The 110,924-nt window shown below is 41.3% G+C and overlaps 4 long non-coding RNA genes across 7 annotated transcripts; 1 reads left to right on the top strand and 3 right to left on the bottom strand.

The window, feature by feature from the left end:
- The first annotated feature begins 44,728 nt into the window (after positions 1–44,728).
- On the top strand, positions 44,729–56,154 carry LOC137854287 (uncharacterized). 2 transcript variants are annotated; one of them, XR_011095068.1, is made up of 3 exons: positions 44,729–44,884; positions 50,126–50,377; positions 54,763–56,154. It is a non-coding gene; the product is annotated as an uncharacterized lncRNA (long non-coding RNA). The 2 variants fall into 2 exon arrangements; XR_011095067.1 differs by lacking the exon at positions 54,763–56,154 and adding an exon at positions 51,034–51,510.
- On the bottom strand, positions 54,846–67,258 carry LOC137854288 (uncharacterized). Of its 3 annotated transcripts, XR_011095070.1 has the most exons (4): positions 66,985–67,258; positions 66,735–66,859; positions 64,399–64,469; positions 63,053–63,795 (listed from the first exon to the last, which is right to left on the bottom strand). It is a non-coding gene; the product is annotated as an uncharacterized lncRNA (long non-coding RNA). The 3 variants fall into 3 exon arrangements; XR_011095071.1 differs by lacking the exons at positions 63,053–63,795; positions 64,399–64,469 and adding an exon at positions 54,846–54,983; XR_011095069.1 differs by lacking the exons at positions 63,053–63,795; positions 64,399–64,469 and adding an exon at positions 66,121–66,555.
- An 8,575-nt stretch (positions 67,259–75,833) lies between these two features.
- Positions 75,834–82,716, bottom strand: LOC137854286 (uncharacterized). Its single transcript, XR_011095066.1, has 3 exons — positions 82,434–82,716; positions 78,001–80,540; positions 75,834–76,471 (listed from the first exon to the last, which is right to left on the bottom strand). It is a non-coding gene; the product is annotated as an uncharacterized lncRNA (long non-coding RNA).
- Positions 82,717–91,970: 9,254 nt separating this feature from the next.
- LOC137853026 (uncharacterized) lies at positions 91,971–99,388 on the bottom strand. The gene is made up of 3 exons (XR_011094169.1): positions 99,302–99,388; positions 98,899–99,070; positions 91,971–92,464 (listed from the first exon to the last, which is right to left on the bottom strand). It is a non-coding gene; the product is annotated as an uncharacterized lncRNA (long non-coding RNA).
- Positions 99,389–110,924: the final 11,536 nt, after the last annotated feature.

Below are 110,924 nucleotides of genomic sequence, written 5' to 3'. Positions count from 1 at the left end.
GCCTTAACCACTGGTATATACAAGTACATAAACTCATGACCACACAGAATCTGTTTATTTTTATGAGCTTTGTGGTTTTGCCTGTATTAGTAGAAACTAATTTTAGGAAATGCATTACCCAGGTCATATGCATTGACCTAGTCACCACCTATTGCCTAATGAAGAAACTCACTTGATTGTGTTTAATCTGGAATAGGTGACAGAGAAAGACCCTGTGCAGGTGGGAAAATGCTCGTTCACATATGTCACTTCCAAAATCAGTAGCAAAATTCCAATCAATTCAGCAGAGAAAATCTAGCTCCAAGGCTGACTTTTCAATTCCCTGCTCTCTACCTGTTCTCTCAGGGAACAATGGCAAGATGAAGCTCAAGATAAAGCTCTTGTACTTAAGCACCTGTATGGATATAACACACCAATACAAAGCTTTGAGTTGGCTTCATTTTTTTCTGTGTCATTTATTTGTCTACTTTGATGCATACAAAGCAGAAAGAATACCCATCTAAAATGGAGGACCTATCCACCAAGTGCGTAAATAAATTCCAAGACACAGTACAAGAAAAAAAGCAACTAAGACTTGAATCTGACCTCTTGGAAAACACAGTTTAAGTGAAACAGTAAGAACTTAGATCACTCTTGTATATGTTTTCATCATATGGAAGACATAAGCTACAGCAGTATAACTAAAATTCTGCAGGTAATGTGTCTAGCATTTCTGACAATAAAAAAGAATGTTTGAAATTCAAGAATTTGCAATGATACTGATAAATCTATCACTTTAGGACTTCGATTTCATAAAAGTGCAATCCTCAACTGATTTTCTTAATGGTAACATCTACTCTACAGATTCTACAGTTAAAAAAATTATTCTGACTCCATTCAGATTCTTTTGGGTTTTTGATATTGCTTTCTGTGGCATTGGAAGATATAACAGAATCGCATTTTCTTCTGCAAATGGAACAAGGAAAGAAAAAAAAAACAGGGACAAGTACCTATTGTGCTGCATATGTAGAGATGACTTGAATATTCTTTGATGACTTTGAATGAGACAACTTGAAAAGAAGAAGAAAAAAATATACAGTATTCATTCATTCATAAATACACACATATATATATATTCTTCAGTGCTTTACAATATTTGCATGCTTTTGCTTCCGGTTTCTAACAGCAGTTCTCTGAAAATGAATCAGAGGCTCTTCCTCTAAAAATATGCAGATAATAAAAAGAAAAGATGAAGGTAACAGGGAATAAATGTTGAGAGTTCCCTATATTGCCATGAAGAATGTGGGAAAATTAGACAGTACTAGACTGGCACTTTACTTTCTATGGGTATTTAAAATAAAGTCTCCTTTGAAATCCCATGAGAAACATCCTTGTCCTGCTATGTCAAATGGAAAGAATGCTGGTAAAAGTCTTCAAAAGGTCACTTTCGTGGTAAAATGTCCATAGGTAAAAAACATTAGGTGTGTCCGTACTTCCCTTGCCAGCTTGGCACCATGATAGCAAACCAGTGTTTTCCTTCCAAATAGGTCCTTTTCTGGCTTGGCAAATGCAAAGATGAAGAGGAGGAAAGGAAAAGAAACAAAATTATAGGTTGAGGTTATTTCAGGCTCCACACATGCTGATCTGTGATTGCTCAATGGTGGCTGTGAGCAAACATGCTGGCTCACCTCAAACCTAGTGGCATACACCATGACAAATGCTATAAAGCACTTCTAGCTTTTCAGGGCTTTAACCAACTCCTTCCATCCCACTTTGGTGGCAAGCGCCGTACAACATGACTGGAGGGGTGACCACCTCCTGTGGCCCTGGTTTGGAGGCTGCCATCTGCAGTCCTGAATGGGAACAAAGGAAAAAAATAACAGAAATGGTTGAAAACCATGGATTTTCAGGGTCACGGAAATTCAGGATCTCGTGCTGTTTTACGGGAATTAAGTAGCCTTCAAACAGCCCTGCAAGTTTGGAGGTGTGATTGAAGGGGTGCAGGGTGGGCATACACTGCTGAGAGGGTGCAGAGTGGGCATACACTGCCGAAGGGTGCCCCAGGCCAGTCTCAGGAGCAGTGCTGGTGGCCCTGACCTTCCTCTACGTCCTCCCCATGGGTCCGATGGCCACCGCAGGCAGCCTGACCGCACTGCAGAGCTGGGAGGCTCCAGGAGCGTTTCTTGCATTAGATCCTTGTCACAGGTCAGTTAACTTCCCCGAGCTGTGCTTCCCCTAAAAATACCCTCGTCTCATGGCTTCTGTAGTCACATAACTGCATGTCTCTGTTACTCCTTCCCCAGAGGAATGAGGTATGTTGAGCTGCTGGCAGTTACACTGTATTTAAAGACATTTTTATTTTCTGAATCATATTCAGAATGATGCTTGTTTTAATTATATTTTATGCAGAGTGCTGTCAGATGCATGCATGAAAGCCCGTCCATAAATAAACATGTCTTTAAAAGTCCTTATTTATTTTCTTTGAGTCAATCCCTGCTCCTTTCCCGAGGTGCACAAAAGCCGAGATACACTCTCTGAAGTCTGACCGCAAAACCCAGACACCACACGATGCAGAGCAGCTCTCCGCCCGTCAAACAGCCCGCTCGCTGCTGCTGCGAGCCCTCAGCAGTGCCACCGCCATGGGGGACATCCGCTCTGGGGCTCCACGGCGGGCATGAGGTGCAGGGCGCAGACCTCAGCCCTGCTCCCGGCGGAGGCCCCTCTCCGAGGCGCTCTGGGAATGTCACCTGCTGCCATGCCGAGGCCAGGGCCAGGGCAGGGGTGGTGGGGTTGGCCTGGCGAGCAGGGATCAAGCAGAAACACCAGGCGTAGGCCTGCCTGTAACAGGCCCCCTTTGAGGTCGATTAAAAAAAAAAAAAAAAAAAAGCAATTCATTTTCTGCTCCCGGTCTGGCCCCGTGGCCGAGGCGAGTCTGAGAACAGGCCTGTGAACGGCCCTGGCTGGAGGCTGGCCAGCGGAGGCTGCCCCGCCGGCTTTCACAGGACCTTTCGCTGCCGCTGGCGACCCGCGGGCAGCTTGGAGCGCGGCTCACGCCCGGCGGCCTTTGTGGCCCTCCTCCTCCTCCTCCTCCTACCCCGCAGCCCATGCCCCTGCAGCTGCACTGCTGCCAAGCCAGCTGTCTCTGACAGGAGAAAATAATCCAGGATCAAGGACGGGAAACTGGATCCATGCACTCAGGCAAGATGGGAAACATGTTTTGCAGCAGCCCGCTCTGCCGATGTGCTGCCCCTGACAAGAAGCGGCAGAAAGGGAACAAAAACAGGTATATGTGTAGAGAAGAAAAAGAAAAGCCTCCAAGTGCATTTTCTGTGACATCGGCATGCCCTTGCTCTCTGCTCCCACAGCAGCATTCCCTTCACAGCACACACCCGGCTGCCCAGAAAACACTCGGACACTGAGATGCATACGAACAAAGTGAAAAACTACCCACGAGGGCCAGGGATCTGCAACCCTGAGCTTCTTGCTGCCACCACTCGCACACCCGTGTTTCAACACCCCACTGCCCCTGAACGATCCCTCACACTGCTGCTGTGCCTGGAAGTGTTTTGAGTGACAGCATGTGTTGTGTAGAAGAAGAAAATGGCCTTTGATACGTTTCTCAGGAAGAAGCAATTAAAGAAAAGCAACCCACAAGCCGCCTGAGCTGGCCGGCCCATTAAAAAGCCAGCTACCAGTCAGTCCTGACTGGAGCGATAGCCAAGTGCTGGGAATGAGTGGAACCATCTGGTCCCGCTGCCCTCCACCCCCGTCACCCTCCAGGGGGATTTTTAACAGAGATGTGCTCACTGCCACAGTGCTATTTCCCTAGCAACAGCATCAAAGTATTTGTCAACATGTGAGCAACGTGAATGATGGTGCCTTGTCCGAAGGATCTGGATTGCGTGTGTGATCCTTGTTCACAAAAGCCAGTTTCACCACTCGCCTCACAAAGAGCCTGACCGGGAAACCAAGAGCTGGGAGGGAAACTTGCCTGATAGTCAAAAACATATTTTTCTTCTAATTGCATAGGAACTGCCTGGGCCTTTTGGAGCCAGTGGCATCTAAACTAATAAATAGTACAAGTCTAAAGCTGAGGAGCATTAACTGCAATTTTCAGAAGTATCTTTTATTTTCAGGTAATAACAGATCTTCCGAAGAAGCGCTGGCAGCCCATTGCACCCTGCCACCAGACTGTATCGGGCTTCTGAGGGCCTTTCTATTTCCTTAAACTTTTACTGAATTAGGTCTAAGGAAACTGCCTATATCTCCTCATTGTCCTCCTGTCACTAGGTTTAAATGGTAACCTATTCACTGAAATCCCTTTTTTCATCAGCCATTTTTTCCCAGATCAGATCAGATGTCAATACTGTCTTTAATAGAAAGGAGCAAGGTCATGCCTGAACAATGTTGTGTTCTTTTAATGAACAACACAGGTTTTCCGCAGCTTACTTTCCACCCTCTCTTGTTCCCACCAAAAAACAAACAAACAAACAAAAAAACTTAGTTCTATGCCTTATGATGCTTTCTCTCCTCCTTTTCCTGCTCTGGTTGATGTCAAGGTGCATATTTTCCCATGACCATCTTGATGCATATCATTGTCAATTAACAGTGTAGTTTCTCTCCACAACATTTGAAAAATTGGGGCAAAACTGTTCATAAAAAAAGGCACAAAACATGAAACATTTCCATTACCTGGCAGAAAAATGTCACAACAGATGAATTTGGCAAGAACTCTTTGCTTCTGTGAGATACAGCCCAATCCTTCCTCATTCCGTTAGAAAATCAGTAGCAGACAGATCAGATCGAGAGAAATACAATGGATCTTGAGAGACAATTGATCAACTAAGTTTCAAGATAAAACCCTAAAAAGTCCTTATTCAGCTTCGATCTAATCTAGGTGGCGCCTAAACTTAGAGAAATATTATGTCCTAAAACTGTATACTCCTGAAAACTCTACCATGGGGAATAAACAAATGTATCTTGCCTGTTGGGCAGCCAATTTCTAATTCACATGAAAGCCTGCTGAAGACCCTGAGATGTATCTTTCCTCTGCTGAGGTCTTTTGAGATGCTCAAAAGCTTCTTCAAGCACCCTCAAAACTGTCTTATGAACTGACTACCTACAAAAAAAGCTCTGGGTTTGGGGTTTATTTTATTTTTGCATCTATTCAATATTTCTAACCCAACACTTTGTTGGGTTAGAAATTGGCTGGATAGCTGGACCCAAAGAGTCGTGGTGAATGGAGTCAAATCCAGTTGGAGGCCAGTCACTAGTGGCATTCCCCAGGGCTCGGTACTGGGGCCGGTCCTCTTTAATATCTTCATCAATGATCTGGATGAGGGCATTGAGTGCACCCTCAGTAAGTTTGCAGATGACACCAAGTTAGGTGAGTATGTCAATCTGCTCAAGGGTAGGAAGGTTCTTCAGAAGGATCTGGATAGGCTGCACCAATGGGCTGAGGTCAACTGCATGAAGTTCAACAAGGCCAAGTGCCGGGTCCTGCACCTGGGGCGCAATAACCCCAAGCAGAGCTACAGACTAGGAGAGGAATGGTTGGAAAGCTGCCTGGTGGAGAAGGACCTGGGAGTATTGGTGGATAGTCGGCTGAATATGAGCCAGCAGTGTGCTCAGGTAGCCAAGAAGGCCAACGGCATCCTGGCTTGCATAAGAAACAGTGTGGCCAGCAGGGCTAGGGAAGTGATCGTCCCTCTGTACTCGGCTCTGGTGAGGCCGCACCTCGAGTACTGTGTTCAGTTTTGGGCCCCTCGCTACAAGAAGGACATCGAGATGCTTGAGTAAGTCCGGAGAAGGGCGACAAAGCTGGTGAAGGGTCTGGAGAACAAGTCCTACGAGGAGCGGCTGAGGGAGCTGGGCTTGTTCAGCCTAGAGAAGAGGAGGCTCAGGGGCGACCTTATCGCTCTCTACAGATACCTTAAAGGAGGCTGTAGTGAGGTGGGGATTGGCCTGTTCTCCCACGTGCCTGGTGACAGGACGAGGGGGAATGGGCTAAAGTTGCACCAGGGGAGTTTTAGGTTGGATGTTAGGAAGAACTTCTTTATGGAAAGGGTTGTTAGACATTGGAACAGGCTGCCCAGGGAAGTGGTTGAGTCACCATCCCTGGAGGTCTTTAAAAGACGTTTAGATGTAGAGCTTAGGGATATGGTTTAGTGGAGGACTGTTAGTGTTAGGTAAGAGGCTGGACTCAATGATCTTGAGGTCTCTTCCAACCTAGAAATTCTGTGATTCTGTGATTCTCTTTAATAGCGATTTAGCAAATGCATTACACAGCAGAAACATACAAAACCTGAGCTTGGCTTTTTCTCTTCTGAGCCCCACTTCCCGTGAGGCTGTGCCGACTGCCAAACTGTAGTTTAGGGAGGTTCACTCTCTGGCTCTTCTGGGTTCATAGGGCTGGAAAACAAGCAACTGCAGAGCTTAGATAGCTGATGGGTCCTGCTCCAAGGGCTGTGTTTTACACGATATGTGTTTCACAGCAGAAAGCTTGCCCTCCACTCACTTGCCTCTGCTTGTAAGTGTGGAAGGGTTAGCATGTTAACTTCTGGCTGTTCCCTGCTTTGTCTGCCAAAGGGTGGGAAACCAAGATGTAACTCCAAAGTGTTCTGCACCCTGGGCTCATGCTCTGTGTATACAGTTCAGGTAGTCTGAGGTGCCACGCAGGGATTCTGACTTTGTCTTTGGGGTAAAAAAACTGAAAAGTGTTATGACTGAAAGATTCTTATGTATGTAAGGCCAGCACACAGGTATTAGGACCTCACTCCAGCGACAGATTAACAGCTGCTGTGAGGACGGGGCAGCCACTGGCATCACCCAGTGCATCACTCCTCAACACAGCCTTCTCCCCACCACCCCCCAGCTTCATGCAGTCCTGTAGCTTCCACTGAAATCACTGAGAGCCAGGATTTATGTGCCTAAATACCTCCTTTTCTGCAAATGTGCCAAAGTCTCTGTGGGTCCTCCAGTACCATGCCAGAAGTTTCTAGTGTCCTTGTAATTTATACTGTAAACTCCCTACAGTGGAGCAGAGGGCTGAGCTGAATGCAGAGAGAGACAGAGAGCAGAGACTGTCAGTAGTATTTCTTGGTAGTCATCAGAGCGCAACATGAGATGTTCCCCATACTGTCCACACTAACATCTGTATACAAGAAACAGAGAGAGTTGTGGCCACAGAGGGAGGCGTGTTTTATGTGGTGTACTTCTGTTTGGAGTCTGCTGTTCTGGATGACTTCAGTGCATTTTCGCAAGTAAACGATCTTCTCGTGTTTGTATTAAAATGTTAATTCATCTTTTTTAAGTTTTAAGCCACAGTTTTAAAGAAATATGAGAAAGACCTTGCCCCCTGCAGATGTGTATCAATCTACAAAAGATGTAATATGGTTTGCGATGCCAGTAGGGCTAGTATAGATTCTTTGATGCTTAAGTATGGGAATTTATGAAGCATATTTAGTGTTCTCCCTTGTGGTCTGGTGCAAATAATGTCAAAAGGGTTGAAAATGGGTTTTGGATGTGATAAACATGGTACAAAAGGAGAATCAAGTCTTCAGGATCCCTAAATTATATGAACAGATTTCAAAAACAGGGAATTACTACAGCCAGAAAAATACCATAAAATGTAGAAGGAAAGTGTAGAAGGAAGAGCTGCGTGCATTGAAATGACACGACTAGGTAGAATGAAACAAAAGGAAGAAGAGCAATACAAAATAATTAGATGGATCCAATTTATTTAGACTGAGAAATAAAACAAAGGGATGGCAAAATAATTGCACCATTTCAAAAATGTTTTACCTCTTCACATAAGTAGGCAAGCTAGAAGTGATAAAGCAATTAAAAATTTTGCATCACTGTCTTTTAACTGAAAAATTAAATTTTAAGTAGATAAGTACACCTAAAAAGGATACTATCCTAAAAATGTGGACATTTTGTAAAACAAAAATAAAGAAACAAAAAAAGTACAGACTTTGCCATAGTTAGGATAAGAGGAATGTGGAAAAAAAAAAAAAAAAGATTTAAATACTTCTAGGACAAAAGTAACTATTGCAGAGGTTTTGTTGTTGTTACAAAATGAATAAGAGATATTTTTTCATGCTTTTAACATTTTGACTATTTATAAAGCAGATAGATATTTTCAAATTTCAAAAATAAAATGCATTTTTACACAAGTGTTACCCTTCATACTCCTTCAAAAAGTCCAAGGGCATGCCTTAAAAAAATCAAAAACACCTTTGAAAATAGGTGAATGTAGTGCAAAGTTGTCACTAGATTTTATTAGATCTTGCATTAAGTTCTAAGCTATACAAAGGTATACAAATACTTTTTTATTATACAATAATAAAAAAGCCATTGTCTTATTTGTCTACCTTGCTCTTAGTAGCATTTGTCAGTGATGTCTATAAACCATGTACGTGTGCATTTCATGCTTTGTACAAATGCTTCTCCATAGATGAAGTGCAACCATAAATCATACTTTTGGACTAGTTGGCTTGTGCTTCAGAAGATTTTCTTCTGTGAGTCAAGCACTGCAAGATGAAAAACAGATGATTCAAGGTTAATATAAAATTTTATTCTGGGTGCAGAGGATGACCAGAGCTGAAAGTAGCCCTGAATCACTCATGAGAAAGATAAAGTGAAGAAGCACCGTGACAGTGCACACTCCCTCAAGGGAAAAGACAGGGAGAAAATGAGGCACCTTTACTAGGGTTGAAAATGCTGCCAGAGAGGTATAAGTCAAACCAAGAAAGAAATGTGCTCATTCCACGCTTAAGATAATAATTTATTGTGAGTACTCATGAACTACAGCTGCAGATCTTTTCCTGATCAGAAAAGTACGTCGGTAACGTCTCCATGCCCTCTTTTTCTGCCAGACTTTTAGCTTCTCTGTGTGCTATACTTTCTTGAATGAAGCTCTTTTTGTAGGTGAAGGGCTCCATCACTGTGACATTGTTTCTGCTCTGTTTTTGTTGTATGAACTTTATGTCTGAAACCACAAATCTTTGATTAACTTTTGACAAAAACATTTTTTTTACTTACCTGGATTTAGACAGTTTTCTGTCAAACATTACCAGGACTGATCTTTGTAACAATCCTTCTTAACCAAGGCATAGTTTTTCCCTGTTTCAGATACCGTAATTAATGGTCTACCAAAGCCCTAGTAGATTTTAAAGTGCCCAGAAAACTGCAGTCAGACTGCAGTATTTGCTAAGGGACTTCATCTCTTACTTACTTGCTTACTGTCCTTCTGCCCACATAATTCAAATCAAATGCTAATTCTTTTAATTCAGTTTTGGTTCACTCTGTATTTGACATTTGTCTTAAGTATTATACAGTTCTCCTACCCATAATTTGCCACTTTTTTGTCGTTCATGTAGATCAACTTCTATGAAATACCTGCAAACTAAAGTTCGAAATGTGGCAAACTTTGAGATTTCTTCCATAGAGCTTTATCTGAATTTTCCTAGCTAAAGAGGCAGAAGAAGGTGCCTTTGAATCTTTAAATAAAGATTTCCATTTTGAAAAAGAGGTTGCCAAAAATCTACCCTTTTCAGTTCTCCTGGATTTCTGTAAGTTTCAGGAGTAAAAAAAAAAAAGTAAAAAAAAAAAAAAAAAAGGTTAACATCGGTGTAAACTTAAGCAGTCCTGTCTTTGTTAACTCCTCCCCTGCCACTGGCTCTTTACCTTGTAGAAGCATGGGAATTAGCTCTCAGTTCCAATCTTCCTTTTATTTTTGCTCTCACAACTTTCTTAAACATCAATATGCCTGGTTCACGGCTGTCCTGAAAAACACTGTTCACCTTTACTACTTGCAGGAGAAAATGCTATTTGGAAAACAACCATGTATTTCCATTCTTCCAGACTGCAGTAAATCTGTGTACAATATGATTTGTCTTTCATTTTTCTGTATCTATCTTAACTCTATCTTTTGTACCCTACCTTCTGTCTGCTTGTACAATAATTGCCATCTCCACTTCTAAACCAAGACATAATACAGGCTGCTGTAATCAATTAAACCATGTTCTTTTTAACTAGTAAATGGGGATATTTAAGAGATTGATTTCTGAGTCAATCAATACTTCTTAACAATGGGCTCTTATATCTCCTAACGTTCATGAAATTATAGTGCTAAATCCTTATTCTTGGTTTCATTGCTCCAGCAGTCTTAAACACATCAACCATATGTGGTTGGAAAACTTTAAAATTAAACATCAGAAGACTAGGGGGAGGAAAGTTTCCTTTTGCCTCTCAAGAAAACGCATTGTTTAATTCATTCAAATATAAATGGAATGCTCACACTAAGCCACTAGGATGTTCCTAATTTCTTAAAGATGTTTCTTCATGTGATGAAGTATCATCTGACCCAATAAACCAACACTAGCCTGAGCTCGTAGGTTCACAAAAAATAAGCATTGCCCAACAACCTTCCCACTTCCTTTCCTTTTGGTTTTCTGTATGAATGAATCCCTTTCAGGGGAAATGTTAGAATGATATTTTCAGATCTCCAGACAATATAGGATCAAACCACAGAATTAAAGTATTTTCTTTGTCTTAAGATAGCTTTCCTTTCTAAGTATTAAAAAATACTTGGATCCGATCAATTGTTTCCTTTGAATGCAAGTACAAATGGAACGAAGTGTTGAAACATTCAGTTTGCTGGCATTATTTTTAGAGAGAAACAGTTTCATCTGATCACTTTTTAAGCTTCATGTTGATTAAAAGGCATATTCTAAAATTAATGCTTAGAATATAAAGAGGATCACATTGTGATCAGGCAAAAAAGTCAGGTGAACTAATAAAGTAATATCATTTTGTGTACAGTACAAATGATGAATTCTTTAAAAAAAAAAAAAAAGTAACTAAAAAGTACCTTAGCTTAAATTTTCTGTGGAAAGTAGAATTTCCCCCAAGTGACATGAAAAGGTTAAAATATTTTTCACTGCACTCTACTGGCTGATTCCACTCCCTTATGGCTTCAGTCAGGGGTAACTGTGATTTCAAACAATAACGTTTACATTTAACTTAGTGGGACTTGACAAGCAGCTCTTTCCTAATGATGTGACTGAGTTAAATTGCTTTGCTGCTCCTGTTGTCATGCAGCTCTTGTGTTATTGACCATGGAGATAGGGAATGCTTGAATGAGCCTGGCAGCTTGTATAGCTGTATTTTCTATTGGAGAAAGGTGCATCGCTGAGGAAAAAGCCCAGGAAAGACCCAAGGGATACATTTTAGAATTGTGGATTAATAAAAATAGCTCTGTATAGCTCTGACTCTCAAAGTTGGATCCCTAATTTTTAATCTCATATGCTTGTGTTTCAGTAAATTTTTGCCCAATTTAGTCAAATAACAAGACAAGCAGGCCTCCAAAATCTAGGCATGTTACGTATCTACATGTAAATAGACATTTTTTTATATCCAAATACTAAGGCCACTCTTAACTAACTAATTTGTGCTACTCTGCACTTTCAAAATAGTCCATCCTACTGTCTACATCCAGTATATCTTTATGTTGACATCAAATTAATAATCATAATTAACATACTGTTAGAAATGTATCTAAATATAAAAAATGTTAGAGCTCAATATTTTTCTCTTTCTTATTAAAATAAACTGTTGGTGCCTAACTGTGGGCATGAGAAGCTTGGCCACAGCTTTGAAGCCTGGGCTTCTACCCATGCAAAAAAAGACAAGAACAACCCTGGTGTAAGGGATGTTTGCTTTTGTTCTTGCCTTAGCGCTCTATACTGAAGAGTGAACAGGGCTCTCCATAAAGCAAGGGCTCCAGAACAGGGACATAACACCTCCTTTTGTACCTTGGCAGACCTCAAAATGTTCAGTCATCACAATGCAGACAAATGTCTCTCCTCCTATCATCCTTTCTCATGCAAGGTGAAAAGACAACTTGAATGAGCAGAGACATGATGGCCAGAGTTGCTTTCCCTCAGGGAAATCCCTCTGTTATCTCCTGTTGCATTTCTGCTCATGCCTGGGTTGTTCTTTCCCTGGAAGCAGGAGAAGGTGGCCAATCTTAAGGGGCTCCTCTTGTCCAGTTTTAAATTGTCTGAGGCCTGTACTGAGACCAAGTTACTTCCAAAGGAAAAAATGGTGAAAAGTGGCATCGCTACATGTGACAAAATATATACATATAAATATATATATATATATATATGTATAAATAAGGGATTCCTCTGCCAGACTTTTGCTAGGTTTGACTGGGTCCCATGCTGTTAGTTTTCTGTTTTCACCAGAACCACATGTAGCTATAAAGGTGGCAGAGGACTGAACGGCATTTAAAATAAGCCAATCTAAAGCCCAAGCTTTTGCTGAGCTTTTATAATCTGCCATTTACTGAAATTATCTCTGTGTGTGAGATCTTTCTCCCTAAAAACATATATCCTTCCTGCTTGTTCAGACTCTGGTCTTAATCTCCATAGTTTGATGTCATAATCTGTTGTATGGGAATGCAGAGAAATGCGTTCAAAAAACCTCCAGTGCTAACTGGGAGAAGGTGCCTTCTGGGGTTTTTCTGTATGCAATAGTTTCAGGAATGATTGGAAGAAAGCATATTAATCAATTTTGTAGATGACTTGCAGTGGGAAAAGATCATAAACCACTTAAAGGGTGGGAATAATGCAGAACACAGCTTTCATAAAACAAAGAAAGAATCCAACATCATTTGGAACACACTGAATGTCCAGATCACTTCCCATAGCTATTCAGCAAACATTTTTGAAAACATTTTGAAAACCAATATAGAAGTGAGAATGAGTCGGTGACAAAGAAAGAAATATATTCATGACTCAGTCTTTGGAAGCACTGGGAAGAAACAGAAGTGCTTCAGGATTCAATGTTATGCTCCTAAATTCCAGAAAAGGCTATCCAAAATGAATGTTGCTATGCTGTGTGGTTATTTTCAAAAATAAAAATAAAAAGACAATAACAATCATATATCCTGTTCAATGCTATTTTATTAGAAGTGTCATTTTCTTTATATGATAGTAGCAATGAACATCTTTAGTGTACCTTTTAGTTTCAAAACCCATAACAAGATTTACTGTCTTCACTTCCTAATTTTTCTTGTAATCTGCAAATCAATTTATATGTTATTAACGTGATCTTGTCAGGATGCATAGAGTTGGAACAGTCTAGGCTTAAGTAACAGCAGCAACAGGATTGGTAAACAATTGAGAAACAATTTCAGGCCTCCGGATACCACCATCGGAATGTTTTCCTACTACCTTTTATTTATAATATATGAAATATTTCATATAACCTTTTTCTGACTTTTTATCATTTTATATCTTTTTTTTTTTTTCCTATGATAGCTCACATTTCATCAGTTCATAAAGAATTACAGCTTCTGTAATTGCTCTGATTTGACTAGAAAATAAAGCAAATCTGCATTACATGGTATACTTTAGACAGGTCTTTTGATTAGTGCTGCATTATCACCTAAGGAAACAAATGCAAGGATGAGAATTAAGTGGTTTCATCGTATTATGTGGTCCCCAATCAAGTCATTTTAAGCTTCTGGTTTAGTATCCTGGTATATAAAAAGAGAATTAAAAAATGTACCTGCCTTGAAGAGATATTATATGGAAGTTAATTTATAATGCACTACAAACATCTAAAGAACAATATGTGACTGACGAGTGTTAACTTAGTCTATTTATGTCTCACATTCATTTTTATTTCTCTTCTCTAAACTCTCATTGAAATAATCTTTTATTTCTAATATTTAAATGACCAAAGTCAGCTTCTTGGTTCAGTCTTGCTGGGCCTGGAAAATTATTCTCTGGGACTTTTTTGGTCTTTTTATGCACTTTGTGTCATACTGGGTGTTCTTTCATCATTTTATTTTTATTAACAGAGAAAACCTTTGTTTTGTCATACTTTTTGCCTTTTCTCAATATTTATGCTATCTGATTTTATTCTCATTTCTTTTCTAACTTTCCATTTGCAATAGTTTTCTGAATATACTGAGTACGGGATCATCAAAAAAAATAAAGTCAATTCTAGCTTATGCATTTACAAGACTGAGAGAATTTTGTATTCCTATTGTGTAAGATGGTTCTCTTATAACTTAATTATGGTAAACAAGAAGGATCAGGCCAAATGAAGAAAGATGGAATGTTTTGTTTACTAATGAATTTCACACAGACATAGCAGTTTCTCTGCTGCTGGCTTAAAACAAGGCAGACGCAAGTGGTATGAACAACATTGTCGGCAGCAACATCATTTGCTTAACCTCAGTGCATCAAAAAAAAAAAGACAGAGAAAAAGTTTTTTGGAATGCAAATATTATTGTGAAATAGGAAAAAAGAAAGAGGAAAGGAAAAAATATAGGTTACACATGGCTTCTTTTAATGGAAATAGTATGATGTCGTTTCTCCCTTTCTTCATGGTTTGAAGTCAGCGATCCCCAGAGAGAAAAATTCTGAAGTTGTAATGAAAAGGGATCATTTCAGAACACATAACAGGCAGTTCCCTCTTCTTTTATGTTCTAGGGAGAGAGAATGTTTCCATTGTATGTGGGTTTTTGATATATGACTTTGAAAAGAATACTCAATCCTTCCATGAAAAGGTTGAATATTCTTCTCTTTGCTTAGTTCTCATTCCTGAATTACATTGAAATCCCACTCTCTGGTTATTCATAACTTGTTAAAGTTTCCCTGTGAGGCTCAAAATTGTCACACTCAAGTCTAGCAAAGACATTTTTAAAATAAATACCAAGCTAAAATAAATATTGCATTGCAGAATAAACAACATCTGAGACACAGAGGAGGGAGACTACCCCATACTTCCCTTTTTTTACCCGCATGGTGAGAAAAGAAAAAATTATGCCAGTAAAAGGGTTTGCTGACATTAAACTGCCATTTGTTGGTGCAATGCATTTCAACCTCAAAGACTACTTGGAGGTTGAACTTGAGACATTCACACTATGCAGTAATTGCGTCGTTTAACAATTAAACCTTAAGCAGTTCTGTTATTGAGTTACTCTTTCAAAGCCTGACTTGAAAACCAATCCAATTGCCTTATAACAGTCTCTAAAAGAAAACTGGAGCTTCAAGAAACCCGTGTAGTAGATCTTTCATTGTTATTCTTCCTGAGCTGCCAGTACAGTTTATAGTTCATCAGTATGAAGAGTTCCTAAGAATGACTGAACTAAAAATAGATCTCAAATAGCTAAAAGGTGAAGCAAGCAGAGGTGTACGCTTAGTGGAAGCCATATTGATAACATCTGTGAATATTAGCTGGATTTTTTTAATCCTCTCTTGATTAGGCTACTTAGAAATAAACTGTCTTACTAAAACTTGAAGTCACACATGGCATTCCTCAGCTGCACAGTCATATGCTTGCTTAGCAAGGGCTCTGTTCTTCTGTCCTGGAAAGATGGATAGTCTGTTTGTCTTACCTGGAATTAGGTTCACTATCATTTACTTCACCTATACCTTCTTAGGCACCCTCAAATCCTTTGTAGAAGAGAAATAGGAAGGGCTTTCCAGTCATTTATTTTGTGTGCCGTTTTTAGAATGTGATGGCTCTCCTTGTGAATTTTTCTTGCTGCTGACAAGGAAAGAAAATTAGATGATCAGCCCAAACGTAGCTAATTAGTATTTCTGTGCTAATTCATGGCAGAATCATGTCTTATCAGATCTTGGACTTGGACTTGGAATACTCTTTACAAATTCTTTTCAAGCAATATTGAAGGACTACAGACCTCATAAAAAATCTGTGTAGAGTGTGAACTCAGTGTTTCATGATAGGGAGATGCATTTCATTCAGAAAGAGCAGGGAGCACAGTGAGTCATTGCTGACAAAAAGTTCCAGTACATGGAGGATGACTTTTATGAGCATGCTTCTGTTTTAATGGAGGATTTATTGACCTTAGTAGTTTTGTGAGATTTAAATTATCTTTTAAATCAAGTATGCAGGATTTAAAGTTTTAGCTGACATGCCCAGGCAATTTACAATTGCATTAATTGTTTCGGGATTTTCCAGAAATGTTTTGTGGTATTCATTTTCCATTGCTATAGTAAATAAGCCAGTGGCTGTTACTGAGACACCATACGTTCAACTCCCCCAGAAGGACTTTATTCAGAGTGACTTCCTAACTTTCCAATGCATGCTGGAGAACAATATTCACAGTAAGTAAACGGTTTTGCAAATTCCAGCTTGAAAATGCAAACATCTACTGTCCCACACACTCTGTGAGAGCTACCACAATGACTCTTTCAGTGCAGGATTCAGCTCTCCTAACCTGAGACACAAAAAGCAAACACCTTGCTGAAGTACATGTAAATCATCTACTCAACATCTATTTTCTGTGGAGAGACACAGGCAAGCCCTTCTTAAAGCAGGTGTTTGAGATAGGTGCACCGAATCACTTTCCTGAGGTGCCAGTGTCACTCCTTCACAAGGAGCAGAGTTAGGAGTCTCAGACAAGACATCCAACTTGAAGTGAAGTCAGCTGAATCCCAACACAATTAAGCCCATAATCTATATTTTTTATGGTGCAAAGTCCTTTAGGGGTTGGTTGCATGGAAAACAGTAAACTAGCATTAGGCTTTTCTGAGAAGAGCTCTTTCTACTGAAAAGAGAATATTTCTCAGATGGGTGATTTTTTCCTTTCTCTTCTTCATTTCCATCAAGCAAACCCCTCTTAGTATATTTTTTTTTGGTTCCCTAAGAAAAGTTGAGGAAGGGTGGTATAGGCAAGGAGAGCAGCTCAGAGGTAAGTACCTGGGATTCAGATGGGGCTCATACTGCTGGGCAGTGAGGGTGACAGCAGGATGATTGCATTTCACAGCAGAGAGTGGGAACATCTGGGCTAGTAGAGTGACACTGAGTGACGGGGAATGACAAGAACCATTCTGGGTGTACCTTGGGCTACCAGCTTAGAGAGAAGAGGTAGGACTTGTGTAGGACTGCTGTTTCCCTATATCACTTTACACTTCAACCACAAACACTAAAATTCATCAATACTACAGGTTTAGCTCATTCCCAGCCAGTAAAATGGGTTGTTTTGGCAAGACTCCACTTAGTCTCATACACTTCAGAGCTAGATTTGTACTTAACATAATGTATTTCCTTGCATGGTTTCTACAACCAATTCATTTTGGTCACTGTGGTTTGGGGATAGACTTGACCAAATTCAAATCTGTGTCACAGCCATTTTCATCACAGAGCAGCTAGAGATTACAGCATTTCCAAATGGCCCACATTCATGACTAAAGTCCAAAAGGCCCATACATGAAAATCTGCAGCAATCAAGTGGTTAAACAGCATTCAACAAAATCATCTTGCATTTGGATAATGAAAATTTGAATCAACATGCTCTGGTAAGCAATAATCATACACGGAATGCCAGCTGAATATTTAAACTGAAAATGCAAAGCAGAGAAGCATAACAACTCGATTACCAACTTCCTCTCTATAAAGGAAATATTGTTTTAAGTGAGCTGTTCTAATGATCAAGTACACCACAGGAATGTGTCAGCAATTACAGCAATCAACGCAGCACGATTTTTTCAACTTCACTTTATCTAGCATCTCCTAAACACTAAGGGTGGCTATGTCCTTTGGACCCAGGCTATATGCATGAAAAAGGCTGGAAGCCAACTTTAAATAATTAGACCCAAAGGAACGCGTATACTCACTGTGTGATCTCCTGTCTCAAGCACTCTCAGGCTTGTGTAAGTTTCATGCAACTAGAGGACAGTGTAATCTGCTGAGGAATACATAGAGAGAACTGGAATGAATCATACTTTTTGAGATCAGACTTTGAACTTGTGACTAGATAACAAGAACCTCGTCAGAACCTGCCAGCAGCATGGGCAAAATTGATGTCTGCTGCTCTAAGCATGAAGGCTTGTGCCAGGCAGGGGCCTGATGGTTCCACCCATGGTCTGGGCTGGAACAGAGAGCAGCAGAAGGAGGCCAGGAGGCCCAAGATAGGTACAGCTTCCAGGGTGTGGGAGGGATGAGGGCAGAAACAGACAGTATTGCCTCAGCAGATACTCCAGGCCTGGGCACTTGTTTGAATTAATTTATCTTCTTAATTACAGAGACCAATGTGATGGAAAGACTGCTGACAGAATAATTTGAGAAGGGCTGTGTGTTCTGCTGTGGGGCTGTGTGTGTCTCTAGGAACAGTAGCACAGTACTGTCAGGCTTTGCTTTCATTATAATTTTTAGTGATATTTTAAAAGCCACAACTGTCCAATTAGCAGATAAATCCAATCTTCCACTTCCCAAAATTCACCCTTATGCTCCTATATTAGCTAGAAGAGGTACACAAACAGTAAATTAATGTATTTTGTTTCACGACAATCAAAATATCAATGAATTGCTGGAGAAGGTAGCTAGGCCTGTGTAGCTAGGCCTGTGTAGCTAGGCCTCTTACAGTGGTGCCAAAGACAGACTTTACTATGTACCGGTAGCAAAGAAAGGCATGCACAGTTTATATGTATATATACACGCATGGAATTGTGTACATCACATCAGCAATATACAACTGTACTCATTCAATTAGACTAAAATGTTTAGATCTTTGCACCACCAAATATCTATCTTGCATAGAAAAGAATGAGGTTAAAGCGCAAATACACATTGAAAATGATGGAAGAAAGAAGGTATTTTATGTGCATACTTATTGACTACAGCAAATCAAGACAGAGGAATACAAAGTTGGAAATCACAATTCAGATCTGCAAGGGGTGCGTCTGTAAGAGAAATATAACCATCTTATTAGCTATGGAGCAATTCAAAGCAGACAAGTCAAAGTGTAAGCAGTTAGGTGACTTGGGCCCTCAAAGTATTAATTGTGGGCTACAGTTCCAAGGATGCTAGACCCCTAATTTAGGCATCTAAAGAGACAGATAAATACCAAACTCTATTTGAGGAACATCAGAATCAGTAAAAAGAGTAGAAAGAAAAGGGGAAGAAAGTGTTTCCTAGGAACAAAATACTCTGTGGCACCCTGCTACCATGGTGTCTGGTAAATAGCACAGCTTTGTGTCGGGATGAATTCTGAGCACCTGCACACTCTGGAGAAGCAAGCCCAGCAGGTCTAATACTATTTTTGGCCTAGAGTGAAGAGCATTTACCACTTCAGCTTTTGTAAACCCAGCTGGAGTGCTAGAGAGCATCATTTCTATAAGTCCAGTGACTGCCATCTTCAGCAGCTGCTGAGCAGAAATTACCATCTTTAGCAATTATTTAGTGGGTTTATGGCACATTGTATTGGCAATTTGGAATGAGTCACTTGTGACCTAATTAGGATTGGAAGCCAGTTTCAGTTGGGGGTTGTCATGCCATTCCCCATATCTATTCTACGTAACCACTTAGGTATTTCCAAACCATATCCGTTTTCACAACTCAATGGATGGGCTAACAGTCCACTGACCATGCTTCTGAGTTATCACTTCATTGTAACACAACCTTATCAAAAGGTTGCCCAGGTATTAAAAGCCTGGGGCACTTTAAAATGATAATCACGATACTTGAGCAATAGTAATCTTAGACTCTGAGTTAACTGAAAAGGTAACAATTAAATAATTTACTCCCTAAAGGTAGGATACAAAGAAAATGGATGAACTCCACCTAAGGCAACAAGAAAATCCTAGTACAAATGCTGTTATATAAGTATGCTGCTGTTACTGGAGTCTCACATTTCATGCCTTTATGCAGCTTAACACTGTGCCTTATTTTTGACATGAGAGGATTTTAGCATGTGAACAGGCTTGCAGGTGAGAGAACAAACAGATGGCAGAAGGAGTAGGGATGCCGTTGTAACAGCTCTGAACGGTGGCATTCCAGATTTTTACCACAACATTGCTGGAATGCTGGGAGATGTTCCAAATTACCTCACTAGCTCATCATGATTATATATATATATTTTTTTTAAGAAAGTCAGGGGAAATGACATGAGCCTGGGGCAGCAGGCAAACAAAGAAAATGGGAAAGAGGCAGAGACAGAGAAAGAAAGAAAGAAAGAAAGAAAGAAAGAAAGAAAGAAAGAAAGAAAGAAAGAAAGAAAGAAAGAAAGAAAGAAGGAAGGAAGGAAGGAAGGAAGGAAGGAAGGAAGGAAGGAAGGAAGGAAGGAAGGAAGGAAGGAAGGAAGGAAGGAAGGAAGGAAGGAAGGAAGGAAGGTAAAAAAGCCTCCAAAGAGTTCTTTTACTTTTCAAATGTTTCTCCAAAAGGTATCAAGATGTATTGAGCCCCAAGGCAAGAGCCTAAAAGCTCATCTCAGTTGTACTTGGAGAAAGCGGGAATAATAGCAGAAGCTTCAGTCATGATTTACAATGATGTGAGTGAAAACTGAATCTGGCAAACCTCCATCTGCTTAATGAAAAACTTGCCAAGGAAAAAAACAGACTGAAAAAAAGACTGATAGAAGATTAGCAAGAACTAGCACGAAAGTGAATATTACAGTGCTAGTATATCTATCATTGACCACCATCTGATTAGTAACAAATATTTTGTTTCCTTTTTTTTTTTAATTGCTCTATTTCCATTTCAACTTTACAAAGCTATGATTATCTGCCAGTTTCTTCTGGATGTCAGAGCACAGAAAAATCTTGGACATGGACTTGAAGCCTTCCAGTGTTATTCAAGGAAAGTATCTTTGCATGATGGTGTGACAGAAAATACAAAGATAATAATAGGAAAAGCAGTCCCAAGGGGGCACCAATAGCCACATTGCTTCTCAGCACCTCGTAACTCTATTGGTGTTTGCATCTAGCCCAGCATCTCACTTCTGAAGGCTCCTTGAATGCAGAGAAAGCATGCAAGGAAATCAGTTATTTGATTATCTCCTCTTTTGTATCATTCCTTCTGAGGCTCAGGCCTCTGCTTGAAAATGCGAAGTAGCAACACTATACCCTCAAAGGCATAGAAATAAGAGCAGAAAAACCCTCCCTTACATCACTTAACGTAGTCCCTGCCAAGAAGAATTGCTCCCTACAGTACATTCATAAGTGTTTCCTACTATCCAGCTCTAAATGACTGAAGTGATAGGGCTTCCGTTGTCTCCCTGGGGAGGTTTCACCACTGCCTATTCAAGCACGCAAGAGACAGTGATTTCATTGTGTACCACCTCTCAGGGTTCCTACAAAGGGGCTGGCTCCATGCTGCACCTGGAGCAATTTGAAGTATTCTGATGACGCAGTGGTGAAATTTCCTGTTCACTTGTCATCATGAACCTGATGGGCAATACCGCAGTGAGCCAGAGGACAAGTGAGCCAAATTCCTAGTCAGCTTGGCTAGAAACAGATTCCATGCTATGATATGGCCCTCAAGTGAAAACTTGCAACTCTACTTGGCTCCAACCTATGTCCCTTGGAAGTCAGTGAACAAGGGATAAAGGCCTTTAAGTAAGCTCCTTGGGACAGTGACCAGCAGACTGTGTGTTGTGCAGTAATTATCATGAGTAAATTACTAATAACAATAATAAAAGTTTTCAAAAGACAATCTATGCAGTTCTTTCAATAAATTAACATGATGTATGAGTGGGGCTAGGGCCAGAAAATGCCTAACTCCCTGGTTATGAAAAAGATGGAATTAGTGGGGTATTAGCTGTTTTCAAAGGATTAATGAGTTACACATTTAGGGAAAAAAAAAAAAAAAAAAAGCAATTCTTTAGTGGTTATACAAGGCCTGATTTTGATCTAGCTCTTCTTCTCTGCTAGGATAACTCCACTAAATCCTGTGGGGCTCTTCTTGACTGACAGCCATGCAGCGGAGCAATAGTACCTTCATGTGTAAGCCTTGCGTCTTTGGTAGTGTACACAGTGTCTGTAGCAGTGCTTTCTGTGAAATAGTACAGATGTTAGTGGTATGCTGGCACCAGAAATTACCACAGTGGTACAAAATATTTGAAACCACTAACTGGATCATCTTTCCTCTGTGTGATTAAATACGGTCTAAAAATGTTCTTTTTGTAACTTTTTAAAGCTGTTGCTCTTCCCAGGCAGATGAAAAGAATCTTAGCCTAATAGTGTGTGTGTGTGTGCGTGTGAGTTTAATCTAATGGTTTTGTTAGAGAAGCACCTTTAAGCATCACAGCACAGGGAAGCACACGTAACTGAGGGGTTATTTATTTGTACTTATTCTGGATATTACAACTTCACAGAACCTGATAGTGGTTTCTAAAACATCGCTGTATTTCCATGAGAAAAATATTTAGCATTTTTGAATGCTGCTACATAGTGTTGCTAGAACACTAGAATCACACTAGCTGTAGTCTTCTGCATTTTTCAGAAGTGTAAGATTTCTAGAAGAACTTAACTATGGCATAACACTGTTTCCTGAGAGGTAAATGAAGAATTTCCTGCAGACTTCAACAGCAGTGGATGCAGGTAAACGCTGAGTACAGTCTCACCCTTGATGACTTGTCCCCACTGCAACTAACTTCCAGCAAAGCCAACATGACTGCAAGCGTATTAGCTGTTTCCAAACTCTTTTGCTCCTTTCATTTGTACATAGGATCTATAAATAAATTCAGGCATTTTGGTTTCAATATGCTCTATTCATAATGACACTATCCTTAAATAGCAGGAATTCACTTTAGTAATATGATGAATTCTTTTCTGTGTCTTGTTTGCAAGCTGATTAAGTGCAATCACAGTGGCTTAGTTCAGAATTCTTACATTATGGAATACATTAAAAAAAATAAAACAAAAGACGGTCATCCGTGAAGGACTTCATAAAATGTCCAGGCTGTGAAAGGCAGTCGTCAATCTGTGCAAGTCACGTTCAAAACCTTTGTTTGACAGACTTTCCCAGAAGATTGGTGAAATGTTGAATAGAAACTGTACATAGAATTAGAAAGGGAACAAAATCAGCTGACCTAAGAAAGATCTGAACTCATAGTTCTTCCCACAGCCAACTGTATCATACTTCTTTTTTTTTTTTTTTTTCCAGAAACATTAGGCCTGATAAAATCTCCCAGGCCCTGAATATTCACTGCTCAGTCATTTATTGTCCCTTTTAATAAACAGGTCAGGGGAGGTATTTGTGAACATGGCATATTTTTTTCTAAAGCCATCAGGCAGCCAATATTTTTCAGTACAATACCCTGCTTGTCTTGGGCATCTTTTTCATTCTGAACAAGGGCGTGAATGTTTCAAGATTAAAAAGACAAGAGACTTATTTATGTTTGTCCCTCTGTTTGTTGTGCCATTTCTTTAAATACTCTTTCTTTCCATTCCACCAACCTTACCTTCACTAGCTCTTGCAACTAGCCAGGCTTCTGAATGAACTATTACAGCTTTATTACAGAATATTAGACCCTGTGAGACCTGCCACAGTAATAAGGTGACCTTAATGAACAGTTTTCTGCTTGCCTTTCTTTAGTGTAATACAGTGCAAAGACATGGGAGCAGTCCCTTGGGTGACATGGTCAACGCTACCTACATATTGAAGGGACAGAGCAAGTGCATACTGCATCCTTAAAAACACCATGAAAATATCAGAATAAAGCTGTGTGGGAGGGCAACAAATTCAAGAAGGCATCCTTCAGTGTGCTAAGGCTGTGTCCAGTTCAGGAACATAACAAACATCATAAGCTCTGGAAGGTTAAAAGTAAGAATAAGAAAAAAGAAAAAAAAAAAAAAGAAAAAAAAAAAAAAGAGGGGTGGAATTTGAGAAACAAGTTTCAAAAGATGTGAACATGCATAATAAATCCTTTTTCAAACATGTTAGGAACAGGAAGCTTGCCAGATTTGTAGGACAAGAGATGATTTAGTCATAAAGAGTAAAACGACACGCTCTTTAAGAAGACACGTGCAAAATTCTGTTTCCACTGCAGCATCCTGGGGATATCTCTACATCCACTAGGATCCTTCTCTGCATGAGAAGTAGCAGATGATTTGCTTCAAAGTCATGCTAAAAATGACCCAGAAGTTCAAGAGAATCTTGTTTTAATACCTGGTAGGTAGAATTCAGCATTCATCTATGGTGACTTTTATCTATGTCACTCCATCTAGGATATGCCACTATTATCACTCAGGAGTAAAATTGTAGTCTTGTAATAAGCAGATACATGAAATCATCACCTCAGTGCTGAGATATACCAGAATTACGACAGACACAAAAGGGAGGAACAAAGACAACCAGCAGTATGGAGCAGCTTTAATGGGAGAACCCAAATAGTCCAGGAGCACTCTTAGACATGGGAGAAGGGTGACCTGGTGGCAGAGGTCATGAAGGAGGGATGGCTGCTGGGAGAAAATTCTGTCAAGGGTTATTAAATGCGAAAACATCTCTTCTGCTTTGAGAGCAGCACATCTCTGGAAGCTGGGAGAAGACTGTGGGGATGTAGCACTGTGTATGCATCCCTGCCAGCAGCAAGATGCTGGACAAGGCAGATCTGCTCCAGCAAGCCTTCCTTCTCAGATGGTCTGTATGAGAAGGAGAGGCTGTTCTTTTCCCTGTGCTGTGGCAAGCCACCTCAAGGCTAGCTCCTGGTCTGCAGCTTAGACAGGGCAATGGATTTTCAAGGCTTTCTCCCCACAAAGCAAACTGCAGAATTTCACTTCATAACATCAGCAACAGGCTGGACTCTAAACAGAGCTGGGGAGGGGGCTCCCCCTTCTCCCCACCTCTGCTCTGCCCTTTATTTGATGCAGCCCACCTGTGGCACTGGAGGAGATCTGGGAGGCGAACAGCTAGACAGTATTTTTCGGTAGCTTAAAACAGAGAGAGACCAGGATGAATGGAGCTGGAGTCAGATGTTGCCCTGGGGATGTAGGAAGCTTATAGAGATGGTGATATAATGTTGATCTAGTGTTCTCTACAGTGCGAGTAGTATTTTACATAGCTATGGTTAAAAACAGTTAGTTTTTCATTAATTCACTTTTTTTATGTGTAAAAAGCTCCCTAGGGAGCCCTGTGGAACAGAATACATATGCTTTTTCAGCCTGTTATGACATCTGAACTTATACAGACGGCTGTCACTGGATTTTTCTAAACATGCTTCTTTTCCACCCAGATGAGAAAGAGAGAGGCTGGTTCCTGTCAGTTGCTCAGTCTGTCAGCTTTTAAGTCGATCACAACAAACTGGAAGGCTGAGTGGTACATTAAACCTAAACATCAGCTCAGACTTAAAATACCTGGACCAAGCACCGACAGCATTAAGGGGCCACTTGTAAGCCTTAGAAGATGGGGGCAGGTATCCATCCTTGCTCTCCCACCTGGGAGAAGGCCAGCTCATTGCACAGACAGACACACACCCCTCTGCTCCCTAGGGCCTGAGAGGAGTGCAAGACGTGCTATGCCATCTACACAGTTGGACGGGCCCAGCATGGAGAAGGGATGACATCGAGTAGAGAGTGGTCAGTTGTAAATTTGCATTCCCTTTGTAACCCAAAGGCTTTAAGAAAATTTGTATATGTGTTGCTTCTCTCACACAGCTGCAATTTTCTTTTACATCTCAAACCTGCCAGAGGTGAGGACTTCTGGAAATCCAGTTGACTGGTGCTTACATGGAAAGGAGGGTGGACAGAAACCTGCTGTTGGAAAACCTCCAATGACCAATGTCTTTCTGAGCAGTTACTCAACCTGAACGATGTAGGAAATGCAGAAGGTAAATATGTGATGACATGAGAGCCATCCAAGCTACATAAACACCAAAATAACTGCCCACCACAACAGAACAGGGAGGAAAAAAAAAAAAAAAAAAAAAAAAGTATCTGAGGTATTTTTCTCCTGTGCTTTCTACACTAGGAAATTGCACAGCGTATGGTAGGTAGAGGTTGTGGATTAGGGAGTGATATTTGCTGGCTTTCCTTTTACTCTTCCTGCAACCTGTACCTTTCAATTATTGTGTCTTGTAATTAATCTAGACTTCACTCTTTTCAGGGCACTCCTTTCACTTAACTATTGGTGCTTGAGAAGAGACTCTTAGTTGGCTATATGGCTTCTGGCATTATGATGTCTGGGCATGCAACAGTATAACAAACAACAGTAAAAATATAGTCAGAAAGATTAATTGTGAAATAGTTTTTTAATTAAATAATGATCTCAGTGCACCCTGTAGTGATGAATGTGATTTTATGGGAAAACGCCATCACAGCAATACAGTACTGTATATTAAATGATGTAGTGATAGTAAAGGGACCAGAAAAGAGACCTGAGTATCTTACAATAAGCACTTTTAGGGTCTGATGCTATACTTAGAGTTGAGAAGCCATTATATATTACAAGGAAATAAACCATCATTTTTTCATCCAAGGAATTCATACAAGGGACATGCAGCCAGTGAAAGTGTTTCAGTGGAAGTGGACTTTCTCTAACAGAAGTGGTATTCCCTTACTTGATTTACAAGCATCCTCATTTAATATTCTCTGACATCTAATAATAGATTGGCCTTGAACACAGTAATCATCTCAATTGCAAAAGGATTCTGCTATGTAGCCCTAATGGAAGAAGCTGTTATTCTCAGCAGGTAAACAGAAAACCAGGGCATGAAAAAGGAAGGACACAGAAGTACAGCCTAAGTGAGTATAGCAAATAATGCAAACATTTGAGTTAAGCCAAAGGTTTAAGGGAATAAACTTTCTACTAGTACAAATAGCAGTGATGCAGATGGACCATATCTAATAGTTCTAACCACAAAGAATTAGTTTTCTGTATCCATGCATGCCTGCCAGCTTGGCAATGGAAATTTCCTAGATATATGTATTAGAAACACAGCATACAGTTCCCCTCCAGCAACACAGTGGAATAAACACAAATCAGACTTTGGACCTGCTTGGTTTGGAAGTTAGGAAGTTGCTTCTGTGATGGGTAAGGCACTTTGATTTATAGGCTTTTTTCCTTCTTGAAAATGTAGCAGTGAGCACCACAGAGCACACAGAGCATGCATGTTGTCAGCAAGGTAGCACTGCGACAGACAAACAAAAAACTGAACGTGTTGTTATATTTGCCCTGGTTTCTCCTATGTGTGCATCCAGAGCTCTCCAAGAAGCAAGGTTTTCCACTGCATTGAAAAATACTGTCTTTACTGATGTTTTGTGCAATGGAAGGAGTGCAAGTTAAAGCTTTGGGGGTTAGGTTTTTCTCTTTCTCTGTTTTGGGGGAGTTCAGGGCATAATAATTTGAACAGGCTGGAAAAGGAAAAAAAAATGTTGCAAACAGTCTTCATGACTTGTCAGTGGCAAGTTGCTGAGCTGTTTTAACTGTGCAAAAAATTATGCTAATTTTCCTGAAAGAAGGATAAAAGTGTTCTCCTGCTATGGAGAGATGTGAGTCTTTTACAGCATACCTCCAAAATCCTATCTACTCTATGTAAATGCAGCCCAGGTCACCTCCTACACATGATGGGAGAACAGACAAGAATTTGTTATTGTTTTACTTGTTCTTTAAACAGAGGAAATGGTATGGGGGGGGAGGGGGTTAAATGTATATTAGATCAAAAAATCAATCCAGATCTTACTTTAAATAGATGTCTGTGTCAGCAGCTAACTTCTAGCAGTGATGTTAATGGCAAGGCAGATTAGAAAACTGAAAAAGCAGTAGGTGAAGAGGAGTTCATACAAAAAGAAAAAAAAAAAATAGGATGGGAAAATATCCAAGCAAGCGGCATCAGCAAGAGAGTTTATAATTGAATTAAATGATGAAAAGAGTAATGGGTCAAGTGATGAAAACAACAATACAGCCTTTCAAGGCAACAGGGATTAGAAAAGCCATCTTCCAACTCGCACAAAATCGGTCCTTCATCCTGCTAACACAAGAGCAATTGTAAATTATGTTGATTAAGTTTGCATGCAATGAGATATTAGATTTGCTCTAAGATCTGCAGTACATAGTTTAGCAACTATGCCACAAATGCACAGCGAATATTCTGACTAGTCTTATGCCCATAGGATGTTTATGGAGCACAAGTGTGAGTTGAGGTCATCATACAAAAAGTGCACTAGGGAAATATTAAGATTGTCTAAAAGTCCTTTCATTTTTCCTGACCTTTGTGTGACATTATGATACAGGCTGTCAAATTTAGCATACAGGCCAATAATTGCTGTATAGACATGACAGAAGCAAAGCCGTCCCTGGTGTCTGACAGCATCTCTGCCTGAACCCATCCTGCAGCCCTTCCTTCCCTGTCTCACACTCCTTTTCCCCTTCATTCCCTACAGGTGGAATTGCCCAGTTCCTGACTCTCCCATGAAGAATTTTAAGTAGAAGTTTTGTCTTAGTATTTTAAATGTTTTTCCATTTTTTAAGTTACTGTACACCTCTTGCCTGGTTTACTTGATAATTCCTTCACATCATGACATCCTCGAGAATTAAGTATACTTAGGAGAAAATATGCAAGAAGAAAGAAAGCATGTAAACTTTTTGTGTACATACGGCAGCACTGAATTATGTGTTTTAAAATGGCTATAGCTGTAACAGGCCTCTTCCCATGTCTTTTCTTGTCAAAAAGCTACTGAGGATCTGGAGAAAGGTTTGAGTTTTGGGATATGATATGATATGATATGATATGATATGATATGATATGATATGATATTGTGCATGTTAATCATCCTATTACTGAAATTTATGGTTAAAAGAATTGCACAGCAGTTTAGAGCAATAAACCTTTAGTCACTCACTTTGCCTGTTAGCAAGATGGCGTTTACGGTCCAGATCACTGAGCTACTTGCACTGTTTCCTGTTTTTTTTGTTGTGTTTTTTTTCCCATCTCCTTGGCAGCACTTGTTTTTTCCAACAGTTCAAAATCACCCATAAAACATAAGCAATTGCCAGCAGTTTATATATGAGGTAATAGTACTATAATATGATCATTCTGGGCTTGGAAACTGCTCTATTTTTAGCAGAAAACAGCAGGATAGACCTAATTACCCTGCATCAAAAGAAGAAAGTGATACAGAGGTATTAAGAGAAAATATCTTTTCCTAGACTGTACTGACACGAAGGCTGCAACTGAATTAAGGAAACCAATAGGCTGATGAATTAAGCAAATGAGTTTCCAACAGAAAGGGAATTGATTTAATTAGTAACAGCAATGGGAGCGGTTACTTTTTGCCTTCTGTGTCTGCATGGTAATCCTATACCAAAATCTTCCTTCACAGGTTTGCAGTGCCGTTCCAGAAACTTAGAAGAGGATCTAGCTGTACAGTGGCCTCTCTTAAAACAGCACCCATGTAAGTGTTGTGTCTGCCTGTGACAGGTTTTGTATATTGACTGCTTCACTGGTGATCAAAAGGCTTGGAGTGATCTGGTGATAAAAACATATTAATTAGATGTACCTCCGAAGTATAACAAAGGATCAGCAGTGATGGTTCGGTTTATATGACCACTTTGCTACATTTTAGCAGTAGAGCTAACTAATATTTGGACTGTGACACAAGAGACACTGTGTCATGTTCTTTAAGTGTTATATTAAGTTGAATTGTTAAAATCCTTCACATTTTTTCCCATATCTGTACTGCCATGGTTGACACAGAGAGCTGCTAAGCCAGAAGAACAAGACATTCCTACATGAAAAAATATGAACAGTGAGTAGCATGGGACTGTGTTTGATGCATGAAGGAGCTACAAATACTGACCAGATAAAGTCAGCCTTACTATCTCTTGCTTTGTGCTTTAGATGTTTGAATATGCTGAGACTAAAGGCTTCAAGTGCTGCAGCAGGAGTAATCTGGAGAGCAAGAAGCATTGCCTGAGTGCTGGGACTGTCAGCTGTCACATTCCTACCTGGCCTGGCTCTCGGACAGAGTGGTGGCCAGAGGTCTGCGAGTGCCTCCAACACTGTGCACGCCAGCAACAAGCTTCCAAAATGCAAACACCACGTAGCTTGGGTTTTCTTTTAACATTTTACCATCATCATCATCAATACACAAGCATCAGAGTGGTTGGGTTTGCCTGTAATTTTAACATAGTACTTGGGGAGTACTGGTTTTGTGCACTTTTTTTTCTTCTTTTCCTATGAGGTCTTGACTGAGTTAACTGTTGCTTAATGCTGAATAGCATGCAAGGTGGCAGTCAGTGCTTTCTGTAGTCTGAGAAGTAATCCCTCTCACACTGTGTCTCCACAGCTAGGCAATGAAAGTGCGCAAGCTTCTCTCTGTGGGCAAATTGATGCAGTTCTTCTCACATCAGTGAAAATCTGGCTGCAAGGAATTGTGTAGCAAGTGTTTCTTATTTTGGATATTTTCTCTTTTTAGATCACTTGTGACTATTGGTCAGTCAAACACTTCCCGCAATCTGGGAACACTCTGTTATGGAGATACAGATACAAATATCCTTGTCCCAGCTAATGCAATATTAAACGCAGAACAACTTTACAGTTTTGTGATATGCTTTCAAGTCTGAAAGGAACTCATTTTTATTAAGGAACATGCCAGGGGTCTGGAAAGTGTCATCATATGAGACTTAAAAATATGTTGTACAGCAAATATCTTGACTTTTCAGAGTATGGGTCATTTTGGAGGGTGGCCTGGTGGACGTCTGGTTTTAGGTTTTGCAATCAAGTGCCCTTTTTTGTTTTCATTTCTAAAGCTACTTCCAGTTCCATAACGTTTTTGTCAAACCTTCCTGCTTTGTAGAGCTCTAAGTCATGTTACGGGCTCCTGACCCAACTTAGGATACATGCACAGAGCCAAGTCTGTTCTCGTATATGCAGCTCCAGAAAAGGTCAGCTTTTTCTCATTCACTTATCCCCTTGTCTTTCTATTTCTACATGAATCACTTCATTGGCAGGCTATAATTTATAGCTTCCTGCCTATAATATAAATGCAAAAGCTTAATTTGACTGACATGAGTTTTCTTTGTGCAGGGGACACGCTTAAAGGTAATCATGTTTTCATTAGTCAGGCTCACAAGCCTGCTCTTGCACCCCTCTGTCTTAAGTTTTACCTTACACAAGAAGATAATAAATGAAAAAAAGAATAGTGTGAATATTTATATATTAAAATGGGTGGCAAGGGGGAAAGGATCTCTTCCTTAGTTACCTTTTCCTTTTTTCTTGGAAACTTAATTAACTCCAGATGAATCCTGTAAAACTTCTCTGCAATGAAATAATCTGCAATTTCATAGAAACATAGAATCATTTAGGTTGGAAAAGACCTCTAAGATCATCTGGTGCTAAGATCAACCTAGCACTGCCAAGTCCACCTTTAACATTTAACTACACATACTTCAAGGACCTCCTGGGATGGTGACTCAGCCACTCCCCTGGGGAGCCTGTTCCAATGCCTCACAACCCTTTCAATGAAGAAATTTCTCCTAATATCCAACCTAAACTGCCCTGGTGCAACTTGAGGTCATTTCGTCTTATCACTTAATGCTTAGGAGAAAAGCGTAATCTGCACCTCACTATAGCTTCCTTTAAGGTAATTGTACAGCATGATAAGACCTCCCCTGAGCCTCCTCTTCCCCAGACTAAACAACCCCAGTTCCCTCAGCTGCTCCTCACAGGACTTGTGTTCCAGGCTCTTCACCAGCTTTGTAGCCCTTCTCTGGACATGCTCCAGAGCCTCGTTGTCCTTCTTGTACTGAGGGGCCCAAAACTGAACACAGTACTCAAGGTGCGGCCTCACCAGAGCAGACCACAGGCACACAATCACTCCCCTGGTCCTGATGGCTACACTATTCCTGATACAGGCCAGGTATTCCTGATACAAGCTGTTGGTCTTCTTGGCCAATTTGTTATTCAGAGTGTTAACTCTTTATGCTTTGGTGAAATAAATAAGAAATAAACACATAGTCAGCCTTGTGGACATGAAATGAGAGAAAACAAAACAAAACAAAACAAGCCTCCCCCCCAAAAAAAAGGAAAAAAAAAAATTATATGGGAGGCAACATGCATTGAATTTTGGGATAGGGGATCAGCAGGAATGCAGCAACATGTCTGGGTAAAACAGGAAACCCTCAATCCAGTAAGCTGCTTTGTAATTTAAGATGCCGATCTCAGTGTCTGTACTGCTAGTAGTGTGTAGTTTCTGAAAGCCAGGATGACACAAAACCAGTGTGGGAAGGAGGGAAGGAGGCCTACAGTGTGGGATTGTTTGGCTTTAATGAAGGATAGCTGAGAAGTTAATTGTACCCACGCTTATTCCTATGAATGCAGGTAACATGATTCTGTGACATCTATGGCCGGGACTCACTCCTCAGCTTCCTGCTGTGCTTGGTGCTGGGTGTGTTATTGTTCACAGACTCGCAGGAGACGCGGACACTACGGCAGCAGCAAGCAGCCTGGGTTTGCTTCCCTCATTCAGCTTCAGAGCACTTTTCAGGTCTCTTCCCTAAAGCCCACACATGCTTTTCCCCAGGAACAGCCCTGTGTGATATCCCAGAGCCAGTACATAATACGACTTTCTGTTAGCAAAGTAGCTTGTACCTTGCAATGCAATCCTCTTATTTTAGGTATAAACCGGAACTCATATAGTGTAAGGAAAAGCAGCCACTGCATTCACCTCCTGAAGTAAATGTACTGGCACTAGAGCATGCTGTCCTCTTCAGTGTCACCATAATTTGAATCAGCCCAGTTAAGGCAAGGCCTGAGAACCATCACAGAAGGAAACACAAGGGACTATATCTACCATGAACATAATTTGCCTCGCTGCATCATTTGTTTTCTTTACGCAATTTAATCCTTAATTAACCTAAAAGTCTCCTTGGCATCATTTTATCTGGTATTTAAACACAACAGGGAGAAAATCATTGTTTTGCATGGATGCTATCAAAACATCAATTAGAAAAAGGAGGTTCCTTTAATGTATAACCACCTTGACAATAGGAGAGAAATTAGTGCTAATTATAAGCATGCTCTATACAATATTATATTTGTTGAAATACTGCTCCCAAAAGTCTATTGGAAATATATAGCTTCTCCAGATAAAATAGACCCACTTTGCTCCCAGATATTGATGCCATTCCATTCAAGTTGGTGGTCCTCATTTAAACTGAATGTATTCTGTTTTTTCACATTATATGTCAGAACTGGAAAAGTCCAGTAATAGAGGGTGTGCTCAGAAATGCCAGAAACACCTGCATCAGAGCCTGCCTGCTTAGCTGCCTGGGTCAGAAAAACACTCCCAAGGTAGACAGAGGTTTGATTAGTACAGCATGCCTAGCAGCTGCCTTTATTTGAAAGATCCCTAAGCAGAGGACTCTTAAAAAGTTGACTTAAAGCAGTGGAAAGCAAAACTTTGTTCTCTTCTCCAAGAATATTCTCACTGGAATATAGGAGCCAAGTGTTGCAGTCTGTGAATGGCTGCCTCACCATGAATGACCAAAAATTGCTGATTGCATCATGTTTTGTGCTAGATCATGACACGATTTGCTGAAGTTGTTGTTGGAGCTCCTAATAATCTTATCTATTGATGCTTTTTGAACATGAAAAACCCCCACTGAATTTTCTGCAATTTCTAAAATGCCATAAGCTGAGCAATAGGCACAGAACAACCAGGTTTCCAAAGCCTAACTTTGGCATTTTATATCTAGTAAGGTAGAATATGCGACTTTTCATGCAAGAGTCCCCACTAAAACAGTGGGGACATTCATCCACTAATATCAGCACTTTGTGATGCTTTCCTTCATTTTTACTTCTGGAGTTTGAACAAAGAAATTCTCATGAAGTATCAGTCAGTTTCAGCGCCCAAGACAACATTAGACACTTTAAAGAAAATATCACAGACCTGGACCTGGGTGAAATCTTGGACAGAAGCCAGTCAGTAGAAAAGCTCCCAAAATGTAAGTCAACCCAATATTTAGCTTAAGGTCCTAGTTTCAAGTAGCTGTATTCCCTCACTCTAGATGAGAGGCCAATCTGAAGACTTTTCCCCACTCCAGATTTTCATTGGTATGGATGAAAGACAATCTTCACACGAGTTACCTTTCCTAGATTACTGCTCTTTGATGATAATGTTGTGCAATCAGAGCCAAATTAAAAAGGGAAAGAAGACTGTTCTCCAATTGCTTTGCACTGGAAGCAATGTCAGAATCTGTTGTGCCTCAGTAAGGGTACTGCTAAAGAAAAGCTACAAAACATCAGTGGTCATTTATTTCTGAGTCTTTTGTTTCTGTCCATGTATGACATTTTATAATTCCATTGTAAACAAAAATGTACATCTAAGCAAATACAGGTAATGAGTATTTCGGAGATTTTTTACGCATGAATATGTATTTGGAAACTAGTAGATGTACCAAAACCTATCTGTCCCTATTCACCTATACATAGATGAATCTGAGGCAAAATTACTTCTGCATTTTATTTTTGTGGTTTAAAAAGCACCTTATTGATTACTGAAAAACAATTTGTTATTGATCAGCACAATATTAGACTGAGATACAAGATGTACCTTTTTCAGCAAAGATAACGTGCATAGTGATAGTACTGAGTATTTAATAAACCCAAGACAAGATAAAACTGAAAAACATCTCAGGAAATTTATCAAGAGAATCTGAGACTGACAGAGCATCTCCAGGAGAGATTCACATGAAACTAGCTTTGGTAATAAACTTTTTTTGGAACAGATTTTATATTCATACTAGGAAATAGGATTTCTCAGATCAGATTCTATCTTTTACATTCTTTAATTCATAGCTCAGATAAAATTCTGTAAGAAGAGCTGTGTACTTTTTTTTTTTTTTTTTTTTTCTGAAACCATTCTGAAAAAAAAAATCAGGGTAAGGATATTTCAAGTTAGTTTAAAATGGCTTTTAAAATCAATGCCCATCAAGCAACAATGTTCAGAGCATTGTTTTGGACTAAGTGGAATATTTTTAACAGAAATCAAAATATTTCCTTTTCTTGAAAGAAAAAAAAGGGAAAAATTTTGAAGACAGATTTAATGATCTGAAATGTGAATCCTGATTGGAACTAATTGTACAAATCAGATGGATTTTATTGGAACAGGACTGGCAGGATTCTTACCAGAAAAAAAAAAAATAAATACAATAAACAGTAATTCATCAAAGACTTTGGTTAATCTGAATGCACTTTTTTTTTTTAATCAGACAAAATTGTCCACTTTCATGCTGATGGTGATTTCAGACTGCAGTCTCAGTGGACAAGTCTGAAAACTAAACAGGACTGTTTTTTGGCCAAAAGTAGAATAACTAAGCCACAGCAGCAATGTTGGGTTAAGTTAATTTGGAAATTTGGTCTGTTTAGTAATGGTCAACTATGTGCATTGCTCAGCTCCACTAAGCAGGTCATGATTCAGAGGAAATCTGATTCAGTGGCATGCAATGAAAATATCAGGTTTCATTCTTTCTTCCACCGAACAAGTGTAAAGTCAGCATTTATTAATAGTGCAATCATATCCTTTGTATGTTACCAGATAAGTATTTTCAGCCATTTTTTTTTTTTTAATAGTGTTCCAACTGCTAAAAAATTGTAATGTAACAGCATTCAAAAACAGTATTTTTTGCCACCTCCAGCTAGCTGAGATACTCTGCCTCATCCTGGTGGGAGCTGTACCGTCTCATACTCAACCTATACTCATCTTTGTCACTTCACATCAGGTCCAGAATAACACATAGGAATGAAGGACAGGGAAGGACATCTTGAGCAGGGTTTGTCCCAGTACCCTTGTTGGCACCATGTCATATAAAACCTTCCATAGATTTGTCAAGCTCCATCTTACAGTAGCTCACCTGGACACAAGACCACTCATCCTTTTGGAAATGCCACCTAACCTAGCACACTGGCTGTTAAAGTACAGCCAGAAACCCTTCAGAGCTGTCCACCAGTATTGGTCCCAGCTTCCCACCAGATCATAAATATGTGTATATATATATACACGTATATATATAAATATATATATATTTACATGTGGTCCTAATTCTTCATGCCAACAGATCCACTACCTGCATCATGGGCAAGCCTACCCAACATATTGCTGAGAGCTCTAGGATGAAAACCCTCCCTTGAAAGCCTCCCTCTAAGGTGCTTGTGGCTGTCCTGTTTCTCCTGAAAAGAATCCAATGGAAGGAAAAAGAAATCCTAACTCCCAGCATGCGCTGGGGTCCTCATCTCCCTGGGCTTGCATGGTTTCATAAACAACCCTTATGCCTCTGGGCTTTCTTTCCTTTCAACTGCATCTCAAAGGTGAGCCACCACTCTCCAGGAGTATCTCATGTCTTAGGGTTTCAAGGAGAGGGACAACAAGGGCTCAGACCTGGGCTTTGATTTAATGTCCACTGTGATCTCATCCAAAGAACAAAATTAACTGCCTCTGATAGATGTTCCCAATGTTATTTTATGTATCTATCAAAAATACTGTGTTGATCTGAAACCACACCAAGCCAAACACATTCCACTACTGAAGTGGTATCAGATCCAAGAGAAAAATCCCAGGGTATTATAAGGAAACTTTCTACTGACTTCAGCCTGTGCTGGCCTGAGCCCTTATTTGGCAATTCTCCTGAATGATGAAAAAGGGAAAAGCAGCATGCATCTTCTCCTGGGAAACAGAAAGTATCTTGTCTGCCACTCATTCAAGCTTTCAAACAATAATTCTCCTTTATAACTACGTATTGTTTCTGGCAATAATTATGGATATAAAGCCAGATAAGTTTGGTGTAAATTAGCATCACTCTGTGAAGTCACTGGAGCTGTGCCAGTATATACCAGTTGAAGGCATGGCATGTAATGTGATGTCCCTGGAGCTGTGCCAATATATACCAGCTAAAGACACGGCCCATATTTCTGTTCATCAACATCTTCACACTGTGCTCCTCTATCAACAGCCGCTACATACTTCTAAAAACATAATGCAGAGTCCTGCCTTTCAAGGTCTGTGGAGCACGGGCTGTTTTCTCATTACAAGGATTTTACAGGCTCTTTGAAAAACAGGCACCATACGTGATTACGGGTTCTGGGCGCCTTCCCAGTGCAAATAATAAATAATAACTCTATTGGATCCATGCAGTATCTCTGCATGTCAAAGGTGGTTTCGACCAAGTGATCTGGCATCCTTCAGAACTCTAAAAGATACTGTGAGTTGAAGCCATTCCCTTAGCTCCTCATACACAGTTATTTGGTACACAGGAGGCTCTGACCACTCGCTGCACACACAAAAGGCGTCCGCAGCTCCCACCTACACCTGAGCTGCATTAGAGGACAGGTGCTCAGGCATAAGGGGTATTTATATTTATTCAATGATTAATGCAATTGAATATGCAAATTTTTGATAAATATCACTGTACAGGTATTTGTAGATGTTTGAAGTAACACTTCTTTCCCTTCTTAAAACTAACCCACCAAATTCTGAGCTCCAGGGAATGTTATTAATGTTTGCTTTCTGCAGTCACTATGTTCTGCCCCGTATTCCAATACAGGATGGGAGCTTCACTCCCGGGTATTTACCACTTAATGTTGACACAGGTAGTAAAACGTTTTTTCTTTGCCTCATCTAATTTATTCTGGAGTCAGCAATACAGCTAAATCTTGTAGCTGCCACCCCCGTACTATTACTTGAGCTGGACCACCTAAAAGCACTGCTGTTGTGCAAATACAAATGCGGACAATTGCTAAGGATCAGTGTTTCCCAACAGACAAAACAAGCTTTGTTCAGCTGATACATGCTTGCTTTTTGTTTGGTCGTGGGTTGGTTGTGTTTAGTTTTTTTTCTTCCTCTGAAAGATTGGTAGCAGAAGTGCAGCCTTCCCATTCTGTCTTAGAGCCCAGGACCATAAGACTGTTGAGTGTGATTTCTTGCCTTATCTAAACCTCTCAGGGATGGTCACTCGGGAACAGCCAGGCAATGCCACAGCCGTTCCCAGACAGGAAAAGTGGCCCCAGAGGAAAAGTTCGAGCAGGTTTCTGCCTAAATGGATCTGACAGCTTTGCTCAGAGAAAGATGTTTGTCCCTGTTTATGGACGTGTCCTTTTCCCCCCTCTCAATTCCCAGGATCAGCGGTACTTTATGCTGTGTGCCTGGGTAGGGAGCTGACAGTCACGTGTCCCACAGGCAATGGGGATGGGTGAGAAACAAATCCGCCAAGGCTGCTATTTGCAAAGGGCCTGAGCCTTTTCCATAACATTTCCATTATCCTATTTAAAGTTTAATACCCCAATGGTGTGAGTCTTTCCATTTCTTTCAGTGGAAGCAAGGTCAGCAGCTGCCCTAACCTGCACATGCATATGTATTTTCACATGAACCCTCCTCAGACTGCAAGACCAAATATTTCAAAAACATTTTGTGTGTATTGAAATTACAAAATGGAAATCAATTGTTAATAAACCGCTTTTCTGGATTCACGGATTTATTTTTCAAGCCTTGCTTTATATTCTTTTCCCTGTCAGATGTGCTGGGGACTACACTGTTTTAAAAAATGAAATATTCTATAGACTGTGGTTTTGGTTGTCAATATTTGCATTTTGAGTACATCCAGCAGAAGTAAATTAATCTTTAGTCAGAGCTTAATTTTACAGAGGATATACGGTATCTTGTATGAAGATTTTCTTAATCAGTTGGATTTGTCCTGACTTTCAACTCCAGATAAGAAAATAGACTATTTTATCACAAGATTTTACTGTGTGTGAGGTTTAGTGCCAATCAGGAATGGCTCCCAGTATCTTAGTTATTAAAGTCATATTTGTTGGTGATTATAGCTATTTCCTGCATAAAATGAAGTTTCCACAAATACTTAATAAGTCAAAAGAAGTCACATAAATGGCATGCCTCTGGAAATACGAAATAAATTAATATTTTTCTGAGGCTTGAGTATCTGCATGCACTAGGTTCAATGTGTGCAAGAGCTTATGTTTATTCCTGATAAAGTCTAAAACATCCTGGGTCTAATTAAACTTCCCTAAATGCATTGTTCCCATCCCCCAAGATGGTGAATAAAAATAATAATAATAATAATAATAATAAATGCAATTTTCAAAGCTGGAACTAAATACTCTTCCCTGTCCTTTCCCAGTTACAGTGCCTGATGGGAGACTGCCTTTTGTTTCTGATATTTCTCAAGGACATCCCTTGTTCTCATCTACCATACAAATCTCAGAAGGACAGCAATATAAACAACCCCCCGGCTGGATCCTGGGGAAATGGCAAGGGTCAGAAGGCTCTATGTCTCATCTCCTCTTCCTGCACTGGAAGACACATACGGGGTCCTCAGTTTGGAGCAGCACAAGGCAGGAGCAGGGGGCTCTGCTCAGAGCAGAGACTTCAATCCTGGACTAACGCAACATGGGCTCAGACCACAAAATTTGGCAGATCTACAGTTGTAGCATACTATGGCTCTGGGTGGTTTGGGATTTGGGTCTTGGACATGGATCCCATTTCTAACAGAAAGTGAAAGGAGCCAAGCAGTAAATCAGAAGGCAGCTCTGCTTTGCAGACAGACCCCAGCTGATGTCCCCACTCTCCTGCCCTTTCTGGTCCCACCAGTAGAGCTCAGCCACGCACCCAGGCTCTACCACACACCTACATTGGTGGCCACACACATGCAGATGTTCCAGAAAACTGCTACAGCTGGAAAAAAAATGTCAAAAGCATGATTGTAGCTTTAATGAAGAGCCTTATGCATATAAGGCATGTCCGTATTGTCTTTAATAACCACACACTTCCTTCATTCCCATGGGACAGTAGGGGCACATTAGGAAGAATATGAGGCATGGAAAAAAATACATGGGCTTTTGTCTAACTGTGGGCAAAGAGGGCTAAACAGATGGCAAGAGCTAACCTTGGTATTGATGGAAGATAGAGGTAGGGCATGAGGACCTTGAAGGACAGGGGCTCACATGGGTACATATGAGAGAGGAATGAATGAGTCAGTCACTCCTCTTTGGTGTTGAGGAGCCAGCCACTTTCCACCATGAACTGGATTTAGAAATCAGTCTTCTGTTGTGGTCATAACATATGAACTGTAACTGCTCTTTAAAATCTTTAAGAATTTTTTAAATTATCTGCAGTTACTTTAGTCAGCATTTTTGCTGAGATTTTTCCTATAAAATTTTATATAAAACATGCATCATATACAACTTAAATTTTTATACATTCTTATATAACAGATACCTTTTTATTTACTGTGGGTGTAAATAAGAGAAATAAAGTTATTGTAAAATTATTGATATTGAGTTCAGCCTACGTATTTTAGGAACAATCTTCTGAAAGTTCACTAGACTGGTCAGAGATGAAAGGAACTTTAAAAAATGACCAAAAAAAAAAAAAAGGAAGAAGAAAGAAAGAAAACAGTGCTTTTTCTTTTCTTTCCCACAGTCTTGTATTTCTGAACTAAGTGCCTGAAGGGCTGAATCCAAAACTCTTTGAAGCTGTGGAGTGTTGTGATGTGGAGCTTTTGTCTGGGTCCTCTGAATGCACCCTGTGCTCCAGGTTTAGATGCCCACCATAACCACCTACTGCAGAGTGGCTGAATTTGGTGTTTGCAAGAAGCTGAATTGGATCCTGATGGTCCTGTGTCTTTTATGTTAAATTTCTTACAAAAGGACAAAATAAGGTGTCTTTCCCTTGATTTAATGAATGTGAGTAAAAAGAGTACTTTGGAATAGCCATAGTAACACTCAAGGAAGAAGCAAAATCTAATAATCCTCAGTGGTATTACAGAAAAAAAAAAATACAAAAAGCAGATGAGACAGACTTGAAGGAAAGCCTGAAATCCACAGTCAAAAAATAAAAGCATAATCCTTGATGCAGACAGAAACAATTATTTGCCTGCAGCTTTCCAACGGAAAGAACCACAAACTTGTGAACAAGGACAGAGCATGATCTATTTAGTTATTAGTGACCACACCCCACCAAGTAATGGGAGAGTTTTATTTATATTGAGCCAGATCCTAAGGTCCTAATTCATTTTTAAGTCTGGCAAACTGTCATGAAGTTGATCAAAGGTAGCAACTGAAGGACTTGGCCCATTGTAGCTTACAAACAGGCATCCACCACATAATTCCCTGAGTAAATTTGGCCAAATGGGTTTGGGCAGCTGCAAATTAGAATGGAGTTGTGATGGTTTGTTCTCCTTAATGAAAATCTCATTAAAAATCCCAGAGATAAAAATGATTTGCAGCAAACAACATAGTCAAGGCCCCCAGTGTCCACCTGACTCATTACTCACATTTGAGAAGACTTTCTTCCCCATCTAACCAAGCTTTCGGCAAACACTTCTGCACAGAGCTGAGTTTTGCCCTTGCTCCCAGGAGGGCAGCTAAGCTGGACATTGCCCTGAAGGGATGCAACGTGTTTGTCTTGAGTACCCCTACGAGAAATACAGTGGACCTCATCTAGCAGTGTTTGCTCCCATCTTCCAGCATTTTCACAGCTGGTGTACAATATCTTGCACACTACATATATATTACTGCTGGTTGACTAGAGGAGGAAGACAACTCCAAGTGTATTTGTGCACTCAGTCACGCTCCTTCGGGACCTTCTGGAGAGTTCATGGATAGAGGTGTGCTCCTAAAGAAGACTGGCAGGACCCAAAGTCCTTTGGCTACAAATAACACTGATGCTGAGCAGGGTATGATTGGCCTACTTACTACTTTTTCCTTGCTGTTTCTTCTGGAAAAATATTTGCAAGCAGTTTGCCAGGCCTCAGGTTTCCTCCCAGTGAGGGAGAACATGTAGGTGGACTCAACATTTCTAAAATGCACTGCTCAAACACAAACATTGCCCCGTGCAATGGTATGCCTAACCTCTGAAAATGGGCATGAAGCAGCTGCCTTCACCTGCCCTCACTGTGAGCCCTTGGGGCTGCTAAAAGATCCAAGACCATGGTGCTTACTTGGTTTCCCTCCACAGCTGTCGGGGGACTCATCAAACACCCCCTGAAGTTTCTGACAGGCTCATGTTGGCCTCAGTGGGAGCTGGATTGGGCCCACAGGCACAGCTCCAAGTCTATTCCCAGAGAGGCAGTGTTTATGGCCTCTGGTAATTGGGAACTTGGAATCCCCTGCTCGTTTCCAAACCTAAGGGCTCCAGCTAGGGCGTACAAAGTGCTTGAGCCATGCCAAGAAGCCAACTGGAATAATTTTCTTCGCGAGAGTTAATTATGTTAAATTGGGTGCCCTGCTCCAAGGGATTCAACCGCAGAGGCGAGTGAGAGAAAAGGAGTCCAGCCAGTTTTACATGAGCGATAGTGAAAACCGTGATTATGTTCATCTGTGAGAAATGTGGGGCTGGCGAGCAACGCTTGCATGATGTAATCTTTGTGAAAAGGTTGCAAGGACCTGCTGCAACTCTCCCAGAAAGGCTTGGTCTTGTTGCTCCTGGATTTGGAGTGTGTGGCTGCCCGGGCACACAGTTCATTAGGGAGATATGTGTAAGGCAAACAAATCCCACTCCAAGAGCGTGTTTATCTCATGGCACAGAATGCCGTATGCCCACTGATCAAAGCCTGTGGGAACAGATGCTGTTAGCGGAGCAGCAGCTGCACTCAGATCCTGTCCACACCCTTCCTGTTTGCAGTGGCCTACCCGGGGGCTATTATGTTCCCAACAGGGTGATGACTGCCCCCCTCCCACCCCTCCTTCCCACTGCGGCTGCCGCTCTCCGGGGAGGGTGCACCGGCGCTCGCCTCGCCGTCTGCCTTTGGGTTCTCATTGTTTCATTCGGAGGTGCAGATAGTGGGCTAGACACTCCTTGGCTGGTGCTCTGATAAGGGTCTGGAAATTGTTCTCATGTGTTAGACAGAAGCCTGCTTGAAAGAAGGAACTGTACCCAAAATAACAAAACTGACCTCAGAGGTCAGTATTTTCTTTTAAGGAAGGAGCTCGCACCCATCCAGATTGGAAAAGAAAAAGGTTAGTGAGGCCAGACTCTGTTTTCTGTCGCAGTGGAATAAGGAGCCAGTAAATCTAGTGATGTTACTGCACATTCCTGTGCTGCAGGTGTTCTGGAGACTGCGTTCCAGCTCTGCACAGAAGAAAACCTCTATTTCTTTACTGCAAGTCTGGGTCATTTATGTCAAGTTTGGCTTAACCAAATTATCCCTAACTTTAAAGAACCACAGTGTAGTCTTTCCCATAGCAGTGTAGAAAGATGTGCACTCATTGTAAAGGGAGATTACTTGGAAAACAGATGTTGAATAAAAAGACCTGGGTGAAAAGGAAGCATGTTCCTTTTCAGCCTATCTCATAACCTTTGCTCAACGTATTAGTTTGGGTTGATTCAACCTGTAAAGCACAGCGGACATGACTCCAACTTGCACTTGTGAAAATCCAGAATTGCCATAGGCACCAATGGTGCTAATCAGTAGAATTAAAGTTTTAAAATGCTTTTTGATTTATATCTGTAACAAAGACAGAAGTCTTTGGTCTGGCATTGTCAAGTGGTAATATCGGCATTCCTACAGGTGAAACATTTCCCACCCTGCTTTCTGTGTGAAGCCTAATTAGTTTGGAAGAGTCATCATCTTCAAAAAACCATTTTAAATTCAATGCTGGAAGGTAAAGTTTGTGGTTTACTTTTCCATTGTGCTTGCAACAGCAGAACCAACACAACTGGATATAATCTAAGGTCACATCCCTCATTCAGGACAAAAATGAAGTTATATCAGAATTCAAGAAAAACGTGATGATCAGGAGGTTTTTCCAGATTTCCCACTAGCTTAACTTCTTGATGAGTCTTTGCTTGCTGTCTTATTTTCTCATACATGTGGAAAAAAAAAAAAAAGCAGATTGATGGCAAAAACAGTCAATTGCATTATATCATATCAAAGAGAATCATAGAATTTTTCAGGTGAGCCAGACAGTGTGAGCAAACAGACAAAATAATGCTAAAGATACAGTAAAATATAAATGATACAGTAAAATGATAAATATAAACCATGTCTATATTTTAGGATCTTATTAAGAGAAGAGATGATCTGAACTACTCTTTTAAAAACTGATTTGTTAATTAACTCATTCAGAGTTACAGCAGAAAGTGGCAGATTCTCATGCACAACAGGGACTATGTTCACCCATGGGGCACCTATTCTATAATACGCTTGTCTGTCTTCCCCCAAAAGATCTAGTCATTGATCACTCTTAGAGACAGGATACAGGATCATATAGAGGTTTTCCATTTCTGATGTCCCCATCATCTTTGCATTACCCTTTTCACAATTCATCTTCTGTCCTCACATCCCACCATCAAGCCCCTTGGATGACTGCTTTTAATGGGAGTGCTGAAAACTCTGGCATCCATGGCAGTACCAAGGATAATAAGAAGTGCTGGGATCTGGGAATGTACACTCAGTAATGTACATTTTGTTTGTTTGTTTTTGTGTTGTTTTTGTTTTGTTTTGTTTTGATTTGATTTGATTTGATTTGATTTGATTTGATTTGTTTAATCTTAAGGTCCCTGCTGTGGTTTAACCAGGCAAATTAGTAATTATCCCAAGGAGTCCCTGGCTCGGACATGGCCTGTTCCCAGCACACAGCATACCCATGGCCACTGTAGTTTGGAGGTTAGGAAAGTTCAATAATCACAGACATGGCCAGACTGCATCTCCAGCTTCAGGGACAGAGAATGGACTTGGGCACTGTTTAGTTTACTGATATAGATGTAGCCAATGACTTTAAAACAAAACAAAACAAAAAAAAAAAAAAAAAAGAAAAAACAAACCTCCATGTTTTCTTGATTAACCTTTCCTTGAAATACTGCAGAGGGAAGCTCCCTTCCTAAAAATCTTAGATTAGGCTCTTGCTTTCCTGGGTGTTTTCCCTCTATTCGTTTGTTATTTTCTCTGAGAGTTTATTTGTTCTCCCAGTTATGCTAGCCTATCTGCCTGTTTGTGCAAGTAAAACTGTCCTTTCCCATTTCCTCTGTCTCTGTTATTTCCTCTCCCATCATCTTCTTATGCTGTGACATTTGCGGAAGCTGCTTTCCTTTCTCATCTCAGCTCTGCAGGCTGAAGGCAGGCTCTGCCCGGTGTTCAATGTTGAATGCTCTCCTGTGCAAGGACTGGCCCATGCTGTAGACATGTGCTGGAGGTAAGCTATCACAAACAGGGTGATAAATTGGCAAAGCATTGAAAAGCAATTCTTTGTAGATATGGAGGGCTGGCAGGCCCATCTGGGTTATGCTGACTTTCTCCACAGCATTGGCCACAGGATTTTAGCTGTATCTTGGAGATCAGTTCCAACTTAAAAAGCTGAGTTGTTTCTGACAGTTAGAAAATATGTTAGACTTAAAAGGCAGTCAGCATTCAGCCAGGAGGGAACAAGGCTGGGTACTGACTTCTGCTGTTACGATTTGGGCTTTACTTTTTTCACCCTAAGCCTCTGTAAGGCAAGAAGCCTCTGCCCTGGCCTGCATGGTTTGCTTACACAGCAAAGTATCCCCTATGCACCAGAATCAGGATGGTGCAAAGTATTCCCCTAGGGCACCAAGAGCATGCTGTCAGGGTGGGATGCCCAAATACAAGTGCTTTGAATCCCTTCCCACGGGGGAACAAGAGTATAATCTCCAGGTCTCTTTGTCTTACCATTGACTGGTAAGACTAAGAGGATCATCTAGGTAAGAGGATTCAAGGTGACATCAGGTGCAATGTACCCCTCTCATTTTGCTCAGAGGAGGAGTGCCACAGGACAGACTGCTTCTCTCTGGAGGAAGACCAAAACTTCCCAGAATTAGTCTTGATGCTGACAACTGGAATTGGAATAGGATTTCAGACACACGCACTTCCATATTTTGTGTTTCCCATTAGCTGACCATAGATGGTTTTCTGGTCAGAGCACTCAGCATGCATTGCTGAAGGGGTGGAGGAGTATAACTGTGGCCTTCGGATCACATGCTGCAGGGCAGGAACCTGAATTCCTTGTAGGTGTGTGCATCTTTTTCTTGGATCTAGCACCAAACAACTCTACTAACTGTGGAATTCAATTCAGGGAGCTAAAAGCCGCTGAAGTAAAGAAGCAACACAAATATGAATGAAATTGCTGTCCTGAGACTTCCATCCCACTGCCTAGGCCAGGTCAAGAAACCAACAGGAAAGACTATGGATATTTACAATACAACACAATCAAATAATAACACCAAGATATTCTGGAAGACAAGAAGACCATTGTGTGCATGTCTGCATGTGTATGCACATATGGCAAGTAGATGCACATACCCACACAACCCATTGCAGAAGGCATGAGGTGCTAGAATGCTGCAAAGTCTGGTGGCAGGGAGAAGTGACATTTTGGTGTGCTTTCTAGTTAATAAATCAAAAATGTTTCTCAAACACCCAGTGTAAGATAAGAGACATTATATATACACAGCTGTATGTTTCATCCACTGAAAAGCTGTTTCTAGCAGAAAGGCAGAGGACAGCATGGTGTACAAGAGCTCCATACATGTATATAATTTTTTTACATTTTGAATGTTTTGTTGTTGTTGTTTGATTGATTTTTGTTTTGTTTTGTTTTATGTGGCAGATTTTTTTTATTTTTTTTTTTAACAGTGAATTAATTTTACTGAATAACATACAAAACTGGAGAAGTTAAGAAGTTTCTTTTTGTTTTGATAACTATTCTGGGACCAATCTCTCTAAAATATTAAGATTTCCTATGAAGTACTGCCAGTTATTGCATAGATTTCACTTAGGTTTCGCATCCAATGAATGAAGAGTTTGATACAGAAAGTGTCTGTGCCAGGAATTACAGTACTGTTGTCACAGGAGCTGGTGTTGAGAATCTCCAAGACTGAGCTGACATTTGAAGAAATCTCTGTGTTGATACAAGATGAAGTAGTGAGGATCACAAGCTACAATGCTCTCCCTGGAAGGAGAAAGTGGGACACTCCCAGAACTTGCCTTCTGCTTATCTGGAGCCTTGACCCCAGCCTGCACCATTTGATCTGCATGCCTGCAACCCCTGGAAATTTATCTGTTCCAGCAGGAATTTGCCTGTGCCTCATGCACCCATCTTATAGTCCACTTACAAACTGGATTATGGGACTAACACTTCAACACTCACAAGTGGAAAACCTGAGAGCAGGTCATGGTCTCCATCACAGGCGAGGTGTAACAGAGTCAAGTGGGAGGTCAAGCAGAACTAGCTAGATGAGGCACAGCATATTTCATGACTCTTCCCAGTCGTAGACAAGCTGAGTGTTGTTAGTGTAAAAGGAAGCATGTTTAGTAGTTTAATAATCAATAATTCGTCGTTTTACCTTCCTTCTATACTTCCCAAATTTACTCTTTACAGTACAATTTTAGACAAACAATTAAATACAATTTGATATTAATTTATCTTCTTTTAGTGCCCTGATGGCTGGATAGTATAGGTATTTTTCTGGCACTGACGGCCAGTTTTTTCTACCTAAGTTTAAAGAAGCAATCACAGTGTTTCTTTGGCAGAGATGACATAGGCATACACTGTATGTATATGTTATACCACAAATTACAGAAATGTCCTTTTGTATAAGATCAAAATGGGGTTTGAATCATTTTGGGTTTTGAATCTTGTTAGTATTCTCTTAAGAAAAGTTGCTGTGTTTACAAGAACCTGTGGCTCCCTGGAGTATGTTTCCTCTGGTATACAGATTCAGATCTAGCATTATCATTTATAGGCTTCATTATCTAGATACTTCATACCATCTGAACTACCAGTTTGCTCATTATTTAATATACTTACCCTTCCATTTTCACGTTCTCCAGTGAAACGTTGCATAGGTTCACTTTAAGAAAGACGTTCCTTAGTCCTGTAATTGCTTATCTGAATTGATTTGTTTAGATCATACATTAGAATCAAAAACAGAACAAAGGAGAAGAAATTAGGATATGGATCTGACTCCTGAACTGGGCAACAAGGAGCTCAAAATCTGATAACTTCCTTCAAAAGATAATATGGAGGATCTCTCCTAGCCAAGTGCACCATAACTCGTGCATTAAATTTAATCTCATTTAATCTCATCACAGTTGGAGCACCTGTAGAAATTCTCTAGTACAAAACAGCTTGTTATTGATTAAACTGGAGCAAAATGAAGTGTTATTCTACCAAAGAAAACAGACACCTCATATATTGCTGGGGCTAGGTTCACAAGAAGAATTTCAGCATTGAAACACATGCAACTGTAGTCATGCCGTGCTGTGCTGGGGCCTCCAACATCCAGGCTGGACACTGAGGCACTGATGACAGCATGGGAGAATCAGATAAATAACAAAGACAGGAAGGATGGGCAACATCCAGCCAGAATGTGGGACTGCCCCTGTTAAGCAGAAGGATCTGCTTAAAACTTCATAGGAATCTCAGCTGAACCTGTGAATAGTTGTTAACTCAAAGCATTTACATCCATAAACACCACTGAAATTAGGAGTTAATCATAAATCCTTGTGCATCTGATCTGTAAGAACTAAGGTCCTCACCACTGTGTGGATATTAATGGAGAAGCCAAGGATTTCTGAGGCCACCAGCTGCCCTTGCAATGTCCCAGGATATTTACACCCCCTCAGAGGAAAGGCACAGCAGATGGCACTGCCTGAGCTGGCAGAGAGCACTGGGGAAGGAGCTGTCTCCATCCTCACAGAGGTCTGCAGACACCCTCCAGTACCCAGTCAAGGTACTTAATCTGCCAATGAGGGTGCAGGAAGACCTCTGGGTCAGATGAGGATTTACTACCCAGAGGTCAGAAAACTTTTCAAAGTCATCACCCAAGCCCACCAGCATTCAGACCCCGTGTTCAAATTCCTACAGCGTGCTGCAGCCTAAAAGACTGCTGTGGCTAGGGAGACTGGGTGGCACAAACTTCTCAAAAAGTAGTGGCAAGCTGCAGAAAAGAAAGAAAGGGACAAACTCTAAAATTATAATAGAATTCTATGAGAGGAGACTTGTCTTTCTTCTAAGAGGAAATATGAGCTAGATGACTTGTGTGTGTGTGTGTGTCCAGTACATTATATTCTGGTTCACAATTATTTCCCCTCCCTGTTCTGCCATACTGGGATACCAGTAATTTTCCACATCTACTGGATGTCAGCCGTAAGTCAGTGCTTAGAATACATTTATTTTTCAAAACTCTTTTGTTGTATCTGAATGTATTGATTCTTCCCACTGCACAACTACCAAGGATGCCATTATTCTAAGCCCAAGCTGATGATTTTCTCTTGGTTATGATTCATAAGCTGCTAGGCTTTTTATAGAGCTCAGTGTTTCTTAAGGCTTGTGCCGGTGCAGTTGTCTCTTTGAGTTTACTCTTTTGGCTAGCTGGCAGCCAGAAACAGCCATTTTTTTCAAGAAGTCAGGAGGAGTTTTCGCGAACAACTTCTCTAACAACTTCTCGAGCAGTTATCTACTGTAGAGAAGAGAGGAGTGGGCAGAGGCAGGAGGTTGTGATCACCACGGAACAGCAGTTGGTTTAGTCTAGTGACACATGGCTTTCTAAATGAGAGGGCTCTGAATAAAATACAAATATCAAAGCCATGTGTCTGCTTGTGGGTGCCACATTCTTTAGGATCACAGTGGCCGTCTTTATGCACGAATGTCGCAGAAACTGCTCGGTTTCATCCCGCGTGAATGATGTGGCAAAATTGTGAAATATGGGGTGGAAAAGCGCCCTCAAAACAGTCAAAGAAACCGCCAGAGCGCTGGAAAGCAGCTATAGGGAAGCCAGTGCTGTCACTTTAAAATGGCGATGGGCCCCGGCGCCTTTGAAATCATTTATCACAGAAGCCGTAACATCTGCCACCATCTTGGATTCATTCGAGAAGTGCGTCTCAGTAGCCATTTTAAAAATGTTTGTTTTCAATTCAAAACACTTAATTAAGTGCAGGCCAGGGTAGAATATATGCCTTGAGCTGCTTTCCTTCACCCTGGTTCAGAACATGGCTTTTTCACAACTATGTGCTTTGAATTGAAAGCTTTCTTTTCTTTCTTTCCTCCTTCTTCTTCTTTATTTTTTTTTTCCCCACTGCAGGGCCTGCTCTTTCTCAAGACTAAGCTGAATGTAAGGCTGGCGAATTCAAGGAGCTTCTTTGATAGGAGCCTGAGTGTCCTGGGGCCAGAGGGGGCAGCCGAGCCTCTCCAGGCCATGGCGCCTGGGCTGCTCTGGCCCACAGGCCACAGCCGAAGAGCTGGGCTAGGCCCTGCATGTATTAACCCAGCATCCCGTTTCGTAAACAAGAGGCTTTCAGATGATTTGTGGTTGTGGAAGGAATTAACAGCCTTGTCACTAGTCCCTGGAGAGGCTACCAGAAAGGTAGTTGTGTCCCTCTTGTCCTTCATAAGCTATTTGCATCTTTTTTTTTCCAGTCTTTCTAGGAGGCGCTTTAGAGGGACAGCGTGAAGACAGCGCTTGTCTGTTTACATCGCCTTTGGTTCAGCCGCCTTTTATCACCATCACTGACACGTTGCAAACAAGCCTGGGGAAAAGACAAGCAAGCGCTCAGGAATGAACAGCTCCAGACCGGCTGGGGATGGGCCGGACCCAGGGTTCTGGCACTATCTCCTCAACAGACAGGAAGAAAAACCAGCTGCTGATATGAGGATGATTTAGAAGCTAAGGTAGTGTATGTAGATCTTGGTCCACTCCCCTGAAGCATGGGGGAGCATAAGAGGTTTTTGTTTGCTTGCCTGTTTGTTGTTTGTTTTGTTTGTTTGTTTGTTTTGTTGGGAAAAAGAGAAAATTGGCTGGGGACCTCTGAATTCAGTTCCTCTTTGTAAATCTGAACCTGCATTTCCAGATGTCGCAAATTCTCCATCTGAACGCACAAGTCACAGCAGTTCCCTCACCAACCAGAGCGTTCAGATGCTTTGATGGTTACATATGCACTATCACACAGCACGCATATGTACATTGTGTCCACCATCACCTTCCCCAAATTCAAGTGAGTAAGGGGGAGTAGGTGTGTACTCCGGGATGCTTAGCAGATACCTGCCCCACATACCTTGTACACTGTAGTTCTCATGCTGGAGAAAATCAGGTAAACACATCAGCGAGGAGCTGCAGCATGTTTTAACCACTGATTTTCAGGCTGAGATGATTTCTGAGTGATGGGGGGACTGGGACTTTGTAATGTGTCATGGTGAGCAAGTATGTGCAGCTTACATTAATGAAAACCAGAAATAGATGATCTCAGATTTCAATGACTCTGTGCTTTTAAACATGACATCTTTATTTCAAAACACAATGTGTACAACGCAGTTTTTGTTTCCTGAAGGTGCCTGGAAAAATGTGAATTCAGAGCTAAGCAAAGAAAAGAGACCCCTCATACATCTGCAGTAAAATGAAGACGCAATGAAGTTTTGAAGAAGTTATGCTACAAGTTTCTGCACAGAACACTTATTTATATACCAACAGATATGTTGGTCCACTAATGATGAAATATATTCACAATTCTGGCAGTGTTTTGATTAAACTGAAAGAAGGAAATAAATTAGAGTACTCTATTACTAATGACAGGGTCACTGCAAAAGACACCTTTAGTCTCTGATCACAGTACTGTACAGAGGAGATGGGATGCATCTGTGGTGAAAGTAGAAGTGTCTGCTTAGTGTGTGTGCTCTTGGCATGTGTTTGGGAATAGGCTGCAATTCTGATGTGGGAAAAATGAAAACAGAAAAAGAGGGATACCTGCTGCTACTTGAGCTAGTGCTTCCTAAAAACAAAACCAAAGCATGCTTTTAATTTTTTTTTACTACACCCATCTTTTTGAAGTGTCTTGTGACTGCGTGAGGGGGATGTTGCTCTAGATTTCAAGGAGGAGGGTATTTGCTTTCTTTTTCCTTACAAATCTGTTTTTTTACGGGCTTTCTTCTTTGGGCACGCATTCCAGTGTTACAGATGCACGCTGAAATTACAGGGGTGAGAAGGCAGCCAGGAATGAGTAACATGCAGCCATACACACAAAACAGAAAACATCCTCTTTGACTAGGTGATAATTAGAAAGGCTGCTGTATTGCCGTGTACACAAACAAAGCATGTCCCCATTGGGAATGTATTTTGCTTCCTCTGATGTGAAAAGAGTAATTTATTTATTTATTTGTTTGTTTGTTTATTGTGGAGGACAGACTTTTTAACTGCTCACTGACCTATTTTTAAACAAAACTTCTGCCTGCACCAACAGCTGCTTCCAGCTAGAGGCATATGACCACTGTCCAAATGGGTCTTGCTGGGATGTTGGAGGGCCGAACTAGTGTCTGATTAGAAATGGTTGATAACTTATCAGTGCTCCGTGTTACTTGACTAAAGCCAATTAAACATTGCTTGGAAATGAGCTGCTATCTTCTCATCTTCAGCAGAAACAGACATACTGATAACCCCATAGCCACAGCTGGTGACTGACAAACTAAGTCAACCTATAAACCACTGACTTTTTCTCCCATTGGAAGGATCATCTTCCCCTAACACATTTCTATTGTGTGAATCCAGAATGCAAGGTTTTGGCTCTGTATCTGACCAAATCTTTGCTTTTTCTTTCCACAGACTGACCATAACTCCATCAGTGTAGAATGATCTACCCAGAAAAGACATATGTCACAACAAAGACAGTAAAAGAATATTTTGAGAGCAATTGCGGTTACACAGTTAACAGATATGAATATGAAACTTTTGGATTAAACACATGGCAGGCTGAAACAGTTTGTTGTTGGATGCCTTGCAACAACAAATATGACACATCCATGTGTTTTTATACGGGAAAGGAAGGAATACACTCTGAAAAGCAAGAAGGAAGGAAGGAAGGAAGGAAGGAAGGAAGGAAGGAAGGAAGGAAGGAAGGAAGGAAGGAAGGAAGGAAGGAAGGAAGGAAGGAAGGAAGGAAGTGCAGGGAAGGGAAGGGAAGGGAAGTGCAGGGAAGGGAAGTGCAGGGAAGTGCAGGGAAGGGAAGTGCAGGGAAGGGAAGTGCAGGGAAGTGCAGGGAAGTGCAGGGAAGGGAAGTGCAGGGAAGTGCAGGGAAGTGCAGGGAAGTGCAGGGAAGGGAAGTGCAGGGAAGGGAAGTGCAGGGAAGGGAAGGGAAGTGCAGGAAAGGGAAGGGAAGGGAAGTGCAGGGAAGGGAAGGGAAGGGAAGTGCAGGGAAGGGAAGTGCAGGGAAGTGCAGGGAAGGGAAGTGCAGGGAAGGGAAGTGCAGGGAAGTGCAGGGAAGTGCAGGGAAGTGCAGGGAAGTGCAGGGAAGGGAAGTGCAGGGAAGGGAAGTGCAGGGAAGGGAAGTGCAGGGAAGGGAAGGGAAGGGAAGGGAAGGGAAGGGAAGGGAAGGGAAGGGAAGGGAAGGGAAGGGAAGGGAAGGGAAGGGAAGGGAAGGGAAGGGAAGGGAAGGGAAGGGAAGGGAAGGGAAGGGAAGGGAAGGGAAGGGAAGGGAAGGGAAGGGAAGGGAAGGGAAGGGAAGGGAAGGGAAGGGAAGGGGAAAAGATATATTTGGTGTCTTAAGACAGCAAATTAAGTGAATAAGAGCTATAATCAAACTCAGAGCCAACTCCTCTTGCCAGGACACTGCACGGTAAGGCTGATGGAATTGCCCCTCTCCAGCTGACCCTAGTTACTGTTCAGGTCTAAATGGTGGCAAAAATACCACAGCAACACTTAATGTGCCAGGGAAATTATATATAAATTAGGCTAAAAAACATGTTAAATAGTTGCCTTTCTTGCTGGTGGATAATTACTTCCAGTTCTGTGTTATATCCAGGAGAAGGGAGCTATGCGAGTTCAAAGTGTTGCTCATTAGGTGATACAAAGGTTAATTTAGTGGGGACAATATAAGGTCAAAGCTGAACCTCAGTTTATATTTTACGTTTTATGTTTTTAGTTTTCCTTGCTAAACATTCTACCTTGCATTTTACAGAGAAAAGGACAGAGCCTCGTAGAAGTCAACATGTCTTTTTAAGGTTGCTGTTACTTGCAGAGGGAAGAAGAGGCCAGATAACATTTGTCTGAAAACACATCAGTTTCAGTATTTGGATATGATTTTGTATTCAACTAAACCAAAACAAAACAGATTATTTTATGAAAAGGTTCAACAGAATTTAAATGCAAATTTTATAAGAGCACAAAATGCTTTCTACCTTCCATATAGAATGGTAGCAGTAAGCTAACATTGATTCATTTACATGTATTCATAACATGTAATTTGCATTTTCCACCAAAAGTTCTAGATTATATACACACAACTCTCAGAAAGGGGCTTTTAAACTATTTATGTAAGATTCACAAAACATGCTTATGCACATGCACAGCTTAAGAACTAAAAATTCCTGCACACAAATTCCCAAATGACTAAAACAGTATTCTGTAAAGCTCTAAATTACATTACATTTTAACTACATTGCACATGAAAACACTCAGATAGGAATTCAGTTGGCCTCTTGCAAGGTTTAACAAGAAGAGACGCAGTAGTCATCGGTATAATACAGATTCTGTATCTTTTAATGCAAATATATGCTGCAGAATTTAGAATTTCTGCAGTGGGCCACATCCAGCCATGATCAGGTCATGATTCTTCAACAAAACTTTTAATAATCTACCTGAGTGTTATTATTTAGCAGAACTTGTCAGTGCAAGGCTGCCTGCAGTGCTGCCAAACTCAGTTCCTACTCCAGTTCCAGGCTGTTTTCAGATTTGTACCATCCTTGGTTGGCACGCAGCTATGCTGGAGAGGAGGGTGGGTTTTTCCATAAATCAACGGGAACAAAGGAAATAAAGCAGACGGCTTCATCTTAATTACCACACACAATATAATAATGATATTTTTCATTTTAAAGGTGTGTAACAAATTCTTGGCTAAAACACTTGTGTGAAATAGAACTCCTCCCAAAATAATGCACCGTAGTAGCAATTTTAAGTCATAAAATTCCAAGGTCTTGCTAAAGTTTAAAAAAAAAATGTAGGGGCAAAGCGGTGTCAGTGGGCTGAAATTCCTTTGACAGATGTAAAGGTCTTGATGACAGTTATTTTCCAGGTCTGCAGCTCAGCAATCATGCCTCTGAACGGTTTCCCACGTGAAGTGTTTGAAGAAGCGGTCGACGTGTGACTGATCTCCAAGGCCCACCGCCTGGTCTTCTTTAAGGATGAGGCAGAGGCAGAAGGAAAGGTGATGCTGATAAGGGAATCTGAACCAAATGTTGTCACATTCTAGAGATGATTAGATGCCCTTGCCGTGACTTATTACACAACCTGAGACTGGAAAGAGAAAACCTGGGATGAAATGTAGCCGCAAGGGGGGGAAGACGCTTTTTCAGCAAAGAGCAAAAGCCAAGAGAGAAACTGTTATCGATGCCTAAGAGCGGGTTGGGTGTCAGAGCGCTCTCTGTGCTGTGGGATGTATGGGAGGCAGCAGTAAATCATCCCCCTGACTCAGACCTACCGTGATCTAAATTTATATCTGCACAAGTTGCTGATAATGTAAAAAAGCTTTGCTTTAATAAAGGACAGGACAATACATTTAAAATGCAATTTTGGTAGGTATGGGTTGTTTCAAATTTTGCTTTTTCCTTGTGTACATTAACAAATGAAGCTTTGAAGCCAAATACATATAATAGAATGAATAGACTTAAATTTGAAATCCTCTCTAAACTTCAAGTAATTGTTTCTGTATTTGCTTATAAGCAAAACTATTGCTTCCTATATTTCAGATGTGTAATACACAACTTAAAGAAAGTGCAGCGTTGCTCTTAAATCTGCATTTTCTTTTAAAAAGACAGTTACCTGTAACCATATGTCTAATCTTGAGATTAGATACATTTTCTATATGCTTTGACATCTATAATGAAATATTTAGCTTAACAGAAAAGGCAAAGGACTTTGGGATTCTGGAGGAGCTGTTTGGTCAGAACACTAGTTCATTTGAGAGTATTTTCATATCTGTAAAACACCCTTCTTAAAGCTATCAGAAAAAAAAAAAATCCTCTGTTGTGGAAAATACTGATTTGTCACATTAAGCACAGACTCCAGAGTACAGTTTATACATGACGTGTTGTACACAACCATTGCTGCATGGCTTAATTTTCCGTACAAATGCAGAAGTTACATTAAGTTACATTTCTCAAGACTCTTCCATTTAGTCTCTCATTTTTCTCACTGATTTCAGGACAGGCAGCATCTCCTCTTACATCCACCTCCCTGCAGATCCTAGGAGAGGACAGAGCAGAACCTCTTATTGTGTTACTTATTGTGTAGCTTTGAATAAGTATGAGTCAATTCTGTTTTGGAAAAGTAGTGTCGTTCTTAATATTAGTCATGGTTTACACAATAATTAAAGTGTCCGCAAGTTTTTCAAAAACAGTTTTATTAAGTGTGAAGACCTTGAAACAAAGATTTCAGAATTTAATGAGTTATAATTGTGTTTATTGAAGTATGTATAGTTTGTAAATGTGCATTGTTCTATCTGTTGATACAGTGGCTCAGTGTGCAAGTGCAAGGGAAGTTTGCACACAAAACATGCAACTTGTCCTAGTGCAAGGGAAAAGTTGTCAATCTTCTTCTTAAACAAGTGCCACACTTCTCTCCAGCCTCAACGTCTATCACACATAGCCTAGATTTGTTCAGCTTCTGAATGCCCAAGGGCTAGAAACAGTTCTCCAGCTTAATATTTAATCGTTGAACTCCTCACTGGGGATGATAGCTAAGATGCCGTACAGAATGACTGATCACTAATGCTAGCTGGTGGTGACACCCTAGCTGTCAAAGGGGCCCTATCAAGCCTTTCAGAATCTTAAAGAAGGATGTGGTTTAAACCTGATTTTATGTCAGATACCCACTGCAACCCTGGGCAAGTCACTCCACCTGCTTTAGTTTCTCGTGTTCAAGACAGGTCTGGTACAACACACATTTGCAAATATGTGGTGAGACATCTGGCTGCTGCTGAAGTTAGAGAGAAATCTGAGGAGCAGCCTGGGGCCAGGCAGACCTCACTAGTGACCCCAGTCCACCAGAGGCAGCCTAGGCATCTTTTTGCCCTTCTCTGAGGTGGCTGAATAGAAAATTGAAAGTCTGGCCTTTTATCAGGCCTGTGAATGACTGATAGATCCCAGAGTGGTTGTAATGAACAGAAGATCCATAGTCTGGGAAAAATCAGTGTGGGCTCTACCTGCTGCTTCATTTTTATAGCTCTAGAGGAACCTTGATGAGACTGAGGTTTTACCACAATGTAAATTGTTGGTTTGGGTGTCCCAAGAATGCATGTCTCGAGGCAGCCAGGTGGTTAACACTGCTCTGCAAACAGCTGAGGCAAGTGCTGTGCGGAGCTGAGATGATTGGGATCAGCAGGAATTTGGGTCTGGAGCGTGCCTGTGACAGAGAGGATCTCTGGCTCAAAGTTTCCCAACCCTCTGCCTCAGGATCATGACTCACTGTGTCAAGGAAGAGGTCGTAAGACAGAAAAGGGCAATAAAGGGACAAGGAGGGAAAAAAAAAAATCCAAATCCTTTCCCCTTGGTTTCTATCTCTGTCAGTATTTTATCTCAGGACTTTAAGACAAGTACCTTTTATAAGTCCTTCCTCAAGCCTGAGGAATTTTAAAAACTGTCCACATACTATCTCTGTACCTTCCTTTGCTCTCATATTGCCTTCCTCACAAGGGTTTGCCCTCACCTTGCTCCAGGCGAGTTTGTAGCACAGGCACTGAAGATGAAGACAGATGCCTTCAGCACCCCCTCACTTCACCCCTGTGCTGCCCTTCACCAGGCTCTCAACCCTACATGACCTCGTCCCTTTGCTGGCAGCCTTGTGGGAGTCTGAGCAGCTCATCCCTGACTTTAAGGCCAAAAGAAGTCAGTGGCAAAGTGAGGGAAACCTTAGGGCACTGCCTTTTATTTTATTTCTGTCCCACAAATAAGCAGAAAGCTTTACAATACAGTGTGGCAGCACAGATACTTAGTTTGTAAACTCCTGCCCCATGTTGGTGCAGTGCCTGCCCATCAGGAGGTCCAGCCCATAATAATAACCATACCGAAACCCATATGAACATTGTAAAACATGCTTGCGTGCAGAGCGAGTATACTGGGGCTGTAGAAAATGTTACACTGCTTCAAGAGATGAGTTAGACAGCATCTGTAGCTCCTTGTAGGATGAGCAGAGTGGAGCTCCTGCCCAGACATCAGGAAGGTCTGCCTGAAGCCTGAGTTCAGCCAGCGGCAGCCAAGAAGGACACAGCAACACATGACAACAGGACACTGCAAAAGCATGCTTTATAAATACACACAACAAATACTTTTTACCCTCTACTTCACCACTGCCAGCCCTTCTTGGCATATTGCTTCTCTTTTAAATCAAGGCTTCAGCTTTTCTTTTGCAGGAAAGATGAGTTCAGCATTATTTTTCCCAAACATGCTATCCAGCTGTCTTTTTGTTATCCTTACACAGTCTTATTTCCACAGTCACTGCATTTATACAGTCATAGGACACCCTGAGTTAGAAAGGACTCAAGAGGACCATCAACCCGAACTGGAGGTGATGCCTTACTGAAGGAGATATCACCCCCATTTTACAGGTGTGTGTGTGAGGCACAGAGTACACTGAGTGACACAACCATGCAAAGAGTTTTCCTCAGTTTCACCATCTCTCTTCAATCTGCTAGAAAGGTCTTCCTAAAAGGAAGCGGGAACTAAACTTCTAAACTAAACTTCTAAACTTCAGAAGCAGTGGGTTCAGTGGCTTAGGGGGGAAAAGAGATAAGAGGAGAAGAGAAATTGTGGCATAGACAATGCTGATTGCTTGCCAGTTTTGCTGTGTGTTAGCTTTTATTTAGAGGAAACTACTGAGCTGTCAGCCCAGGCTGTCAGGAACTGAAGGAAAAACATGAATGATTATATACAGGGGGGACAAAAAATCAACCAACCAAACAAACAAACAAAAAAAATTAACTCTGTAAATCACTGATGGAATCATCCCACTCTGCATCCTTTATCTTATACCATAAACTGATGCAACACTTATTTCCCCATACATATCCCTTCAGCAGAGGCCATGGGCAGGGGAAGAGGGAACTTGCTCTCCTCTCTTTGTTTCCTGCAGCATTCCTCTCTTCCTTTCTTCCCTGCCCAGTCTGTGCAACAAGACTGTGCCCTTGCCTTACTAAATGATTAGACCCTGCTCTGCCCTTTCAGCTGCCGGTTCAGCCTTCACTTTTGGGGCACACGCTGTGCTGCAGCCTGGTTATAAACAGCTAGTTACAGACTTGTGGAGGAGAGTATTTTAGCTGCTGGGCATGCACGGTGAGAGTGTCAGCAGCTCCTCTGACTGCTGCTGAAAGATGAATCTGAGCTGGTTGGCCCCAGTACATCAGATGCCAAGACTGCAGGGAGGAGCTGGGAGAGATGAAAGAAGATCAAAAGTGGGAGGGAGGACTTGCTGTTTCTGTGGAAACCAGGACGTTAGTCAAACTCAGGTTTTTGCATCGCTGACCCCAAGGTGACCTGCTGACCTCTCCTCCCAGGCTGGCTCCAGCACAGCTGTTTCTCCTGAAGGAAAGGAGCCAGGCTCACCTCCTGCTCCCTGCCTGCGTGTCCAGGCAGACTCCCTCCTGCCAGCGTAAAGACAATTAAAAGAGCATCACGAACATGATTCAGGCCACCTAATACTGAAGAGGTCAATGGGATAGGTACCCCAGAAAACCCCAGTGTGACAATGCCATTGCAGCAAGTAAATAACTGCACATGTGCTGCTCTTTCAAGTTTGCTGACTGCATAGATAAGAATCTTTGGATGTTGTTTGTTTCCTACACACGTGTACAAAATTCTGAAATGAAGATCTGAAGCAACCCATGAGGTTATGAAGCCATATTCCAAAAGATGTTCACTAATCATTTTCCTATTCAAAAGGCCCTGATAATAATAAAAATAAAAATAAATAAATAAAAAGCGTTGACAGCATGCAGCATGAAGTTTAAACCAGCATGGAACAGCAAAGAAGCAGAAGCTTTATGGCTAGCTCCCGACAGGAGGAATTTATTTGAGAGGAAGAAGCAATATTTAAAAATCAGTAAAGAAATAATCCAGTGCACAGCCAGGACAAAGCAAGTACAATTATGTGTGCTCACATTAGGAAGAAGCAGCGGTTCCATTGCTAAACTCCTTCCTCAGGCAAGAGATCAAAGGAAATTACACCCATAAGAAGAATTTCTACAATGCCTCACTAATTAAATCGCAGTTGGTTCGTATAATATTGAAATCAAAAAACATGTAAACAAACCTTGAGACAAGATTGAATATTTTCCATGCAGACATGGGCCTGAACAAACTCTATCTTGTGCTGTGCCTGAATTTTGGAGAAGTTTGAATCCAGAGATGGGTCCAATTTTTGTGCTCCAGATACATCTCCACTTACTACTAATGAAAGTCAAGTCCTCAGCACAGAAAGCACAGAGGCTGGAAGTAACACTCAAAACACAACCAATGACAGATGGAAAAAATGTAAAACAAGTCTAACCTCTCTGATTTTCAAAACTAAAAAGGAGACTGACTGGTGTCCTATATATAAGAGGCAAGTAAGTGTAAGACATTCAGCAAATTTTATGTTCCTGTAGGTAAGGGCGGGAATGAGCATTACAAATAACAAAACTAATATCAGTATTTTCCGAAATGACTGAGGCTAGTGGCAATGCAGCTGCAGAGAACAGCAGCATCCTTCTTTCACCCTCCTTCCTGAGTGAATTTACCTCCCAAAAAGTGGATGAGTGCTGCAAGGTATGTGGTGCTGGGCTGGTCAGAAAGCAACAATAAAATAGCTAGTGCTTACCACAGCTTTTTACAGCAACACTGATGAAAGCCGGTGTGACTGCTTGACTCTGAGGGAGCTGGATCACAAAAATGAGCCCTGACTCTGTGACACCTACAAATCTCTCCTGTCTGAGAGGCAGAGACTGTGGTTTGAATGGGTTATCCCTGCAGCTGCATGTGCTCACCCAAATCAGAAAATGATACCTAAAAACAGGCAGCTGGCTATAGCTTGGCTCTTTTCCATTGCAAATCTGCAGTTGGAACTTGCATCATCTCTGCTGTCCATTAACTGTTTCTTCTCATTGATTTAGGAATTGTCTGTAATGCCTCCATCCATCAAAGGCACCTTAGGGAACACTGGGAGTGATTCCCCTCTTCTGTGTCAGAGATCTTACTTCTCTCAAATTATCTGCTCTGTGTGTGCCAGTGCTGCTCTGGCTATGCCTGATGCAGTAAATGCAGTGAGGCCAGGGAAGGGGCCTGAGTGCAGCCCCACATCTGCCTCTATCATCTGGCTGTCAGCAGGTTCCCAGGAGCAGCGCCGGTGGCTGCCTCCTGGCCTGCTCCCGGGCATTGCTCAGGCACAGTTTGCAAGTGCCAAGAACCATTTTGTCACACCAGGGGTAGCCCCCTCACCTCCCAGCCCTCCCGCTCCGTGTGCCAGAGGACCATCCCACCTCATCCCCTCTGCCCTGTTCCCCCAGTTCCCTGCCTGCTAACCCGGTTCTGCACACGCACACACACACACACACACACTGCGTGTTACCACATCCCACTGCTGTTCCTGTTTTTCTCTTTGAATCATAACCCTGGAGCCCTGCACCTCCAGAGCGCCAAGTTTCTCTCAGAAAGGAGATTTACAAAATGAAATTTGCTTTCTCAAGAGCTCATCTGCTTAGTCCCCACCTGCATTCCTAATCCCACTGGTGACATCAGGGGTAATGGGCAGACATTTGGATTTTGAGTAAAAGGCAGAAGTGATTGATCTCATATTCACTTTCCACATCCACTCCCATCTGCTCCCAAAAGAGAAAAATAAAGGAGGTTTTTAGAAAAGACAATAAGCCAGAAAACTCGCACCCCGAGGAATATGATGGAATGGCAGTATTCCTGCAGTGAACACTTCTGAGTTTCCCGTAACGACAAACCGTATCCACAGTTCAAGTACCCTTTGGAAGTATTAACTGTGAGCTGGAACAAGCAGCCAAATGTTCAGCAAGGATGTGGCCTCCTGCCAAGGGCAGCGTGGGGGATTCACAGGGGCGATGCTTTCTCCTTCCCCAGGCAGAGCGCCAGGAGAGCACAGCTCCCTCCCAGGGAGCCGGAGTGGCTGCAGAGCTGGCCCAGCTTCACAGGCAGCCCCAAAAAAATCCTCCTGTCCATTAAGTTTCCCCCCAAAAGACATTCCTTTCCCAGCTCACCTGTGCCAAGTGCTTCCCTCTTGGGGCAGCTCAAAACCCCGCTACCTACCACAGACGTTTGCAGATGGCTCTTCTACAGACAGCCACTTCTAAGGGGCTTAACCTGTGCAGACTTCTGCTTTGCTGCAAAAGGGCATCACTCATAATTACACTTTTGCAAAGTCCTTGCACACACTCACACACAAATTGGTACATACGGGGAGGGAGGAGACCAGCTGTAGCCTGAGGATAGGTATATTCAGCACCAGCTTAATGCATATCTCTACTGCATCCCTATTTATCCTATTTATGAATAAATCTTTGCAGAAAAAATGTCTCGGGAGGAGAAGCCACAGGGCTGTTATAGCTTTAACAGACCCCGAGTACTTATCTCAAGCTGAGAGAGTGATTTCATGGCAATAATTTGTTTAAAGTGTTGCTGATTGCTTCCTATTTCTTCCTAGCAAATGACTTTTACACCTTTCTACTGTTGCTTTTATATGAGCTGCTATGGCAATTACTCTGCAGGAGGCTGTGTAAACATCGTACAGACCCTTTTATCTGACTACTAAGGGCCTTAGAAGACACTCCAGAGACCTGATAAAAATGTTTTCATTCGTTTTTCCCCTTCCTTGGAAAAAAAAATATTGTTAGTATGTTTCTTTCAGAGTTTTCTCTGTTCTTACAGAGCACATTCAAGTGTACTTCCAACAGAGCCTGTCTGATCCCTGTAAATAGCCTGTTTGAAGGGAACTTCGAGAAAGTACAAAATGAAATTATTGAGAGCTTCTGTATGCAAGGAACAGCCCCTTCTCAGCTAAAAGAAGAATTTCAATGATAAAATAATTTCAAACCAAATTGAATCTTTCAGAAGAACCAGGGGTGATCACACAGTGATTAGGGCTATTGGAAGGGACCTATTTCTGATTCATCTTTTTATTCTCAAGGTATGAGAAATATCTATTCCTCCTACCCCTGTTAGGAACAGGTTGATGCAACAATGTTTGGAGCACAACCAAAGCTTTTTTGGTGTATGACTGAGTCTCCAGCCCAAGGATTTGAGTTCAACTTGTGAAAGTTTTCTGCTTTAGCCCAGCTTCAAAGTGTCTGCATTCTCCTTTCTTGTGTCTCTCAGAGATCGAAGCCCTGCCAGATCACCCATGAAGCCCAAACTTTATCACACATCATCTCTGTCAGATTAACCAGAGCACACACCATGGAGTCTATGCTGGTTTTGTGCTTTTCTACCAGTCCTATTCTGGCTCTAAGAGGACTTAAAATAGCAGAACCGTCACAAACTTTGAACAGCACAGGAAGACAATACAAGCTCTGGCATAAATCCTGCTGGTACAAAGTTGGGTTGTCAGTGTATTTTAGCAAATTTAGGCTGATGATATGAATTCGTTCTTGAGCAGTGTTTTGTGTCATGTGAACACAGTGGGGCTTTTGGTTTGGTTTTGCGTGTGGTTTGTTTTTGTTTTTGTTTTCTATGGAGTTCACTCTACTTGATCAAATCATGATGTTATTCAATGAAGAAAGACACTCTGAGAGTAGAAACAGAATGGTAATTAAACCTTATAGAATGATTAACTCATTGATAAATTATTGTAGTTAGGATTGTGATGCAGGTTCCTTTTTAATCCTTGATTTACAGGGGTTTGAGGAATTTGGTAATTTAACTATAACTTAAATTAAAAGAATGATTAAACTTTCACATATTCACCAGCAGATTATCTTCCTTTCCAAAATTTAATGCAACATAGTCTAGTATAAGTAGCATGATATTTAATTCCCCAGTATTCTGAATGAATAAGACATTTCAAATATCTTATGGATGAAAGCACCAAAATTCAAAAAAGGAATTTGTAAGACTTCTACCTGTAGGCAAAATGGGGAAAACATTCTTTAGTGATGCTATCATAGATTCTTTATCATAATTTTCCATTTTGTGTATAATTTGTATAATTATCCCATTTCATGAGCTCTGAATTAATATTTACTTTGGGTCAAGGTCAATTTGAAAGTAATCACATCAGTTTACTTCTGAAAGCTGCCATGTCCAATAACCCTGTCCCAGGGATAAAAGCAGATATACCATGTCATGATACATCCATTTGTTTTCTTCAATTTTGATATGTTCACACAAAGTTTTCTGAACTGTAGATTGTGTTAGTCTTCTGGAACTTTTACTGTCATGCCAGCCCCTCTGCTGTTTACCCACCCCTACTGAAACACCATTAATGATGCACAATGACAACCCTTTATAGGAACCTGCCATGATATATTATGTGCATTTGGCTATGGTTTTTCTTTTTTTCTTTCCTTTTTTTTTTTTTCCCTCCAATATTTAAAATGTGTTATCAGTATTAGCAGAGAACAGGACTCCAGCAGGTACTGAATCCAATTCATACTCAATAAAGGCAATAAAGGATGTTAGGAGTACCTCTAATGGCACAGAGTTCTCTCCTCGTTTCTACTTACACTTCTGGGCAGTGACGTAGCACCCTGGGTTTAAGAGTAGAGCAGGTACTCATCAATAAACTCTGCTGCATCTGTTGAAAGAAGTGCTGTGTGCAGCATGATGTCAAACAGAGTGAGCATGAGCTTGTTAAGAAGTTATGAAAGGAGCTTCCTTGTTCCTTGGGCTGAAAGCCTGTTTCTGGCTCCAGGTGGTAAAAACATTAAAGAAGAATGGTTGTGAATTATTCTCACTGCTTATTTCACACAAGCACAAACTGGTCTGGTACAAGAACTGTCTGTCAAGTAAGTGAAATGAGATAAGCAGGACTAACACAGCATTATGCACTTAGCATAACAGTTTGCTCCTGTAACTTTATCTAGATGGCTACATAAATTGCTCTTAAGTACTCCAAGTGTTGTTACGTGCATTTTCTTTACAAACAGGCTTGGTAACATTGTTCTTCCCAGCCTTTGCACACCCACATACATGCTCCTTCAGCCCTTAGAAAGAGACAACTGTAACTGTAGGAAACAAAATCTGAAAAGATAATTCACAATAGAACTATCTAGCTGTAGTAGAAGTCTTCTGAGTATGTGCCTACAGAATAAGGTACGGATACATGAAAATGCAATGCAATACTGCCCTCTGCTAAAGGAACCTTCATTTGCCCAGCATAAGTTGGGTAGTGGAAAATCCTGCTTCAAGTCCCAGCATTTGTGTAAGAATACTGCTTAGACCAAACAAAGAGGAAACAGTTGTACAGTATCTGATGTTCATCTGCAAGCCAACACAGAGCTAACAAATTCATCACCATTCCTTAACATTGTTAAACCAAATCCTAAAGCCTCACTTGGTGTGAGTGGTGGCACAATTCCACCACAAAAGCTTGTTTCAGATAATAATAATAAAAAAAACACTCTACACACTGTCAGTGTCTAGTCAAAGCCACTCCCCAAGTGCAATCGCCTTCAAACTATTTTAAACAACTGAGACTATTTCTGATTTAAGTGGAAAATTTCTCATGTTCCCAGCTAGCTTTAGGAATTTAACTGTCATTTAGATGGGGTTTATCATTCCTAGAAAGAGACCTGACCTTACCCACACCAGGTGCCCCTCAGCCTCTCCATCCTTTCAAGGGGCTTTATAGAGAAGAAGATCCCCATGAGTGCTTGCCTGCACACAGATATGGAGCCCTGCAGGATGCTGAAGACACAGAGGGAGGTTGGCAGGTGGGTCAAGCAGACAGGTGGCTCTCTGGACCAGCAGGAGGAGCACCCTGGATGGAGCTGGATCCCCATTCCCACAAAGGTGGTCATCTGCTCATGGGACCTCCCACCCCTGCACCCACCCTTCCTCAGCTGCCATCCACCTTGCTGAAGCATTGTCTGAAACACTGCTGGTTTCAGCCAAGGTTAACAGAGTTGGCTGGGAGCAGCTGAAGAGAAGGCATTTAATCTGTCCTGCCATCCTCAAGAGAAGGGAAGTCCCTTCCAGCCTAAGAGTGGCCACAGGGAATTCTCATGGGACTTGGGTTCCTAAATCACCTCCATGAAACTTCATCCCAGATCTGAAGCATCCTGTATAGCCCCTCAGTACAATGTGAGGAGACTTAGTTTTCTTTGTTGGTGGTGGTTTGACTTTAGTTCCTTGCTGAAACAAACATTTAACCAATTCGCCTCTAAAAGCATTTGAATTTATTAACTTATTATTGAATTTATTAATATATTAATTTATAATGTTTGTTCCTAAAATGGCCTGTTGCAAGAAACACTTAATATTCCACGTTCCTTTTGTATCTGCTAACATATAACCTTCATGCCTATAATTCTATTCTTTAAATTTCTTTCTCGCTTTCATTTGTCCAGTATTGCTGAGATAGCAATGGCTGTAACCCATGATTTGAAAAATACATTATGAAGTGTAGAAGGCAGCCAGTAAAGCCTACCACATTGCTCCATGCATCCTTCTAGTTCATTCTCCTCTTCCATTTGAAAATAAGAAGCTGTTGTTCTTTTCTTGATAGATTATTTTGTTAGGTCTGCTCAATTGATGCTGTGATTACATATAGTCTATCTGCAAACTTTTTCCACTGAAACTTCAGGGACTATATGGTCTCTAAATCAGCCATTCCAGGAGATACTTGTCTTATTTTCAATTTCTACAACAGAGCTACAAACCTTAAAATATAAAAGGCAATAATAAAGTATTTTCTTGTTTCCTGTTGTATTCAATGTGAGAAATTTCTATTTCACTTTCTATTAGGATCCTTTTCAAATTATTTACTGACTCCACTGTTAGACATCACTTTCAGTTTAATAACAGAAACTTGCCTTGCCATATTTCTGTGTTTACTCACATTCTCTTGTCCCATTTTTCTCAGGGATGTAAAAATCTTCAATCTTCTGTCTAAATCTTGAACTATTAAGAATATCTGAAGTCATCACATGCTTTTAAACCGGACCACAGGCAAATGAAAGGTACCTGTTGCATAGAATGACCAAATTAGTGGCATTTTGGGGGATAATGATATTTCATTTTGCTTTTGGAAGAGAAAATACATCAGTGTTCAATCTGTATATCAATTAAAATGACAGCACGATCCTTACCTGCATGTAAATGAAGAAACTCCCTAATTTTATATTCAGTATTGTTCCTCTACAACTTGGCAGTATGTCTGGCAGCAGACAACATAATACCCATTGTTCTTAAACCTCTTCAAAATATGAATGAAATCCAGTAGAAAATTAGAAACCAGTCTGACTTCACCCATCATTGGTGGTTTCATGTAACCAAGCAGTCAAAAGTATGAATCCCAGTCCTGAAAGAAATACCGGTTACAAGTATACTACCTCCAGGCAATTCCACTCCTAGTAAAATACAAAGCTGTCCCGATTGCAATGATTGGGAAGGTCACAGTGAGTAAATTATAGAGAACAGGTGAAGAAACTAACTCTTAACTTAAGGAGATGAGGTGAGAATAAAGAAACACAGAGCAAGTGAAGATTTCTCTGCTACAAGTAGAAACTATGCAGGTGTGTTACTTTGTTATTTCATTGGAAAGAAGGGGCAGAGGGTGAGCTAGGAGAGTTCAGAATTGTATGTTAATAGTCAATGAGTTTTTGCCTAGACTGTAGAGAGTTTTGGGGCACAATGAGCTTTATGTTACTGTTCCAGTCAGCTCAGATCAGCTCTTGGGCTGCTCTAAATTATATCAGAAGCTGCAACCTGTAGTCGTAAGGAAATGCTAAGTTTATGCAAAGCCTCCTAACTCCATGTTTACTCTTGACCTCATCAGCAATTCAGCTCAGTCTATATAAGCTTTTTTGTCTGCGCCTACAGTGCCTCTGACATGTTCATCAGAGCAGCTTGTGCCATTTTGTGATGGAATACATGTTCACAGACCTTGGCAATTATATTATAGGCCCTCATCTGTTCAGTGTTTAATTTGTGAAGCATTGTTCAAATGCATTGACATATTACATGATTCATACCACGTGATACAGGAACTTTAGCATCCTTCAGTAAGAGCTCCTCTGAGATGGTCCACAACATGTTGCCCAAAACATTTCTGAACCGGTCAATTCATTTGTAATTCACCGGTTCTGTATTCCATCACTGCCCCAATTTCTTTTGTCACTTTTTACTTCTGTGTCTTATCTTTTTGGCAACCTAGGCCAGTAACATATAACTGAACCTTATATTCAGAGGAACCTTCAGTGACCTGTCCCTAAATCTGGACAGGCACAGAACTGATTAGGGATGCAGTGCCAGTAACCCTGCCCTGCTGTTGTATGACCAGGGAAGAACAAGAAAGTTAACTTCTAACAGGATAACTCTGAGCCTCCTTTGCTGGAATTTACCGGAGATGTCAGCTTTTGAAGTGTAAGAGTCAGCCTTTTACAGAAATGTGTGTTTTCCAAATTATTTGTATGCTAGGAAAACATTTTCAAAAGGGGTTAATGACAAGTCACTTCTTGCAGGACCCTGAGCATAAGCTTTCCCTATGTTTCTGATTGCACAGCTCTGTTATTCAATTTTATGCAACTAATGTTCCTGATCTGCTACCCAAATGTGCCCTAGAGAGTTCATATGATCTGCTGTGAGTCTGATAGTATATTCCTTAAATTAGTTTGCCTTAGGGGGAAAAGATTAGGGCCCTGTATACCCTTGAGTACCTACTTTTAGGTCTTTGCCAGAAGACATCCCTCTTTTATCTCTCTTGCAGAGCAAATTCCTCTCAGTTTGTGACACAGGAGGTAATACTTCAAAGCTCTCCACTATAAAATGAACTACAGAAATTTGAATAGTATTTAGTTAATGGCAGGCCTGTTAGTGGCTCCAGGGAGGAGAACAAATTCTGATAAAATCATGGTGCAGCTTCTCTTTGCACTAAATTTGGGTCCATCTCGAAGGATGTACTGAATTAGTTATTGCCACTGTTACTACTTTTGGCATGATGTGCAGCAGGTTTTATTTCCCAGAATGCTTAGTGCTTTATCTCTGCAATGAATTTTAAGTTTGCATGGAGAGGCAAAATATGAACGGTCACAGATATTTTCTATGGTCAATAAGTTGGAGAGAGCTAACCAGATAATGTGGTTTGTTCTGGAACTGATTGTCTCCTGCAGGATACCCCAAGCACTTTAAAGAAAAATTTCTCTAAAATTACAATACCAGAAGCAGAAGCAAAAGAGAAATGAACATTTGACTATTTTTGCATAACATTCCTCATTACCTGGTTTATCATCAGCTTAATAGGTAATTCTTCTGCAGAAAATAAAATATTTGTAATGCAATTTATATATTCCTTTGCTTATTTTTTTCAAGACTTTTTTTCTAAAAATCTTTGCAGCTATCCTGTTCATTTAAGCCTCTATACAGGCACTTTGGAGAAAACAATGTCCTAAAAACAAAGCAAAAAAAAAAAAAAAAAAAATCAGACCAAAACCAGTTTTCTCTGTCTGCATGACTTGAAAAGTAGAAGAATTTATTCCAAATATAAAGCAGTCAAAACCACATCTATAGACTTAATTAACTAGCTGTGTTGTGTTGTTTACAAACTTACCAACTGTAGAAGCCATAAACATCTGCTGCAGAAATAAATAAAATGCATGTAAAGCCATATTTATAACTGCTACAGAGTAAGGAAATAAATTAATTTGTGAAGGTTGATACCAAGTCCTGCTGGGGACTGAAGTCCCTGCTTCTAAGCTCTTGACAAAGGTTGGTGGGAGAGATTTCTGGAGGACAATGAAACCAAAATAATTTTACTCGGTGCTATTGCAGATTATAAAATAATAATAATAATAATAATAACAACAACAACATTGCAAACTACACCAGAATATTTTACCTATTTATCCAATTTCTTCTCAGAAAGAGAGGTCAGGCATCAAAACGGGTTGCCCAGAGAAGTGGTGAAGTCACCATCCCTGGGGGTGTTAAAGGAAAGGCTGGACACGGTGCTTAGGGACACGGTTCAGTGGGTGACACTGGTGGTATAGGGATGCTTGGACCAGGTGATCTTGGAGGTCTTTTTCAACCCTAATGACTCTATGACTCTGTGATTTATGTTTAAACTGTTTCTGTTCACTAGCCATTGTCAAAAGTGGTTATGTCCATCTATTTCTCATGTTTAGATTATATTATCGTTACAAAATGAAATATGCCTACATTCATTCAAAATGAAATATGCCTTCCAATGCCTATGCTTAATATCAGGAATTTAACAAAAATCAATATGTTTAAGCTCATATGAGATTTGATGAAGCAAAAGAATACTCCCAGGCTTAAAAGTTATTTCTTCTCAGATAATACTTTGTTTCCATCACAGATTTGTCTTATAGGCATACAAGATGGCTTTACTCTTATGTCTTAAACTTCTGTGTTGCTATTTATTTATTTATTTATTTAATTTATTTAATTATTTAATTAATTTAATTAATAATCCAGAATTATATGAAGATTTATGGTATGCAGTTGCAAGGTATGTATCCTCATAGATGCAGTTTTGTACATCTGGACCACAGAAAACATGAAAATTAAAGCAGTATTCACAACACGGAGTTTCTCTTAGTCCCAGTCAACAACACATCGTGTACTTATAAAATATAAATATAAATAAATACTTATAAAATAAACATTCCCTTTCAAAACCCCAAACAAAGCCATCAACTCAATACAAAGAAAGAATAAAATGAGATGAAAGAAAGAAAGAAAGAAAGAAAGAAAGAAAGAAAGAAAGAAAGAAAGAAAGAAAGAAAGAAAGAAAGAAAAATACCTGTAACTTCACTTTTTATTCCTTGTCTCCATGTCAAGTCCTCTAACACTCAGATCTTGCTTGCATTTCCCCAGTGGAACATGCTTTGTTGTCTGCATCTATATCTACCCCAAATCCTCCATGTTGTCAATTTACAGATTTGCTAATTTTTTGGCCCCTTAGTCACAAAAGCTCTTTTACTATGGGTCTTGTTAGATTGACCCCTTAGTTCCTTCAGAGTCAGGGCAACCATCAAATAGTGGACATGGGGATGGGATGGATCCTTCTCTCATCCTGTCCAGTGCTGGATGACTTGCTGTTTTTTCTAACTTGGCTTATTACCATGGTATGTTTGGAAACTGCAGACATTTGTCCTGACTGTTCAGTTCTAATGCTAGTTGTGGCATCAAACATCCTATTTTCAGTAATCCAAATACTGAGTTTTCTAGTGCCAATATTGCTTTGAAGACTACGTCTCATGGAAATCTTCACTGATAATCTAACCACTTGCACACATGCTGTCTTGCTACTAACTTTCAGGCTCTTCCCTGATGCATTTAATGTGTTCCAATGAAGGCCAATAAGACATTCCATGCTTCACCCTCATGTTTTCTTAAGACTCTCTTCAAAACAAAAATGTACAGGAACGTACTTCAGAATTTAAGATGACAGCCATGCCTCTTCCAATGTGCCCCAAGCTGGCTTTATTGAGAAGACACCAGTAGGATATCCTTTCTAGTGAACTGGGAATGTGAAAAATATAAAGCTGGAGTATGATGTTTTATTCTGTTACATATATGTTCTTATGCCACACTCATTAGTTTTTACTGTCATCTATACGTCAGAACAGTGCATTTAATGTCAGTCATTCTGGACTGTTTATTTTCTCATCTTCTGCCCAAAGAAACAAGAATCAAGGAGAAAGTGTCATTTTCAATTAGTTTTGGGAAGGTGGGAAAAACCTTTTTTCCTTTAGCATACACACTATGGTGTGTGTAAGATAAGGCAAAACAGATACGTATTTGAGGTAAAAAAAAAATGGTGACATATGATGGCATATAAATTTGGGGGAAACTTAATACAGACCCTCTGATTCAACCCCAAAGAAATATATTTTTGTCTCACAAAGATTTTTTTTTCTCTTTAAGCAAACTGTTTTGCTGGGTCAGTGTCTTTATCTTACATCATTATCATGTTCCCAGATCAATCTCACATTAAAACTAAAAAAAAAAAAAAATAGCTCCAACACATCCATTGCTTTTGGAACACTATCAAAAGTCAGCACAGAGAGAGGAGGGTCCCCACACATTCAGTGGCTTCTGAGGAAAAGCACTCAGAACTGGTTAAAAAACAACACTAGAGCTTCAGCCCCAGCTAAATTGCATACAGATCATCAAGGCCATGCTCCTCAGAGCACCAGAATAGTCTAAGGCAATGTGAGAAGAGCTGAGCTGAAGCATGGCAGAGGGCCAGCGTGTATGAGCGTGGTGATCCTGACTGAGCTCAGACACAAAAAGAAGGTGCACAGAAGTGAGAGCAGGAACACAGTACTTGGGAGGATATAGAGACGTTGCTTATGTGTTTAAGGATGGAGTCAGGAAAGCCAAAACTCGGCTGGAGTTGAACCTAGCAAGGGAGGTGGAGGACAACAATGAAGGTTTCCTCTATGGACACACTGGCACCAAGGGAAAGGCTAAAGTCTGGGCCCATTGCTTAGGGAGGTTGGGGACCTAGTCACAAGAATAGGTGTCCTGCAGCTTTATGCCTTTTTTGCCTGTTATCACTGCTATTTGACCCCAGGCCTCACAGGTCTCTGAGCCTGCTGGCAGAGTCTGAGAGAATGATCCCTCAGGGATCAGTACTGGTACCAATGCAGTTTAATGTCTTCATTAACAATCGGGATGGTGGGACTGTGTGCTTTTGCAGTGAGGTTGGGTGAGGGATTCAATATGCTGGAGGGCAGGGCTACTATCTGAAGTGACATGAAGAGGCTGGAGAAATGGGGTGACAGGAACCTCATGAGGTTCAACCAAAGCAAGTGCAAAGCAAGAGCCTTGCATCTGGGATGGAATAACCACCCACACCAGCATGGGCTTGGGGCTGACTGGGAGGCAGCTCAGTGAAGGCTTAGATGTCAGGTCTCATGTTCAGCAAAGGACCCCAAGAGTTTTCTGAGATGTAGATGGTGGATCAGTCAGGGTAGGAAAGCTGGCTTGAACATTTGAGATCCACCAGGAGAATGTTTTTGGGTAGCATTCTTTATCAGGTATGTGTTCAGTGATCTCTCCCAAACATGTCTCTTTGCTCCCTGCCAGTCAGTGTTGCTAGAACCAGAACAGGACTTTCCCCTATAGAAAAACATGAAAGCTCTATACTCTGGTCTTAAAGCTCGTCCTACTTACCCAAGCCTACCTAAAATGTTAGCAATAATTACAGAGTTTTCCAAAAAAAAAAAAAAACGATGCAGCTGGGACTGGGCCTGCGCTGTGCATGTGTCCCTCCCTCTGTAGGACCAGAGTGCATCCTCTGCCAGCTGGCACTGGAGTGATGAGCACTTTAGTTCTCCTTTACCAAGTCCCTATTTCTAGCTAACCTACTCAGTTTCCCTTCTCAGTACAAAGCAAAGTGGAATGAGAAAAAACTTTTTCTCGACTTTTTCTCTCATTATTACAAGGAATGCTTAACAGCTGTAATTCTCTACATCTGTTGGAGTGTTCCCATAACTTTCCGGGTTTTGAGGTGTTTTAAAGATTATTTTAGAGACTCCTGCTGAGCAGAGGGAAGCTCCTTCATTGCTGTCCTCTGTGCAGTCTGCTGCCTTCCTTTCCAGAAGCTGTGCTCTGTGGGAGAAACAAGGGAGAGAGGGAGGGAAGTGAAACTGAAAGGAGGAAAAAAGAAATAAACAGTGAGAGGAAAAACATGGTAAGGAGAAGAGCCTTGCATAAACTTTAGACTTGTTACAGCCAAAGCATGTTTTTTTTTGTTGTTTTGTTTTGTTTTTATGGTTGCAGGCTTACATGTCTTGCTGGGCCCTACAGAAAATGCTCCCACAAGAAAGAGGTTGTAGCTGCTAAATAAATAAATAAATAAATAGTCTGTTTTTGTTATTGCTATTTATTGTTACATCTTGATTATTTCCAAGATTTCTGACAATATTCCACTTTCCAGGGAACCACAAAAGTACATATAAGAAACTAATAAAACACTTGCTGTTATGCCATTTGTTTCCTTTGATAAAAGAACCCATTAGCATCTTTCAGCTAAACAGCTTCCACCCAGTTCCTGCATATGAGAGCACACAGCAGCAGCACGTCCATGTGAGATTGATGCATTCACCAAAATCCCAAGGCAGGCACAGTGCACCACGGGCTGATAGGGCAGACCTCCAAGCCTACTTAGTAAAAGTTATTTTTCACATCTTGAACAGTAAGCATGCATTACAATACTGTTTATCAGTTAAGGGAAAAGACCTGATCCTATTCCCGTTCTCTCCCCAGATTAAAAATAACAGCTTTAAAATACATTTCTTCAGTGCTTGTTATCTGAAGACCTGTAACCTCCAGAAAGCCACTGCATACACTGATACTTGCACAAGTGGTTATAGCTCAACAATTCTGTGACACAGTCTCTCGAAATCAACCTCTTTGCCTCTCTTTTTGTTCTGTCCTTCCTCTATGACATTAAATTCCATCTATTTTTATAAGTAGAAAGAAAAGCTATATTATTTTTCTGTTTTCTCCCTGCATACATTCACCTTTTTTAAAATTTATTTTTTTTTTTTTGGTGTAGGGAGCAGATTGAGTGCTACAAGATTGAGAATATTTGGTATTTCTTGATCTAGATATTTAAGCTTAAGAGGATGAAGCAGAAAGGAGCTGGAAGCCCTGGTGAGCAGAGATCACTTTATGTAGTCCATGTGTTTGAAGAAGAAAGCCACCACGAAGACGAAGCTGGAGCGCAAACACAGTATGGCGTGTTCTCCCTGCCTACCCTATAATATCCCAGATTTACTAACAGCACAAAGACAAAGCATTACCGTATTATTTATAATGTCATTTCTCAAGAATGTAATGTCCCACCCTCTCCCGTTCTTAGCTTTAAACTTGTTTGATGAACACCAGTTTTCCAGTAAAGACAACATGATATTTGGCCAGGGTGGTGGAATAAGAAATATGATTCTTTTCATGTTGGACACTTGCATAATATTTTTCAACACCCAACATAAACCAACATAAAGTTGGGTTTATGCAGGATTACAGCAATCCTTATATTATTTATGTAATATGACAACATGTCATGTGATAATATTTAGGTTAGTCATCATGCAACCTATTACAGCCTACGTGGAGGGAAATATGAAATTTTAGTTAGCAAAGTGAAACCTTTAATTAATTTCATCTGTCCAACAGTTGCTTTTCTTTTTACCCAAGCAGTAAATATCTTCCAAGAGATGCACAGAACAGAGATTTGTCTTTCAGTGACAGCTTAAAAAAATGCTTATTAATGCTCTGAGCCTGCCATGTATGTCTGACACAGCCAGGTTTGTCACGCTGTTGATCCCAGATCTGCGTGAGAAGAACAGATTGCACACAACCCTTAGCTTCTCCAGGCCTGTGAAGGCTGCGTGGTCTATGCTGGAGAATGACATTCTTTGGGAATGGGAAAGGAGAAAACTCTCCACCCATCCCCACCATCTCTTCATACGTTCTTGCTGTCTTCTCTTGGATAGACATCCAAGAGAAGGAGGAAACAGCAGGCAAAACCACGCATGAGATCTGTTGAAATTAACATTTCCCAAAAGTCCCCAGCTGACCCTCTGGGTGCTAACAACAATGTGAGTTGTAGATGATCTTCTGAAGACAGCAACATGATTCATAGATGGTCCTTATTACAGTACACCCATAAATACTTAAATACAACAAAATAAATGAGTCTGTCAAAACCACCTGGCATCAAGTTAAGCCTACTAATCTGATCTGACTGCTAAAGTCAGTACACAGAAGCAAATCTCCGTCTGTGAGCTTACTGCCCAAGGTGTTCAGGGGGCATGTTGTGCATGCCCATGTCAGCTCTCCAGAACAAAGATGCTGATCAGAAGCCCCCAGAGGACATAGGAATGTGAAAGTTGGTACTTAATTGCTACCACCCATGCATATGTGCCATAAGTGTAGTTGAAATGCACACTTTGTTTTTTACTTTTTTTTTTTTTTGAGATAGGATAAAATACTTTGGGGAAAGCTGGGTCTCCAGTAAAAGCTTTTTATTGCACATACATACATGACTTTGTACTTACGTTAAATTTATTAATAGAATGTCTCCGGTTGTGTGAAAATTTACTCAGAGCCAGGAAGTTAAAACTACGGCCTTAACTCAGAGCCCTGAGCATTTATGAAATGTGACTTTTCCCCTCCTTTCATTGTGTTAAAGAAAAAAAAAAAGGAAATAATCTGTAGCTGACCAGAACACACAAAAATGCTTCATAAAAACCTGGCATTTTTAGAAGATGACTATTGGCCACACATTGGTGATGTTATTAGTGTTTTCCCTTTAAGCCCAAACATTTAATCCAAGCATTATTAACACTTAAATTATTTGTCAAATTTTCTCCTTTCTAAGGCTTTTTTTAAGATGAGCATTGGTTTGTTGCCTTCTAAATTGTGTTCCAAGAGTGATTTTTAATGAAATTTCAATAAAAATCCCTCCTTAAAATGTCAAACGTATTTTCTGGAAAATAGAAAATGGCTCTGAACAGAGACCTTGCAAACTCAAATCAGCCTCAGTGTTTCCTAGGCTGTGTTTTCCCATTTTTGTCTCACTCTGTATTTTCATTGGATCTAAAAAAGAAGAAAAAAATGTATTTTTGGTGTGTGTGCACCCATATACACTTGTGTAAAAACACACACACAAATGCACACACATACATACGTACTGTCTGATCATGGGCATTTTGGGGGGAAAAAAAAAAAAAATAGTGATGAATGTCTGGAGATGGGAAACTAATGGGAATAACTCTGTAGCTATAGTAGGCATCAGTGCTACCTGATTTTCCTCTCTCCAATTGTTTAGTGTTCTGGAGGGTGCAGAGCAGTGGTAGTTGTAAAATGTCAGACTGAGGTGATGACTCCTTGATAGCCTATTTCTGCTTTAAGGGAAAATATTTGCTTTTTTACTATGCAGTTATATGGATTTTAGAGAGGATCCTCTATCCTGACACTAGTCCAGAGGTCCAGAACTAAAGCAGCTGGCAAGCCTTTCAATGCTAAGACTTTTGTTGATGTTTGCACACCTTTGTCTCCCTCTGTCTCTTCTGCACAAGGACAATGAAGAGAAGGGGTTGCTATCCTCGCACATACTGATACAACATAAATATTTTGAACTTTATCTTGTAGATAAATGATCCGGTTTCCGCCCCATTTTTTACATCCAATTTTGTGAAAAGCTGCTTTATTTAGGTATTTTGGGGCACACTACTTATAAAAAACATGTTTACCATGCTGACTGTTTACGCCTGAGTGGCATTAAAGCAAGACCAAAAACACAGAGAGCTCGGAAAGCCGTGAACCTCCCCACCACATCTTTGCACTCATGGTCTTGGCTTCGGGCCCGGCGGCTGCGGGGAGGCCTCCATCCTCGCCTGCCGAGCTGCGGCCAGCAGCCAGCCTCACGGGAGGGCGAGCGGCCTGCGGCAGCTCGGCGGGGACGCCCGGCCGCCACGCAGCGCCGCGCGGAGAATGGCAGGAAGGCCTCTGTTATTGCAGGCCGCTCGCTCTGGAGCCCGTCTGCCCTGAGCTCGCTCCCCGGGATTTCCGAGTCACGGCCACGGCTCCTACTAACAGCCAAATATTTCACTCTCGAGACACGCCGCGCTTCCTGATATAGGATGCACTCGCATGTCTCCCGGTGACCTTAAACACTAATAAAGGAGTCATAATATGACCTAGACGGGCCTTGAAAGCCGGTGGCAGCATGAGTGATGGAAGGGGAGGCTGAGCGGGTGGGAGCACTTGTCTGCTCTTTGTTCAGCAGCTATCACCCCATGTTCCTTTTTTTGCGATTACGTAGAGGAAGAGAATTTAAAACACTCCTGTTGCCCTTTTGCCAGCAGCAGAAGTTAATCCATTATGCTAGAAGGGAAAACCCAAGCGCACTCTGAGTCAGGCTGATTGCCTTGCTCTTGGCTTCCTCATTTGCTCCCACTGAGGGAAACAGCCACCCCATGCAAGTGCACATCCTCTCAGACAGTCTGCCATTCTGCAGTTGTAAACCCAGAGATACCCAGCTCCTGACAAAACCACAGACTGAAGACATGGTGTGGTTCTTGATGTTGTGGGACCGTATTCTCACCTGGTGACAGCTGACTTACCTGCTCTCAGAGAAGCAGAGGACCTGGCCCCATTGGCATAAGGAAGAACAGGGGCTATCTTCTGCTGCTTCCTGCCCCTTATTACGTCTTGAACTAACTTGGCCCTACAAGCAAAGCAAGAGTAAGCAAAAAGAAGGTAATTTGGGATCATGCTGGCAACCCAGCTATCCGCCATGAAGTGTGCTCAGACTTGCTAAGCAATGAGTGAATGATGACTTTGTTACCAGCAAAATGGCCAGCGTTACGGAGATCGAATGCAAGTGGAGGAGAAACAAGAGACCACCGGGAAATGAGACAGACTTTCTCATCAGCAGAGGACTGTTTTAACTGCTTTAGTAGCTCTAAAAATACTTAATTCGACCACAAATCTATGTTATTTAGTTTTATTTATTTGTAAAAGGAAGGATAACAGTCTGTCTTCAGCTCTGTATTACATAAGATCAGCTGACATTTGCTGTGATATCACAGACCAACAAAATGAAATAACTTGCAGAGAAAATATTGACTTTCTTTTTCTGAATTGAAGCCAGCAGACTGAAGGAGATGAATAATATGAAATAAGAGAAAATATTCAAGTAGTCATGCCCAGACTAAATTTAGATACAAGTGAGGAACAACCTAATTCAGGAAAGCTCAAGAAAAAGATCTTGGATATTATTATCATTAATATAAAAGCTTTGAGTTGCAGAAATCAATTCTTAGCAAATGAAACCCTGGAACAATGCAGTGAGGCAATTCTCACAAATGATGAAAACTAAAGTGCACCATGATCTCATCATATGCAGATACTTCCACATAATTCCCACTGATTTTGACAGGAGCTATGCACACATTTCAGAGGGAGGCCTTTAGTCACACAGAGAAAAGAGACAGAACCTGTAAGCATGGTAATTCTCAACATTTGTTGCCACTGCACACACCAGCAACTCAAAATGTCATAGATCTGCTCCCAGCTAAGACCCTATTCAAATAACCTTACACCCAACATCCCCTTGGAGTATCAGTTTGCCTTCAAGACTTGTTCCCAGGGTCTGAGTGACAAGGACAATTAATCAGGGCTGCACCCACTGTAGCCAACAATGTGACACCAGTACAAAGTTGGTGGGAAGTCAGCATCAGACCTCTTTTTCTGCATCAGCTTTATTCTTGACATGATGTTATTGCTCACTTACCACCTCATTTTTTAAAATGAATGTATGCTATTGAGAGTGTTGGTAGGATATGTTTCTCAGATTGATTCAACCCAGTAGACTTTAACAGCAATTTCTACAAAATCCTATTCACTCATTCTCCTTCTTAACAAAGAGAACACAGTAATGATACCTATGAACATTTCTCTCAGTCCCAGAGACCTCTCCGAACTTCTCTCTGTGCATTCAGAATAGCTCTTCTAGGGTCTGATGTTCCCCCTTTGTTATACTAATTCACCATCATAACTATGGAAAATGGTTGTTCTGACATTTTCCCAAATTCTTAACTCTTAATCAAATATATCTAGATGACAACTCATTACCTCCCTCTGATACAAGAGCTAAAGGGGTTGAAATGCTCTCTTCCATGCAATCTAGGGTTCTAGAGGTTTTGAATGTTAATCTTTCTTTAATATTTATAGAAAACCATGAGTTCCAGTTGGCTCTTTGTGGTACCTCTTATGCATACAGCTCACTGTAGTCAGGTCACCTTGAAGGTTGCTGTGGGATTCATGAAGAGTTTGAGCAGGGTAAGATTCAGCTGGTTGAAGATGCCATACCAACACCTGGAGTATTTTTGTGCTTAGTCATTTCATTCAAATGACTTTGGAGACCTTGCCACTTCTTAGAACACCTTGGATTTATGCATTCTTTCTCTGTTTTAATTTTATGGCATTTTATTAAGCAATATTTCCATCTCTGTTGCCCATTACCACACTTATGCAAGTATACATGTAATTGTCCAACATCCCACTCCAGCGCTCCCAACCTCTCAATCTCTTTCCTTCTTCCCAGTGGCCTTTTGTCTGTTGTTTCTGCCATATATTTCTGCACAGCTGAGTGTACCACTCTTGAAGACTCAGCTGATCTCAATTTGTATGTCATACAAGAAAAAAAAAGTCTGAAATACCATTTGTTTTTTTTTTTTTTTACTGTCTAAGACACACCATAAGTTCTCCTCACGTCATGTGCGTGCCTCCATTCTTTACATCAAATTTTCCATGGAAACTCACACCAGTGTCATATACAATGCTACCTCCCTGCTCTTAGGCTGTCTGTGCGTGAGACAAGAGGGGGAAGGCTGGGAAGGTAAGTGTGACAGACAGACAAACGGCCTGCGGCTCTTCGGCACATGTGTTTCTTGAGCTTCAGCCATGAGCTGACATGTTTACATTTCAAACCACTCGCAGACTGCAGTGGGTGCAAACAGGCATCTTCAATTATTTGTGTGGCCTCCTCCCCATAAATAAAATATTAAGAGAGAAAGAAAGCTGCCTTCCAGCCTGCTTACTGTCAGAATTCATCCTGTGTTGTTGTGTTCAAGTGGAGCAGCGATGAGAAACTCCTCGGCTGTTGTGGAAAAGTTACAATGAGTATGTCGGGTCACATCACCCCACTCAGGACCAAGGGAAGGAGTCCAGGCAAAGAAATTCTGTTTCAGCAAGGGAAAAGACAGGTCCTGGCTGACACTCAGGCATGTGTCAGTGCATTGCCATCGATCTGCTGTCACCCAAAAAACACAGCCTTACACGCAGCAGGGAGCTGGGGGCTGCTCAGCCCTGCTTACCCTAGCAATGAGGTGAGAAGCAGTGACACAAGGGGTTCAGCACCCCTCAGCCTCCCTTGCTACTGTTGGCACTCCCACCAGGCTAGGCAGATTGACAGTGCTATCTTTTAAAGCACTTGCTTGAATTATAAGCTAAGTGCCATTTTTCAAAGTGACCTTAGAGCCTACCTCCCTTCATCTCTCAGCCAGGCTGATGGGATGTCTCAGCTGGCTACAACATTTCACATGAGGTATGGCTTCAAAATTCTTGATTTATAGATGCCATCCCCTCAAATGGTCTTCCTCACTGGCATGTGGCAACACAGGCACAAACATGCAGTCAGGGGCTCCAAGCAGGGCAAAACATATCTTTGCCCAGTGCACAACTGAAAATGAGTTTTGGATCATTCTAGGCATATTAGCAAAGAGTGCAGGTTTTGCCAGTTTCTTTTAAATGTTGAACTTTTATAAACTAGTAAAGAAGAAATTGATAGGAAAATAAACTAATGAAAGCAGAGAAAAGCCATACATTCAGGAAGATCACAGACTCCTGCAATAATCTGTGAACAGAATAGATCAATAATATTTTGATAGTTTTTTTGTTTGTTTGTTTTGTTTTGTTTTGTTTTGTTTTGTTTTTGTAGATACTTCTATAGTTTTTCTTTTCATTCCCCAACAGCTGTATTCATCCTGCCTCCAGGAACTGGTGCCCCTGTTTAATCAGACTTATAATAAGCCTAATATTTAAGTTCTCAAGAACAATTTGAGATTTCCTTCCAGTGAACATTAGAAAATGATACTGTGATTAGCCATATCTCTCTGACTGGGACTGCTAAACAAAACAAGCAGTTGACACAATCATTTGATCTGGGACGAAAGAGAAACAAGAGTAATGACAGGCAGTTTCCAGGGGTTTGTTAAAGGAAATGTTCTTGATACACAAGTCCCATCCTAGCTGATTTAATTTCACATACTAAATAACAAAAAACTGTTTCTGAAACACAGAGAAGTTCAGAAAAGATTATTAAAAATATGTTTATAGTTGTCTCCTTACCTTTTTCTTTATGCAGCCCAAAATAGCTAAAGGAGTTATGACATAAAAAATAACCAAAAAGTCAGTCCTGCCCAAAGACATAGCAGTCAGTTAAGACAATAGCAGATTTTTTCTCAGCTTTATTTTTTTGATTATGAGGAGTTTGTTAACACGCAAAAAAAGACAACCCTATTTTGTTCTGAGGGATAAGATGCTCAGTAGTGCTCTTGAAGAATAAATGAAATCTTTTTCCTGCATTGTGCTACATGATCTTAGAAAAATAGAGAACTGACTTTATTCTCACATTTTTATCACAAATGATGTACAAGGCAGAAAAAAAATTGCTGAACAGATTTTGATATTTGAACTGAACTGGTAAAAGTTTAGAAAACTTGCAGATTTAACCACTGTGACACTGAAAGAAGCAACAGAAAAGAGCTATGCAACTTTACATTTTTGTTTTCTGTGGTTAAGTTCAATCTCTCAAAAACAGAATAGATTTAGCATTGACTAAAGAGGTTTTTTTTTCCTTTTGCTTCAAGACACAGAAATACAGATTTCAAAGTGCTTTTGACTCTGGTCTGAAAGTGGTTTAAAAGTAAACATCTGTCTTTCATCTGCTGGATGGCAATTAAAGAAAATCTATCATTAACCCCCCAAGTACCTCTGCAGATTCTGGGTCACTGGGAGCAAGCGATGCTTGGAAGTCTCTCGGGTCCTTAAGGTGGGGAGGAATCCAGTGCAGTTCTACCTCTCCCTGTGAAGAACGTGGTAGGCATCAAGTGCCTCTCTGCAGTGAAGTTGTGAGATAGGAAAAAAGGCAGAAGTAGGTCCTAAAACAAAACATCCCCTACAGTATATGTCAGTTTCCACATATGTTCTCAATAGTGTCCTGAAAACAGACATATATATTTGTTTAAATAGAGAGAGAAAGAGAAAGAGAGAGAGAGAAAGCATAGCATCTACTATAACTGAACAAAAAATTCACTGCAAAAATACATTCAGTCCTTGCTCTCATTTGCCTTCTTTGGCACCCTGGGCTATCTACTGTTCTCTTCTGAAACAGCCTTACAAGTATACTTTCTAGCAAATACCTAAGCACATTCAAAGCACAAGTACCTGGCATTTCAGGACACGATCCAATCTGTTAAGCAGGAAGAAAATGCATTTCATCCTTTCTTTGCTGTGCTACCTAATATATGGGGCATATGAAACACAGAGCAGAGAAGTCAATTTGAAATCCCATGACTCACTCAGAGGCATATTTCTGTGTGTTTGGGATGAGCCAGGACACTGAGCTTTATCCCACCCCAAACTGGTTACCCCAGGACACGGAATATTTGAACTTGACAGCCTCAGGAAATCTAGATTATTACCTGCCAAATGACTGTGGACATCCTAGGACAGGAACGTGGTTCAGGTGTTGGTGTCCTCCGTCCATTCTGGTGCTTTTCAGATAGGAGACCAAGATCTCTTTGACCAGGGATTAAACCAAAAAGTGATGGTTGTTAGGATTGTGGAGGTGCAGGTACTGCAACCCACTGCTAGGGCATTATCTGTGCTCTATCCAGTATTTAATGCCATGTATAGGCATCCAGCATCCAGTGGACAAATATCTGAATATCTTTACTCTATTTTGTAAAATTGGAATTATTGTGCCCTGCATATTTCTGCAGCATCTGAGTGGCACATTTCTGGTGGTGCACAAAGAGACCTATATCCAGACCTACTTTTAAAAATAAGGATTTCTGTTCCCAAGTAAACTATTTGCTTTTGAAAATGTTACTCTGTCAGACTAAGCCCTGAGGACTTCCCCAGAAGGAGCAGCTGGGATGCCTGGGACCTACCAGCACAGAAGCAGTTAATTTCTATGAAGACTCCGAGAAAGAAAAACAGTCTAAGAACAGCCTTGTGTTGGGAGGAGGGCTAGAAAACGAGGCTGTTGCTGTTGTTTTCATTGTGTGCACTCTAATCAGAGAGAGTAAGAACAATAATGCATGTAATGCTGATTTTGGACCGTTTCCATGCAGCTTTTCCCAGGCTAGGCAGCCTTGGGAACCACTGATAGTGTGGCACACCAGGGGCACAGCCTCAATCACCAAGCACAGGGCAGGGCAGCCTTTTCTGTGGATAAAATATGTGAGGGATGACAAGAATCTTCCCAGCATGGGAAGTGGCAATAACAAAAAAAAATATACAAGGTGCTGAAACTGAGTGTAACATCCACTGCAGAGTGTGCCTGCAGGCGACACTCAGATTTGAAAGGTAGACTGCTATTTTTCATTTCCTCCCCCATTTTGTGTTTGTTTGTTTGTTTGTTTGTTTGTTTTCCCTTCTTTCATTAGATGCCCCCTCCCCCTCTCAGCACCACTTTGAAGCTAAGATGAAAGAAATGCTGTGGCTGCTGGCACGGAGCACACACAGGGAGACCGACTGAAGTGTGCTTTAGTTTAAGATGCCATGGTGTAGGGTTTTTTTAGCTTTTTTTTTTTTTTTTTTTTTTTTTTTTGCTAAGTAGGGGAGGGACAGTGGGAGAAGAGAAGAGGAGAAGAAAGTTATTCAGCTAAACACAATATATTACACTTCATTGAAAAGCATATTGTGCAGCTTGGATTGAAACGTGGTCCTAATTTTTCAAAGCTTTCCCTTCAAGGACAGAGGGTTTGGGGTAGCTAAGATGTGGCATCCTCCCAGACAGCAAATGCCCATATTTTATTCATAAAACCTGTCACATCAGTATATGATGAGAATTGACATAAGAAGCTGTAGCTTCGTGACCTGTTTTGAATAAGTCGGTCAAATCAATGATGCTTGTCTCTTAGTAGCAGAAATTTATATAGCCACTGCAGAGTGGAAAAAAAGTCATTCGCCACCATTTTTGTTCTGAAAACAAAGGGATGTTCTTGAATAGTGACAATAAAAGGATCAACTTGTTTTCTTTTCTTTAGACAATTGATCTCTGTTGACATCTACTTTTAAATATATATATATATATATCTGGCAGGGGAAGGGGTAGAATTCACACATCTTTCCCTTGAAGATGTAATTAGCTCTGAGTGGCTGAAGAATTCTGATGTTTGGGGAAATCCTGGTGTCAGTGACATCAGAAAGGTATGTGTCAGTGACTTCACCAAATCAAGGAACTCCTGTCCCATGTTCATCATGTGACATCCATGCTTGCACTTCCACCAATCCAGACTTGCCCATGTGCTGGCAAAGTTGTGCAAACAAGCTGCAAAATCCAGGGAAAAGGGAAGGTCGCAATGGATGGTTGCAATACTTTCTCCTGCCTTCAGCTTCCAGCCCTTGCCCCTATAAAAATGTCATTCACCACTAGAATTTCATGCTTATTTAATATCTGTTAGTCACTGTTAAACTGCCAACAGCTAGCTAAATTCACACTAATGTTCTTTTAAATATGCAGCAGTTCTACCATTTACAACCATTATGGAATTAAACTGTAGAATTAAACTCTCAGGTCAAATACCTTCACATATATCTAAAACAGCATTAATTAGCATGTCCAAGGATTTTTGGAAGCCCTTGAAGAGAGCAATTACAGCAATTGGCGAACATCCTTTGAAGGGTGGATTGCATACAGCTTAGCAAGTTAGAACTTCTGACTATTAATTTATTTTGAACTAATTCTGACCCTGCTTCTGTCTGCTAACTGCACGCCAGTTTTCAAAGGCCAAGTATACTGGTGCATGAAGTTAGCCAAGTTTTCTGGAGAATAGAATGCAGTACGCCAGCTCTCAGATGGATGGAGCTGCTTCAGTTTCAGAGATGAGTGGAAAAACAAAAGAATCACAGAGTAGGTGTTATTGGGTCCTGTCACACAAGAAATAGTTTTATAGCAGCGTGTTTTGTCTGTGCAATGACCCAGAGTCCATGTTAGGAAACAACACAGACACTTTTAGAGTTTCTTGTCACTCCAGTAACAGTATTTGTTTCAAAATAAGCAGTTTCCAAACAAGTAACAAGCAGGGGAACAGACCCAATACAGTTATGGCATCACAGGAGGATCATGAGCAGGCCCTTAAATTATGGAAGGATAACAGGGTCTAAAGAGGTCTGACTTGACCTCAGGGAAGGCTTGGTCCTATCTAAACTGTTCCAAGCACATTTATGGAATCTCCTCTTTAAGATCCTGAAAGGTGGAGTTCCTCAGTTCCCCAGGTAACATAGCTAAGCACGTAGCTGGCTTTGCATTCAAAATAATTGCCCTAAGATCTGTCTCAATCTCTTTTATTCCTGTTTGGCATGCATGTATCACATTCTTTGGAGGGCAAAACATGCTACAGGTTAGCTTTCTCATTCGGGCTGCCTTTGTCCATACTGTTCATAGGGCAGGTAAAGCCTGACGTCCCTTCTCATGGCGCTGGGATGGCACAAGGAAGGCTGTGGTGTGTTCCAGCACACAGTTCCCGTGTGTTCCTCAGTTTTCTTGTTTTTGTCTAGCCAAATTCTAATTGTAAGTCTCCCCCTTATGAGAACCATGACACATCCTATTGCCGTTGTTTTAGAAATACAGGTCCTTCCAGAAGCTCAAGTAGGAGGGGATCACAGGAGGAAAGATCCAACATTTAAATCAATTGCAGTAACTGGGTGCCAAGACATGGGGCAATGAGCTTTACATAGCAGATGGCCACGTGGATCTCCCTCCAAGTCAACAGGTGAATACTATTCCAGAACTGACGTAATTTTAAGTGAAAGACAGAAACAAACAGAACAATCCTGCATAAGATTATTCTCCTGGCACTGCACAAAATCCTGTTACAAATCAAAAACAGCAGAGTAAGAAAATGCTAGGATTGATGAAGAGTCATTTTTCAATGTGGTGAGATTAGCAAAGGGTTCTCCAAAACTCGCTCTTCTTAAATCAGTGGGCTTGATGGGTTTTGGAGAATAATTGTTAAGTAGTGACAGAGGTAAGACATTGCAAGCTGTAAGTTTTAGATAACATCCAAGAAATGCTCCAGTTATTGTAACCACCAGAAAGAAGCCTGGGTTACCTTCTGGAAGGTCTCAGTAAAGCAAAAAATCTGCTCAGACTACCTCCAAGCCAGAAAACTCAGCAAATCATTAGAGCTTCTGAGAGAGTTAACGTTTGAAATAGAGGTTGGACAATTACATGAAGAATAAAGATATATGGAGTTATAAAAGATAATGCTGGGGAAAAAAAAAAAAAAGAGAGAGAGAGAGAGAGAGAGAAAAAACACTAAACCTATTGTTTCAAGTTTCAAGATCTAGATAACTCTACGTATTATTGGTAAGGAAGAGATGTCCTGAGGAGGAACAGAAATATGCCTGCCAGTGTAATATAAGGTTTTCTCACCAACCGCCTTGAGCTGACTGTTTTTTAGGGTACAAATTGAACTGTATGAAGCACATACTGGTCCAATATGAGAACTACCACATTACTTACAAAAGAGATATTTTTAATTATTATGGAATCAACCTCATTGCAGCATATTTTCCATTTTCACCAGCATGCCTGGCACAGAAACATTTATGAGCTCTGGTCAGAGTTTAACCTTATTCACTAACACATCCTTTCCACAGGCTGAGCTTGCAGTGTCAGCCACACTCTAGTCCTGGCTTTAGGTTTGCAGTGACAGCACCCTACTGCCTCACCAGCCGTGGGGTCTTTTGCTGGCTCTTGCCTGACCTCATGAGTTCCTATGTTCAGAACCCCATAGAAAAAAGCCTACATCACCTTCAGTGTAAGTCCCTGAATTATCCTACAGATACTGCAACCACAATGCCTACGAATCCTTGAGCTTTGCCTAGATGGTATGGTTTAATACACCAGATAACCAAATTCCATCAATTTCCCCTATTAGCCCTGTCAGTGAATGCTGTGTTTCGTCTGGTGCCCGGCAAATGGTTTTGGAAAGCCAGCCCTTGTCTCTGCAGCATACCAAGCAGTCTGAGGAGTTACACAGGGCCAGATGCAGCCTGCACGCGTGTTCAGCAGTCCCCTCTGGCTCTGTGAGGATCAGTCTTGCTAATGAATTCATGGGCAAATGTCTAACAACAGAGTATCAGAGATTTATTTATTTTTTTATTGAATACTTAATTTCTTTGTTAAGTAACTCAGAGATGCTAAAATACTAAGTTGATTTTCTATGCTTTATTGAATGCTTTTGACAGGCAGCAAGTTGTTTTGTCCACACGAATCACTGATGGCCTGCAATGCCGGGCAGAAGGCTATTTGGGAAGGTTACAGAAGAATCCTCATATTGATTGCCAAATTTGTCATCTCCTGGGTGTGACTGTTATGATTAAGAGGAGGTATGTCATGGATTTCTTGTAAGAAGGAGGGAAGGTGTGTTTCAAAGTACAAATAAATCCCCCCCTTTGCAGTCTCTAAGCAGATCACAGCAGGCAGATACGATGTTTGCCTGTCAGCCACTCATGGGCTGCTCATAACAGGCCTGAAAACTTTTCCCCGTGACACTAGTCTAAAGCTAGGCACACTAGCCACAGCAAAAACAGCTGTGTTGCCATGGCCCACATCTTTTAAGGGAACAAAACAATTAGTATAGTTGTTTATAACTACTTTTGAAGAGTCTAAGTCATACAATGCGATTTTTCCTTTGTGTTTCTTATAAACAAAGTATCCCTTAAAATAATTGTGTTAAGAGTAAAGACACATGAGATATATGACTGTAACAAATAATGCTGTCTTGAAAAAAATATGGGAGTTTGGTGTTTTTTTACACTCCTAGTGTAATAAAGAAGATCACGCCTTTTTTTATAAGAGTGTAATGACATCTGAGAGGAGGACATGAATTGCCACTGACATTTGAAACTCTCGGTCAATTATGTGTAGGCATAATTCACATTAACTGCTGCGCTGCCTCCGCTGACCCTGCCAGGAGCAAAGAGAAGCTGCGGGAGCTGCAGACCCCCATTCTCTGAAGCAGGGCACGAGGCAAGTGTGGCAGGGGAGCGATGGGGAGCAGGAAGAGTGGTGGTGCTGCTGTGCTCACAAGCTCAGATCCCTGCAACCTTGACCAGCTGCTCTCACCCAGTGAAACTTCTCTGCTCTGAGTAGGAGCTTGTGTTTTTCTGGTGTGCTTTGGTTAGACCCACTACACCAGTTGGAGTGCTTATCTAAATGAAGCTATTGTGCTTTCCGTCACACTGCTCTGCTTTATCTGGAGCTCCCACCAAAATCACCGTGTAACTCTGGAACAAATAAGAGGTCTAATAAAGAGAATAAATATCTGAAGGCAACAATATCATATCCGCATGGATGCTTTCAAGAAAGGACTGCAGGTTCAAAACTTAAATGAGAACTGTGTGAGCCCCATCTCTTGCTTCCTTAGGCATCGAGGGGTGGCACAGACATGGGAGTGTGGTGCAAGAGACCAGAGCAAGCTCTTTTCTACCAGTACTTAGAGCAAGGAATTACTGAAGCTGGAAGCAGGGCATTGCTGATATGCACCACAGTGCTCTGAGAAGTGAGGTGAGTATCACCACGTCTCTGGCTGATTAAACATTTTGTTTTGGCTGCTTGGCCTTATTGAGGGAACAAGAGACTCCTGAGCAGGTACAAAGAGGTGGCTGGAGTACTTTCCACCTTGTCCCTCTAACAAAACCACAGATGTCGTCTTGGCTGGAGATGAAGCTTCTCCTACGGAAGAGCCCCACCATATTCAAAGCAAGGAGTTTTGATTACTTTTTCCTTTCTTCACTAGGCGACAGCTACAGATGCCATCATGGTGTGAGCCAGAGGTGCTTTTGTGGGTTCCAAAAGTTGGCAAATCCATCAGGCAAGGGAAAATGTGTGACATTCCTTCTGCTTGGAAGCCACCAAAGCAGAGATGTTCACTTTAAAAATCTGCCACAGATGTTACAGATTGCTAAACTGGGGACTTGGCTATGAAGTCCATTTTTCAGCTCATGGAAATAATTTAACTAAGTCTAGCACTACCCACCCTGCCTCTCCCCTCTTCTGGGTAAGGGCATAAGAGAGAAGCAGACTTGAGCATAAGGGCAGCAGGGTTTAATTTTCAGCTCTGTCACAGTCTCCTGGCCTGACTTTGGGGGTACCATTTGAGCACGTATCTGAACAGTGAGATGGGCTGCTCTGCTTAGACCACGTACACAGTGCTCTCCTCCAGACTCTCACGTGGAAGCAGTGGAGACAGCATGGACAGCAACAGGTCCTGCTCAGCTCACTGCTACTCTGAGAGCAAGAAATGCTCATCTATTTCTGTTACACCCTTTGACATAGTAGCCCTTGGACCAAAGATGTGGAGTAATTGCTGGAAACCTTGTTCATCTTTAAGCTGTAATGATTTGCATAAGACAGCTTTGTTCTTCCTTAACCTTCAGTGTGGACAGTCTCAATTGCAGGGGGCATCCTCCCGCGCTGATACACTGGCGTGTGTTTAACTCCATCACTTTGGCATTCATTTGGCTTTGCTACAAGCAAGATGCAGTGTTAGGAGAGACCGCAATTGAAAGAAGAAAAGGTTTTCTGATTTGGTGTCTCTGCCTCTGCCTTTGTCTGTGGCTATCACACAAGGATTGAGTTACAGCAGTACAAAAGAGGCTGTGGGAACATCTCTGACCATTTGACACAGAAACAGAGAGGCCCTGGCCAGAGCTGCAGCAGTGAAATAGGGCAGTACAGGAGCCCAGGTAGGCTCTGCAGCAGCTTTTCTACACGACACATCATCTACTCCCAGCATTCCTGCCTTCGTGACACTACTGCATACATCAAAGTTTCACCTTTTCCTCCAAAATCTGTTTTCCTGCATATCTCTTTCATAGGTGGCATGGCTTAAAATGACCCTCTGTTTGCCAGTGTCTCTGTTAAAACATACTGAACCAGCCTGATTTTCAAGGAAAAGGTGCTTGAAACTCTCTTTAAATCACCTTTTTCATTCATCCCTTCATCCCCATACAACAGAAACCAAAAGTCCTTAGCCAATACAAGGATCTTGCTTGGAGACAGCCAGGTGTTCCCACAGTCCTTCTACAAAGCCTATAGATACTGTGCAAAAAAACAATGACATTTTGAAGTTCAAAAGCATGTGCTGTCTTCAATGAAGAAAGAAAACCAATTCTCATGAACTGTTCTTTAATTTTTCAGGTGTAACTGGCAAGCTACCTAGTGTGACTTGCTACAAGCTAGTACAGGTAGGGGCTACTACATGATTCATACAGAGCTTCCTAACACTAGGGTAGTTAACTGGAGAAAATCTCATTACCTATGGTTCAGACACAACAAAAAGAAGTAGCTGAGTTCTGTAACACTTATTTCAGTAAGCCTTGTTTTGCTGTGTTGATTTTCACCACTAACCAACACAAAGTCATGATTTTCAATTAATACTTTGAAAACAGCTGTATACACGACATATAATAATAATAATAATAATAATAATAATAATAATAATAATAATAATAATAATAATAATAATAATAATAATATATGTTGGCTTCATATAGCTTTTCCCTGGTCAATGTTTCTGTAATATTTGAATTCTTCACTGCCTCAATATAAGTGTCATCACAACTAAAAGAAGAAATAGGTGTTCCATCATGTTAGCTGAGAGTAGCTCCCTCAAGCCTTGCTTGCCACACATATTCTGAACAAGTGTGCTGTAGGGATGATTATTTCAGTGCCTGAGACACAGTACATTTCAGCGATGAAAAAGTGGCACTCCTTTGTGACTCTGCATACATACATATGTGCATGCATAGAAATCTGTGCTAAAACAGAAAACTCAGATACACTTTTTCTAATCTATCTCCAAATGATTTTACACTCCTTCCTCCCATCTGCTTTCTTTCTGATTTGCTGTGGCTCTTCAAGCTGGTGGGAACTTCTGACAGTTTCTGAGATCTTGATCCACAGCTGAGCCAGCAGGATGGAGAGGTGCCATAAAGACTTTCAAAGGGCTGGCTGATGAGAACAGATTGGTGACAGACAAAGACGTGAAATTTGTGCAGTGGAAAGATCCCAAAGCTTTTCAAAGAGCTTTTGCTAAGGGATCTGCAGACTAAATACAGGGATTGCTCTTCTAGTTTCAGTCACTATGTCAAGAGTAAGTAAAATCAAGAGTGAATGCTAGCCTGGAACAAATATGTAGTGTAAACATCTAGCAGCAGAGTGTAACCACCCAGATCTGCAATATGGTCACAACACCAGATGCACATCTTCTAGATCTCCAATGGGCAGGCAGCCAAAATAGAATTTCTGTGAGCAAGGGGTGGCACAATGTCCACCAATGCTGAAAGAAATGGAAATCCTTATATCTGACCCAAACTCGGTGCTTCCTCCTGCTTGGTAAACAGTGCTAGAGTATTGTTACTTTATATAGGGAGACAGCTGCAAGACTCCTAGACTTTATATCTGATATTTCTAGGTTTAAAATACCATTCATTCACTTTTTTTATAAAACAAGCTCATTGAAAAAAAAAAAAAGTCAGTATTATAGAAACAAACAGATCTCAGAAACACTGTGATTTTATTTATTTTCCTGTGATGTAATGTCTGTTGATCTGCACAATTACTGTTATAATATGCCTCTTTGCAGTACTTATCAACCTCCCTTAAGTGCACCAAATACCTCTTAATTCCCCAATGCACTCTGCATCATCTTCCTTATGTCTTCTTCACCATCCATATCACATCTGAGACCTGGTCTGAGATCTTCAACTGCAGAACTATGGCTGTACAAACCAGAGGAAAAAAAAATCTATTAGTTTAAAACTTCCCTCGCCATGGGAAGGGAAGGGAAGGGAAGGGAAGGGAAGGGAAGGGAAGGGAAGGGAAGGGAAGGGAAGGGAAGGGAAGGGAAGGGAAGGGAAGGGAAGGGAAGGGAAGGGAAGGGAAGGGAAGGGAAGGGAAGGGAAGGGAAGGGAAGGGAAGGGAAGGGAAGGGAAGGGAAGGGAAGGGAAGGGAAGGGAAGGGAAGACAGTTCTTTAGGTACACCCCAGCAAACATTCTCTGGGATGTGCTTAACACTATCTGTATACATGTTATCAAAGGGAATTTCTCACAATGAACTTTGATGTACTAAAAAGAGGAAAAAAATACAATTAAAAAAACAAAACAAAACAAAACAAAACTGTGGCATAAATCCCAATGGGAAGACCATATCCAAGAGTGACATTCTTGAGGCTAATCTTCCCATATGTCCTCCCTAACAAGCACGGTAAGATATAATTGCAACCATTCCTGCTCCAGTTGTATATTCTAGCAAAAAAAAAAAAAAATCACCAAAAGAGCATTCTTTTGTACAAGTCCCTGAGTGCCTGAGTGAGGCTGTGAGGCAGCACTTACTCGCTCTCCACATTCCTGCTCCTGAGAGCATGGCATTCAAGTGCAGAGCGGGCTGCGCTTTCTGGTATAGCGAGTAAAGGTGACTCTCACTGTTACTGTAAATTAACCTGTCAACACTAGCCAGGGAGCTGAAGCCAATAAAAATAATGGGCCTGCTAGTGAAGAGCTGTTGACATAGCATTTCAAAAAGACAAGTTCAGCACTTGGGGCTGCAAGAGCACCAAACGTTTTTGTTTTGGTTTGTTTTTTTGTCCAAGTTTGCCTGTAAAATGCAGAAAAGCAGGGAACATGCAGCATCATTTCCAGGCTGCTAATGTAAGAGAGAGGGCGTGCATAGCCTGAGGATTTTCAGCCCCGGAGGCCACCTGAGTTTGTGTACTTAGCTTACATAGCTGTATTGCACGTGCAAACCAGAAACCAAGTGGTTATATGTGGTGCTAAATCACCTTCATTCATGATGCTACTTAATGTAGGCAGAGGTCTTTAGATCTGATTATGGAAAATTGAGCCCCCAGAGATCTCAGCTACTGCAACATTGTCATGTAAATTCATGCGCTCTATTTTGGGTGTGGGAGGCACTCATATACTTCCATGAGGAGAGCACTGACATCTTCCTTCTCTCTTAAATGTTCACCTTGCTTGTTTCCTACCCTAAAAGTTTCATCCTCCCCTATGGTATCACAGCTTTTGGCTGCAGGATCAGAAGCACAGGTGGACGGGGAAGTGAAGAAGCATAAGCACTTCTTTTCAGAGTGTTTTTTGACTAGCCACTGGTCTCCAACGCTGTTTGTATTCCAGCCAGTAGCGTTACTGGCTGCTGTGAAGTGATTTTATAAGTATTGTTTCCAGTACTCAGGAACAATTCCCGCTGTGCTCCTCACCATCTCCAATTAAAGCAGTACATGCAGAGCTCATCCCGCCGGCTGGATCAGGGCAGTCCCCTAACCAAGTGGAGCAAGTACAAAGGGGCCAGTAAGCAAGCTGTGTGGCAGGGTGTGGGAGGGAAAGGAGCAATCCTCTCTGTCCACTGGGCTGGGACAGAGGTTGCCTGTGGAGTGATTGGGATTCGATTCAGTCATTCTGGCTCTTCTGATGCTTCCCTGAGCTGTTTGGACATACAGCTGCATGGTGCTTGATCTCCAAGAGTTTTAGGCTCAGTCACTGCCTCTGCTAGACAGTAACTGCAGCATCAGATGAACCAATAAGTCTTAACGTGAAGGAGGTGGCAGCTCTTCTGTCTTCCAAACCTGTATCTTGGCTGTGAGGCCTCAAGCCAGGACTGGCTCCCCCCCCGTGTTTATGCAGTGACTGTTACACCTGGGCACCAGCACCACCGAGATCCTGCGTAGTAGCCCTGAATGATAAGCAGATAGATGGATGTCCACATACAGCTTCCGTTTTTTATCTTGTAACACCAGCTGCTACCGAGCTCAGCTTTATCACTCTGCACCACCACCCTCTCCAGATAACTTTGCTTAGTCTAGGATAGCAGTCTCCTGTCTCTTTTTCGTGCCTTCAGTTTCCTCCCCCATGTTTTGGCAGACTCTCCTTTACGGGCAGAAGCACTGATTGGTCCATAGGCCAGAAAACTCTTTTATAACAAATTAAGAGTAAGATTTTACAACTGTGTGACTGCAAAGGAGTTGTCTAATATCCCCACAGAGCTGCAGATCAGTGAGGTGTCATCTGTCCCAGACAGAAATGCAATAATATGATTCTTCTATCAAAGAACCTGTTATCTAAACAGATAGTTCCTCAAACAGTGCTAATCCTGACCTATGTTAATTAGCAGTGCAGCTTCCAAAAAAAAAAATTAAATTCAATGTTTGACTCCAAATTATTTTTATTCCAAATTATTTTTATTTCTGAACAGCAATTTAACTATGAAGATCTTTACCAAAAATAATAATAATAATAATAAATAAATAAACAAATAAAATAAAATAAAGTTTAAAATTACCAGGTGCCTTTAAAACTTTGAGAAGGTGGTGTACCCTGATTCTACAGCCTTAGCCAGGAAAGTTCATTTGTTGCAGCATTTACCCAGAAGGCATAATCCGACCCTCTTTTCATGCTCTCTTCTGCAGAGAACATACTTGAGCTTGGGCCCTTTTCTTCTCAGGAGATTGTCTCAACACTCAGAAAAATTGCCCTGAAGTGGAGATCTCCCAGTATGTCAAACTGAAGCTCCATCCTAATTTATAGAAAGTAATTAAAGTAGTTAATTACCCACTCAGACAAGTGTTGTAGCCACTAAAGTATAAGAATGGGATGCAGGGAAGGGACATACAGCCATCTCTTTCTTCTCTGCATTGTGAAAGCCACAGAGTCGCCTCATGAATCAAACCTTCCAAAATGTGATGCTTCCTTCTGAAAATGTTGAAATGAACCAGTTGGGCATGTCCAGAACTTTATTTATTTGTCAGCTTATGCATCAACCAGAACTAGTTGTCCTGCGTGACCTAGCGTCGCTCACAAACCTGAGCTTTATTTTATTTGCTGGATTTACTGGGGTTGAAAGAGAGAGAGAGAACAACTGCGAGGTCTTGGTCTGTGCCCTGTTCTTGTAAGGCAGGTCCCACAGCTGGGAAGCAGAGCCCTTGCTCTGTCCTGCCTGGCATAAGGGGCAGCCTCTGACCGACAGCAGGAGGTTAGCTACTTGTGTGGCAGCATGTGGCATTTCTTCTTAATAAAAAAAGAAATCACCAAAGCAGAACCAGATGATAGAGAGTAGCCGTTGCTGAGATACTACAAATAAGTAAACAATCCTTGGGCTTTGTGCTGTTGCTATTTTTCTTTAATGAGGACTGTGGGTGGGAGGCCTTGGCGCCTCTTCAGTGCACCCAGCCTAGAAAAAGAGCTCTTCCCTACCCTGATCAGCTTGACAAAACGACAAGAGTGGTACCTCCTGAGCAACCCAGTTCACAGCTGGGGACTATTCCCCTGCTTTGAAGGTTTCTGCTGCTGACACCAGAGTAAAATCTGAAAACCCTGCCTCTTCTCCTGGATCAAATTGTGCTGTGCAGCTCTGCTCCCACGAGAAGAAGCTGCTGTCAGGGACTTGGCAGGCTTCCCAAAGCTCAGTGGCTGAGTGACAAGGAGTAGGGAAGGGCACTATACCAGTGCTAGCAGTGATTTTTAGCCCATTATTAGGTATTAAAACTATAGGGAAGATGTCTTCACAGGCACAAATCATCTCTGTTTTCAGCTGACAGTATAGTGCATAAAAGCTCATTTTGAGGGTAGGCTAAAGTGTACCGCATCAATCATTGTCTTTTTGGGTACTTTTGTGAAATATTTTCCTGCACTCTTCAAACCTCAAATTTGTCTGCTCTGAGACAGCAATGGTGCTATGGTAATGATACCAGTAGGAAGGAGGTACAGGGGTGCCTGCTGAAACACCTTCAGGCTACAACTTCCATGCCCAAGTATTGTCCTACTTCCAGAAGTCTCATTCTGAGTTTTGCCAACTACAATTGCACATACACATGGGTTTAACAGTTCTGCAGTGTCTGGACTGCCATGTCTACTTTGCAGAAGGCTGTCCTCATTTCTGGAAAGGAAAATCGATATGGTTGTTTCAGATTCCAGCTGGACACCAAAAGGGTTGTTCTCTGTGACACAAACCCACCCTTGTGGGAGCCCACAGAAAAGAGGTCAGCATTGTTTTTTCACTCCTGCTACATGCAGGGTTATTGCTGCTGCTTGCCAGTCTTTCTGCATATACAATGCAGAATAGAATCCCTTATGGATTTTTTAAAACTGTCATTCCTGCTGCTTAAGCTTTTGTGGTGGAGGGATGGAGTATTTTGTGTCCAGTTCAGGAAAGGAACTGCACTGGGTAAGAGTTGATTTGCTTCCTAAAGATCAGTCAAAGCATGAAGCTCTGTAGCTGCTCCTTTGGGGTCCTGTATTGCTTGTGTAAATGGTTCCCTGATCCAGATACTTCTGTAAAACCTGTTGCTATTGCTGCCACTATTCCTTTCCTTACAAGTAAATGTGCAAAAAGTGCTAGCTACAAACGCAGAGCTTTAATAAATGTACCTCTATGTTCGAAGGAAAAGCAAGAACAATGCGGGCTGACCAGACCAGCCGGCGGCTCACCGCGAGCTGCTGCCAAACGAGGTGCAAGGGGGGAAAACCGAAGTGCCCGCCAAGTGCGTCACTCCGAGCACCAGCTCACTGGGCACGTGGTTTCCCACAGACTCATGTTTCAAAGCTGGTGTCCAGAGGGGAGTAAAGTTTCTCCTTTGGAGAGCTCTGTCTCCAGTGGATTCTCAGGTGTCTACTAGGGTTGCACTCCCTCCATAGCGTTTCTCTCAGCTGGGGTGATACAATAGGCCTGCGTGATTCATGAACCTTGTGGGGATATCATTAATACCCCGGTGACCCCTACCAACTATAGCTGAAATTGGCCAGGCAGTTCAAAAGATATTGAGAGATGTGAATATGAGCACACTCACGTATACCACACTGGGTGGCCAATGTGGGAGCCATTTTTTCAAGTAAACCTAGCTACCAAATAAAAGAAAACCACAGTTAATGCCGTTGGTGGCAGTGTCAGCAGTGCCCTTACCTGTCGTGGTCCTAAAGGCACCCACAGGTCTTACTGTCCCTAACCAGCATCCCCTGGGGCCTAGCACGGCCCAGGAGCTAGCTCAGTAAATACCTCTCCTAGAGATGTAAAACCACATAAAGCACGTTTATATAACCTCTTAGTAGGTAATCCAGGGCTTGCAGATGGGGACTAATGTAGCAAGCTTTTGGGAGAGGAGGAAGAGGGCAAAAACGAGCAATGGTATCTCTTCTAGTTAAGGATTTATCCTCTCATGTGTATAAAAAATACAAATACTTGAGATGACCTTAGCCAACAAGCAGATTTTCCTGGGGCATCTTCCTTGAGAAGGAATTACTGGAAAAAAACATTTGATTTGTGGGGCAGGGAGGAGTCTTAACACTAGGAATTATTTCTTATGAAAAAGGCTAAATGGTTCACACGCAAAGTCACAACTCTGTATTTATACAAGTCTTATCAAACTAATTCATGAACAATGGCTTTTTAGCAGAAAAGCTTTAAATAATAAGTACAGCATTGTGGCATGTGTTAGCAAGGAAAATATAATATTAAATAACCCCTACAAGGCTTAAGGCCATGCAATAATCACTGGAAGCTGAATAAGCTTCTCTGAAATGGAGGCATAACAAATATGTTCCTCCTGCTACAAACAAGGTCACAAATACTGGAGTATTCCCAGGAGCTTGTTTATGGTTAGTTATCTACATGTTGCTTTAGCTCAGCTATCCAGAGCCATGGAGAAGTGGAAGAAGAGATGAGGTCTACAGCTAGGAGCAGCTAGGAGCTTTTCTTTTTCACAGAACCAGGCTCCAGGGAGTTTGAGGATGGGAGGCAAAATGCGCTCAAGGCTAGCACAAGGAAGCATCAAGTGCCAGTGGAGGGCTGTTTGTTATCTGAGCCCTGCTATGGGAGAATTTGCAAAGGAAGCTCTGGCAGGGATGTGCCTGAAACTCCCGTAAATACATAAGCTGAGGATGTTACCACACTGAGAAACAAGCATGAGGGCTTTCACGAGAATAATGCAGTACTCTTTGGATGACCAGAAGCCAAAATGCATTGGGATCCTGCAGTGCACTTATACTGCAGCACTGAAAGTGGAGAGTTAGCATTGGATTTTCTCAGTCGCTGTACAAACATTTGGCTTAACGTACTCCGTAGTGTTCTTGGATGCTTTATAAGCAGATCCTCCAACAGACCCTAGTTTTTGTCCTTTGTCAAATCCTGCATAAGACCTATCAAAGTTACCTGTAGACCAAGCCCAGAGAATCATATCTTCCTCTGACAGCTTCATTCGTCATGGCAATGGAGCTGTTGAGATCTGCAAGCCCAACCCTTGCGCCTGTCTGGCAGGGGTTCCACACGCCGTCTGCTGCAGCACGTGCTCCTCAAAGGCAGCGAGACAACTCGGACCCAGAGTCTTTGAAAAGAAAATGTGGGAACACAGTGTGCTATTAATCTTCCATTCTCTTAGAGATCAGAATTAAAAACACACAGGAAAATTTCCCTCAAAATAAAGTGATGAAGTAAGATGCAGAAATCTTCTGTGTTTTTTGATATTTTTTTCAGAAGTTGTTTATTCAAAAAACATGATGATGAGCACAGTAAAAGAAGACAGCAAATAACTGTCAGATTATTTTCAGAAACTCACAGCCAGATCCTGCTTTTCTTTTCGAGAAAGTGTTGCTGCTGTCATTACCGATAGATGCTGATGTATACCTGTTCATTTGTGTTTTTAACTGTAAACCTAGGAAGAAAAGCAAAAACAAGTTGCTTTTTACTTACCTGACATAATGTAGAAAATAATAAAAATTGATTAATTTTTATTATAAAGGAAGCAGGCATGCAGCTTGCACTTACAAACATCTGTATGTAACCAGACAGACACTTTGCAGTATAAGGTCTGATGGATCTAGTCTTTCATTCATTTTTTCTTTCAGTGATGTCAAGCTATAAGAGCTCAAATACTTCCTCTATGGAACAGGACTATAACCCAGGGAACAGACAGCCAAAACAGTGCCTGACATGTGAATACACTTCTCCGATCCTTTCTAGTGCTGAGTGGGATGGGTTAGCTCAAAGCGCCCATGTTTTACACGCTGCAAAACCTTGATTACCATTGCTCTACTTACATCAACCCTTTCTTGTACATTTTTTTCTCTTTTTCCAGCCAAAGCAAACTAGTAATGGCTTAAATCAGGCTCTCTATCTTCATTCTGAGCCTGGTATATTCTTCCAAATCAGCCTGCAAGGAAGATTAAATTAATTTGTGTGACTGGAGCTGTGGGCCACCTTCACCTTCAGTGCTTCTTTAAGTTGGTCATGTGTGTGTGTTTGAAAGTTTTCTGTGCAACATATAGACATAGGCACCATGACTTCCAGCACTGCTTTAAGTAACCTGTAGCCTTGAGGCTGGGACCCTATAGGTATGACTGCAGCTGAGGCTGGGAACAGCACTGAGGAGGGAGGAAATGTGATGATTGCTTTCAAACGTATGTACTGAAAGAAGCACCCAGAGTAGCCAAAAAAGAATGCTTCAGTTTCTGTGCTTTCGCAGGCTTGAAGACCTCTGATCAGGAAAGCATTTATGGATGTGTTTAATTAGAAGCACATGCTGAAAATATGGACTTCAATTATACTAACTTCAATGCAACTTAATTGAAAATGTGCTTAAATATTTCCTGTTTGAGGCCTAAAAGAACAAGAACATAATCCTTCAAAATATAGGATGTTTCATTGTGTGGAATCTTAAAGTACTTTATGTGCTGCATATGCTGCCATTATTTATCCCTTAAAAGCTGTCGCTTCTAAGGTGGAACATTTTGTGTGTTATGAGAACAAACAGCGACACTGCAACAGTTACAGACAATGAGTATATCATGCCCAAATAAAACCACTGTAGGAAAACAGACAACCAGAACATAATTTCTCAGCTTGAAATTTAGAGGAGACGCTAACTGCTACAAAGAGCCTTACTGGAGCTTTAACAATGAGCACGGAGGTCTGGAGCCCTTAACTTCATGCCGGGACACTGATTCATTCCTTACTCCCAGGGAAAAATGACCGCGTCCTTAATGAACTTCCAGGACAACATTATTTCTTGTACAGTGTTTGGGTTTCCTGCAAGGTGTCCCATCCCAAAACCACACTTAGCTTGCTAAAGCATCACGGCCGGGTTGTCATGACTGTTGGGAAAAAGCTGCCTAGCAATCTAGAAAATGTCACATGCAGTTTTTTTGTCATTGTCATTGTTGCCTTCCATGTAGGACATTTAATCCTTTGCATTTATTTCTGAAAACCACTTGGTGCCGTCACTTCTTCAACAGCACTTAAAAATTGATAGGGCAATGCGCTCCACAGCTACATGCTCTGCTTCACACGTAACATCTGTCCTCTCTCAGCAAGCACACAGCAGCTGCGCACAGCAACAGGTTCACAGGAGCACAAGGGGCACGGAGAGTGCCAGGAGCACGCACTGCCCTTCCTGCACAGGAGCTGCAGTGCTTCAGCTGTTGCAGCACACTAAAACCTCTAGCACCCAGGTACAGCTCTAGCAGCCAGAGACAGATTTTTGGCAGTACAGCTCTCTCCTGCATGGGTAGGATATAACACCATCAGACACCTTTGTATAGTTTAGCTATATTTATGGCAGATCCTTTACAAGGACATTCGTGCTCTTTCTTTAAAATCACTTGGTTAACTACCACCATATTGCAGTCAAAAAAATTATGTGTCTTAAGTCTTTGGCTCAAAACAACCTGTTTGCCTGATTGCAGCAGAAATTTGTTCTGGAACATATATTCCAAACAGTGTCAATCTAGAAATATGAAATATATATATATATATATATATATCAGTTAACACCATTTAAAGTGGAATCTCATTTCTTAGTTTTGTTCAGCTGTTCTTTTTCTTCTTCTAATACTTGATGCCCCCTTTGAGGAGTGATGCAAAAAAGACTTTTTAAATGGACATTTGCAGCAGATTAGTCCATGATGTGAATTAATCCCTGTCTGTAATCCTAAAACATTCAACATGTCAGAATTTAAAAGGCAGCCATACAGTAATCATCCAAGATAGATTACTGTGTAGCTAAAATTGTAATTCTGTTTTGAATGATTACTGTGTGGCTGAAATTGTAATTCTACAATATACACATTCATACCAGTAGATTTAAAGGATAACAAAGAAACATACTCTGATTACGTTAATTATAAGAGGAGGATGAGAGAAGAACTGGACCACCATGTAATGTAAGAGGAATAACACCACTTGATCACACAGAGGAAGGCAAATATTAAAACTTTGCATCTGCCTTCACTACAAAGATCACCTGCAATGAGACAATGATCTTGCATCAGAACACAGCTCTCAGGCTAAGAGAGAAGTACAGAACATTTAGAAAACCTAGCTTCTGGGGTTTATTTTGTTCTGAATCAGCTTCCTGTCTTGAAGCAGGAGCATTTTGAGAGCTACCTGACTGTGTCTGGCTCCCAGCTGAACCCATGGAGGTTTGCAGGACTCAGACATAGAAGGGACATTTGTGCCTCCCAACGTGGATCACCAGAACATCAGGCATCTAGGCTAGTTTAATAACCCACCTTGCACAGTCATTACAGGAAGACAAGCATCTTCCCCAGTAGATAATTTTCTCATCCTAAAATGGTTCCTAAAATGACTCTCTTGAGGTGCCATTTTTCTCTCATAATTACAGAAGGAGCCTTGATAACTTAAATATATAACTTAAATAATTTAAATTATACATGCAGTGCTCACACATCTCATGTCAAGTAACCTGAATAGCACTCATATCTTCAGAAAACAGAGAAGCTATGGAGTTGTAGGGCAGTCATGTTACCTTTAACAGAGAACAAAGAGTCAAATAAACTCTTTCTGAGCAGCAGCAAGATAGCAAGGAAAGGAGTACAGTTAGCACAGGTTTCTCAAGGTCTCTGCATTTCCAAGCTTCCTGGACAGCACCGTGGCTACTGGGTATGGACTGTTGTGGGTTTTCTCAGCCCGTCCTGATCATTCATATTCCATAAAGTAAGAGGCTAAAAACTATACTCCCCACGTGCTGTAGCCAGGGAGCAGTTTGTGGAAGGATGGCAATGGCAGTGGGATGCACGGGGAACTGTTTTGGCACCCAGGGGCTCCCAAGGCCTGGTGGCCGCCCATGTAACCTGCCCTGTCACCGCAGTGCCACGCACCAAAGGTGAGGGGCAGTGAGAGCTGTGACCTGCTGGAGGCAGGATGGTGCCTGTCCTGCTAACGCTGCCGCAAAGTATCTGCTCTGGAGAGCAGGCGGCTCTGCTTTTCTCCTGTCATGGACTGTGGCTACGGAAACTTAACTCACTGCTCAGCTGCTGTGAGAAACAGCTCTGGCACTGCAGGGGATGGGGCAAGGCCACTGGGGGTTGCAGTGTGATGGGAGATGGAGGCGTCACAGGGGGAGAGAAAAGAGCGATGCTCTTGCCAGGGAAGGCTATGAAAGTAGTGTCAGATGGAAAACATTTTATACAGCAAGCACACTGTCTCTTATTCAGGCCTTCCCTGAGCAAGAGCTCTCAGGGAATGCCCGTAATTGTTCTCTTTTTCTCAGCGCTTTGATGTGGTACCGATCAAAGCCACCTCTTGTCGAGCAGCTGTTCCCTGGGCCAGGCCCATCACCACGTCTTCCGGCAGGTCGGGTGCGGGAGGTTTGGCCTGCTGGGTGCATCTGCTGGGGAGGCACCACCGGGGCGGCCCGCGGCTGTCCTGGCCAGCAGGACCACGCACAGCTGGCCGTGCCCTGGGGCTGGGCAGAACTGCAGGCATCCGGGGAATGCTGCTGGTGGGAATGCAGATTCCTGGGGAAGGCAGGGTTTTTTTTTGGACTTCAGCAGCCTCTGCATAGGAGTTCTGTGCACCTACGTTGCAAGCAGATGTCTTTACTTAGGTATCCCACACACAGTAAAAATGGGTAACTGTATGAGTGTTTCGAAGCCAAGTATAAAATTACCTACAAGCAGATGTGGTTGAAACACAATATGTACCTACAAATACCTGTGTTTTAACATACTGTCACATCGCTGCTCATCCCCTGTAGCACAATGTATTGCCGAAATAAATTTAGAGTCAGATCCTCGCCTGTTTGAGATCAGCTGGTTGCCTGATCCCTGATGCATTTTCAGTACAATTACTGTAATTGACATTTTCTCAAGCTGCTTGACTTTGATTTCTGTGCCTTTGTGTCCCTGTGCCACAACCCTCACTGTGATGACTGAGGGGCATTTCTCAGCTCTGCAGCAGAGCACAGCACACAACACCCAGCATAGGAGTCCACCCAGCATGATGTGCCCTCAGAACAGTAAGGCAGTCCCATGCAGTCTCCTCTGAATATGTTTGGAAGCAGTAATTTGTACAATTATATGGTTACTGGAATTGTGAAAATAATTATTTTCAGTTATGTCTTACGGGTACTGAATGACCATATGGGCAAAGGTCTGCGCTCTGGGTCTCTGTAACTAAGAAGCTTCAGACCTGGCACTGGCTCTGCAGACCCAGCTTGGGAGTTTCCATTCCCACAAAGTGGATGATCCCTCAGCCTCAGGCTTTAGAAGAGGTATGACTAAAGAATTGAGAGCGGGAGAATATGCTGGCTAGCATACATGCAGCATTAACACAAATAGTAACAGGTAAAGAAGGTAACGTCTTAGGCATGTCAAGTGGCTGATATGCAGCAGAAGACAATTCACCTTATGAAAGAAAGCAGTATGTTTTGTGAAGGGATGCTGGTCCACATGAGGCTCAGACGTACGAGCGCAGTGAGAACACTGGATCAGTTACCCCAAATGGGGGAACCATGCTGCCATTTACTGAAGCAAATGTTGTCATCCTCACTGACTCTGCCTGTCTTCCAGAAAGGCAAAATGCAGCTGATCAGATGCTCTTCAGTTAAGCAAGGGTTTCTAGCTCCACCCTCCCTTACGTTCCTTTTCCAGCTCTCTCAGTAACAAACACAAAATCAAAACCAAATCAGTAACAGTAATGACAGCAAAATATGGAACTGTAATTTGCTTTTAACCAGCAACTCAAGAGTGTTGTGCTGGACATAGGGCTTGCTGGACAAGATGTGATAGACCAGGAAACCAGGGATTATAGTGCACAGTCTGCAGAGAACACAAGCCTTCCTTCTCTTCATAGCTCTCACATTGGGCAGAAGGAAGTAGTGAGGAGGAAACAGAAATTAATAGTTTTACAGAGATATCTAAATACAACATATACTGAAGTACTGTGTTATATAGGATTCTTGGTGCTTTCCCAGAGGAGGTAAATAAAACGATAACTTACAAGGTCCTGGCCATATTAAAATTACACTAATAGATTAAATCAGTTTCTGACTTTCCTTGAAGTTCTTATTTCCAGCACTAAGTTTGGTCCTGAACTATCTTTTCTTTTTTTTTTTACATCAGCTTTCCAGTTTCTTGTATTTTCAGTCATAAGGCTATACTTTGGCCACTCATGTTGCTCTGCAGTTCTGCCAGAAGAAAACTCTCCAAGTACAGCAGAAGTGACCTGCTTCTGGGATGTTGTGCAGTTTCATTCCATGATTTTAGTTTTTCTTTTAGTTTTTCTGTAAACCAAGTAATTTTCCCACAAGGTGAAACAGATGTAATAAATTTTCAGCACTTGCCTTTGTGAAGGGATTTCACTCTCATAAATTCAGTGTAGTGTCAGGTCAAACATTCCCTGGAGAAAACAGGGCATAGATTACAATTAAAGCCATGAACGGCACACGCCGACCTATGGCTATACCTCCAGCATTCATTTTAAATGCGTGACACATTGAACTTCAAAGGACAGATAATTGCAATGGATACAAGAATGAACGGGGAGGGGGCAGTGAAATACAGCACTAACTTCTGCAGTTGTTAGGTACACAGCCAGCAGAGTTTTCCCACGTGATTAGAGAAACAAAGAAGGTTTTGTGAACTTAAAGGTGGCGTGGAAGCATAGTTGCATCTCATTATACACTGAAGAATGGGAAGGATAATTTTTTCCATTAGCGGTGAGTTTTTCATAGCAGAAACTGAGCTTTCCTTTTCTTTTCTTCCCCAGAATGTGGACAATCTAAAACAAACATAGATTTGCGTATGTATAATTTTTTATATATCTTATACATAATTTAAGAGAAGCTATGCTTTAGCACCTTGGCATCACTGGGAAGCAGTGTAGTCTTACATTCCTGACAAACTCTCTCAACATCCTCTCTTGTACTTTGACAGAGAAATCCAGTGCTTGTAAAGGTGATGCACATTTGTATCTTTCACTGTGTTTCCTGCCCCCCAAACCTCTGGTGAAATCTGCAATTCTAAAATGATTAGATCTCCAGAGTTCACTAATATCACCCATTCCTGAAGGTACTGAAGAAACTCGTGGGTTTAAACAGAGATTAATAAAAGTTTTTAAATGTGTTTTTCCAGCTGTTGCTCAGTCCTCACAGAGAGGCAGTAGCTCAAGTGGATCATTGGCACAAGCCTTCAAAAAGACAACACTGTAAAGGTAGACGAAAAGTGACAACTAAAACTGACATAATGTGACCAGCATCAGGGATACACCAGTCAAACAAAAAGGTCTTTAGAAGTGTATTTTAAGCCTCTAGGGTTGATTTTGCAGAGACAAAGTTTACTGTAGTATGGCAAGCACTCTCAGCCCATGCAAGCACCAGAAAGCAGTCAGCTGGTCCCCTCTGAGATGAGCGGGAAGGCAGAAAGGGAGAGGAAATTAAAAAAAATAATAATAAAATAAAATAAAATAAAATAAAATAAAATAAAATAAAATAAAATAAAATAAAATAAAATAAAATAAAATAAAATAAAATAAAATAAAATAAAATAAAATAAAATAAAATAAAATAAAATAATAAAGAATTAAGGGTATTTTCCAGAATGCCATCTCTTTCCACTTCTGGTCTTTAGATAATTTGTGAAGTTTCCCCCCCGCCCCGAAGGACAAAAGGCTGTCCTGAGGCTGGTGTTGCCAATGCCTGATAAGCACTGGGAAGCTGTCCTGGAAATGCACTGCAGTGACCAGCCTGCAAAGGCAAAGGGCTGCCTAAGCATACCCAAAATGCCCTGCCACCAGCCAGGGGCTGGCCATCCTCTGCGTCCCATTCCACTTTTAGAAGTTAGAATCTATGTGTTTTGTTGTTGTCGTTGGTTGGTTGGTTGTTTTTTTATGATAAATACCAGAACAGGTTCAAGACTGATATCCTTCCCATTCTTGCTCAGCCTACTGTGGCAGCATCATCCCCTTAATCATTGTCCCAGCCTCTGGAAAACGGTGTGCTTCTGCCCTGTGTGCCACCTCCCCCTGCAGGGCCATCCTCCCATCACCTGCACCAGCACTCAGTCCCTTGCAACAGAGGCCCCAGAAATGGGGACTTCTGCAGCTACCTTGAGCAGAAAGTCTTGACTACATGGAGAGACTTTTGCTACAAGGTAACACTTCTGCTGAACTCCCAAAGAGCAAGTGCCCGTATGACAAACTAAATCTTGAATTTCTCCAGGGTAACTGTGGGTAAATGACTTTTTGCAAATGAAGCTCTACACAATAGCACTTTAATGTATTATAAATAGATAAAACTTCTGGGCATGGCATGACAGGTACATTACTGACAAGAACACATCTGCATGGCATGACAGGTACATTACTGACAAGAACACTTCTGCAACCCCTAACACTGCAATCTAAGGAAAGGTGCTGTAGTCCCAATCAAATTGTTTTCTTATGCTGTGCACTGTGGCAATGCTCTCATTCCTGGCTTCTTGTGAGTTATAACGTTACGGTGATCACAAAGCCAGAACTGAAACCTGTATCTCTGTGGAGGGAACTCAGTGTTCATAGAAGCAGTTAGGTATACTTAGCCCTTCATAAGCACTTCATGGAGCATGGACCAATTTCTCTGTTATGGTAGCAGGGATATTTAAAAGCACTGAGCAGCTGAAGGAAAAAGAGAACTTAATTCCTGCCTTTACCCATTAGAAATGTGTGCCATCCTGCATTTAGCCCTAATAAGATGAAACACTGGAAAAGAAGAAGGCGGAAAGGCTGAATTACATGTTGCTGTTGTACAGCCACACTTACAGCATCACTAAAAGACACTTGGGTATCTTTCACCATGAGCGATACACAAAAATCTGTGTTAAACCAATGAGTGGATCCTGAGTCCAGGCAGCCAGGGATCCCTGTCTGTAGATTACCAGAAGCCTTTGTCACCAAGATCCTAATTCAATACCGTATACTGGTGAGATATTTCCATAGCATAGCTCCAGAAGACAAGTAGTCCACACATGGTTTCTAAATCAGTGGAATAAGAAAATTGTTAGCTCCCTCAGTATTCACAGCTCTCACATTCTTTGTTTCTCAGTCCCAGAAGTCTGAAGACAGAAACTCTGTGGGGCTATCCTCATTAAAAACAGTACCAGCAGATCTCCCTGTGCAGCCAGAAGAGTGGAATTCAGAAGAGATTCCACCCTTAATTGTGGCTGACTGCTCTGCACACACTTCGCTGTGAGACAGAGAAACACACCTGCACTCCTGCCAATGAAATGGGTGTTTCATTGCCTTACTGCTCACTTACACACACAACTATAATCTTATGCTTTTATACTTCTTTTTATCTATGTATCTTCCTTAAATTTCTAGGCTCCAACAAGATAATATTTTGGTCACAATTTGTTGTCTGCACTGTGGCCAGATATCATTTGAAATATGAGAGACCTGAAATCCATCCAAACTTCTTCTGACATTGTTTTTCCAAGCATGTCCCAAACTTTGCCATGACTCAATTGAAGTTTAAGGCATAGTGGCGCTGAACAAAAATAAAGTATCGTCCAACAGTTTGCATAATGTAATTATATATGATATAGAGATGAAATAAGATATTGCAGGGATGGGTAAGGAAGATACATCTGTAGCCAAAGCTCCAAACAACTGACAAAGACCATCAGGATTTTGCAACAGAGAATAGCCATGTGTTTTTCAGTGATGTCAAAGATGAAAAAGATTATTATAATTTTCAGCTGTTACTAGTGGAAGCCATTTCACAAGCTCATTTCAGCCAAGGAAGGGACCCAAAAATGTACCAAACAATTCCATACAAAGCTTTCCATGTTGCCTGTACATTTACACATCTATCCAAAGTACAGCATCAGATTATCAGACAGACCTTAGCTGCATTTGCCACAGCATAGAAGACTGTGCAAATATGCTGTGTGTTTGGCCCAGCCAGCCAAAGACATTATTCTGAAGATTTTTCCATCACAGACAATAACCAATTCTGATGACCTACTGCTTGGAGATGGGAATGGGAGGGGTAAACTCACACCAAAAGAAAAGACTGCCTTAAACTTCAAAAAACTTTCTTTAACTGTAGTAGGGAAAAACACTAAAGTTACAACATGTCAGGTGAAATCCTTGTACATTAATATTCTTTTTAATACTCATTGTTTGTTGTGTGTTTTCTTTTTTTTGTCTTCATTACATGTGTCCTTGTTTTCTCCTACAACGTCTCAGTAGCACAATCATATTTTGGTGGCTATTATAAAGTTGTCTTTGTCTTGATATTCCCAAGATGACTCCATCTTTGTAGCAAGCTTCTCTCTTGCTTACATTATCCACTGCTAATAGCTATCCAAACATCTCTTAGACTTCAAATATTTCTGAAAAATTGGAAGAGCATCTATGGCTCCATTCTGCAGTGGGAAGAACCGCGGCACAGAGAGATAAAATCATCTGTCCTTGGCAGGAAGCCACTTACAGAATACTTGCTTTTTGTTTGTTTTTTTTCGCCCGCCTTTATATTCCAGATACTTCTCAGATATTTTTTTCTTTCTCATTCTTGCTGGTGTTTGATTTTTTTTTTCGCTTTGCCTTGTTTATTGAGGTGCCTGTATTTTTAATTACTCCTCCCTGCAGGCTATTTCATATGAGGAAACCTTCCCCTGCCTGCACAAAGCCCCTGAAGAAACATCCAGCAGGACCAGGATGAAGCGTACCTTCAGGTACTTTTGTATTTTCTATGTCCTTTGGATACGTTTATGCCTAGCTCTACCCATTTTGCGCTCAACTTCCAACCCTTCCCCCATTCCCTGCCACCGCCTTTCTATTTTCTTTCTGTCTCTCTCTCCTCTTTTCCCACCAGCTGGACATAAAGGGACCAGGATTTGAAATACCAAACAATAGCTTTTCAGATCTTGGTATGTTTCCTAAGGACTTCACAGGACTGGAGTCTATGGGAGGGGGAGTAGCCTTTAAAAAAATAAGTAGATGTTCCTAATCATTGCCAGGAGATGCACTAAGGGGAGCCTAAAAGGACTCAGTCACAAGAAGGGAGTGGTATTTTCCTTGCCATGAGCCCAGTATTGCACTAGCCAACACTCTGAGTCACTGGGGGGAGCTTTGCTGCGAGAAGTCATTCCGGATGTTCAGTCTCAGAAATCAGTCACAGAAAAGTCACTACCCTGTTTTGCGGAGTATCAAGTATCAATCCAGAGCTTCAGGAAGGTTGTTCAAGGTAACATTCTTGCTACAGGGAAAAAGCCTGACCATCTCTCAGTGGCACAGTCCTCCTTGACAGTTTCTCTCCAGTATCCCTTATTACAGGCTCTGAATTGACATGGTCATTGTGACGCAGGGTCATCTGCTGAACAAACACTGGTGGCATATGTTCAAAGTGTCCCTATGTTGTTTTAAATAGTTGACGAAATATTTTCCTGGTGTCTATGCATTTTGGAGGTACTAAATGAGACCATAAGCCAGTCCTTGTCCACATACTCCTTTCCCAGCTTCCTGCAGTTTTTCTTATTCACGACCCTTCCCATCATCATTGCTTATTAATTTTTACAAAAGATTGCCTGAGAAAGATCAGTGCAACTGAAATACCCAGAGATGTCCCTCCTTGTCCCACAGCCTGTGACATACTTAAAAGCCTGGGAAAAAATGTTATTCTCAAAATGACCCCTTCAATAAGGATCATTAGATACAAGAGAGTAGGGATCAATAGATATACAGAAAGAAGAGGGTAGTACAGAAAATGTTAGGAGGATTCTTAGCAAACTGGCACAGATTAAGAGAGAAATAAAAGATGCACTCTTGTCTCAGATGTCTGTGTGGATCTCAAATCAAGCATTAACTGTGATGTATCTGAATTGGAATTGATGTCCTACAGACATTTGAGACAAGTTCTTCACTGCAAGAAAAGCAGACAAATAAGAGGTAGCTTCCCAAAG

Source organism: Anas acuta, chromosome 3, assembly GCF_963932015.1.
Source record: "Anas acuta chromosome 3, bAnaAcu1.1, whole genome shotgun sequence".
Lineage (NCBI taxonomy): Eukaryota > Metazoa > Chordata > Aves > Anseriformes > Anatidae > Anas > Anas acuta.
This window is presented reverse-complemented; position numbering and strand designations above follow the sequence as displayed.